Source organism: Agelaius tricolor, unplaced genomic scaffold (assembly GCF_023055355.1).
Source record: "Agelaius tricolor isolate 1412-34295 unplaced genomic scaffold, bAgeTri1.0.p SCAF_21, whole genome shotgun sequence".
NCBI classification, from domain to species: Eukaryota; Metazoa; Chordata; class Aves; order Passeriformes; family Icteridae; genus Agelaius; species Agelaius tricolor.
In genome coordinates, this window is record NW_027269281.1 from 385,177 (window position 1) to 529,355 (window position 144,179).

At 42.3% G+C, this 144,179-nt stretch overlaps 1 protein-coding gene and 1 non-coding gene across 5 annotated transcripts; both read left to right on the forward strand.

Moving 5' to 3' along the window:
• Positions 1-23,816: 23,816 nt before the first annotated feature.
• On the forward strand, positions 23,817-101,380 carry LOC139598918 (zinc finger RNA-binding protein-like). 4 transcript variants are annotated; one of them, XM_071445852.1, is made up of 20 exons: positions 23,818-24,042; positions 24,285-24,369; positions 61,160-61,442; positions 66,804-66,948; positions 67,724-67,942; positions 69,178-69,419; positions 72,094-72,282; positions 75,543-75,843; positions 76,753-76,946; positions 78,363-78,482; positions 79,447-79,592; positions 79,975-80,137; positions 82,338-82,543; positions 82,789-82,939; positions 84,387-84,528; positions 90,646-90,743; positions 91,536-91,631; positions 96,742-96,853; positions 96,963-97,060; positions 98,677-101,380. In XM_071445852.1, exons 1-20 carry the CDS (start codon positions 24,006-24,008, stop codon positions 98,854-98,856), a joined length of 3,207 nt encoding a protein of 1,068 aa, XP_071301953.1. In that variant the 5' UTR covers positions 23,818-24,005; the 3' UTR covers positions 98,857-101,380. The 4 variants fall into 4 exon arrangements, 2 of the variants coding, with proteins under 2 accessions (XP_071301953.1, XP_071301954.1); XM_071445853.1 differs by having other exon boundaries at positions 23,819-24,042; positions 75,543-75,831; XR_011682069.1 differs by lacking the exons at positions 96,963-97,060; positions 98,677-101,380 and adding an exon at positions 92,865-93,048 and having other exon boundaries at positions 23,817-24,042; positions 96,742-96,823.
• On the forward strand, positions 58,487-58,623 carry LOC139599022 (small nucleolar RNA SNORA66). Its single transcript, XR_011682145.1, has one exon. It is a non-coding gene; the product is annotated as a small nucleolar RNA SNORA66 (small nucleolar RNA).
• Positions 101,381-144,179: the final 42,799 nt, after the last annotated feature.

Below are 144,179 nucleotides of genomic sequence, written 5' to 3' on the forward strand. Positions count from 1 at the left end.
TGTCTCTTTGGCTGTGGTGGTTTTGACGACCGTATTTTGGTTGCGGAAAAAGATAAATAAATCTTTTCGCATTTTTTGATAATTTGGCTTTTGAGTGATCATTTATAACAATTCTGGTGACCCCGATGTGATTTGAATTTGGGGTTCAGGAACCCCTCTCCGGCCAGGAGGCGCCCCACTGATTTCAGTAGCCTGACAGGATTGGGAGTTCACAAAACCTATCAAAGACTGAACCTAAGCCAGAACCACAGCCAAAGAGGGATAAAAACAGGCCCAGAGCTCTCAGAAACTTGGAACGATCCGAAGAGGGATCTCCGAGGCCGCGGTGCTTTTTTTTTCACTCGGAAAATCGATGTGCATGAAGAATCCACACAGGAAAGGAACTGTGAGTACCGTGTGGTTGAGTGGGGTGTGATCGAGTGTGTGTGAGACATGATTTTATCATGAAGCGAGTGTGGACCCCACAATTGCAGTTCTACTCTCCCGCGAGGGAAGTGGTCGGTCGAGGGGGAAGCGAGAGCTTTCTCTTGTCACACATGGGACTTGGGACTCGTAGGGAGTTCAGGGGATCGATCATGGTTGGGTCAGAATGGGAAAGAACGTTCCTGAAATATTTCGGGAGCCAGTCCGCCTTCTGATCTGGAGAATCAGGTAAGAGAGCTCGATACCAGTCCAAAGACCCGCAGAACCATTCTCTGCATGGCTGAGTAGACTGGTAGTGTTTCACAGACTTAGGAAATCGACATCAGACAAAGACTTGGGACTCGCGTCAAGAATCCCAGCCGAAACACACAAGGTCAGAAAATTAGCGAATGGGTATTTTGGGAAAATGGGATTGAAAAAGAGTAAGTGCCAGAAAAAGCCCCAGGAAAAACCTCCCCGAAATCCCGAGAAGGTTCTGCCTGAAATCCCAAGGGGAAGCCTGTTGGAATGGATATTAGAACACTGGGACGACAGCCCCAGAAGGGTGGGAAAGTCGAAGGAAAAGATGATACATTTTTGTATGGAAAAGTGGGGGGAAAGGAGATTGCGAAATACATGTTTTGGCCGGTGTTCGGCACTTTCGAGATATGGACGTGCGTATCCCTGTACGACCACGTAGTTGATCACCGCCTGCAGGATTTTGAGGAAATTGAGTACGCTGAGATGTGGAAATACTCTTGTTCGGGATCATAACCCTCAGACACTCGGCAAACCAGGGCAAGGAGTGGGAACCGCTGGAAAACCTTCCACTGCCATACCTTGTCCCTCTGCCCCAACCCACGCCAGCTCAGGTACCTCAGGTGCCCGTGTTGCCTCCAGAGGCATCGATCCTGCAGGGACAGGCTTCGGCGCCACCGCTCCCACTGGAGCTGGCCGCAGTGCCTTCCCTCCCACGTGAGCAGGCAATGGCACCTTTGCTCCCATGCAAGCAGCCCCAGCTACCAACCCTTCCCAAGACCGAGGAGAAACAGGTATTTCCCCCACAGAAAGCAAACTCTCCTCCGGCCCATCGAACGAGGCAGAGAACGAGGAGGGCAACCACTGGAAATAGTGATGACAAGGAGGAAAAGCCCAGTCTCTTCCGTTTACGGGAAGTACTGACGGCTCCAGGAGTTATTGGCTTCGTACATGCGCCGATCAACACCGGGGCTGTGAGGGCTTTCAAGAAAGAGATGGGGAAGCTGATGGGCGATCCTTTGGGGGTGGCAGAAAGACTAGATGAATTTCTAGGAACCAGCACCTACACATACAAGGATCTCAATGCAACCCTGAGGTCACTGTTCAACAACGAGGAGAGAGAAATGATCAGACAAGCTGCGATCAGGGATTGGGAGCACAGGAATCCCCAGGGGGAGCGAGGAGATCAGAGGTGGCCGGACCAAAAGCCGTCTTGGAACGCCCAGGTGGAGGAAGGGAGGCAGAAAATGATAAATTTGAGAAATATGATAATACAAGGTATCAGGGAGGCTGTGCCGAAGGGACAAAACATGAGCAAAGTACTCAGGGAATGTCAGGGAAAGGACGAAACCCCCACGGAATGGCTGGAAAGGCTCCAAAAGAGCCTGAGAATGTATTCTGGAACAGACCCCGAATCTTCGATTGGGGTGGTCATGCTGAAGACCCAATTTGTGGCAAAATCATGGGAAGACATAAGGAAGAAATTGGAAAAGATAGATGGATGGCAGGACAGGGGACTGCAGGAATTGCTCTGAGAAGCCCAGAAGATCTACATGAGAAGAGACGAAGAAAAGCAAAAGATTCAGGCGAAAGTGCTAGTGGCTGCAGTGAGGGAAGCACAGAAACAGGAACAGGTCAGAGACTTGGCAAAAACGGCACTGGAGAGGAAACAAAATCCTTCCCAAGGAAAGGGTTCGAACACCCAGAAGAAGGACTTCGAGTGCTACTACTGCAAGCAAAAGGGACACATTCAGAGGAATTGTCCCAACAAGGTCAAGGATCAAACTATGTTTCAGGAAGATTAGGCGTTTCAGGGACTTTTCAGTTTGGGGTCTGGAACACCAAGGGAGCCGTTGATAAAATTGAGTGGGATAGAACAGGTAGGAAATTTGGTTTTTAGTAGATTCTGGAGCTGAGCGGACCATGGTGCAGCAGTTACCATGAGGGTGCTCTCTGAGCAATGATGCAATGATGGTAATTGGAGCAAAGGGGGAACCTTTTAAGGTTCCGATCATAAAGAATGTCGAGATAGAGACAGAAACTAAAAAGTGTATAGGAAATATGTTATTGATAAAAGATGCAGACTTTAATTTGCTGGGACGGGATTTGATGGTGGCACTGGAAATCAGTTTAGCAGTGCAAGATTCCCAGCTCAAGGTGAGATTGTATAAACTCACCACCCAGGATGAGTAGAAAATTAATACAAAAGTTTGGTATGTCCAGGGGGAGGCCAGGAGGTTGGACATAGAGCCAATCCACATTGAAATTGAAAGGCCAGAAGACCCTGTTTGGGTCAAACAGTACCCCATCCCCATGGAAGGGAGGAGGGGGCTGAAACCGGTGATTGACGAATTGATAAAAAAAGGAACGTTGGAGCCGTGCATGTCCCGGCACAACACCCCGATTTTGGCAGTGCGGCAGACAGATGGTAGCTACAGGCTAGTGCAGGATTTAAGGGCTGTGAATCAAAGGACTAAGACACTGTTCCCCACAGTCTTGAATCCTTACACCCTGCTGAATAACATCTCTCCCGAGGACACGTGGTACAGTGTGATCAATTTGAAAGATGCTTTCTGGACCTGTCCTTTAGCAAAGGACAGCAGAGATTACTTTGCGTTTCAGTGGCAAGACCCAGAAACGAAGAGAATGCAGCAACTCAGATGAACATTGTTGCCTCAGGGCTTCGTTGATTCTCCAAACCATTTCAGGCAAGCACTTGAACAAGTGCTGAGTCACTTTGTACCAACGGAGGGAACAAAATTGCTACAATACATAGATGATTTGTTGATTGCAGGTCCGAGGGAGGAGGATGTGAGCACAAGTACCATTGAACTTTTGAACTTTTTAGGGGAAAAAGGATTGAAGGTGTCTAAGTCAAAGTTGCAGTTCACAGAGCCCGAGGTCAGATATTTGGGACATTGGTTAATTAAAGGGGAAAAGGAGTTGGATCCTGAAAGTGTGGCAGGGATTATTGTCCTACCACCCCCACGGACAAAAAGAGAAGTAAGTCAATTGCTGGGGTTGTTGGGATATTGCCGGCAGTGGATCAAAGGATACAGTGAGAAGGTGAAGTTTTAGTATGAAAAACTCATCATGGACAGAATCAAATGGACAGAAAAGGATGAGGATGAATTTAGGGGAGTCAAGGAAGCGCTCACAGCAGCACCAGTGCTGAGCCTCCCCGACGTGAGATGGCCATTTCAGCTGTTTGTGGACGTGAGCAATCACACAGCACACGGTGTGCTGACACAAGACTGGGCGGGGGTCAGGAAACCGGTCGGTTACTTATCTAGGCTTTTGGACCCTGTAAGCAGGGGCTGGCCCATGTGCTTGCAAGCGATCGTAGCTGTAGCATTGTTGGTGGAGGAAGCCAAGAAAGTAACTTTTGGGGCACCTTTGGTAGTATTTGCACCGCACAATGTGAGGGGTATACTACAACAGAAGACAGATAAATGGCTCACTGATGCTAGATTGCTGAAGTATGAAGACGTTTTGATTCCCTCACCAGATTTGGAATTGGGGACAACAACCATGCAAAACCCGGCTCAGTTTTTGTTTGGGGAAGCTTCGGAAAAGCTTGTCCATGATTGTGTGGAGGCAGTCAAGTTGCAGACAAAGATAAGAGCAGATTTGGATAAGGAGGAATTAGACAAAGGGGAAAAATGGTTTGTAGATGGCTCAAGCAGAGTGATCGACGGAAAAAGGAAATCAGGATATGCAGTTGTGGACGGGAGAACAGGGAAAGTGATTGAAGTAGGCCCCTTGAATGCGGGTTGGTCAGCACAGGCTTGCGAATTGTACACAGTTCTGAGAGCCTTGAAAGGACTGAGGCGAAAGAAGGGAACAATTTTTACAGACTCTAGGTATGCCTTTGGGGTGGTTCTCACCTTTGGGAAAATTTGGGAAGAAAGAGGGTTGATCAACACACAGGGACAGGGACTGATGCACGGGGAATTGATCCGGCAAATTCTGGAAGCAATAAGGGAGCCGGAGGAAATTGTGGTGGTCCATGTGAAGGGACATCAGGCAGGGATGCAGTTCTGGACCCGGGGAAACAACTTGGCGGACTAGGAGGCCAAAACCGCAGCATTGATGATGGTAAGTACCCCGGAGATCGAAGGGATCGAGATCCCAGATGACCCTCCTCGATCCTCCCCAAAGGAGATTGAAAGTTATGAGAAGATTGGGGGAAAATTGGAGGAAGGTAAGTGGAAATTACCGGATGGGAGAGAACTAGTCTAGAGGTTTTACCAGGAGAATTTTGAGGAGACTGCACCAGCGAACCCATTGGGGGGCTCAGGCCCTGGTTGAACAGTTTTTGAAATTTTTCAGGTGCAGAGGAATTTATGAATTGGCCAAAAAAGAGGTACAGGGATGCCTGATCTGCCAGAAAGTTAACAAAACTAAGGCAAGACAGGCAATCCTGGGGAGTCGCCCCATTGCGTACCGACCTTTTGAGAGAATTCAAGTTGATTTTACTGAATTTCCCAAGGTGGGAAGGTTCAAATTTGTGCTTGTAATAGTAGACAAATTGACCCATTGGGTGGAAGCTTTCCCCAGTCCAAGGGCAACGGCTCAGACAGTGTCCAGGAAATTGCTGGAAGAAATTGTGCCCCGATATGGGGTGGTGAATTACATAGATCAAGGGACTCATTTTACTTCGAAGATTATTAAGCAGATGGCAGAGGCACTGGGCATTCGATGGGAATACCACACTCCGTGGCATCCCCAGAGCTCAGGACAGGTGGAAAGGATGAATCAGACCTTGTAGGTGCAGTTGTCTAAATTAATTTTAGAAACTCGGATGTCCTGGCTGAAATGCCTCCCTCTTGCCTTGCTTAATATCAGGACAATGCCTCATTCAGAGACGGGGCTCTCATCCTTCGAAATGCTATATGGAATGCCATATAAGCACAGGATGCTGGTGGGACACCCCAGATTGGAGGACAGCCAAATTCAACCATATTTAGTAGCGATAAACAGAAACTTACAGGAATTGAGAAAACAGGGGATAGTATCTCAGAGCGCCCCTCTGGGATTTGCTATCCACAAACTTCAACCGGGTGACAGAGTACTTGTGAAAGTATGGAAAGACGTACCCCTCTCCCCTCACTGGGAAGGGCCCTTTCTTGTCCTTCTGACAACAGACATGGCCATTCGGATGGCGGAAAAAGGTTGGACACACACATCCAGAGTGAAGAAGGTCAAGCATCAGGAGGAGGCTCCCGAGTGGAGGATCACCTCTTCTCCAGGCGACCTGAAGATCAAGCTCCAATGTCCTCATAAATGACCGATGGTGAACAGATAGGTTGCATACTGTCAGATTGTGTATGCTATCCATTTGTACACTTCAAGTGTGAATATTGTCAAGGGGTTTTTGTTATACATTGCAGAAGGGGGCAGAGGCCAAAGGGATTGTGCACCCAGTGTCTGGAAGAAGAACTTGAGCTGACTGACTGCATTCTAACCCTAGCCACAAATTTAGGAATTATTGAATTAGATTCACAAGAGTGGTTCCACATTTTCCAGAACGGGGTGCGTGGAAAACTCAAATCTAAGGCAGAAATATTGGATGTGGAGTGTCGGAAGTCAATCAAAGTACCATGCAGCTCAGATGCTGTCAAGATCTCAAGGTGGGGCGCCTTTAAGAGGAGGTATGCCGCAAGGTCTGAGAATGTATTCCCTGAAGAATACTCCTGCTGCCGCGAAGATGGTCTTCCTTGCCGCTGGTGGCACCCCAGGGGGCAGAGGCAAAGGCAGAGGAGTACGCCTGGTGGGAATCCTGATTGGCCTGAGCCTAGCCATGTGCGGGACGCAGAGTCTGCACATTGAGGTCCTGATCCATGACGGAAATCAGAGCTCCGTGGATGAGTGTAGTAAGTGCACTCAGATGGTCCCAATCGAGCAAAGGGACAAGGGGATCTCAGCATACCAAGCCTCAGAGGAATGCATCAGGGAGTCTGGCAGGTACTGTTTGATAAATGGCACTCGGGTCAAATTGTGCAGATCGGGCAAAGAGATCCTGTGTTTAGATCTGAAGGCTGGGAAACAGAACAGGCAGTCAGACAAGCACCAACACCAAGTACTGAAAAGAAATGTAGAACCAATGTCGATCCCTGTTCGCAGTCAATGTAACCGAACAATGTGGGTTGGGGGAAAGACAGAATCAATTTTTGTAGCGTATCACCAGGTGAATCCATTGTGTTATGACAATTCGAAACTGGGAATGTGCGTGATGAACGAGAAAATGTACTGGGTGGGAAGAAATATAAAATTTGATACCCAATTCACCCTGAACAGAGAGCTGATCATATTGGACTTAGCACAGGCAAATGATGATAGAGTCTGCCTGCAATATGATAGGGCTGTCTGTTTTGCAATGAACAAAGATGGAATAGATCCTGAAGGAAAGATGAAAGAGATCACTCAGGAACTGAAAAGAAGGGAGTCAGAACTGAGAAAGAAAAGGGTGGAACAGGAGAGGTTGAAAACTTTGAGCGAGCAGTACAAACAGCTCGAGAGACAATACGCTGATGGGGAACTACCTTCCCCAGATTGAAACTTATTAATTGATTTAGTTCAGGAAATTGCCAAGGAATTGGGATTGTCAAACTGTTGGAGTTGTGGGGGGCTGAAATTGGCAGAGAGGTGGCTTTGGAAGGGTGAGGGTTTGGCTCCGGAACAGCTTTTGAAATGGGACAACCCAAGGGTCTCAAAATTGGCACAGAGACCTGAGGGATGGGTGTTGGAGCAGCGAGTGATTGGGACTATCTGCATCAGTCGAGAAGGGAAAGAATATACTGAAATGGTGGGATACACACCGTGTATAACCACTTTGTTGGTAAATTCGAACAGCAAGAGCAAAGTCTGGCAACCAGAACCTCCTATGGGGTACTGGAGTCAGAAGAATGAAACAAATTGTGATTGGAATGGTCAAATAGGACTTTGCTGGATCAAGAGTCCCGGAGCTAATCCTTACCAATCCTTGGCAGGCCTGAGAGAATATTGGGGAGACCCAGGGAAAACTAATATGAGATGGAAAGCCCCAGATGGAATTTATTGGATTTGTGGAAAGAAAGCATACAGTGAGTTACCTCCAAGGTGGAAAGGATCATGCACTTTGGGCATGATCCATCCAGTTTTCTTCCCTCTCCCTCAAACAAAAAGCAACTTACTAGGGGCTCCTCTGTATGAGACCCTGAGGAGGGAGTGAAGAAGCTTGAAGAAAATGATACCTGTCATAAGTGGCAGGCAAACTTGGGGGGAGGAGGAGTGGCCAGCACCAAGGATAATTGATTATTATGGGCGGGCCACATGGGCTCAGGACGGAAGCTATGGATATAGGACTCCAATCTATCTACTGAACTGGTTGATCAGGCTGCAGGCAGTGGTGGAAATTGTGTCAAATCACACCTCAGAGGCCCTGGACTTGTTGAGTCAGCAGCACACTCGGGTACAGGCTTTTGTGTACCAGAATCGAATAGCTTTAGACTATTTGCTGGCTGAAGAAGGGGGACTGTGTGGAAAATTCGATGAATCGGAATGTTGTACTGAAATTGATGATTATGGGGAAACCATAAGAGGATTGGCAGCCGAAATTAAGAAAGTGGCCCATGTCCCAGTTCAGAAATAGAATTCGATCTTGCAGTCATCTTGGTGGGACAGATTATTTGATGGGGCCTGGTGGAACAAAATAATGTTTTTCGTACTGTGTTCAGTAGCAGGAGTCATATTCCTCCCGTGTCTAATACCTTGTTTTATTAGACTGATACTCTCTGTGGTACAGGGTATGCAGATAGCTGTAGTGCCCGTGGACCCGGAGTTGGCTTCCAGAAACACCGTGTCCAAGATCATGAGCCTGGGCGAAAGGAAGTGTGCAAGCAATGCTGCCGAGGTCTTGGCAAAATTTGAGAAACAGGTCAAAACAAATCGGAGCAATTATAATGGTTATCAGGGAATCCCGCAAGGAGAGCATGGCATGAGAATTTAATAAAGCCTTCTCTTTGTAGGACACCCTTAAAAGTGGAGGGTAGATGTAGGAAGTAAATAGATAATAGTAATTTGGGATGTAGAGGGAGCATGATATTAAAGGGGAGGGATTGTAATATATGTTGGGAAATAATTCATGCTAGAAAATAATGTATTTTATAAAGATTGTGGAATCCAAATGAGTCTCTGACCACAAGCAGCCTGAGAGGCAGACGTCTATTCAAACTCTGAAATTCCTGAAGGTGGCAGGATAACGATCAGCATTTAGCTCAAGAATAGACTCACCCAGCCCAATAATCACCCCCATCCTGAGCCATCAGAAGATGCCTAAGAGCAGATTCGATCAATGCTGGCTATCAACCAGGAAATGGGGATTGCCCAGCTCTGCACAGTGAAAGAACCAACTATGAATATGCAGAGTTACAAAAGAAACTTGGACTCCTTCACCTCGGGCATAATAAACAGTGTAAAACATCCCCTCTAGAAGCGGTTCGATGTGATAGAGGTCAGATCCAGGTTCACCCAGCACCGAACCCGAGCTCGACGCTGTCTCTTTGGCTGTGGTGGTTTTGAGGACCATATTTTGGTCGCAGAAAAAGATAAATCTTTTCGCAAGTTTTGATAATTTGGCTTTCGATTGATCATTTATAACAGGGCTTTCCATTTAATTTTTGTATTTTCAGGTTCTTTCCCAGTAACTCCTCAGTTCTTCCAGGGATTGGTAAGGGTTAGCTGCAGAGCCTTTGATCCAACAAAGTCCAATTTTATCATTCCATTCACAATTGGTTCCCTTCTCATGACTCCAATATCCAGCAGGAGGTTCTGGTTGCCAGACCCTGCTTTTGCTGCTAGAATTTACTTCTAGAGTGGATATACATGGGGTATATCCCACTACCTCCGTATCTTCATTTCTTTCTCTACTAATGCAGATTGTTACAATTACTCTTTGGTCTAACACCCATCCCTCAGGTCTCCGTATCATTCTGGAGACTTGAGTATTAGCCCATTTTAAAAGCTGCTCTGGAGTTAAACTCTCACCTTTCCAAGGCCATTTCTCAGCTGATTTAAGCCCCCCGCAAATCCAACAGTTAGTCAATCCTAGTTCAGTAGCAATCTCCTGAATCAAATCTATAATTAGGTTTCTGTTTGGAGCAGGTAATCCCCAATCAGTATACTGCTTTTCTAGTTGGTCATATTGCTCACTCAGGGTCTTTAATCTTTCTTGTTCCACCCTCCTTTTTCTCATTTCTGATTCCTGTCTTTTTAATTCTTGGGTTACCTGTTTCATTTTACTTTCTGGATCTACTCCTTCTCTGTTCCTTGAAAACCAGAAAGTTTTATCGTATTGTAAACAGGCCCAATCATCGCTTTCCTCAAGAAGATCCAGAATAACAGGTTCATTACTGAGGGTGAGCCTATTCTCATATTTCAAATTTTTCCCGACCCAGTCAGTTTTTCCATCCATTACACACATTTCCAATCGAGTGTTGCCATAACACAGTTGGTTAATTTGAAAATATGCTACAAAGACTGATTTCATTTTTCCCCCAATCCACACCATGCGATTACATTGATTGCAAGTAGGAACAGATACTCGCCCTGCATCCCTCTTATACATTCTACGCTTGGGTGTCTCTGACTGCACGTCCTTAGATCTCACTTTTAGGTTAAAACACACTGTTTTTCCATCCAATTCACATATTCTATACTGAGTGCCATTTAAGGTAGAGTACCCGCTTTTCCCATCACCGTGGCAGTCTTCAGGGTCTGGATATGCTGAAATTTGCTTTTCTCCTTGTCCCTCCAGGACAACCAGCAAGCATCGCCCACACTCACTAACAGGGCTCTGCCCTTCCATACGGAGCAGGTTTTCAGGGTGCAGACTAGTTGTCCTGCACACGACTAGGCTCAGGCCCATCAGGATTCCCCATAGTTGTACTCCTCTGCTCTTGCCTACGCCCACTGGGTTGCCACCAGTGGCAAGGTAAATCATCTTCCCAGCAGCAAGAGTATTCTTCCGGGGTTCCATACCCGGACTGAGCCGCATACCACCTCTTAAAAGTGCCCTACCTTGATAGCTTGACTGCATCTGTGCTGCAAGGTAACTTATTCAACCTTCGGCACTTGACTGCTATGATTTGAGCCTTTGAGTCCAATTTTCCCCTTATTCTGTTTTTATACAAGAGGTACCCCTCCAGGGAGTCCAATTCTATTATACCCAAATTAGTAGTGAGTCCTAAGATACAGCTAGTCAGGTTTTGTTTGTCCTCAAGACACCTTGTGCACAAACCCTTAGGTCTATACCCCCTTTTACAATGCATGACCCAAACCTCATGACAATATTCACATTTAAAATGAACAGATAACATTCATAACCAGTCACTGTACAACTTATCTGATCCCTCTTGGTCATATACTTGGTCAGTGCAATTTTATCTTTAAGTCTCCAGGGGGAGAGGTAACTTTCCACTCAGGTATCTCTTCCCGGTGTTTGACCTTTTTTACTCGAGATGTGTGCGTCCAGCCTTTCTCTGCTGTTCGAATAGCTGTGTCTGTAGTCAAAAGGATGAGAAAAGGGCCTTCCCAGTGAGGGGAGAGGGGGACCTCCCTCCAAGATTTTATAAGTACTTTATCTTCTGGTTGTATTTTGTTTATAGCGAACCCCAAAGGGGTGCTCTGTGTCACTATCCCCTGCTTTTGCAATTCTTGTAGATTTTTATTTATTGCTATTAGGTAGGGTTGTATTTGACCATCCTCTAACCTAGGGTGTCCTACTGGCATCCCATGTTTGTAAGGCATTCCATATAGCATCTCGAAAGGTGACAGCCCTGTCTCAAAGCGAGGCATGGTCCTGATGTTTAGTGAGGCTAGGAGGAGGCATTTTAGCCAGGACATCCTAGTTTCTAACATTAGCTTTGATAATTGGGCTTTTAATGTCTGGTTCATTCTTTCAACCTGTCCTGAGCTTTGGGGATGCCATGGGGTGTGGTATTCCCACTGGATACCTAAGGCCTCTGCTAGTTGCTTAATGATCTTTGAGGTAAAGTGTGTCCCTTGATCTGAATCTATGTAATTTACTACTCCATATTGGGGTACAATTTCTTCTAGTAGGACTTTTGACACTGTCTGAGCTGTAGCCCTAGAGCTCGGGAAGGCCTCTACCCAATGGGTCAATTTATTGACTATTACCAGTAGAAATTTATACCTCCCAATTTTGGGCAATTCAGTAAAATCTACTTGGATCCTTTCAAAGGGCCGGTATGCTATTGGGCGACTTCCCAATATTGCCTGTTGTGCCCTGGCCTGATTAACTTTCTGGTAGATCGTGCATCCTTGCACTTCCTGTTTAGCCAATTCATAGATCCCTTTACACCTGAAGAATCTCAGAAATTGTTCTGCAAGGGCTTGGGCCCCCAATGTGTCTGTTGATGTAACCTCCTCAAGATTTTCCTGGTATAGCCCTTAGACAGCAGTTCCCTCCTGTCTGGTAATCTCCACTTACCTTCTTCTAATTTTCCCCCCATTTTCTCATATCCTTCAATTTCTTTCTGGGAAGGATATGGGGCATATTCTTGGGCCTCACTTTCCTTGACTTCCGGGGTACTTACCTTCAGTAAAGCTGCATTCTTAGCTTCCTTATCTGCCAAATTGTTTCCTCGAGTCTGAAACTGTATTCCTGCTTGATGTCCTTTCACATGTACAATCGAAATTGCTTCTGTCTCCCTGACAGCTCCTAAGATCTGTTTTATTATTTCCCCATGTACCAGCCTTTGTCCTCGAGTATTAATTAGCCCTCTTTCGTCACAATTTTTTCTGAAAGTGCGAACTACCCCAAATGCATATTTTGAATCCGTGAAAATTGTTCCTTTCTTTCCTTTTAATCTCCTTAGGGCTTGCAATACTGTGTATAGTTCACATGCCTGAGCTGACCACCCAGCACTCAGAGGTCCTGATTCTATTACTTCTCCTGACTTATCATCAACAATCACATATCCCGACTTTCTTTTTCCTTCTATAACTCTTGCTGACCCATCCACAAACCATTTCTCTCCCTCTTCTAATTCCTCCTCCTCCTCTAAATCCGGTCTTATCTTGGTCTGTAGTTCCACCACTTCGGCACAATCATGAATGGGTTCTCCTGAGGTTTCTCCAAACAAAATCGAGCTGGATTTTGTGCAGTAGTTGTTCATAATTCTAAATCATGCGAATGGATTAATACGGCTTCATACTTCAATAGCCTAGCGTCTGTAAGCCATTTGTCTGCCTTTTGTTGTAGTATACTTCTTACTTTATGAGGAGTATAAACTACCAACAGGGCCCCAAAGGTTACTTTCTTGGCTTCTTCTACTAATAATGCCACTGCCACAATTGCTTGTAAGCAAGTGGGCCACCCCTTGCTTACAGGATCAAGAAGCTTTGATACGTACCCTATTGGTTTCTCGGCCCCTGCCCAATCCTGTGTTAATACTCCATGAGCAGTATGACTACTAACATCCACGAATAACTGAAATGGCCTTTTTACATCAGGGAGGCTCAATACTGGAGCTGCCATAAGTGTTTCCTTTAATTCTTTAAATCCTTCCTCATCTTGTTCTGTCCATTTTAGCCTATCAGTGGTGAGTTTCTCATACAGGAATTTTACTTTTTCACTATATCCCTCAATCCTCTGTCTGCAATAACCTAGAAGTCCCAGTAGCTGTCTTATCTCCCTTTTTGTCTGTGGGGAAGGTAGAGCAATGATCCCTGCCACCCTTTCAGGATCCAACTTCTTCTTTCCTTTTGTTAGCCAATGTCCCAGATATTTGACTTCGGGCTCAGTAAATTGTAGCTTTGATTTCGAAACCTTTAATCCTTTATCCCCTAAGAAATTTAATAATGCTATGGTGCTTGCCCTTACATCTTCCTCTCTTGGGCCAGCAACCAATAAGTCATCTACATATTGCAATAATTTTGTCCTTTCTACTGGCACAAATTGACTTAGTAATTATTCAAGTGCCTGACCAAACAGGTTTGGTGAGTCTACAAACCGCTGAGGCAAAGATGTCCATCTGAACTGCTGTTTTCTGTTTGTCTCTGGGTCTTCCCATTGGAAGGCAAAATAGTCCCTGCTATCTTTAGCTAAGGGGCAGGTCCAAAAAGCATCTTTCAGGTCTATCACACTATACCAGGTATCCTCAGGAGAAACATTATTTAACAGGGTGTAAGGATTTGAGACCGTAGGGAATAGTGTTTTAGTCCTCCTGTTCACGGCTCTCAGATCTTGCACTAGCCTGTAACTACCATCCGTCTTTCGTACTGCCAAGATTGGGGTATTATGCCTAGACATGCAAGGCTCCAGAGTCCCCTTTCTTATCAGTTCTTCTATTACAGGTTTCAAACCCCTCCTCCCTTCCATAGGAATGGGGTATTGCTTAACCCTAATTGTATCCTCTGGTCTCTCGATTTCGATATGGATCGGCTCTATTTCTAGCCTTCCAGCTTCCCCTTGGGTATGCCAGACTTTTGGATCTATTTCATCCTCGTCCTCTGTGGTTAATAGGTATAGACTTACCCTGAGCTGGGATTCTTGCACAATCAGGCTTATTCCCAGAGCTACCATCAAGTCTCTCCCCAGCAGATTATAGTCTGCTTCTTCGACCAGCAGCATATTCCCTAAGCAAAAACCTAGTTTCTGATTCTATTTCTATGTCTTTAATAACCGGAACTTTAAAGGGTTCCCCTTTTGCCCTGATTACCACCATAGTGTCTTTTCTTTTAGTGCATCCTGGTGGCAATCACTGTAGAGTACTTCGCTCAGCTCTGGAATCCACTAAGAATATTAATTCCTGGTTTTGGGGTCCTACCTTCAGCTTTATCAAGGGCTCTTTAGATGTTCTGGACCCTAAATTAAAAAGCCCCTGACACCTCTAATCCTCCTGGAAGATTTTCTCATCTTTCATTCTCTTCTTACATTCCCTCCTAAAGTGACATCTCTGTTTACAGTAAAAGCACTCTGGGATATTCCTCTGGCTGTTTGAGTACTTATTTTGGGAGGGGTTCTGCTTCTTCTGAGGTTGATGGTTTTGCTCTGGCTTTACAGGGTCTCACACCTGTTCCTGCTTCTGTGCTTTCCTCACCACTGCTACCAACACCTTCACTTGTACTTTTTGCTTTTCTTCATCCCTTCTCATAGAAACCTTCTGCACCTCTCTAAGTAAATCCTGTAATCCTTTCTCCTGCCAACCTTCTATTTTCTCCAGTTTCCTCCGTATGTCTTCCCATGACTTTGCGACAAATTGCATTTTTAACAGGACCTCCCCGACTGGGGAATCAGGGTCCGTTCCCGAGTACATCCGAAGACTTTTTCTCAGCCTCTCTAACCATTCGGTGGGTGTTTTGTCCTTCCCCTGGCATTCCCTGAGTACTTTGCTCATATTCTGCCCTTTTGGTACTGCCTCCTGTATGCCTTGTATTACCATATTTCTTAGCTCTATCATTTTCTGCCTGCCTTCCTCTGTCTGGGCATTCCACGACGGTCTTTGGTCAGGCCATCTCTGATCACCTCGCCCTCCCTGGGGGTTCCTGTGTTCCCAATCTCGAATCGTGGCTTGCCTTATAATTTCCTGCTCCTCATTATTGAACAGTGACCTTAGTATAGCATTTATATCATTGTGCATGTAGATGCTAGTCCCTAGGAATTCATCTAGTCTTTCTGCTACCCCCAACAGATCATCCATCAGCCTTCCCATCTCTTTCTTAAAAGCTCTTACGTCCCCAGTATTAATCGGTATGTTTACGAATCTGATAACTCCTGGACCAGTTGGTGCTTCTCTTTAAGAGAGGAGATTATGCTTATCTTCCTCATCCTCACTATCGTCATTATTCATCTTCCTCGTTTTGCGCCATGTCCTTCTGGCGGGGGGAGAACTGGTTTCGCCAGTAGGGAGGGTTTGCTTCTCTGCCGTCTGTGGTGGGGGTGGGGGCTGGGAATAATCCTGTGGGTACTGCAACGTCGAAGCCTGCTCTTGTAAGAGCAGGACTTCTGGAGGCGGTACGGGCAACGAGAGTGCCTGGGCTTGTAAGGGTTGGTGTGGAGGTCCCGTGCGTATGGGCAAAGGGACCTGAGCTTGCATGGGTTGGAGTGGGGGAGTTAGATAAGGAGGTGGGAGGTTATCTAAAGGTTCCCATGCCTTGCTCTGGTCCACAGCACCTTTGTGAGTTCTGATTGGGAATAACCCCGTGCTAGCATTTCCCCATAATCTGGCATAGTCCATTTCCTCTCTATCCTTTGGATATTTACCAGCCACATGATTGTATAAATCTTGGCAAGTCCATCTTTCAAAGGTTCCAAACACAGGCCAGACCAAATGTCTTCTAATTTCCTTATCTCCCCATATTTCTATGCAATAGTGAATAATTTTCTCCTTAGACTTCCCCCTCCTTTTGAAACAATCTTCCCAATGTTCTAACATCCACCCCAACGGGCTATCCCTTGGAATCTCGGGTAAACCTTTTCCTCATGCCTTTACAGGCTTCTCCTGGGTTTTTCCCTGAGCCTTACTTTTATTCTGCCCCATCCTTCTTAGAAAAACAACTGTCCTAGTGTTTCCTTACCATAACTCTGTGCTGGGATCCTGAAAAGAATCCTATGTCTTTAACTGGTACTGTATTTATGCCTAGTATTTCTTCAAGATTACCAGCCTACTAGCCTCACAGTGAACCGATCTGTGAGTTTTTCGGCTGGTGATGAGCTCTCTTTTCCTTCCCTTCCTGGACTTATCTGAGTCCTGGATCAAAAAGGTTTACCAGTTCCCAAATGCCTGAGAACCTCCCTTCCCTTTTTGATCCTCCCCATGGTCAACCCCCTTAACTCCCTGAGTTTCAGGCTTTATGTGTGAAATGAGTCTTTTACCATGTTGCGTCCGCTTCCCCCTAGACCGACCACTTCCCTCGCGGGAAAGTGGAACTGCAATCTTGGGGTCCACACTCACTTCGTGATAATATCATGTCTCACACACGTGCTCGATCACACCTCACTCAATCACGTGATACTTACAGTTCCTTTTCCCACGTGGGCTTTTCATGCACGTAGAATTTTAAGAGTGAAAAAGCTGCACCACACCTTCGGAGATCCTTTCCCTGGATCTATCTGAATTACCTGAGAGCTCTGGGCCCGTTTTTATCCCCCCTTTGATTGTGGGTCTGGCTTTTCAGTTCGAGATCTGATTCGTTCCACAAGGTTTCCCAATCCCGTCAGGCCACTGAAATCAGCGGTGCGCCTCCTGACTGGAGAGGGGGTCCCTGGACCCCTAAATCAGATCACGTCGGGGTCACCAGGATTGTTATAGGTAATAAATGAAAAAAGCCAAATTAATAACAATAATGATAAGGGTCTCTGATAGCCACAATCAAAGGGATAGCGTCGAGCCTGGGATCGGCGCTGGGTGAACCCTGATCCGACCTCTATCAAATCGGATCCCCTCCAGTCATGAATGCCATCTCCGTTGGGGCTGGTTTTATACAGTTTTTTCCACCTGAGGCAGAGGTTCCTCTATTCTTTTTGTTGCTTTGCATATTCATGCAGTCTCCTTTCTCTGTGCAGGGCTGGACAATGCCATTTCTGGGAAGCGATGAATGCCGATGTCATGTTACGGGAAACTGGCATTTGGATGCACGTTCCTGACAACTCTGGCTATCTTGATTGTAGATACTTATTGAGTATTCATCACTTTTGGGTGTTTCCTGGATAGTCCCAGGAAAGGGCCCATCTCCGCATGGGCTGTGCCCTTTACGCTTGCTAATTAGGTCTTCTTCCCTTGCTGCCATCTGGGGTTTCGCAATTTTGTGAGGCAATCTTTTCCCTGACTGTCCGATGTTTTAGGTTTTAAAGATTTTCGGGTACAGGCACAATTTATTCACAACTTATTTCATGTATATTTTATATAAGCACAAATTATTTCATACCACACATATTACATTGGGAATATGACTTAATGGTTTACAAAACTAAAATGAACATTATTAAACTGAATTAACAGTAATAAAAAAGCATTTGAGACTTAATTACAGAGGATAAAGTAACAGAAATTATGATACTGAATTAAATGAATACATTTTTGCTTAGTGGGTTAATAGTTCATTCTCCTTTGGCTTTTGATCTTCTCACCAGAAGGGGTGCTGTTCTTGGTCTCCTCTTTCATGAGGGGCACAGTCCTTAGTGTTTGATCTCTGCTTCAGTACTGGTGTTGTAGGTGTTTTTCTGTTGGATTCTGATGATGATGACTGTGAAGCAAGGAAGGGTGAAAGCAGCAGTGGGACAGCTTGCAGCACATGGCAGGGCTCTGCCCTTTCCAAGGCTGCCCCGCTCCACTCCGCCACGCCGCCTCTGTCTCGTGTCTCCTGCAGGCACAGCAGGGCCCGGCCCTGTCTCAGGGCTCACCAGCCCCGCGGGCTGGGGGCGGAGCCAGCTGCAGCCTCGCGGCCGGAAGGGGGAAGGTAGGTGAGGGGGAAGGGCAGGCACGGGACCAGAAAAGAAGGACTCAGCAGGAAAGAGGGGATCTCAAAACCAAATGGTCGCGCCGCTTTGAGAAGGAGCACCTGGAACGGCGTGGCCAGTGCCTTCCCAGGCAGGGAACGGGGGACATGGAAAGAGATGGGGGTGAAAGCGGACACAGGGCGGCAAGAGGACGGTAGCACTCCCACGTCAGCTCTGGACGGTTTCCGACCTTGTCCTTCAGGGAAAGGGGGGATGGGGTGGCAGACGGGCAGAAAGTGACGGAGAAGACGGTAGCAATTCCGAGCCATCCTGGCAGTTTTCACTCCTTGCCATGCTCTTAGGAACAAAGGGTAAGGAAAGATACAGACAGCTTCACAGAAACTGAAAAACGTGGGGGTTCACAGGAGGGAGGACCACTGATTTAGGGCACGAACACTCTGCATGCAAATTGTCCATAACTGTCCATAAGTAGCCACTCGGCCTTTACCGTCCATAAACTGCAGCAGACATGTCAGTAGAGTTGGTAAGAGTACCAAGCATGGTCCTTTTTGCAGGCAGACTAGCTGCATGTAGCTCTTAAAACTTCCATCCCACAAAGAATGAAAGGACTTGTGCTCTGATGTCAGTTTCAGTCCCAGTAAGCCGGTCCCTTTACTGGATATTTCCCTCCCTGTAAGCATTTTACCTCCATGGAAGATGGGGGTCCTGCAGGGTGTATCAATCTGCGGGTGACTCACAGGGGTGCTGGTTGGCCTGTCCTCACTGGCTGCCCGCATTCTCCACCATTTGTAGCAGCATGTGACTACAGTGATGATCGTGTCCAGGGAGGCCAGAACCCAACGGCAGGGGAAACAGGCAAGACAAGTCTCTGTTGTTTAGCACGAGAGTCCATTTTTTTTTATTTCCCCCCCCCCCCCGCCCGCCGCTCCATGCCGGAGGGGGGCAGGAGGCAGAGGCCCGGGAACCTGAGCAAAACTCAGAGAGCCAGAGAGGAAGCAGACCCAGGGCCGTGGGAGGAGTCTTAAGATCAGAGTACAGCCTCCTGAGAACAGGAAGGTTCTAGAGTGAAATAGCTGATATAAGTATACTTGTGTTAAAATGCCTGCTTGGATGGAATAACATCCAATGAACATATGAAGAGGACACCTGCTACAGATATGCCAACTATCAGCACCCACCATCTGAAGACAATGTGGGCTGGGGCCTAAAACTGAAGGTGATGATAAAAAAGGGCTAAAATCACAGCCAAGGAATATGCATGCTCTAAAAAGGCAGACCCAAGGAGGAGCCATGCTAAACAGTTCTTGGAACATGTAAACTAGTTTGGGGAAAACGTTTATTCTGCATAAGAGTCTATGAATATGCAACAGACTGATGTAAGGGAAAAGGTATTTAAAGGGTATCTCCAAAGGTAATGGTGTGGTGGTCTTGGCTAAGTGCCAAGATGCACCTGGCCATAATAACCTTTGCTCTATGGTCCTTGTCTCCTATTGTCCTTTATTAAAGTTTTTAAATTTTCACAGGAGAGTGAATGTGTTTTTCACATGTGAACTAGTAGTAATGTAGTTATATGTTAAATAGATGTTATGTAATGGTTCACAGTCACTAGGAAACATCAGGTTCTTATTAGGAAACGGAGAGAAAGACTTGCATAGTACTACTGTGGATGTTTTTGCCAAGAAAATGAGAAAGCTTAATTTTTTTTGTTACACTTGGTAAGTGTGACTTCTCATAAATTATGTTGTAATCTTTTTAAAGTGATATGTGCACTAAATATTTGGAATGCAAAATTCGACCGGAAAACTAATCTGAAACTCCGGCTGAAATCGCAGCTGAATCAGGCTACCCAACAGGAGGTGTATGCAGAGATGTATGCAGGGCTGAAATCACAAGATGTAGGATGGAATATCTGAATTAGAATGACTAGAAATTACTTGGATGAAAAAAGTTATGAAACTTAAGACAGAAATCTTTATTGTGAAAAAGAAATCTGCAAAGGAATAGGCAATTGAAGGCTTTAACACTTTAAAAATATAATTTCAATGGTACTGTGTTAAAAAGTGTGTGTATATAAATGCTTGTATTTTAATTAAATGTGTATTGCATATGTATATTTATCAATATATTGGAAGGCTTATAACTGAGAAGTTGAAAGACACTAGTACAAAGAAAACTTCTATTACCTTTTCATCTGTGAAAAACACCAATCACTTGTTTTTAAAATTTTAAAAGTTTAATAGTAATAAAATGGTTATAAAGACAGTAATCATATTAGAGTAATAAATATTTGGACAATTAGAGTTAGGACAATAGGAGACAATAAAAACAAAGAGTTACAGATGGTCCGGGTATGTTTTCTGGGCAAAATAAGGCCAGAAAAGAACCCAGGTTAACAGAGGATTAACCCTTAAAAGCAACAGCCTGCTGCATATTTATAAATCTCATACATGATGCATAAATTCCATTCAAACAAAGGATTTTGTCTGGTCAGTGTCAACTTCTTCCTCTGAATCCTGATGGCATCTCAGGGATGAGCGAGGCAGGAAGAAGTTCGTTTCTTCTGATAAGGGAGCAATAAATTCTTTTTTTCTGAAAGATTTAGGTGTCCTGTGGCTGCTGTCTAGGTGCAAGTACCTCATTCCTCTCTTAAAAAATATCCCACATACATAGTTTCTAATTTAATTACAAAAACTACATTTTAACTACAACACTACATTTACCATACTATTAAAATGTTAATACAGCACTACTAATCAATACAACATAATACATATAGTAAATATCTGCACAGAGCCATATAATATGCACTTTTCACATCGTCGAAATGCTATGGTATGGTGGTCCAGTTGTGAACAATTTTTCATAAAAACAAGGTGAGGACAGTATAGAGATCTCATTTATGTATGCCAAGTTGACTGTGGTTCTTGTGGCAGAGTAAGTTCTTCTATAGAAGACTTGTGTAGAGCCCTCTCCTGAAGTACTCTTGAATATTGTGAAAGGAATGAGGGACTTGTCTTTACAAACAAACTGTGGGTCTGCTGGTAGATAAAACTAGCACTAAAAGAGATAAAAGAAACAATGGGAAGGATTCCACTGATTGATGAGTGGAATGAGAGAGATTTGTCTTTACAAACTATAGGTCTGCTGATAAATAAAACTGGATACTGAGAGATGAAAGAAACAATGGAAAGAACCAAATTCCATAGGAATTCCACTGAGTGACACAAGGAAAAGAAAAAATTAGGGGGAGAGTATACATTAGAAGGGAGTCTTAGGTATTAGGGGTCTCACTGTACCTCTCAATTACCTCAGGCAATGAGGAAAGAGAAACGAAAATGTAGTTGGGAAATTAAGATAAAAAGGAGGCTGCGACCTCCAAAAACTTGGGAGACCCCCAAGGGGAATGCCCCACGGCCTCTCCCTTTATTTGAATAAAGTTACAAGACTCCTTTGTCTCCTTTTTGGACATAAACCTCTGGTGTTGGTGGATTAATTTTCCTGACAATAGCTTCAGGATTTGGGCTTTTGTTTTTCTAAGCATTTTCTTCACACAATTGCTGCCTTTTTTACAGAAAAGCACTTTGACTGAGAGTGAACCACAGAAGTTGGAAACTTATTCATTTTCCCATGCAGAATCCTTTTTCTATTGTACTTGATTAGGATAAGGAAGGACAAGAGGTACAGTACTATTTAGTTCCTATGCAAAGCTAATATTGGCAAGGATGTTTGGCATCTTAAGTTGCTATACTTTACACTCAGCTGTGTGGTGGGTTTGACCTTGGCTGGATGCCAGGTGCTCACCAAAGCTGCTCTATCACTTCCCTCCTCAGCTGGACAGGGGAGAGAAAATATAATGAAAGACTCATGAGTCTTTAATTATATTTTCGGACAAGGAGAGATCACTCAGTAATTATCATCACAGGTTCAACAGACTCAACTTCAGGATATTAATTTAATTTATTACCAATGGCTATTATCAATTAACAACAGAGTGGGATAATCAGAAATAACAACAAATCTTAAAACATCCTACGCCCCACCCCTCCCTTCTTCCCAGGCTAAACTTCACTCCTGATACCTCTCCCCTGACCCCTTCCCCAGGAGGGCGGGGGGATGGGGAATGGGGGTTGCAGTCAGTTACTATCACACCTCTCTGCTGCTTCCTCCTCATGTTCTTTCCCTTCTTTAGTGTGGGGTCCCACCCACAGCAGACAGTTCTCCACAAACTTCTCCACCGTGGGTCCTTTCCACAGGCTGCAATTCTTCATGAACTCCTCCAGCATGGACTCTCCATGAGGTCACAGGTCCTTTGGGTGCATCCACCTGTTACCAAATCAGTTATATTTCTTTAAAAAGGAGCCTAGGCAGAAGTGGGGGGAAACTGTTGAAAGGAGAATTAATCTGTGAAATAGGTAACAGATTATGGACAAGATCTGGGTGATGTCCATGTGATAGAAAAACAAAAGTTTAGGGCCACATGTTGCCCTCTTCCTTTCCCCATTTGCTGAGGTACTAGGAAGGTACAGCCTTTCCAAATTGCCTATCACATACCCCCCCCCCCCCCCCCCCCCCCCCGATCCTTTCATTTTCACCCAAAGTTCAGAAATGCAGACTTGCGTGGACCCATTTGTCTGTTTCAGGAGTCAAACTGTAGGGGTTCTGTAACAAACCTGCGGCTTGAATTTGTGTGAAAAATGCGTATTTTATGATTGGCTTTTAGCAAATATTAAAATGTATTCATGTATTTATATGTAGTGTGTTAAATATAGTTTTAGGTTATAAAAAATGTTAAAATAGAAACTATGCTATGTAAGATAATTTTTTTTAAAGAAAGGACTTGCAGCGAGATAGCAGCCACAGGGCACCTAAATCTTTCAGAGAAAAAGAATTTATTGCTCCCTTATCAGAAGAAACTAACTTCTTCCTGCCTCGCTCAGCCCTGAAGATGCCGTTAGGATTAAGAGGAAGAAGTTGATGATGACCAGACAGAATCCTGTGTTTGAATGGAATTTATGCATCATGTATGAGGTTTATAAATATTCAACAGGTTATTGTTTTTAAGGGTCAATCCTCTGTTAACATGTGTCCTTTTTCGGGCTTATGTTGCCCAGAAAAAGGTACCTGGACCATCTATAACTCTTTGTTTTTATTGTCTCGTATTGTCCTAATCCAAATTGTGCAAATTTTTATTACTTTAATTATATTACTATTTTTATAACCATTTTATTACTATTAAACTTTTAAAATTTTAAAAACAAGTGATTGGCATTTTTCACAAGTTGGTAGAGATATTAAGACCCATTTCAAAAACGTTAACACCCATACCCTCACCCATGGAACTGTTTGGAAAGACATTAGTACACATCTTCCAGATCACTACTGTGGTGTGTTGTAGGTTTGCAGGAAAGAATGAGAAACTGACCCTATCTTTGCAATGTGAGTCCACGGGTACAAGTGTGGTGTGACTGTAGGTGTGACACGGGATGATGGAAGGAGGGAGAAAGGGGACAGGCAGGAGGAGTGGTACGTGCAGCGTTAATCTAAGAACAGCTCTTCCTCGTGCCCGGGCCTCAGAGAGGGGAACTACAACTTCCAAGAGCCTTTGCAACATCAAGCGCAGGAGGATTCACGCCTTAAGCGTGGTGTCAGCCTACGCGACATCGAGGGTGCTCTTCTGCGGGCGGGGGCGTAGTCATTGGCTGAACTACAACTTCTAGCAGCCCTTCACACATCTCGCGCGTGCGCACGGCCTTGGTCCGGCCGCACAGCCGTTGTCGCCGTAGGTGTGTGTGGAGGGGGGAAGGGAGTGAGCGAACGCGGCGGTGAGGAGGGGGGTGAGAGTTCAGAGTTCAACCGCCGTTGTCCCTGCTAGCTTGCACTCATGATTCCTATATGCCCGGTAGTTTCTTTCACCTATGGTAAGTAATGGCGCTCGATGTTTCTGTGTCCGTGAGCGTGGGGGGAGGGGGGCGGCGGCGAGGGGAAGGAGATGCGGCCGCGCGTGGGGCGGAGGAACGGTGGTCCTGAGGCGCCGTGTCTGACCTGCGCTCGCGCGCACTTCTGTCTCTTGTCTGTCTGTCCCTTTCTCTCCCCGCCTCCTCCTGCCGGGCCTCCTGTCATGGCCCCGACCGCTGCCGCCTCTTGGTTATCTTCGCCACAGTGCCCAGCCGCCTGGGAGAAGATGCCAAAATGGCCACCGGCAACTACTTTGGATTCACCCATAGCGGGGCTGCTGCCCAGTATAGGTAACCACCGCGACCCCTCCCTCCCTCCTTCCCTCCCTCCCTCTGTCCTTGCCCGGAATCACTTCCCTCTTCGCCTCCGGTTTCGTGTCCCTGATCGGGATCTCCCCGCCCCCTCGGGGTGAATGCTCGGGACTGTTCCCATCCTCCGCCCCGTGTGGGGCCTGCTTCTGCAACCCGCTACTCCGCGATAGTTGTGCTTGGGACCCATCTGCTTATCTGCTGCTCCCGCAGGTCTGTTTTCTTATCCTGGTAAGGACCTCCCTATATCCCCAGTGGTGTGAGGGTGGGGAGGTGGAGCCAGACACCACGGAGGAGGCAGCATCAGATCCCAAGGCCCTTAAATTAAAATGACCACTTAGACTCAACAACGCCAACAAGTTACTGTCTGCTGCCCCCAGACACTTTTCCTTCAGTGAAGATGGGGCTTGCTCCCCAAGTCTTTGCTTCCCCCTATGTCAGTGTGGGAGGATGGAATCCTTTTTAACATGTGTTAAAATTACACCAACCTAACCTATGGGATAGATAAGGGAAGAATAGAAACACCAGAAAATACAGGGGACTGTCCCATTCCACTGAAGCAATGTTATAAATAATGTATCAGAAAGTAGAGAAAGTACTTTTGGAGCCATGCTCCTTTTAAAATGATTTCATACTTGGGTATCTAAGATCAGGAGCAGGTCTTATAGTGGAGCTTGGGGACCTGTAACCATATATTTTGTATAGGTATGTTGCCTTAAATTTTTGCACCTTTGTGCATCCAAATTGTGCGTCAGACTGTTGAAAAGTAATTGGTAGCATCTATTATCTCACTTTTTCTGAAATCAAATTACTTAATTTGGCAAAACCCAGATACAATCATGAACATCATCACATTTTTGGCTTGTGTTGGAGTAGCGCCTTGAAGTTCATATTTGAATCTTTGTTACTAGTTTCATGAATTTATAATAAAGGCCTTCCTTGACTCCTAAGTCTTAGTTAATGGGAAAATAGTAGGATAAAGCAAATATATGAAATATGAGGGATTATTGGCAAATGAATGCAGATGTGTGCTACTGTTATCTATCTAATCAGAACTGCATACCTGACATAGTCTCAGGAATATACAGTTTTATGTGGGTCATGGAACGATTCCCAAGTGATTATTTTCTGGAAATGGATATAAAATAAATGAATTTTCATTTACTCCAAGGTATAATAGTTAAAGGAGGGGATTAAACTTAGCTAATCTTTTTCTTCTTTTTTTTTTTGATTAGGTGCTCACAGTATGTTTATGTTTTACTTGACAGTTGTGAAATTTGAAACTGGGTTGTCATGGGCTATGAAGGAGTTTTTAAATAACATAGAGGATTTTTTTTGTAAATAAATAAACAATATTTGAGTGAATAATAAACTGAGATCCATATATAAATGGCATTTTTGAAGTGTAGATTAATTTTTAAAAAATGTTATTCCTTTTATTGTGGAGCTGAGGTGGTCTGTAGACTTTGAAATTTCCTTAAAACCATATAATTGGAATACAGTTCAGGTTCAAAACTGTTTTCATAGTTAATCCTAAATGTATTCTTGAGAAAATGGAAAGACTGATAGATTGAAAGCTTTTTCTTTTGCTATCAAAAGTACAAGATACCATTCCATTTACGTATCAGTAAAAGACTCTATCCTATAAATGGTTTGTGTATTTGCCATGTCTGAAAGTGAACAGGCAAAGCAATCAGTGTTAAAGCAGTCCTTTCATAAGAATGAATTTAATATTTTGAACAGAAAACACAGGAGTCAATGTCTAAAAGGGAGTTTATCTTAATGTAATGACATGATTTAATGAGAGAAGCATTAGATTATGCAAATACCAATACAGAAAATTTTTCTGAATATTCCAATACCTTTGTGCTAGTAGTGGTATTGGGTCTAGGGTTATAAACCTGCATGCAATGCAAAACTCTGTTATTTATTTAAGTAACTATTAATCCATTTATTTACAAGCCTGAAATAAATGTGAAATTTGGTGATACTAGTCCTCTTTATTTTGTATGTGTGTGTGTGTGCATTCTGTAGGCCACCTTAACCACTGTGTGTCTATTCAGTTTGACATGAACAACCTAATATTGGCTTGTTTTTCATGTGTAAAAAATAGCATTCTTGATTCACTGCTGGAGAAGAGGCATAATTATGCTTTTATTTTGAAGTTGGCTGACTGAAATGTGGGGATGCTGATGGAGAGATAGGGACATTGAGAATTGTTTGGACAGAGAAGTGTGCAAATGTGATGGTCTCTTATCTTGTTTCAAGATTTTGGTTCCTGTTAAGAAGATAAAGAACCTTTGAGCATCTGAGTTTCATCTTACTTATGTTCATACCGTGTACCTACTCTAATGAGACGGGTCATAGATGCGATATTCTTGGGTAGTTAGTGAATTGTTAACTTTGAATTGCTAAGTGTGGTGAGTCTTTGCAGGTAAAGGCAATTTATTGTAGTAAATAGGGTCGGTCCAGAGCCAATCACAATGCCTGTGAGTTTAGATTAAGATGCAGTCTTCTAGGTAGCCATATGGAAGTGAACTCTTGCAATTATAGCTAGTTTTCTATTCGAGTGCAGTGTACGATGTTACTGGATATTCGAGACTTGTACAGAAGTATTATGACCCACCCTAGAAGGCAAGGGTAACCTAGCTTTTTGTTAATCCCTTGGGGTGGATTAGAGTGAAATGACACTGATTCATGTTTGTAAATATATACATATAGGGTTTATTTTAGAACAATTTGGTTGCAATGGAAAGCAGGTATGTAGCCATTTGAGTTATTATTATCTATAGTAATATAGCAATATAAAAGCATGAAAATATCATTTAAGAAAATGTATAAGGGAAAAGAAAGAAAGGATAAGAGTAAGGGAACTTATCACTACCCATGGATCTGCAATGAGACTTGATGCAATTTCGATATCTGTTGGTCACAGTAGTGATCACTGTCTTGATCCATTAGGGGTGGGGAAAAACCCCTCGAAACACAAAGTTCAATGGGTTAAAATATGCTCAGGCTGTGTGGGAACCCCCAGGTACCTCCCCTGGGGGGGAGCTTTCAGTCTTCTGGTGGAAGGCCTCAGAAATTAGTCTGGGGGCACTTTGGGGGTCTTTGATGGTTTATAACACCTTCTAAGACATGGCATCTGCCTCTCACATCAGCACAGTTGAGCCAGTTACGCCCTATCAGACCTGGAGACTTGTGTCCAGTTCTGGGCTCCCCAGTGCAAGAGAGACATAGACATATTGGAAATAGTCCAATGAAGGGCCACAAAGATGATGAAGGGGCTGGAGCCTCTCACTTATGAAGAAAGCCTGAGAGAGAGAGCTTGGACTGTTTAGCCTAGAGATAAGAAGGCTCAATGGGGATCTTGTTAATGTATATAAATACCTAAAGGAAGAGTGCAAAGAGGATAGAGCCAGGCTCTTGTCAGTGGTGCCCAGTGAGAGGACCAGAGGCAATGGGCACAAAACAAAACACGGGAGGTTCCCTCTGGACATCAGAAAATGTTTTTTAAACTGTGCGGGTGACAGCACTGACACAGGTTGCCCAGTAACCTTCTGGAGTCCCTCGAAGATGTTCAAATAGTAGTCTGGACATGGTCCTGGGCAACTGGTTCTTGGTGGCCCTGCTTGAACAGGATTGTACCCTCCAGATGTCTCTTTCAACCTCAGCCATTCTTTGATTCTGTGATTTTGACAAGGAAAATGTTAGTGGTTGATAGTTTTGCAGGCAGACATAACATCTAAAGCTCAGGTCTTTTTTTCATGCATTATCATTGTGAACATGGCTGTTATCTAGACTTGAATAACATCAATGTTTTGATAATGAGCTGTCAATGGTGCGCAATCACGTAAAGAGAAGTAGATGGATGAATTCTGCAAGATTATGAGCCAGTGTGGCCCTTCACTCCACAGAAAATCAGATTGACATGGAATTGAAGATTAGTGTGGAGAAAAATACATGGTCACAGCTTGCTGCCATCAGCCTTATCTAGCAGGTTTATTATAGTGGTATTTCATAGTATATGGCACTTTTTCTGATACTAATGTATCACAGACATCAGTATTTTCCATCACTAATGTCAGTAGAATTTAGTGTAGTTGTGTCCTACCAGTTGGGGGAGGGGCTGCTTGAATCAGCTTTCTAGAGGGACTCTGGCACGGGCAGTCACTTGGTGATGTCCTCCGGCTAGCCCTCGCCTCCTGGCCTGTGCCAAGAGTGGTTGCCCCCTATCCGCCCCTCGGGACGGTCTGGGTGGCAGTAGAGCAGGGCTGCCTAATTCCCAGAGGCAGCAAAGCTGTTCTGTGCGGCTGTTGATAGGAATCCCGAGTCGAGGAAGCCAGAACAAAGGAGACGAGAGGGGCCACTTGTATAAGCTCTCAAGAGGGTTTAATCTCCAAGAGGGTCCAGGGACAAGTGACAAGCTCCAACAGGGTAACAGCAACTTAGGAACAGGGGAGGGTACTAGGGGAGGATACAAATCTTAATCAATAGTAGAACAGCAGGGGAGGAACGTAGGGCGGGGATCAGATTCTAGGTAACCAATAGGGGATAACATGGGAGGGGATCAGGCTTGGCACACCAATGGAACTTCGAGGAAAGGATGATAGACAAGGAAGGTTCTAGAGAAAGGGGTGGGGTTACATTTGATGAACAAGGGAAGGGGGCAGTACTTCCAGGATTGGCAGGGAAGGGTCTGGAAATCAGGGTGGTGCAAGTGAGATTGACATGGGGACTGACATAAGATTAGGCAGGAAAATAGTAGTAAACAACTTCAGGGCAAAACCACTGGGGAAACTAAATAGGGTACATGGAACAAACCACTATAAACTCACAATAAGGAACACTTAAAGATTACAACAGAAAAACAATCTACCACAGGACCCCTTTGGAAGTTTCCTCCCAAATTTGCCCTAAACCAGGACAAGTTGTTATTCAAAGATTTGAGTCAAAGGTGTTTTTAAAAAGCCCAAACTTTTCTCATGCACTGTAGTACAATAATTCTATGTAAAGAATTAAGTCTCTTGATCCTTGAGGTTTTTTAGGTAAGATGTGAAAGATGAGAGGAAGCTGCGTATACATTGGGGTCTAAAACTTCTGAATATAAGTGAGCTTAATTGGAAGGAGGAAGCAAAGAGCATGTCTTCCCTGAAAATGTTGGGATAAATTAAACTCTCTAACACAATTACTTGTATTAAGGAGTAGGCATTACTTTATTCCAGGCCAGGTGCATAAGGAGATAGCTACACCTAGGTGCACACAACTTTGAAAACTTTTTACTTATGTATACATTATTAGTAAACAAATTAATGTTCATTGGTTCTAAATTACATAATTCTCTTCATTAATTAGTATTCTGTCTTCTACTGGTTATTGATTTCCCATTTCTCATGCTCATTAGTCCACATTTTAAAGTATTTTTATTATCTTTTTCCCAGACAGGGAGTCTGCAACACATGTTAGATCGTCTTTGTTAGTCTCTTCTTTATCTTCTGGTTACTTCAACATGTCTTTGGAAGGCTCTAAATTCTGGATTCCAGGTGTCCAGCTTTTTACTCCCTCAGGCTTTGTTCATTGAAACTTATCAGGGTTAGTTTAGCAAAACTTAAAGTTTCAGTGATCTAATAATCAAACTCTTAACAATAACAGTCTGTTAAAAAACCAAAAGAGCTACATGCCCTGCATCAATAGCTACATGCTGGCTAAAGTGGAAAATTACACTGCTTAAGTAATGCGGCTTCAGGGTTTTCTGGGTCTTCCCGAACCCAGCTGCCGTGGTGTCCCAGACAGCAAAGTCCAGTTAAACACAACCTGTCCGGGCCCCTCAGGCAGGCTCCAGAGCCACAGGCAATCTTAGCAAGCTCAGCTCTTAAGTAAGATCAGCTCTTTAGTGATTCTCAGCTCATTAGTGATTTTCAGCTTTTTGCTTGCTAAGTGCCTCAGCAGCTGATGCAGGGAGAGAGAGAAGTGCTGTATGAGGTTCCACAGAGATGTCTTTATTGGCAGCTTCTGCAAAGGGTCTCAGTGACAGCTCTTCTGCCAAACTGGGCAGAAATAGGGGTTTATATGGGGTATAGGAGTTTAGGAAAACAGTCCAATAGTAAGGGTCAAGGCGAAAGTGACCCATAGTCTTACAGAGAGATAACAAAGGTCTGAAGGTGGAAGAGGGGCTTCTTTTGGTCCAGTCATCATGGCTAGGCATTTCTTATCTTAGGCTGCTGACTGCCAGGGAGGCCTTGCAGGCCCTGTGCCTGCTACAACTCCACTTTCTGTATTTAGTAAAAAAGCGTTCCCTATAGTTCTTTTAAAACAATGGAAAAGGCATGAGAACATAGCTAACACAATGACAATTACAATGAAAATCCAGAACATTCCCTTAACCAAAGATGCAACCCATCCTGTTTATCCTCATTGACCAAAAAGGTCATTGACCCAGTCAGGGTTGTTTTCTACTTTTAAGTCTTTCACAAGTTCCTTCAGTTTCTGGATGTTTGCGTGGATGGATTCCGAGCATGAAGAGAGATTGAAGCAGCATATCCCTTCAAAGTCTTGGCAGCCGTGTCCGTGGGCAAGCAGCAGGAAGTCAATTGTTGCTCGATTTTGAAGTGATGCATGTCTTGTGGTTTCTTCTTCCTTTAAAAGATCACTCAGGGCAGCAGATGTAGCATTGGCTTGCTTACTGAGCCAGCACCCTAGGTGATTTATTTCACCGAGGGCTTTAGCTGCAGCTATCCATGGTAGGAATAGGGAGATGGCAATCTTTTTTGGTTTGTTCCAATCATATAATTTGGGATCGCAATTTTCATCAAATTCCGTGTAGGATCTTTTGTGGCATTTTAATTCACTTTCTTTTTTCCAATTATGCAACAAGGTGATATTTGGTGTGAGGGTAGAAAGTTTTCCAAGGATACAGGGACCTCCCTGGAGCCGTGAGGGGATCCCAGCCCATACTCTGTCACCACAGATGAGAAACGTTCCCTTGGGTAATACTTTGGGGTGGAGAGAGGATACAGAGATCACGTGAGCAGTGTAATTACACCAATTGGGATAGTTATAGGCTTTGTTAATGGGTGATATGTCTTTTCAGTATGTGTTTTTTGTCTGGTCAATTTCTGGCCAATTATTTTTCAGATGTCTAAAGTAAAATTTGACACAGTATGTTGCCTTGGAGGACTCTAACAGGTGCAATTCTTTGGGTTCCTCCAGAGCACTGTGCAACATTTTTGTCCACTCATCCCAAGTATCTACCAGGTTGTGTCTCTTACCTGTGGTGTGGAGGAGCTCTGAGTTATAGATGGGCCAGTAATCTGCTACAAAGGGAATTCCTACTAGACATGTGGAAAGTGGGTTATCAATGCTTCCCATGGATAAGCACGTTATCCTATTTTAATGTCTTTGCTAAGGTTACCCAAACATTATAGCTAGGCTGTGGGCTAATCCAGCCAATGGCATACGGTATGGTGAAGAACATCCAGGCAGCAGTGAGGACAGCACCAATGGAGATATTTTTCATGTTTGGACAGGAATGGGGCTTCTGATAGGGAATATAAGCAAAATTTGTTATCTTTATGGTGGGAGGGGAGGGTTAGGGTTTTCTCCCTTGTTCCTTTCCTCCATTCCTTCCCCCCCTGCTTCTTTTTTTTTTTTTCCTTTTTCTATAAGCCAAGGATGGGGGAGTGGATATAAGGTTAGAGGGTTTTTGGTAAGAGTTGAGAAAGGGAAATAATAGGGTTTTTTAGGGTAAAAAGGGGTAATAACATATAATTCAGCGAACAATTTTGTGTTCCAGCTGGGTCTGGCTTATGGCTTGATGCAGCAGAATGTTGTTTAGCTTTCTTTTTGTCTGCTGTCGCGTGATGGGACGGTCTTTTCTTCCGCATGTGGATATTCAGCGACGTCTTCGTCTCCAGGCAGAACTGGTCTGGTTTTGAGGAGGATTTGTATTTGACTCAGGGGAATTCTTGTCAGTGTTTGTGGGAGTAGTGTTTGCATTGCCTAGGTATGGTTTTATGTTTTTTTCTTGGGTATCATCTTGAACCAGATGGTAGTAGAACACACACATACCCTCTTCTCCAAGTAATCAACTGGAAAGGCCCAGAAATTTGATGTGTTTCTGGGTCCTTCACTAGCACAGGTGGTTTCTCAGTGAGCCTTGCTTGGGTGGTATTTGCAAAGTGGCAAAGTATTGGGGGGGGTCAGGCTCTGATGTTGTACAATTTATGAAGTTGATAATGTAGAGAGCCTTGCAAAGTCTTTCAACTGGAGATATGATTTTTGTTTCTCCTTACTGTTGATTGAGGACTCTTTTGAGGGTTTGATGTGTCCTTTCCACGATGGATTGTCCTGTGGGATTTGCAGGTATGCCTTTCTTGTGTTCTATTCCCCACTCACTGAAGAACTCTTTTAACTTACAAGAAGTATAGGCAGGTCCATTATCTGTTTTGATTTTCTTTGGTACTCCCAGGATAGTGAAGACAAGGAGGAAGTGCTTAATGGTGCGCTGTGTAGTTTCTCCTGGATGAGCTGATGCAAATACTATTCCAGGAAACGTATCAACCGATATGTGCACATATTTTGACCTCCCAAAAGGTGTGAAGTGAGTCACATCTGTCTGCCACAGCTGGCAGCTGTTCAGACCTCGGAGATTGACTCCCGTCCCCATAGATGGTATTTGGTAGTTTTGACAGTTCGGGCATGTAGCGACAATAGCTTTTGCTTGATCTTTTGAGAGCTTGAACATTCTGATAAGGGCAGGCACATTTTGATAAAAAAATGCGTGTGACAACTTTGCCTGGGCAAAGATGTTAGGGGCATTAGCAGTTTCTACTGCTATGGCTAATGCGTCTGCTTTCCTGTTACCTTCTGCGATGATACCTGGGAGGTCAGTGTGTGACCTCACATGCATTATATGGTAAGGTTGCTTTCTTTGAGAGATTAAGCGTGTTAATGCAGAAATCAATTGGTGTAACTTTGGATTGGAAATCTCTTTGAGAAGAGCATGTTCTGCTCTCATAGCTATACCAGCAACATAAGCTGAATCTGTGACCAGATTAAAGCGTTCGTCTTTGAATTTCTCAAAGGCTCTGACAACAGCTGCTAACTCTGCGATCTGTGGTGATCCCTCCACTATTTGGATTTCAGATTCCCATTTTTGGGTCTTAGGGTCTTTCCATGGCATTACAGACTTGTGTGATGACCCTGAGCCATCTGTAAAAATGGTTAGAGCTTTGAGAGGTATTTTACTTTGGACTAATTTTGGGGTCAGATAAAAGGTTACATCACAATTAAAAAGTTTATGTTTTTGGATATGGATAGAAATTTGGCCTGTATAGCTATCTAGGGCAAACTGGAGATTTTCATTGGTCTGGAGCAAATGCTCCAGGTCCCCAGTGGTCAGTGGCAAGTATTTGCATGTGAACTCACACCCTGCAAGAGAGCGGAAGTGAGTTCTGGCCTTTTTTATTAGATGTGCCATGATTTCTTGGAAGGTTGTAATTGTCTTTGTGGGTTGGTTGTTTGTAAAGATACATTCTAGTATCAATAAAGGGTCTCAAAGTTGAGTATCCCATTGGAAAATCAGTCCATAGAACCAGGGTGCTTTTCCCAGAATGACAAACTGGAAAGGCAGTCTGGGCTCGAAGTGATGGGCTTTGCTTGGACCTTAGTGATGGCATCTCAGGCTTCTGTTGTGAGAGTGCGTGGAGTGTCCAGGTCTTCGTTGCCACGGAGAATGTTGAACAGGGGAGCGAGGTCCTCAGTTGTAATTCCTAGCAGTAGACGTACCCAGTTGATGGATCCACACAGGCTGTGTAAGTCTCTCAGGGTTTTCGGGTCATCTCGGATGGCGAGCTGCTGGGGTACGATCGTCCTTTCCCACATCTGGACTCCAAGGTAAGTCCATGGGTTGGAGTACTGTATTTTGTCCTCACAAATCTCAAATCCTGCCTTTTCTATGGTTTCAATGTTCTTTTTAACTGCTTTCTCTAAGTAAGCTTTGTCTGATGCACAGACCAGGATATCATCCATATAGTGGTAGATGATTGCATCTGGGAATAGGTTCCGAATGGGAGACAGAATGTGAGCAACATATCATGGCATATAGGGGGACTGTTTTTCATTCCTTGAGGAAGAAAACACCACTGATATCTTTTGAGTGGAGCCTCTCTGTTAAGAGAGGGAATGGAGAAAGCAAACTGTGGAGCATCCTGGGGGTGCAGCGGAATGCTGAAGAAACAGTCTTTAATATCTATGATAGCAAGTGTCCAGTCTCTAGGCAGCATCGATGGTGAGGGCAGGCCAGGCTAGAGGGGGCCCATGTCCACAATGACCTCATTGATTTTGCAAAGGTTTTGGAAGAGCCTCCACCTGTCTGTTCCAGGTTTTTGCAGTACGAAGACTGGAGAGTTCCAAGAGCTGGTGGTCTGGACGATGTGGCCTTTGGCAAGCTGTTCTTCCACAAGGGCTTGTAGTGCACACAGTTTGACTTTAGAGAGGGGCCACTGTTCGATCCAGATCAGGTCTTGACATTTCCAGGTGAGACGAGGGGTATCTGGTAGTGTGCTCTCCTCAGTGGCTCCAATTAGAAATCCCAACTGGGAATACGTAGGGAAGCCTCTCATTGGGATAGAACATCCCTGCCCCAAAGGGTGATGGGGGCTCTTACCACAAATGGATGGATAGTTGCCAACTTGACTTCAGGCCCTTTGACAAGGATGTTGTTCTTGCTTTGCATAGACTCTGTGGCTCCACCAATCCCTGAAATTATGCCTGTTACTGGTTGTAGTTCCCAGTGTGCTGGCCATTCTGAGAGAGCAATGATGGTCACGTCAGCACCAGTGTCCAGCATCCCTGGTAGGTGGATCTTCTCTCCTCTGCAGGAAAGACCACACTCGATGGTAGGCTTACTTGGTCCCACAACTCATGCCCACATTGCTGAAGGGTTGAGAGGAAGCTGCTCCCTGTGATTCTTTGGGAGTAGAAAGGCTTGTGCGATCGGAGTTTGCTTTGAAGGGAAAAATGGTAAGTCTGTGCAGTACACCTGGACAGAGATTTCTTGTCCCGGGTGCACTGTTCGTACCTCTGAAACAATGAAGATTTCCTCTGGGCCATGGAGAGTGTCACCTATAATTAAGATGTCAAAAGGACCACCTTTTGGCCCATGTTTGCCTGTGGGAACATGATAAACATTCTCATTATTAAAGTCAATGGACAGAGCAGTTACCAGCTGGCGGCGGGTTCCCATCTGTATCGCTCCGTGTGTTAGATCCTCTTAATGTGATCTGGAATCTCCTGGGATGATGCGTGGTTGGGTCTGGATGGCTTTTGATTTGTTGCCTTTGTGTGGGGCCTGACCATGCTCCGCTGGAAGTTTCCCGAACGCTGCTGGTAGCGCTGCTGATTCTGGGGTCTTTGGTAGGTGTTATGGGGGTTTCGGTTAGGTGACCTGTCTGGACAGTCCTTTATAAAATGTCCAAAATCTCCACAGTGAAAGCAGTGGGCTTGGTCTTTGGAAGACACTACTGTAAATGCACCAGAAACTCCTTCTGCAATACCCTTAGCAACTGCTTGGGCCACTGTATTTTCAGTGGACAAATTACGTGTACAGCTTTCCAACATTTGCTCTATGGTAGGTTCTGTATCCAAGGGTAGGGCCTTCAGAATTGTTTTACACCATTAATTAGCATTACTCATGGCAAGCTTGCATAACAGCTCCTTTCTTGCCTCTGTGCTCTCTATCTGTTTTTCCAGAGCATCCTTAATTCTGTCCACAAATTTGATAAAGCTTTCATCTACTTCTTGTTTAATATTAGAAAAATGTTGGGTAGGAATAGCATCATCTGGGGTAAGAAGTAAGGAGGTTTTTGCTGCAATAGCAAAGTCTTGTAGTGCTGCCTTAGGTAAGGTGTTAGCTTGGTCAGAGGGTTTCTGTAAATCCCCTTCTCCAGCCAGCTGTTCAACTGTAAAATTTGGCCCATCAGCATCTTTAGCATAGGTGTCTAATGAAAGGATTTTTAATAAAATGTGTCTGTGACATGTCACCCTTTTTATTTAAAATAAATTAAAAAGAAAAGTGTTTGTAATCTCATCTGCTGGGCCCATGCAGAAGAGAGAACAAACACTTCTCAAGAGGTTAATCTGTTCCCAATCAAAAACCTCAATCAAGTGCTGATGTGGAATAATCAAAGAAATTCTCCACATGTAGAACATCAAATTCTATCATATCACTAAAACAATCTTACAATGTAAGAAAATGCAAAAACAATGCAAAGAAAGTTCATTGCTTCAAGTCCAAACAGCTGAGTTTCAGGAGAAAGTCCATGGACTGAAGATGTTCCTCTTTGACATCTCTGGAAGTCCCTTTTGGTCCTGAAACAGGCTTGCAGAATCCTGAAACAAAGAACTGCTAAAGAAAATCATCAACAGTTATAAAAAATCCATTGACAGTTATCAAACAATTTTGAGAAAATTTCTGGAATGTCTTGGCCACAGCCCTTAAGTGAACCACTTGGGCTGAGGCTAATTTTTGGCTTTTCAATGCTTTTGAGCTGCTAGCTCTTTCAATTTTTTTTTTTTAATTTTTAAAATTTTTTTCTTTTTTTTTTTTTTGAAAGAGCAGCAGCAGAGAGGAGCTTCTAGGACCCAGCAGGGGCCCTGGCCCTCGTGGATGGATCAGGAATTCCAGACCTGGCCCACAGAACGGTGGCCCAGGTCCTGACGGGGGAAGCAAAGCCCCCAAACCCAACAGCCGGCTGGGCGAAAGGCCCAGCCCAGGGAACCGAGCCAAACGGTCCAGACCTGGCCTGTGAGGCGGGCTCTGTGTTCTCACAACCCAGCACCCTGCTGCCAATACCTGGGCAGCACGAGTGCGCTTCCACCCCCATGAACCACCAGCGCATACTGGCAGTTGGGGAAGAGAAGCCTTTCCAGGGATCATCACCCTGGATCGGAGGATGTTTTGTCCCCACAGCAAGCAAGTGATGCTCGCTTTCCACTGCTTCTCTTGCCCCTGCAATGCAAGCAAGAGCGTTCCCGCATCCTGCCCCTTGGCACCACCCCAACCCCCTCTGGGCTGGGGACCAGAGGCAGAACTTTCGGGAGCCACCCCCCCGATGCTGCTGGGGCAGGTGGGGGAAGTCAGGCGTTCCAACCCCCAGTGAGAAACCCCCGGCCAAACACCAATTGGCCCGCGAAAAATGCTGTGTTCCACAAAAACGCTAAGTTTGAAGGTGTTCACTCTTGTGGCACTAGTGCGTTGCCTAGCAACATGGAGACAGGCTCTCGTCAATTGTCACTGCTGTCAATTGCGTCGCCTAGCAACACGGGCGAAGCCACGGGTGGCAGTGCTTCCGTGATCGGAATACAGACAAACTCTGCTGGAGGTGGTGGGGCTGGCTGGGTGGCAGGCGGGGCCGTGGGGACCAGCCCAGCCCACAGGGCTGGCCTGGGCAGGGCCACAGGGACTGGTGCAGCCCGCGGTGCTGGCTGGGGCAGGACCCATGGGGCTGGTCAGGGCAGGGCCCATGGCCCCGACCAGGGCGGCAGAGCCAACTCACATCCCCCCTGAGGGCAACGAGGGGGGGAAAAAGTGGCTCCGTTTGAGCATGCTCCAAAGAAGCAGAAAAAAACTTTTCCTCAGTTGTGGGCAAAGCCTCGCTTCCCCTCCACAATGCAAGGGGGCTAGGAACCAGCAGTTCGTGTCCCTGGACAGGTTCCTCTCCTGCTGAGTCTGGCAGGAAGGGAGCACGACCTCTGCATTCGGCAATCCATTCAATTAAAAATTCTCTCCGTTTCAAAACTTTGAAGAGAGTTTTGAATGCTGGATAAATTCGAGGAAATCCAAAACCCTGGTAAAGAGCCTCCCCAAAAATGAATTCCATGCATTCCCATATGTATGAATTGAGGGAATACACCACAAAAAATCCATGGAAGTTTGTCCATCTGAAAAACTCACAGAAATGTCTCATCACCATATGAACTCTCTCTTCACAACCCCACATTTGCCAGAGGGCAATAATTTTCTCCTCTTAGGGAGAGAACGGAACCTCTGTCTCCGTAGGCACCCTCTGCCAAATCCCAGCCCACATTCTGTGAAGGGCAGTATCTTCAGGAAGGGAAGAGTTAACAGTACCTTGTGACAGTGTCCTCTGGGCTTCAGCAGGCTGCTCTGTGCTGCAAAGGTTTCTGAACATCCTGTCTGGGAGACTTTTCAAAAGGTTCTTCCTGTGGTCAGCCTTGGCTGTGAACTCTGTCCAAATTCAGGGTCTTCGGTTCTTCAGCTCCAGGCTAGAAGCCACTTCTGTGGTCACTTGTGTGGTGATCATCAATGCCACACACTCAGAGTTCACCCAGTGTAGCAATGCTCCTCTGGGGGCTCACCAAATAAAGAATTTTTCTTCATTAGAGGTCACCAATTGTAGTGGTTTGCAGGGGTCCCAGGAAGAGGGAAGAGATGAGGATCTGACTCCATGTATCAGAAGGCTAGCAAGGAAAGGAAAAAAATTATAACAAAATCTTGTGACTGACCGAGAGTCCGGGACAGCTGGACTGTGATTGGCCATTAATTAGAAACATCCACATGAGACAAATCAAAGATCCACCTGTTGCATTCCACAGCAGCAGATAATTACTGTTTACATTTTGTTCCTGAGGCCTCCCAGCTTCTCAGGAGAAAAAATCCTAAGGAAAGGATTTGTCATAAAATGTGTCTGTGACATCTGATAATGTTTTAAATTATCTTTTCCAATGCCTTTCCCATAACATATTCTGCTGGGGAAAGAAGGCAGTGGGCAATATTTTTAACATCGTGGGATACCAAAATATGTGCTGAGAAAATAGCTTCTAGGAAATTTCTAAAAATATGTGAACTTCTACCGTGTTCTTTGGCTATATTTCGTAGTTGTACTAGTTCTTTATTTGTGTTAGGTTCCCACGTTGTTCTAGTAGTGGAACTTCCTCTTCTTCCCTTTATATAATTTACTGGGAAGGCAGAAATTTTCTGAGCTAGTTCCCAATACCCTGCCTGAGTGGCTTCCATTTTGATTAGAGCCTAGTGGTCAATGTCCTCTGTATCAGAATTGAATTCGCTGTCACTGCTGTCCTCAGAGGAAGAGTGACAGTGAGCAGGCAGCGCCCTATGCTTTTTATGGCGTGTTGGAGCAAGATTTTGCAGGGGTGTATGGGAGTGGAGAGAATGTGAGGAGGCACATGGCAGGGCTTGGCTAGAGGGAGGCAGCAGTGGAGCTGGAATGGGGGTGCCACAAGTGGCACAGCATGCACAGAATTGAGGTGTGGGGGGAAGTGGGGTGCTACCATGGGGGGTCTCGGAGGTGCCGTTCAGGGGACCCTTAGGGTGGGTGGTGTTATAAAATTGACTCAAAACGAGCAATTTCCAATCAAAGAATTTATTAATTATTGAAGCAGTTATACTACGTAAGCAAAGGCTCAGCGCTGGGCGACAGGGGAGTCTCAGCTCCACCTACTGCCGCACCAACTAGTTTCTGATTCAGTCCTTTTATCCTCTCCATCCTTCAGGAGTCCATGTTATCTCGGAGTTCTCTGCGCCTGCGCTGGTTGTTGCTAGAGGGTCATCCTTCTGTCTCCTGGTGGTCGGTGATAAAAGGCCGCGGAGTCTTCCTCAGCTGCGTCTTCTTCACCCTATGTCTTTATTTGGTGACTTCTCCGTGGAAAATTACCAAAATCTTATGATTAACGCAATATGTGCCCTATCAAGTTTCAGCAAGCAAATATCCTGCCTTGCAGACTGTTTATCTGCCCCTGCCCCTTCCCCAGCTTTTCCCTGGTCATTATCTCTGTGAGTTATCTGCTTGTACCATTTGTCAGTGGGAAAGGTTTCCCTGCTGGGTGTTAATCTGCCCCTGCCCTTTCCCCAGCCTTTCCCTGGTCGTTATTTCTGTTAGTTATCTGTTTGTACCATTTGCTGGGTGGGACTATGTGTGGGCTCCTGCAACCCCTTCCCTGGTATCCTTGTAGCTCATATCTCATGAAGTAGTACAGAAATAGTCAGCAGACAACTCTTGTAACACACTGGTCTCTTTTTCGTGATGAACAAAATGTAGTCCTTCATCTCAATCCCCCCTTTGTTTTGATACTCAATTTTGTTCATCAAAACGCTCTAATTCCCTTTTGCTGAGCTCCAGAGATTCTTCTGGATCATCCATCTTCAAGGTTTCGTATTTTGCTCGTATGAGCATAAGGTGAGCAGCTTCTAATCTGCCTTTTTACAATGCTAATCAATTTATTAAAAATACAAGGGCCAAACGTGAGTCCCAATAGTAAGAGAAGTAGTGGACCTGCTATCGTTGATAATAAAGTTGTAAGCCAAGGAGAATAGTTAAACCAAGATTCATACCAGCTTTGGTGTTCTTCCCTTTCTCTTTGTCTTCTTTCTAGCCCCTCCCGTAGTTTTGCCATTGAGTCCCGTATAATTCCGCTCTTGTTTACATATGTGCAGCATTCTTCTCTTAAAGCAGCACATAGTCCTCCTTGTTGCAGGAATAATAGATTTAACCCCCTTCGATTTTGTAAGGCTACCTCTGCTAGGGAATCTAATGATTCTGTGAGGTCTTTGATGGAGGTTTCGATCCTCCTGAGGTCTTCATCTACAGAGGCTCTTAGTTCTTGGAATCCTCGGTGTTGCTGTATGAGTGAGGCTATTCCTGTTCCTGTCCCGGCTGCACCTATTCCTAGTAACATTGCTACAGTGAAGGTTGTGAATATTTCCCGTTTCACTATGTGGGGTCCTATATTTTGATATTGTTCATAAACGTACTCTACGGGGTGGTAAAGGACTCTGGGTACTATCAATACTTGAATACAAAAGTCACTGGATTCATTAAATCGGTCTATATTTATACATGGGGTGACTCCGAGAGTGTTACAGACCCATTTAGTATTTGCTGCTGGCAGTATCCAGCTGGCAGGTTTCTTAGGGTCACTCAAATTCCCCATAACCTGACATAGATGTCGTTTTTCCACTGGTACTCGTCCTATACATCTTCCTCTCCCCGTTACCCTTGCCAAGGTTATCCCTCTCAATTCTTCTCCTTCTTTTTTCCATAGGCACCTAGCTGGGTTGGTCCCATTTACTCGTCTGCTTTTTGCCGTTACCCCTATGGCTTCATAGAACGGGGGGTTTACGGTGTAACACAGCCAACATTCCTTAGTTAGATTTGGATGGGTCTCATTCAGGACTAGGAAAGTGGCCTGTAATATTTTCCACAAGTCCCCTTCTCCTGGGTTTTCAGGTCCTCGGGTCAAATTAGTAAAGTTTTGCTTATACATTTCTGGAAGACTAGTGGTTGGGGCTGTTTCTGATTCATTTCCATTATTTTCTCCTAGCGTTTGTTCTCCAGCTATCGCCTGGTTTGGTCCAATTGGTTCAGGGTCGTGTGGCACGGTTGTCTTTTGGATTATAAAGTGCCCCCCTCTGTCTGTCCCTGGTTCCCATAATCGGGCTCCCCACATTTTCCCTAATAACCAGACTTGGTCATGTGGTTTTGTCACATTAATGTAAATCATATTGCATGTTCCATCTAACCCTCCTTCTTTCTGGGTATATGTGGAAGTGGGCTGTGTACACCCGTATGGACCCCATCCAGTTCTGATAAACCCGTCCTCGTTCCCCCCAAAGGAGCTTACTGATACACAGTCCCAATAAGCACAGTAAAAGTGTCCTGGATAGTTACAATACCCTTTTCCCGGGTTTGAGCTTGGACAAAAATAATATCCAAACTGATTTAAACATGGATTTACAGGTATTAAATCACACAAAGTACATAAAAAGCTGGGTGCGCCAGATGTGATTTTGGTCTGGATAACATACTGGTCTTCCCATCTAATCAGTGACCATTTGAAGGGTTGATGTGAATACCCTTCTGCCCCTGAACTTGTTACAATGCACCAGAAAAGAATTAAGGCTTGTAATTTGGGGCTGTCATTGTCGGAGCTCAGGTTGAATTTTACCTTTGGTTTCCCCAGTGGTGGGTTACCAATCCTGGGGCAGGACGGCCAACATTTCCTGGACATCCCATATGGGGGTCGAGGCTTCCGACGGACTCCACTGGTTATTACCTCTCTGCCTCGCCCGACGACTCGGTTGCTGCGAGCCTCGGGGTTTACCATCTTCTCGGCAGCAGAGGTATTCTTCAGGAGCCGGATAAACCTCCCGTTTCCACTTTTTAGCACTGGCGGCCCAGTTATCAGCTTTTATTAATGAGAGGTCACGCCGCAAATTGGGGGCTTTCTTCTGACACACCACTTCCAGGATGTCCAGGAGAAAGGGGATCGGTTCGTTAGGGTGGTAGCAGAACCGATCAGGATTTACCCCTTTGGAAAAGGTTTCCCACCACTCGTCAGATCCAAGCTTTACCTCCCCCGTAGCAACTCTGCTACTAAGAATGATAGAAGTTAGTCTCCTCTCTTTCTCATAGCACGGCGTGCAAATTCCCCTAGGTGTTCTACCACTCCGACAATGAGACCACCAAGGTTCGTGACACAATTTACAGGAAAAGCATACAAGGGGGTGACAGTCACAATCTAACCAGTTACACTTTAACCTAATATCTTTGTTTTGTGCTTTTTCCCCCTTCCACCATGGGTGCCCTTTATGTTCTAATCTCGGGGACTTAAAGTAGGGCTTTCTTAACTCGTCCTCTAAGAGTTTGCAATATCCAAGAGCCTCCCGATTCCCTATTAGCTGGGTTTGGAGATAATGGTTATCTCCAACCCAGATTACTATCCAAATCATTTATCAGTTAGTTTCAGCTTTAATTTGGTTTCTCCTGGGAGACTGCAAACCTCCCAGCTGTGAGGGGGTTTCACCGGTCCTTTTATGCGACTAGCATGAGTCCATCCTTTTTCAGCGGTTCGTATGGCTGCTTCTGTGGTGAGGAGTACTTGGAACGGTCCTTCCCACCTTGGAGTCAAGGGGTTTTCTTTCCAGCTTTTCACGAGCACCCAATCTCCTGGCTGTACCTGGTGTAAGATAAAATCTAAAGGAGGCCGTTGTGCTAACATACCTTTTTCCCATAATGCCTTTCTGTACTTTGTCAATTCCACCAAATATTTTTGTGTACATGTGTCATTAATGACAGGATGTTCGTTAGGATTTTCTAGGTTATACGGCATCCCATACATCATTTCAAAGGGTGATACCCCTAAATCAGCTCTAGGTCTTGTTCTTATATTTAGCAACGCTAGAGGAATACATTTAACCCAGGTCAAATTGGTTTCTGCTACCAGTTTGGTCAATTGCTTTTTTATTTCCCCATTCATTCGTTCAACTCGTCCAGAGCTCTGGGGATGCCAGGGGGCATGTTGTTCCCACCGTATGCCCAGAGCTGTTGCTAAGTTTTGGGTAACTTGGGAAATAAAATGCGGCCCTCTATCTGAGTCAATGACTTCTGGGACCCCATATCTCGGGATTATCTCTTCCATCAATATTTTCGTAACTACTTTGGCTGTTTCTCTTACGGTTGGGAAGGCTTCCACAAAATGTGTTAGGTGGTCCACCAAGACCAATAAATATTTGGTTCTCCCTACTTTGGGGAGCTCGGTGAAATCTATCTGAATGTGGGAGAAAGGCCTTTTCGCTAGCGGTCGGCCTCCCTCCGGTAATTTTCTCAAATTTTTTCTATTTACTTGTAAGCAAATTAGGCATCCTCTGGTTACTTGTTTGGCAATGTCCCAGATTCCCACACTCACATACTTTGCAGCAAAATAATCTACCAGTCCCTGTGATCCCCAATGTGTTTTTTGATGTATCTTAGTCAGTAATCTATGTGCCAATGCTCTGGGTATTATTTCTCTGCCATCTGCTAATTTCCATGCTCCTTGTGCATCCCTTTTAGCTCCTAGTTTTTGTATTTTATTCTCTTCCTCTTTATTAAACTTGATGTCGGGGTCAGGTTCTGGCATTTGGGAGTGTTTTATGTTTTCCTGCAAAGTGAGGAGTCTCAGGGCAGCCCGTTTAGCCTCCTGGTCAGCTGTATTATTTCCCCTACTTCTCAAATCCAGTCCTTTCTGGTGACCTTTCAGGTGAACTATAGCTATTTTTCGAGGTTTTCGTAGGGCACTGAGCACATCTAATATTAATTTACGGTGAACTAAATCTTTCCCTTGTGAATTTATTAGTCCTCTTTCCTCCCATATTTTGCCAAATGTATGGACTACCCCATAGCTATATTTCGAGTCCGTAAAAATAGTCCCATCTTTTCCTGTTAACCATTCCAGGGCTCGTAGTACAGCATATAGTTCACATGCTTGGGCGGACCAGGATCCACTAAGGGGTCCCGATTCTATCACTTCCAGGTTGGGTCCCCTTATGATAGCATATCCTGATTTTCTCCTTCCCTCAACTACTCTGGAGGATCCATCCACAAACAGTCTTTCTCCTTTTTCCAATTCCTCTTCTTCCAAATCTGGTCTGATTTTTGTTTGTTCTTCTATAGTCACTATACAATCATGTGTTAGTGCTTCTTCTGGTCCTCCATATAAGAAGGAAGCTGGATTTTGGATATTAGCAGTTTCTAGAGTTAAATTTGGAGCCTCAATTAATATTCCTTCATATTTTAGAAGCCTTGCGTCTGAGATCCATTTTTCAGCCTTTTGCTGTAAGACTCCCCGTATGTTATGGGGGGACAGCACTTTCAGGCTGCTATTAAATGTAATTTTCCGGGCTTCTTCTACCAAAAGAGCACATCCTACAATTGCTTGTAAGCACGTAGGCCATCCTCTGCTTACTGGGTCCAAGATCTTTGATAGATAAGCCACCGGTTTCCATTTCTCTGCCCATTCTTGAGTAAGGACCCCATATGCGACCCCCTTGTCTACGTTTATGAACAAAAAGAAGGGTCTATTAGTATTAGGTAAACTTAATACCGGGGCATGGATTAGGCTTTCTTTAAGCTCTTGCAGCCTTTCGGTGTCCTCCTGATCCCATTTTAGGAGTCCCTCTTGAGTAAGTTTCTGATACAAGAAAGTCGCCTTACTACTGTAATTTTCAATCCATTGACGACAATAACCAGTTAGTCCAAGTATTTGCCTGATTTGTCTCTTATTTCTTGGAATTGGTAATGCTAAAATCGCCTGTATTCGTTCGGGGTTTATTCTCTTCTCTCCTTTCTTTAGATAATGGCCTAGGTATTTTACTTCTTCTTCGACAAATTGTAGTTTTGCCTTGGAGACTTTCAATCCCTTTAATCCTAAAAAGTTCAATAACTTAATACTTTCTTTCCGTACATTCTCTTCCTGCTGCCCCGCCAGGAGTAGATCATCTACGTATTGGATTAATGTAACCCCTGGCCCCGCTTGGTAATCCTGTAAAATTTGCTCTAAAGCCTGCCCGAAGAGATTAGGGGACTCAGTGAATCCTTGAGGGAGTACCGTCCAGTCCATCTTAATTGTTGTCTCCTTCCCGTATCGGGGTCTTCCCATTCAAATGCAAAATAGTCCCGGCTTTCTTTAGCCAAAGGGCATGCCCAAAAGGCATCTTTGAGATCTATAACACTGTACCATAAATTCTCAGGCCCCAGTTTAGTCAAGAGGGTATAAGGATTTGCCACCACCGGGAACCGGGCTACAGTTCGCTTGTTTATTTCCCTTAAATCATGCACCAATCGATAGGTGCCGTTTGGCTTTTTAACTGGTAGGATGGGAGTATTGAACGGAGACATACAGGGTTCTAACAATCCATTATTCAACAACCTTTCTATTTCTGGTTTTAATCCTCGTCTCCCTTCTGGGGATAATGGGTATTGCTTAATTCGGACGGGGACATCCGGATTTTTGATAGTTACCGAAAATGGAGTGATTTTTAGCTGTCCCACGCTCTCAGGCGTGTACCAGACTTCGGGGTTAATTTGCTTTTCATCTTCTACCCTTAAAGGGCATAATTTAATTTTTAATTCCTTATTATCTACACCTATACTAATCCCTAATTCTATAATCATGTCTCGCCCGAGCAGATTATAATCTGACTCGGGTACCAATAATAGATTTCCCATCCTTATTTTGGATCCTGATTCTATAGTCACATTTTTTATGATTTGTACTTCAAAAGGTTCCCCTTTCGCCCCTATGACAGTGGCAGTTTCTTTAGAGATGGTACATCCTTTTGGTAGGTTCTGTACCGTGGATCTTTCTGCCCCCATATCTACCAAAAATTCCATTTCTTGGTTGTGGGGACCCACTTTAAGTTTTATCAAGGGCTCTTTATGATTTTTCTGGGTCCCCACCAAATAGAGCCCCTGACCCCCCTAGTCCATTTGGAACTGCTTTTCGTCTCTGATTCGGACTCTACATTCTCGCTTAAAATGCCCTTTTTTTCCGCAATAAAAACACACCTTCACCCCTTCTGACTCCCCTATACTTTTCTCTTTTTGTTCATTCGAACCTCCCTTTCGCCCTTCTCTTTGGTACCTCCCCCCACCTGTTGCTGCGACCATCAACTTTACTTGTCTGCGGTCTCTTTCGTCGTCCCTACGGACATATACTTTCTGTGCCTCCCTAAGCAGTTCATCCAGCCCCCTGTCCTGCCAGTCCTCTAACTTCTGGATTTTCTTCTTTATGTCGTCCCACGATTTTAAAACGAAATGAACTTTCAGCATTGACTGTAAAGTTTGGCTATCGGGGTCCATTCCGGAGTACAATCGTAAGTTCCGCCGTAATCTCTCGAGCCATTCCGTAGGCGACTCGTCCCTCTTTTGCCTATCATTGAATGCCCGATCTATATTTTGCCCCCTCGGGACTGAGTCCCTAATCCCTTGAATAATTATGGTCCTTAAATCCTGCATATGTGTTCTATGTGCCGCATTTTGGTGGTCCCAATGGGGGTTCTGTAGGGGCCATTTAGTGTCCGCAGCCGGGCCTTGGACATGCTGCGTGTCCCAAATACGCATTCCTTCCCTTCTTATCATATTCCGTTCTTCAGTAGAGAACAGAATGCCCAAAATGGACTGCATTTCTTCCCAGGTATAGATGTTTGGTCCTAAGAACCGGTCGACCCTCTCGGCTACCCCAAAAGGGTCCTCTAATAAATGTCCCATGTCCTTCTTAAAGTCTCGTACATCTGCCGAACTCAAGGGGACAGTAATAAATCCTATACCCGCCTGTGGTCCACCCATAGGCATCTCCCGTAGAGGGAATAGCCCCGTCTCCATCCTACTGCGGCTCCTTGTAATCGGGCCTTGGTAACCGGTTTGGTTAACCTCCCCTTGGTTACCCTCTTCATCATTGTTCGGTGCAGGTGGTTGTGGAGGTGGTGGGGCATTGGGTGCTAGCGGTGGGACATATGGGGGCGGTGCTATAATTAAGTCGCCCAAATGATTGTCCCTCTTCCCCTTTTTGTCCGGATCCCCTTTCCCTTCTCTTAATTGGAAAACATACACTTCGGGTCTTGCTACCCATATTTTGGCATAATCACTCTCCTCTTGCGAGAAGGGCTCTTTAGAATTTACCCATAGGTTCAAGTCCTGTCGAACCCAGTCTTCAGATGATCCAAACACGGGCCAAAAAACTTTTTTGGAAATCTCTTTCCCACCCCATACTTCCATGCAATAATGTATCATTCTGGCCCTATCCTTAGTCTCGGTCCCCGGGTAATGCTTCCAATTACTAAGCATAAATCCTAGAGGACTGTCCCTTGGAATGGGGGGGAGTTTGACTTGGGTTTGGGTCTTGCTTTTCCCCTGCCCCATTCGTCCGGAGTGCCTTCTTTCACTCTCAAATTCCTTTCACTTCCCCTTTTTCGTGGCCCGAGCCCTCGCGGGTCTGCGGGAACCGCACTACTCAAGGGTCCGCACTCACTTGGAGAGTCCGGCTGCTGGCCCTCCTCTCATTCACACTTGTCCACCGCCACACTCCGGGATCCCAACCCCGCCCGAACGGATTCCCTTTTATACTTACGCGTCCTGCGTCTTCGTCCGGACTCCGTGCACAGATTATTAAGGGGTTCACCGGTATAATTTGTCCCGTTTGCTTACTAGTATATATTTTAGGGTCGTCGGTGAGAGTGGCGGAGGTCTTCCCAGAGGGGCCACCCGGAAAGCACTGGATGAGGCGCCCCCCACTCTGGGTAGATCTTACCCGATCCAAACTCTCATCCGAGTCACGGCACCAAATTGTTATAAAATTGACTCAAAACGAGCAATTTCCAATCAAAGAATTTATTAATTATTGAAGCAGTTATACTACGTAAGCAAAGGCTCAGCGCTGGGCGACAGGGGAGTCTCAGCTCCACCTACTGCCGCACCAACTAGTTTCTGATTCAGTCCTTTTATCCTCTCCATCCTTCAGGAGTCCATGTTATCTCGGAGTTCTCTGCGCCTGCGCTGGTTGTTGCTAGAGGGTCATCCTTCTGTCTCCTGGTGGTCGGTGATAAAAGGCTGCGGAGTCTTCCTCAGCTGCGTCTTCTTCACCCTATGTCTTTATTTGGTGACTTCTCCGTGGAAAATTACCAAAATCTTATGATTAACGCAATATGTGCCCTATCAAGTTTCAGCAAGCAAATATCCTGCCTTGCAGACTGTTTATCTGCCCCTGCCCCTTCCCCAGCTTTTCCCTGGTCATTATCTCTGTGAGTTATCTGCTTGTACCATTTGTCAGCGGGAAAGGTTTCCCTGCTGGGTGTTAATCTGCCCCTGCCCTTTCCCCAGCCTTTCCCTGGTCGTTATTTCTGTTAGTTATCTGTTTGTACCATTTGCTGGGTGGGACTATGTGTGGGCTCCTGCAACCCCTTCCCTGGTATCCTTGTAGCTCATATCTCATGAAGTAGTACAGAAATAGTCAGCAGACAACTCTTGTAACACACTGGTCTCTTTTTCGTGATGAACAAAATGTAGTCCTTCATCTCAGGTGGGTGGTTGCAAAACCTGGGGATGGGGGCAAGGGAAAAGCAGGGGGGGAGGAGGCGGTGGGATTGGCAGGGGCTGCCGTCGGTACAATGGGGCATACAGCGTGGTTTGCTGGGGCTGCGGCGGGCAGCCAGGCAGGGAGACCTCCTGCTGTGGCAGGAATGGTAGCGGGGGTAGGAAGACATGCGAGGGTGGGGGGGCAGCGGCAGGGGTGGGGAGGGTCAAAGTAGGGGTGGGGGGGTTGACCTGATAGAAACCGGTGCAGTTACATTCGGAGCTAACATGGAGGGAGGACACAGGCAGCATGCCGTGGGTTGCACAACTGGTGGAGCAGAATCTGCGCTTGCTGCATCCAGTGGGGGGCCTAGGGATAAGCGGACCCTGCAGGTGCGAACGGGGTGGGTGGGAGCAGCGCGAATTCTGTGTTCCCTGTCCCAGGAAGGGGGATCCAGGGTGAAACAGCCCCAGAGGCGGCATTAGGACCCAGAGAAAGCAGAGAACTGGATTCAAGGGCTGAGAGGGGAAGATTGTTATCAGCGTGATTACCATTTGAAGGGAGAGTCTCTGGTGGAAGAGATAAGGTCCGGATTCCCTCCCCAGGGGAAGATTGCACAGAAATTGAGCTTTTTATATTTGTTTTCTCTACGGCTTTGGTTATAGAATGAAAAAAGGGTAGAAACTGAGTTACAGAAAAGTCTTCATTAGTTTGGAGGGTATATATCATTGTGCCTACTGTATCCGAAAAGGAATCTAGAGTGATAGTGTGTGTGTTAGTATCTGGAAACTGGGAAAGAATCTATTTTTGGGAAATTATTAGTAATTGCACCCAGTTTTTCGAGGAGGAGCAGGGAATGAGGCTTTCCAGCCTTTCCTTTCCTCCTTCTCCTTTGAATCTGTTGTGTCAGTTTTTGAGAATGTTATAAATGATCAATCGAAAGCCAAATTATCAAAACTTGCGAAACGATTTATTTATCTTTTTCCGCGGCCAAAATATGATCCTCAAAACCACCACAGCCAAAGAGACAGCGTCGAGCCTGGGATCGGCGCTGGGTGAGCCTGGATCTGACCTCTATCGCATCGAATCCCCCCCTGTTCACGAGAGCCACTTCTAGTGGGGATGTTTTACACTGTTTATTATGCCCGAGGCGAAGGAGTCCAAGTTTCTTTTGTAACTCTGCATATTCATAGTTGGTTCTTTCACTGTGCAGAGCTGGGCAATAGCTGTTTCCTGGTTGATAGCCAGTGTTGGGAAGTTGCGTATTCGCATGTATCTTTCTGGCTATCTTGATCGGATGCTATCCACTGGGCGATGATCAGATGATCACTCTTAGACGTGATGACTTGGGATAATGACTTGGGATAAGGTGAGCTGGGTGCGTCTATTCTTGAGCTAAATGCCCGATCGTCTCCAGGAATTTCGGAGTTTGAATAGCCATCCGCCTCTCAGGCTGCTTGTGGTCAGAGACTCATTTGGATTTCACAATCTTTATAAAATGCATTCTTTTATAGCATGAATTATTTCTAACATATATTACAAGAATATTCAGTGTCCCCTGAATGTTAAAGAGACCATCTTTCTGGTATTTAATCTGGTTAGCTTCCTCTATATGGTCTGCAGCTTCTCTAGAATGAGGGCTGAGATGTCCAGAGGAGCTGATGAGACCCCTGACCCAGAAGTAGACTCAGGTGTGGAAAATCCTGAGTGGTGTGGAGAATGGGAAAAAATGGGCCAAACCCTGAAGGAATTTTCTGACCCTGTAGACTGGGATTTTCCACATGAACAAATTCAGAACCCAGCTGAGGTGGGGAAATACCTGAAAGAGAAGTCAGAAGTGCCATGATGACTCTAAAGAGAAAAGGCTCATTGCAATAAGCTGGGCCCTGGCCTATGCTTATCGCACACTGCTAGATACTTTGGGGCAGCAGACAGAGGAAGGGGGGCAAGGAGATTAATCAGCAGCTACCCCAGTCACTCAGGCTGCAGCCAACACCCCAGCTACTCAGGCTGGAGCTAAAGCAGACAGTGAGCCTAAGCTACTGGCAGTTGCCACAGGAAAGAAGCACACAAGCAAAACCAATTGGCCAGTGACCAACGATGACGATCCGGGGGAAGGACCCTCAACACCAATTACTGATACAAAAGCCAAAGTTAAAGCAACTGACACAACATCAGAAGCCACTATTGAGTCCTATTCCCTGAAGGACCTTCATAGCCTAAGAAAGGATTACACTCGAAGACCCGATGAATCCATAATTAGTTGGTTAGTCCGTCTTTGGGATGATGCAGGAGAGGCTACAGTTTTGGATGGTAGTGAAGCCAGGCATTTGGGATCCCTGTCACATGATCCTGTCATCACCAAGGAATGATGAGGGGGGCTAATCCTCACAGCCTCTAGGCACGGGTCCTGGAAAGTGTAGCACAAAGATACCTGTGTGCAGATGATCTCTATATGCAGCAAACCCAGTGGAAGACCATAGAACAAGGGATTCAACGCTTGAGGGAAATGGCAGTGGCAGAGATTGTCTTCTCAGATGACATAAACACTGTAAATCCAGACCTGGTACCATGTACATCTGTGATGTGGCAAAAACTTGTATGACTTGAGCCACAGGAATATGCTTCTGCTTTAGCAATAATGAAGCGGGATGACGGTGAGGAGACTGTGCTTGATATGGCAAAGAAGCTCCAAGCATATGCAGATGCTGTACATGGCCCAACACATGCCAGAATCGCAGCGTTTGAAACACATCTGCAGAAATTAGAAGACAAGATGGAGGAGAATCACAAGAAACTGAGGGAGGAGATTAAAGAGGGCTTTCTCCAAATCTCAGTAGTACAGATCGAAGGTTCTGGTACCCAACGCAGACGTTCCCCAGATGGAGAGAGAAGGTACACCCCATGAGCTGAGCTGTGGTTCTTCCTGCGCGATTGCGGAGAAAACATGACGAGATGGGATGGAAAATCTACTGCTACTCTGGCACAACGGGTGCGTGAACTTAAGACTCAGAGAGGAAGTTCCATAAGGAAGCTGCTCCAGTGGCCCGTAACCGAACTGCCATATATGATGATGATGATGATATTTTTGATCCCCTTGAAGGAACCCCCAAGACATATGCCCAAAGAAAGAAGGATAACCAGGCTTAGAGGGGCCCTGCCTCTGGCCAGATAGAGGATAGGGAAAACCGTGTTTTTTGGACTGTGTGGATTTGTTGGCCTGACACATTGGAACCACAAGAATATAAAGCTTTGGTCGACACTGGTGCGCAGTGCACATTAATCCCATCAAGACATGTGGGGGCAGAATCTGTTTCTATTGCTAGTGTGACAGGGGGATCACAAGATTTTACTTTGGTGGAAGCTGAGGTGAGCCTGACTGGAAATGAGTGGAAGAAACACCCTGTTGTGACTGGCCCAGAGGCCCCATGCATTTTAGGCCTAGACTTCTTCCGAAGTGGGTATTTCAAAGACCCAAAGGGACTCAGGTGGGCATTTAGGATAGCGGCTGTAGAGACAGAGGGTGTCAAGCAATTGAACACCTTGCCTGGCCTATCAGAAAACCCATCTGCAGTAGGACTCCTGAATGTGGAAGAGCAACGAGTGCCAATTGCCACCTCGACAGTGCACCGCCGACAGTTCCAAACGAATCAAGATGCTGTGATCCCCATCCACAAAATGATCCATGAGCTGGAGACCCAAGGGGTGGTCAGCAAGACTCAGTCACCCTTCAACGACCCCATTTGGCCTGTGCGTAAATCTGAAGTAGAATGGAGATTGACTGTGGACTACCGGGCATTGAATGAAGTGACTCCACCACTGAGCGCTGCTGTGCCAGGCATGCTGGAACTCCAGTATGAGCTGGAGTCCAAGGCAGCGAAGTGGTATGCCACTATTGACATTGCTAACGCGTTTTTCTCCATTCCTCTGGCAGCAGAATCCAGGCCTCAGTTTGCCTTCACCTGGAGAGGTGTGCAGTACACCTGGAACCGACTGCCCCAGGGGTGGAAGCACAGTCCTACCATCTGCCATGGACTGATCCAGAGTGGACTAGAAAAGGGTGAGGCTCCAGAACATCTGCAATATATTGTTGACATCATTGTGTGGGGGAAGATGGCAGCAGAAGTGTTTGAGAAAGGAGAGAAAATCATCCAGATTCTCCTGAAAGCTGGCTTCACCATCAAGAAGAGCAAAGTCAAGGGACCTGCTCAAGAGATCCAGTTTCTGGGAGTGAAGTCGCAAGATGGATGGCGTCAGATTCCCACCGATGTCATCAACAAGATCACAGCAATGTCTCCACCAACCTGCAAGAAGGAACAAGAAGGAAACGCAAGCTTTCCTAGGTGCCATAGGTTTTTGGAGAATGTATATTCCTGAGTACAGTCAGATCGTGAGCCCTCTTTACCTGGTCACACGTAAGAAGAACAGTTTCCACTGGGGCCCTGAGCAGCAACAAGACTTCACCCAGATCAAGCAGGAGATCGCTCATGCAGTAGCCCTTGGCCCAGTCAGGACAGGACCAGATGTGAAGAACGTGCTCTACTCTGCAGCCGGGAACCATGGTTTGTCCTGGAGCCTTTGGCAGAAGGTGCCTGGGGAGACTCGAGGCTGACCACTAGGATTTTGGAGTCAAATCTACAGAGGGTCTGAAGCCAACTATACGCCAACAGAGAAGGAAATTTTAGCAGCCTATGAAGGAGTCCAAGCTGCTGCAGAGGTAATAGGCATTGAAGCACAACTCCTCCTAGCACCCCAACTACCAGTACTGGGGTGGATGTTCAAAGCAAAGGTTCCCACCACCCACCATGCCACCAGTGCTACATGGAGCAAATGGATCACCTGTATTGGAAAACTGAATCGCCCCAGGATTCTGGAAATAATTACAAACTGGCCGGAAGGTGAAAACGTTGGTCTCGCTGATGAAGAGGAACAAGAAGTGACACGTGCTAAAGAAGCTCCACCATATAACCAACTGCCAGCGGAAGAAACACGATATGCTCTTTTTACTGATGGTTCTTGCTGCATTGTGGGAATGAAACGAAAGTGGAAGGCAGCCATATGGAGCCCCACATGACAGGTCGCAGAGGCCACTGAAGGAGAAGGTGGATCAAGCCAACTTGTTGAACTCAAAGCTGTTCAACTGGCCCTGGACATTGCAGAAAGAGAGAAGTGGCCAAAGCTCTACCTCTACACTGATTCATGGATAGTAGACAATGCTTTGTGGGGATGGCTGGAGAGGTGGAAAGAGACTAATTGGCAGCGTAGAGGAAAACCAATTTGGGCTGCTGATGAGTGGAAAGACATTGCCACCAGGGTAGGGAGGCTACCAGTGAAAGTCCACCATGTAGGTGCTCATGTTCCCAAGAGTAGAGCCAATGAGGAGCACCAAAAGAATGAGCAGGTCGACCAGGCTGCAAAGATAGGGCTGTCCAAGATAGACCTAGATTGGGAACACAAGGGTGAGTTATTCCTAGCTCGATGGGTCCATGATGCCTCAGGCCATCAGGGTAGAGATGCCACCTACAAGTGGGCACGAGACTGAGGGGTGGATTTAACCATGGACAGTATTTTTCAGGTTATCCATGACTGTGAGACATGTGCTGCCATCAAGCAGGCCAAGCGAGTGAAGCCCCTCTGGTATGGTGGGTGGTGGTCCAAGTACAAGTATGGGGAGGCCTGGCAGATTGACTACATCACACTGCCCCAGACATGCCAAGGCAAGAACTATGTGCTGACCATGGTAGAAGCCACCACAGGATGGTTGGAAACCTACCTTGTGCCTCATGCTATGGCCCGTAACACCATTCTGGGCCTTGAAAAGCAAGTCCTGTGGACACATGGTACCCCTGAGAGGATTGAGTCAGACAACGGGACTCATTTCAAGAACAGCCTTATCAACACCTGGGCTAGGGAGTGGCATTGAGTGGATATACCATATCCCCTACCATGCACCAGCTGCTGGCAAAGTGGAGAGATACAATGGACTGTTAAAAACCACCTTGAAAGCATTAGGTGGGGGATCTTTCAAAAACTGGGAGCAGCATTTAGCAAAGGCCACCTGGTTGGTTAATACCCGAGGCTCTACTAACTGAGTGGGCCCTGCCCAATCTGAACCTTTGCATAGAGTATATGGAGACAAAGTCCCAGTGGTACATGTCAGAGGTTTGTTAGGAAAGACAGTTTGGATCAATTCTGCCTTGAGTACAGACAAACCCATTTGTGGGGTTGTTTTTGCTCAGGGACCAGGTTGAACATGGTGGATAATGTAAAGAGATGGAACAACACGATGTGTACCTCAGGTAGATCTGATTGTTGGGTGAGAACTCTGTGTAAATATCACTGTTTGCTGAATGTTACTGCCATTGTCTGTGTATAGCTGTATATTGGATGTATAATGTATGTGTTTGTAGAGTTAGAATATATATTAGTTTTAGTAGTAAGCTGACGATATGGGGATAAGGGGTGGAATGTTCTGGGTTGACTATATGATGCTTTTATCCCCAATCGTCTGTTCTGTTTGTGCTGAATAATAAGTTTTGCACCTTTAAGACTTGTTCTAGAGAGTGAAGGGGGGAGAGAAGAAGCGTGCAGTTTGTTTTCACACACTGCACTCACTCCTCCACATTCCTGCTCCTGGACTGTGTTGTCTGCGGATGGACAGACAGCAGGACAGAGCTCTCCTTTGTTTTAGTTAGTTTTACCTAGATGAGGGAAAGAAGTTCCCTGGACTTTGGGTTTTTTTTCCCTTTTCTTTGGACCTGTTTAAACCTGCTCTGGACTGAACACCCAGAAGAGCACCGGCAGCACGCACCTGTGGCCCACCAGGCTGGGCCTGGGCTGCGGCATTTCCAGCATCAAAGGGACTGATAAGAGACTGAGTGAGCCAAGTTGCAACCCAGGGAGGGGACTTTCTGAGTTTGTCATCTCTTTAGGAGCAGCAAGGGGTTTTATTGTTTAATAAACAGGTTTTTTTCCACTTTTCTCCAAGGAGGTATTTTCTCCCGGACTGGTTGGGGGGAGGGGCCGATTGAATCTGCTTTCCTAGAAGAGCCCCTTTGGGGGTTCTGTCCAAAATTTGCCCCAAACCAGGACAACACCCCAGCTAAATCTTTCAACCTAAGACAACCTGTCATTGACTAAAACATACATCTGCAGAACATGGAGAAGTACAATTGAGTGCAACATGTAGCCTGTACACTGGCTGTGATTGCGATAGTGAAAACACTGTGATATAGAAATCCAAGATGGAAGATGAGTGTTGCAGAATGTGTGTTGTTCCTAGAAAATTGAAATTAAAGTGAGCTTGGTGTGACGCTGTTGAGTCAGGGATGGAAAGAAAGACTCCAGTCTTCAGGTGGATCAGAAGGCAAAATAGAATAATTCCTTTATTAGCAAGAAGTTGCGAGCTTTATAGTCTCACTCGCTAAGCTGAGACCTGATTGGTCTCAAAGTGAAAACATCTCACACTATTGGCATACTATGGATAGCACACTGTGGAGAACCATAACTATAAACAATGGTTACAGAAAGAGAGATAATAATTGTTTTAATGTTTTTCTTCTAAGATTCCCAGGCTCAGCCTGGGAGAAATTATCTCTGTTCTTTCTTCGACTGAACTGAGAATATCCATACTTGGTGGGGAAGTACTGTTACTTTTATGATCAGCTAAAGAAATAGGTGTGGTATGAATAAAATACATTCATTTTGAATTAAAATATTTGGCAGAAGGTATTATTAATGCAATGTAGCAGAGTAAGATTTGAAGCTAACAAGTCCTTTGCCTGTAACTTCTTAAGTCAAAGAGTGATGTTTATTTTGATAGTAAGTTAAAATACTGTAAGAATTGTAATATGAAGTTACCTTGAATTGGGTGTTCATAAACTGGGTTTGCTTTAAGTAAACGGTTTAGAAGTAATTTGCTTTAGAAACAATCTTTCATAAACTAAGGAAAAAAATTTTGACAGTGAGGGTGCTCAGATATTGGAACAGTTTGTCTAGAGCTGTCTTGGATACTCCATTCTTGGAGATGATTGGAACCTGACTGGACACAAAGCCCTGGGAAAACTAATGTAACTTTGTTATTAGCTGTGCTTTGGGCACAGGGTTAGAACAGACGACCTCATAATATTTGCTTCAGCCTAAATTACTCTGTCATTTTTAAGTTCTGTCTAGTTAGTAAAGCCTGTTGGACTACATATCTTTTCATATAAAGAGCACTCAAATTCTTTGAACTCAAAGATGCTATTAAGGATATTAGAATTTCTTTGGGGGAAGAGAAGAATTGATCTACAAAGAAAACTCACTAAGGTACCAGGTCAATCGGTTAGCTTCTCTCTCTGCTTCTAATTTGGTTCAATTTTTCCCCCACTGTGTTAGGGGATTAAGCTAAACTGAATTACTTTCTTTGTTGTAGTAAAAAGCGCACATGAAGTTTGTTACCATAGCTCAGCTGACATACCGTATTTCACTGTTGCTCTAATAACTTGATTAAATGCCTAAGTTTTTTGAGTGTTATTTATTAGGACTAAGTTGAAATACTTGATGTGGTGCAATATGGAAAATTATTATCTGGCTAGAAATTAGTAAAAGAATTGTAGAGAAGGAGCTGGTAGAGGTGGTTGGTAGAATTAGAAGAGTGATTATCAGAGGAATAGTTGCAGTGGAGTACTCTAGGGATTGATCTTGAGTCTTATTTATGGTGCGTTGTGATATTTGATGCAAGGGAAATATTGTCAACACACAGGTAACTTTACAAGAAGCTGCTCTGACGAAGCTAGATTCTTTGGAAAAAAAGTCTGGAGCAGAGTCAGTGGCACAGCTGAAACTTCATCTCAAATGATCCATACAGTTCTTGCCATCTGTAGTAATGAAAAAATAGATAATACTAGGATACGGGCAATGAAAAATTGCAAGAAAGATTGGTGGAAGAGGGAGCTGGCAAAATAGTCTGGAGAGAGGTAAGTTCATCTTGGCAAATATGATGAGTCACTAATCACCAAACAAGGATTAAAAACTCTTTTAAGTTAAATGACAGCGACACAAAAATATTTTGATTATAAATTAATTAACTGAAAGTATCTAGTCATCTTTATGTTAAAAGGTTCTCAGTAAGACCATGGGGAGAAAAAGAAACATAAATTTAGAAAAGATGTTGATATGAATTTCTGTAACATAGCATAACAACTTTAAAAAATGAAGTAGCAGTCAATTCTAGAATATTTTTCTTGTGGTCTTGCAAATTCAGTCACTAGCTCTGCATGGTGTTGCAGAAGCAAGGGGAACAGATTTGATAAAATAAACATGGTCATAGAATTATATTAGCCTTAGAAATCAAATTATTTGAGCTGCTAATTCTACACCATGATAAGGAAGTTTGGTACAAAAATAGCACAGAAGAAATTAAACTGTCTGTTAGCAGAATCTTGTTAATAGTCCTCATAATGATCACAATCTCTTCACAATATTAAACACTGAAAACTGTCAGGCAACTTTAATCAAATATATATATATATATATATATATATATATTTCTGAGAACAAAAGCATTTTAGTTGATAGACTGATACTGTTACCTCATAGTGTGTTGTTAACACTGTATTGTATTTTGTAATAGTAACTTAAGCACGGTTTCATGAAACTTGTGACAGATTAATGCTTCCTGAGCAGGTCCCTGTTCTTTCTCTCTCTCCCATTATTTATTTTCCTCTGCTTCCATATGTATAACTTATGTGGGTTCTAGCACTCAGCAGACTGTTTTGTGAGCTACAATGTTTCTAACATTTCCACCACAATAGAAAATGAACTCAGGAAAAAAATAATTTAAAAAAAATCTCGTTTTCTGCTAGATTAATGAGTTAAATCAGTGCAATGAATAGCTTGACAAGTATCAGAATTAGCACTAGGGATGAAATAGGATGGCATAGCCAGGTTTGTTATATGGGAGGAAGGAGGAATAAAAGTGGGGAGGAAGACATTTCCTTGTTGGCAGCATTAGACTGGTAATTTGTTCAAGTGCAGTCTGAGATAGTCTGCTACCTGTTTTCCCAATGTAATGTACTTTTAGTAGGTACGTATGATAATGTGAATTACCTCAGAACGTATGACTATTTTACACTTCTGTACTGTTAGTTATGTAGATAATACAGCCTAATTTTATAAATTGTCATTCACTTTTACCATCATAAAATAGTCTTCCTGAATTTTCTGATGGAGTCTGATTTCTCACTTTAAACTGACAAAATAGATAAACTGTTTATATACATCAAGCAGTGGTGGGAGCTACACCAGAGTGAGTCAGGTCTTTTCCTTCCACTGTTATGCTAAGAAGTTGAAAATGAAATGAAACATAATTGTGAGTACAACTCACAACTGAATTAAATTTGGATGATATGCAAGTGGCTTTTAAAGCAAGCAGGGGCCTAAGATGGAAAAAGGTGGAGTCCAGGTGTGTAAGTACAATAATAATATTTTCTCTGTGTGTTTCTGCTGTGAGAAATTTTTAAAAATATATTGAAGTTAATGGGTTCTGCTGTAATTAAAATTACAAAATCAGGGTTTTTTTTAAATAAAAGTTATTAAATGAAAGGGAGTTGTGGAAATGTCTTTTGCAAAAATAATAGCAACTATAGTTAAAAGGTGCTTTGTTTCTGATAGCTATGTCAGAGAGAATATTGCAGTCTTTAGGAAAGAAATACTGTAACTCATTCCTTTTGGTTTTGAGCATAATCATGCTGAAATTCCACTTGGAGTGTTTGCTTCCAACAAGATTTCATTTATCAATTTTTTTCTAAAAATTAGAGGATACTACCTCCTTGATAGGCATGGAATTGTTTTTGAATAATCTTTTAATAGTGCTATGGAGATGTGAAACTCTATAGAGACTCTAAAATATTGAAAATCAGTACAGGAAGTATACTAAAAATTTCATAATAATCACTCAATCCCCTATTTAATATAATTGTTTCAGATAGTGATATTTTGCCCAGTTCACTTTATTTGTTTAAAAATAGCTATTATAGGATTTTAATAATAATGCAAAGTTATAAATCATTATAGGACAACAATATTAGTTTTAGTTCAAATAATTAAATCTTAGAATCAATAATTTTTTTTATTTCCACTATTAATATTTATTTATTTTTATTAAATAGCTACATAGTAATGTTTTACCTGCATATTAAAGAGAAGCAAATTAGTCTCAGCATGTGCCTGGAAGATTGCCAGACCTCTGGTAGCAGTTGTCTTGCTTGATTTGACTGCCTGTTCTTTTGATGCTTCATGTTGAGAGGCAGTGGACTTCTGTTTGAATGAGTGGGGCCAGCTTTTATAATTTTCAACTTTTGTGGGAAAATTCACACATCAGAAATATTTAAACTTTCTCTTCCTTAAATTTAAGAGTTCTGAGCTATTTTTTACATAAGTCTTTAAAATCTCATTAATATGGTTTACTGAAAAACATCATGCAAGTGTATATCAGTAATGAGCTCCCACAGAAAAGCAGTATTTTTCTTAATTTGACAGGTATATCAGTTTTGTTGAAGAACCAATAAAACACTTAAATACTTATTGGTCATGAAAAGATAACTGTGTAAGACTGCTGTATTATTTTGAATGAAAGGCTTGGGATCTTTTCAAGCAGTGGAACACAGCTACCACCACTCCTTGCTAAGAAGAAAGTCATTGCCTGCATGATATATTTTCATTCACATAAACTTCAAAATGATACAGCCTTTTTAATGGGGTAGATAAGAGGTAATAAAAGTAATTACAGTGTATGATAGCGTGTTCCAGGTCTGTTTGTAGAACAGACAAGTATGAATCAAATCTGGGAGTTTGAAATGTTTAGGCATTAGATGAGTATGTTGGATTAATCTAATTACTTACTTACTGTCTTTTTCCAATGTAGCCAGCAGCCAGCTTCAGGCGTAGCTTATTCCCATCCAACTACAGTTGCCAGCTACACTGTCCACCAAGCACCAGTTGCTGCGCACACTGTCACTGCAGCCTATGCTCCAGCAGCAGCTACAGTTGCAGTAGCCAGGCCTGCTCCAGTAGCTGTTGCAGCTGCTGCAACAGCTGCTGCTTATGGAGGCTATCCTACAGCGCACACAGCTACAGATTATGGTTATACACAGAGGCAACAAGAAGCTCCACCACCACCACCTCCTGTCACTACGCAGAACTACCAGGTGTGTTTTTAAAAAAAAATAATTGTGTAATTTTAAAATTATATGTTAAAAGGAGGAGGCCTGTTTGGATAAGAGAATGTGGTGATATTTATATTTTTTCTTCCATGGCTCACAGCTAAAACTGTGATAGAATGTGAAGTGACTGCTGTTCTGTATGGTGCGTATAGAGGATTATCAGCAGTAATACTGAAAAGATTTAGACATTCACACAATAAACAATGCATTGACATTTATCTCCAGATTATTTTGTGAACTACTGCTGAAATACTTGTCTTGGCTAGCCTAACTGTCCAAGTGGCATGCAGTTAAATGGGTCATGGAACTGATTTAGATGAAAAAACTGTTCCAATAAAATTTTTCAGTGGGAGATAGTAGTTCCCTTGTCAGATTCCTGGTTGCCACAGGAGCTCTAGCACCAAATGTAAGAGGATAGAAGATTACTCTAGGAGAGGAACTGTCTTTTGAGTAGATTTTGGGTACCCTTTGTGAGATGTCTGCCTACCTTTGTGTGGCTACAGGCTTTTACAAAAGGAAACTGTTGTGTTTTCATCTTGCTCTGACCTTTACTGACACTTCTTTGCATTGAATCTAGCAGTTGTCAGCATTTGGGTGGGTCAGTTCAGGATAAGGATTCCACAGAAGGTTAACCAACTTAAAAAGGAACAGCATCTTTCCATGGGATTGACAGACTTCCGCAGAATTTCCTTGGTTCTGCATAGTTGTGGTGCCAATGCAAGAGATGGATGTGGGATCATGTAGGGTGAGGAGAGGTGTGATGGTACCTCAGACAACTTCCCATTCTTACACTGGCTTAAATGTCTTATGAAACAACATCCTGTCCGTGACTGGTATTATTACTCTTCAGAAATAAAGAAACTTAGAAGTACAAATCAGTGCTGCATCAGTTTTGCAGTCGGAAGATTTCAGTACGTAGTGGTTATCTTGGGACTTATTTAAGATAACTGTTTACTCCAAAGAGCGAGAAGTTGCAGTCTTTTCTGTCTGTCTAAATTGACACAATGTAAGGGTATATACACATCAGTAACCCTAGCCCATTGGTTTCAGACAGCTTAGATGCAGAAAGATGAGCAGTTTTACATGGCCAGGTAGTTTCCTATTAGAAATGTGAGCTTTATTTGTATTTTTAGCAGCTTTTTTTGTTACATTATCTAGACTCTAATTTGCATTTTTATTTGTTTAAAGCTACTATACTGTTGCTGTATGTTATTAATTCCTTTGTAGGGCTTTGAACTTTGTTACATATGGTAATGAACCAAAATGTAGGAGTCTTTCCAGTAGCATGTTTACACATAATTACAAGGTTGCTAAACTAGTCAGTTATTAGATGCATTCAGATAGATAATAGTCCCCTAAATTAAAGAAAAATACTACAAGAAAGACATTGAGGCACTGGAGTGTGTCCAAAGAAGGGCAGTGAAAATGGTGAAGGGTCTGGAACATAAGTCTTCTGAGGAGTGGCTGAGGGAGCTAGGGTTGCGTAGCCTGGAGAAGAGGCTGAGGGGAGATCTTACTGCTCTGAAAAGAGGTTGTAGTGAGGTGGGTCTCAGTCTCATTTCACAAGTAACAAGTGACAATACAAAAGGAAATGGCCTCAAGTTGCACCAGGGGAGGTTTAATTTGGATATTAGGAAAAATTTCTTTATGGGAATGGTTCTAAAGCACTGGAACAGACTGCCCCGGGAAGTGGTGGAGTCACCATTCCTGGAAATGTTCAAAAAATGTGTGGATATGGTTTAGTAGTGAACATGGTGGTAGTGCTCAGTTGACTGTTGGTCCTGGTGATCTTAGAGGTCTTTTCTAACCGTAATGATTCTATGATTTCATTCACCAGCACCCCCAAGTCCTTGGCAGGGCTGCTCTCAATTTCTTCATTCCCTACCCTGTATTGATACAAGAGATTGCCCAGACCCAGGTGCAGCACCTTGCACTTAGTCTTGTTGAACCTCATGAGTTTCCCATGGGCCACATCTTGGGCTTGTCCAGGTTGCTCTGGATGGCATCCCATCCTTCAGGAATGTCAACTGTACTGCTCAGCTTGGTGCCATCTGCAAACTTGCCAAGGGTGCACTCGATCCTTTCATCTATGTCATTGATGAAGACATTGAATAGCACTGGGTCCCAATATGAACCATGGAGTGACACCACTTGTCACCAATGTCCATTGGGACACTGAGCTGTTGACAGATACACTCTGGATGCAACCATCCAAGCAATTCCTTATCCACTGAACAGCCCACCCATCGAATCCTCTCTCCAACTGAGAGAGAAGGATGTTGTGGGGGACCATGTCAAAGGCTTTACAGAAGTCTAAATAAAGGATATCTGTAGCCCTTCCCTTGTCCACTGATGGAGTCACTCCATCGTAGATGGCCACTAGGTTGGTCAGACTTGCCCTTGGTGAAGCCATGCTGATTGTCCTGAATCACCTCCCTGTCCTCCATGTGCCTTAGCAGAGCTTCTAAGAGGATCTGTTCCAGGATCTTCTCAGGCACAGATGTGATGCTGACAGGGCTGTAGCTCCCAGGGTCTTCATTTCTACCCTTTTTAAGATGGGTGCAAGGTTTCCCTTTTTTCAGTTTCCTGGGACTTCACATGACAGCCATGACTTTTCAAATACGATGGAGAATGGCTTGGTGGTCATGAACCTGATCTTCTCTTACAGTGGGAGGGACTTAGCTCTCCCAGTCTGTCTCGCAGTCTATCCACTTGAGAAGTGTGGGAAGAAAGGTTGCCATTGAAGACTGAGTCAAAAAAGCTGTTGAGTACCTCAGCCTTTTCCTCATTATTATTGAGAGTTTGCCAGTCTTGCTTATCAGGAGTGGTACATCATCTTTGACCTTCCTCTTCTGGCTGACATACCTGTAGAAGTCCTTCCTGTTATTCTTTGCCTCCTTTGTCAAGTTCAGCTCCTGCTGCACCTTGGTCTTCCACGCATCATCCTGGCACAACCGGTGTCTCTATATGCTTTCCACGACACCTGTTCTTGATTCCACTGCCTGTGCATTTCCCTCTTGCCCTTTAGTTTGACTCAGCCATGCTGGTCTCTTGCCTTCTTTGCCTGACTTGTGCTGGGGGATTGCAAGCTCTCTTTGCTCAATGGAAGACTTCCTTAAAGATCTGCCAGCTCTGTTCTGCTCCTTGGCCCTGAGGGCAGTTTCTCAGGGGGATCCTATTGACTAACTCCTTGAACAGCTGGAAGCTTATTTTCCCAAAATTCTGTGTCTTGACTCAGCCTGACCCATATTCCTCAGGACTGCAAATTCTATGAGTGCATGATCGCTGCAGCCCAGGCTGCCTCCAATCTTGATGACCCTCATTAGCTCACTTACATTGGTGACCATCAGTTCCAGTATTGCATCCCCTCTGGTAGTGCTGTCTATTAGCTGGCTTAAGAAGTTATCCTCCATGCATTTCAGAAGTCTCCTGGATTGCCTACAGCTCGCTGTGCTACTTTCCCAGCAGATGTCAGAGTGGTTGAAACCCCCCAGCAGGACAAGAACCTGTGATTGCGATGTCTTCTGTAGCTGGAGCAAAAAGGCTTTGTCAATAGGCTTCTCCTGATTGAGCGGCCTGTAGTAAACTCCAACCACAGGGTTCCCTTTTTCAGCTCTGTCTCTATTTCTCACTTATAAGCTTTCAACCTTCTCATGGCTGTTCTTCAGAGACAGCTCTTCATAATCTATCCATTTCTTGACAAAAGGGGAAACCCCTCCACCCCTCTTTTTATCTCTGTCCTTTCTGAACAGTCTGTAGCCATCAATAACCACACTCCAGTCATGGGATTTGTCCCACCAAGTTTCAGTAATGACAACAAGGTTGTAGCTTTGTAGCAGCATGGAGACTTCCAACTCCTGTTTGTTGCCCATGCTGCGTGCATTGGTGTAAAGGCATCTCAGCTGGGCTGTCAGTATATCACCTTTTTTATAGGAACACCTCTCCTCTGAGGTGTTTCTCTAGTGACTTCTATTACCTCAGGAGCCCCTGGCTCATCTCTGTGTCTTCAGGTGTGCTTCAGTGTGGCTAGCACATCTCAGTCACTGGCTGAAGGCCCTCGCTACCACTCCATCCCTCTAATCTTGATGTGTTGTCCCACCGTCATGTCTGGTTTAAAGCTCTATATCAATGAGTGCTACTAGCTCCTGAGCAAAGACCCTCTTTCTCTTTTGAAAAAGGGGAATCCCATCTGATTCCAGCATGCCTTGTGTCATGTAGGCCATTCCATTATACAAACACGTGAAATTGTGGCAGTGACACCAGCCATAGAGCCATGTATTAGACTGGGTTCATCTGTTTCTTCCAATGTCTCTGCCCACAACTGGGAGGATAGAGGAGAAAATAACCTGTGCTCCATATTCCCTTACCAGCTATCCCAAGGCCCTGAAGTCTCTTTTGATCGCCCTTGGATTACATATTGTGATTTCATCACCACCCATGTGGAAGACCAATAATGGGTAGTATTCTGAGGGCTGTACCAGGCTAGAGAACTTTCCCAGTCATGTCTTTAACCCAGGCCCCAGGGAGGCAGCACACTTCCTTAAGAGGAGGATCCATCTAGCATATTGTACCCTCTGTTCACCTTAGAAGGCAACTGCCTACAGCTGCAACCTGTCTTTTCCTCATGGAGGTGGTTGTTATACAGAGGGTAGGCCTTTCTGATTCTGGCAACACCTCTGGCATAGATGGACCTCTATCCTCATCATACTTTGACTGACCTTCTACATCTTTGTACCTATTGTACAGAGGCACCTGGGAGGGTGAGGTGGGCAAGGAGGGGATTCACCTGCTGCCCCAAGCGAGGACTTGCCTCCATTCACCCCTTTTCTTTGAGCTACTGCCTTCTACCTGCCCAAAGGGAAAAATATAGGACCTCCTTGATATTTTTTTTCTGGTGGCTCTTCCTGTCGCAGGGAGGGCCAAGCCGTGGTTCCATGTTTTTAAACTTGTGAATATATTGTGGTTTGTGGAGATCTGTGGTGGGTTTTTTCCTTCGTATTTTACAGGAATGCAGTCTGATATAGTCATTATGAAAGACTAGTGTGCACTGAGCTGCTTTTTGGTAACAAAAATAATTTGGAAGGGGAAAAGTAGTTTAATAGCATGAGATCAACTCCTCTATTATGTCTGAAAAAGACCATTCAGGCTTGTCTTCAGGCCTGAAGTATCTGTAAACATAAATTTAATTTTTTTAATACATATATTGGTATATAATGTATCTGTAAATATATTTTAAATCTACTTAAGTAGAATAGAAGAAAAATCTTTGACTCTGCTAATGATTTTTATTATTCCAGATATATAGTTAAGGAGAAATTTGATGGGTTTTCTTTTTTGAATTTTTAGGATTCCTATTCTTATGTTCGATCTACTGCCCCAGCTGTAGCTTATGACAGCAAACAATATTATCAACAACCAACAGCAACTGCTGCGGCTGTGGCTGCTGCTGCACAGCCTCAGCCTTCAGTGGCTGAGTCATACTACCAGACAGGTAGGTGGCATGAATTAACTCCTGTCGTTATATACAGTCTATATACTATTTTAATAGCTTAAAACATATCTTTGATGATTTCATATTATCAGATTTATTTATTGTTTTGACATGTAATCCCTGTCAATATGTAGAAAAAACTTGATGCATCTAGAACTTGAACATTATTGTGACATTGCCATAAGTAACTATCTTTGAGGTTTGGATTGTTATTAATACACTCAAAACATACTTCTAGGCAAAAATTTTTGCTGAAATAGGTTGAAAAAGTCAGTGTTGGTTTCAGATGCTAACTTGGTTAGAAAGACTTTAAAAAAATTCTTCAGTTAATGTATATAGTTCTTTAATTATCGATATCACAAATGCTACAAAACATAAATCCTATTTACTTTTTTTTTACTACAATTAGAAATAATAGCCAAGTTTAGATGTACTTTGGTTTAGTGTGTACTCCAGTGAAATCATTGAAGGAGAAGGTTGTTTAAAAAAATGGCAGCACAGTTAAAAATACATAAATAAATCTGAGGCTTGCTAGTGTGAACTTCGATGTGATTAATCATTGTGGGATATATGGTAGCTGAAGCATAACCATTACTGTAAAAACACCAAACAATACCCAATCAAAAAAAGGCAAAACCCAACCAAACTAAAACAAAACCCACTTGTTAATGTGTTTATTCCCTAGCATATCATTAAGAATCGCTTAATATGCTTTGCATTTCATTCAGCTAAAGCATATCAATGTTTGTACATTTCTATTTTCTATCCTAATTAGCTCCAAAAGCAGGATATAGCCAAGGGGCAACTCAGTATACCCAAGCCCAGCAAACACGACAAGTGACAGCTATAAAACCTGCAACCCCAAGTCCAGCAACAACTACATTTTCTATATATCCAGTATCTTCTACTGTGCAGCCAGTAGCAGCTGCAGCTACTGTTGTTCCATCCTATACTCAAAGTGCAACATACAGTACAACAGCGGTTACTTACTCTGGTAAGAATTTTGCATATTATATTGCTGGGATCTTTGCATTTGTTACAGGAGAGGATTTAAATACTCAGCATTTTAGCAGTTTATGTTCAATTACTTCATAGTCTATAGAGAAATATCAGCCAGTTAAATCATAATAATGGTAAAATATTTTTATGTATCTCTAAAAGAGGTTTGATGCTTGTATGTACCTATTTTGTTCCATGTAAGAATATACAGAGTGTTGGCATTACTACATGCACAAATATTTTGTGATTTACTGTGAAGTTTGGAGAGAAAAGATGGGGGATAGAAAAAATATGGAAATACAAATATAATCTTGGGAAATTTGGAGCATGCTGCCATCAAGCAGCAATTACAGAGACAAGGAGAAGCAGTCAAATATAAATTTTTTAAGTTTGGGTTGTCTTGACCCAAGATGGGAGGAGAATGGGTGCTACAAAGAAAAACTTTCCTTCAAACATTAGAAATCCAAAAAGTAGTTAAAGGTGAGAAGATGTTAATTTTATGGCCAGATGGTAATCAACTGGCATGTTATAGCTACCTTGAACTATTTGTTTTAGTTTGTTTTCAGTTTAAAAAGGGATTGTAAGACTTCATCGAAACAGAGCTTGATTAGAGGATTAAAATAGTTGAATGAGTAGATCTATAAAGTTTATGGGAAAACTGGCTCAAAAGGTATGAAAGCCCAGTTTCCTTCATTTACTGAAGTTTGATACTAGAAATCAAGGAGTGTCTAGACAGGGTGTGCTGCAACTCATTTGAAATAGAACAGCTAATGCTATTACATTCTAACTTTTATCTTCTTTTATTTTTTTTTCCCTTAGTCTACATAATATCTGTCCTTTTCTGTTTGGAACTTGAACAGTTAATCTGGCTCTGGAAGACTGCTTATTTCAAGTGACCTTTGATAAATCTTTTATTAAAATTCTTGTTGCATCATACTCAGTCTTACCAGATGTACCAGGAAATTTCACATATTCTTTAGGGATGCTTTGATATATTTAACAGAACAGTGTGTCTGCAAAGTTTTGTCTAAAATTAAATAGACTCCCGATACAAATGGAATGCTATGTATTTGTGTACTGTGAAACATCAAGAAAAATTCAGACTGCCTGACAAGATCTCAATAACTCTTTTATATCATACTCTATTATGCAATATGCTTGGAATTAGTGTATTATGTAATTTAACATGATGTACAGTGATGTAACATTTATTTTATTTTAATCTTTGAGGTACCTCTTATTCTGGCTATGAAGCTGCAGTATATTCAGCTGCATCATCGTATTACCAGCAGCAGCAGCAGCAGAAACAGGCAGCGGCAGCAGCTGCTGCTGCTGCAACAGCTGCTTGGACAGGGCCCACCTTTACTAAAAAGATACCATTCCAAAATAAGCAACTGAAACCAAAGCAACCTCCCAAACCACCCCAGATCCACTACTGTGATGTTTGCAAGATCAGCTGTGCTGGACCACAGGTACCTGTATTATGTAATATCCTGCTATATGCTTTAGTCATAATTTTTTTCAGCTAAAAAAATGGCCCCTTTAAGAATATTTGTTAATTTTTAAAGACCTGATTCTATACTTATACTAAATGAATAATTAAATGAAAATGTATGCTATGACAGAAAGAGGCCATATGAGAAGACAAAAAGATGCATCCCCTTAGCTTGGACAGAGAAGCTTCAGCTGTGCTTTGGACTCCAGAAGTATTCTAAACTTTGAATTTTATTTTCTTTTTAACATAGCAAACTTCTTAGAAAATACTTTTTTCAAAACTTTGTGAATGGTTGTCACGGTTTGACACTGGCTAGAAGCCAGGCACCCACAAAAACCATTCACTCATTCTCCTCTGCTATAGTTGAGCAGAGGAGGGGGAAAGAAAAACTAAAAGGATCGCAGGGTGAGATAAGAATTAGGAGAAAACATTCTAAGGGCAAAACAGGCTCAAAACTTAAAAGGTATAAAGAAAAAATTATTAACAGAAATAAAAGAGGATAATGAGAACTAAAATAAACCTTTAGAACACCTTTCCCCCTCCCCCCCCCCCCCCTTTCCTTCCCACCAACAGTTCAGGGAGACAAAACATGGGGTTTTTAGTCAGTTTGTCATTTCTAAAAATATTTCTTCAGTTCGCTTAGGGAGAGGAGTGCTGTGCCATGGGGTCCTTCCCACAGGAGACAGTTCTCTGTGAACTTCTCCAACATGGTTCTAATTTTCATAAGTAGCAGTCCTTCCCAACCTGCTGCAACATGAGTCCTTCCCACAGGCAAAAAGTCTTCCCACAACTGTTTGCATGGGTCATTTAGTTCATGGGATATAGTCTTTTAAGGATGAGATGTTCTAGTTTGGAAGCAAGGGTCCTCTTCCTCTATTCCTGGAAGCAAGGGTCCTCTCTCTATGTTCAGGTTTGTCACTAAATTACAGCTTTTCAGCATCCACATGCTCCAGCATATCTTTTCTCACAGGCTGCGAGTAGACTTCTACATATCCCCCATGCACTTCATGAATTACAGGGAAAAAACCCTGTTTGTTGTATTATAGTCCTCACCATGGCTTGCAGAAGAATCTCACCTCCAATGCCCGGAGCACCTCCTCCTCCTCCCTCATTTTTCACCGACCGTAGTGTCACCATGTTGTTCTCCTCATGTGTCTTCACCTTTTCCTTTTCTTTGACTTGGGAGAAAATTGGTGTCCATAGGTTCATTTGTTCTCAAGTTCTATCAATTGAAAAGTTTTTATAGAGTTCCGCAGCGCTGAAAGGTTGAGCCCGTCTAGGCTCCACATTGGAGAATTGCTTGCTATGCCTTTCACTGTTGGTCACGTGGTCCCCGCTAGCATCGCATGAGCTGCTCTGGCTGCCAGTTCCAGTCAGCGCCTGTCCTCATGTGGGGGGCCGAAAAGGAAAAGCTGCTGCTGCTTCTGCCCTCCTGTTTGCAGCATTGCTGGGCTAAAAGTGTCTAAGCAAGTAAAGTTCATTGTGAGCCATGCTGAGATGGCAGCTGCTGCGTGGCACCACCCCAGCTGCACTAACCCGGGCCATGCGGCCATTCCCGGCGCCAGGATGGCGGCAGCCGCCCTCGGCCGCATGAGCGCTCTGGGCACTGGCCACATGGCCACATGGTCTCGGCCCCGTGGCTGCTCGCGGCGCTGGGATGGTGCCCCAGCAGCACGGCCTCAGTGGCCACGCCAAAAAGAGTCCCGGTCACACCAGGAAGGGGCCTGGCGGCCCCCTCACCACCCCTCTGAGGGGAGGAAGAAAGAGAGCTTGCACATGTTTTTTTGTTTTTAAATATGTCATCACAGAGGCGTTACTAACTTCTATAATTGGGCCAGCCAATATGTCCATTGTCAGAGTCTTCAGGGATTTGCTCTACTGGACATCCAAGTTTTGAGGAGCTTCTCTCTCAGAAGCAGCCTCTGTGGGTTCCTCTGCCCCCACTGAAAGCCATATTGTGTTAAACGAATGCAATGGTAGTCCTGAAAATGTATTCATTTTATTCCAGCATCCCAATTTATTTTCAAAGGGGATACAAGTGCATAAAAAGTAGATATTGATTAATGAAATGCTTGTGTGTATGTTTGGCAAAACAGTTCTCACTCTTTAGGTAAATTAGTCATTATTTTCCACCCTGTCTGCTCCATAGATTGCCAGTGTTAGTATAGGAACAAATAGCAACTTGTGTATTTTATTTTCAGCGTAGCTTTATTTATGCGCTACCTTTTTTTGAATTTGCTTTTTTAGTTATGTGGATACATTTAATAACTGTGGTCTTGCAGTTTGAGGAAAATTAAAAATCAAGAATAATTCAATACAGTGTAGGAAAATGCAACTGAGACAGTTTTCTGATCTTATCAGGCTTTCAATGGTAATATATGTTGACCAGTACTTGACTGAGGAAGTGAGAAGGTAGAGGAGTAAAGACCATTTTGTATTACCCAAGAGTGGAATCCTGGTGGTGAAGAAAATATCTTGGTTTTGGAAGTGGTCTGCTTATGCCTTAAAACATGTCATAGGGAAGCAATGTTCAGTGTAGGAAGTATTTTTCATACAAAACGTGTTTTATGCTATGCTCTATATTACATGTATACACATGAATGATGAACAAACAGTTCAAAACCAGCTGTGTGTGTTTTTTATTTAAACAGACTTATAAAGAACACTTAGAAGGCCAGAAACACAAAAAGAAAGAAGCAGCATTAAAAGCTTCCCAGAACACCAATAACAACAGTACTGCTCGTGGAACTCAGAATCAGTTGCGCTGTGAGCTTTGTGATGTGTCTTGTACAGGAGCAGATGCTTACGCTGCCCATATCCGTGGAGCCAAACATCAGAAAGTAAGAACTTTCTCTCATCTATATTATACAAGTCAGTCATATATTTCTTCCCATAATTTTTCTCATCTTAGGAGAAAATACGCAGAAAGAATATAATTAGAATTTTGTTTAAAGACAGTTCTGCTTTTTGTTTCAAAATTATCTTTAAGCTCACTATTACAAGGGCCTTGTTGGGAGAAAGGGGGAAAACATATTGCCACAGCATCAAGGAGAAGAGGATATATTGGGAAAGGTATGTAAATTGTAGGAAGAAGGTATAGAGCAAGATGGGGAAAAGTGTCAATGAGGACATGCAGTAGCATGCTTGTGCCCCCTAACACTTTTCAAGACTTGTCTTGACATTCTTATTTGGCACTGTGAAGTGCTCTGTGCTTTGAAATACTGTAAACTGAGTCAGTGCCAAGGAATGAGATTATTATGTATCACTTTTTGGTATTTCTTGCAAAAAAAAAAAAGGCATATGGAAACAAGGAACAATGTCCTGTAGTAGATTTTATGAGTATGTTTAAAGAGTTTTGGTAAGCATGCTTTCCCTGTTGTCTGTGTGCAGTTAGGTGAACATTTTAGAATAAAGACTGCGAGCTGCACTGTGAACCCCTGTGACCTGTGTTCTAAATTTGGTCATATGACAAGAAATGGAATAGCGCAGTGTAGAATGCGTGTTTAGATATTACAGTATTGGGGTACAAAAAACAGTGCGTACTTTGGACCTTATTAACATAAGAGATTTGATAAATAAAATGCCTTGGCAAGACCAAACAGAACTTTGAGAATTAAATCAAGATTGCAAGAAGATTAAATCAGACGGATTTACTGGAAAAAGAAAATTACATCAAATTCTGCAAGCAAGAGATATTGTAAAATGCATAAGTTTATTTATGCGATTTTTAACCCAATCATTGTAGTAAAACATTACTAGCCTTCCTAAAATACTATATAAGCATTTGTATCCCACAATAAAATCAGATTCTTTGATCATCTCAAAGTCTTCCCTGTCTCTCTTCATCACCCATATTACAGATTTTCCTCAAAGCTGTGGAATTATTAATGTAAGTAACAAAGTAAGAATATTAAGCTTTTATAGACCTTTGTATCTCAGAACACTACAAAGTGGCATCAGTAATATCATTCCTATTCAAGTAAATAAATCTCATAGCAAATTTAAAATAATTTTCCAAATGTTTTTTTGTTAGTAGAAGAACAAAAATTATCATTTATATAGATTTGCCTAGTGTTTGTTCTTTCATTAATGAAGCTGAGTCATTAAATTTTTGGGTTGTGCCCAATAACTCCATAGGTATATGGAGTACGATAATATATTATCTTTGTATATTTGGATGTCCTTTTCTCTTCCTCATAGATAGTTGCTAACTAATACTAAGGTTGTCATCAGTGTAAAAATGAAATCTCAAAGGACTCTTTCTTTGGTACACCGAAGAATCTTGTGCATTCTAGTGGGAAAAAAGTAATCTGGAAGAGTTTCTTGAACTTAAATTTGTAATATTACGTGACATTAATATGTCTGTATTCTGATGAGGAACATGCTTAAAATAAGAATAAAAAGCTAAGAAGTGTATGTATACACTTGTGTGCATATCATAGAATTATTTAGGGTGTAGAAGCCCTCTAAGATCATTGACTCCAACTGTTAAACTAACACTGCCAAGTCCACCACTAAACCATGTCCCTAAGCACCACATCTACATGTCTTTCATGACTTTTAAATCCCTCCAGGGATGGTAGCTCAGCCACTTCCCTGGGTAGCCTCTTCCAATGCTTGACAACCCTTTCCTTGAAGAAATTTTTCCTAATATCCAATCTAAACCTCCCCCGGCACAACTCGAGGCCATTTCCTCCTGTCCTAGTTCTTGCTACATGGGAGGAGACCAACACCCACCTGGCTGTAGCCTCCTTTTAGGTAGCTGTAGAGAGTGATAAGGTCTCATCTGAGCCTCCTTTTCTTCCGGCTAAACAGCCCCAGCTCCCTCAGCCGCTCCTCATAGGACTTGTGCTCTAGACCTTTTACCAGTTTTGTTGCCCTTATTTGGATGCACTCTACCACCTCAACATCTGTCTGGTTTTGAGGGACCCAAAACTGAACACAGGATTCAAGGTGTGGCCTCACCAGTGCCAAGTACAAAGGGACAGTCACTTCCCTAGTCCTGCTGACTGCACTATTTCTGTTACAGGCCAGGATGTCATTGGCCATCTTGACCACCTGGGCACATGCTGGCTCATGTTCAGCTGGCTGTTGGCCAACACTCCTTGGTCCTATTCCATCTTTCCACCTGCTCTTCCCCAAGCCTGTAGCGCTGCAGGGGGTTGTTGTGACCCAAGTGCAGGATCTGGTATTTCACCTTGTTGAACCTGATTGTGTACATGTATTTGCATTAAAGACATAGCTAGCAGATTTGCATTTTTTTTACTGCTACTTTCAAACCCAGTCTCCAGGTTTCATTCTGCATGTTTTGTTCTTATGGACTACATGTATTGCTTTTTCAGGTGATGGTTAGCTGTCACCAAAAAGAAGTATTATTCTATCTCAAGTGTGTTGTAAAAAGGCCTCTGCTTATTACTTCTAAGAATAAGCACATACCTCTTAACTTTCAAGGAGATAAAGAGCTCTGAAATATGCCTTTTGCATCCTCCTTAACTCTTTCTGCAGATGTGCTTTAACAAAAAGAAAAGAAAGCCTTTGTCCAAGGAATATCTTCCATTTTGCTAGGTAACCTGGAAAGTCTATAAATATTCTTAAAATGTAGTGATGAAAAGAGAGAGTGTTGAATCTGAATTAAATAACTTATTTACAAATATTATTTGGAACTAAAATAACTAAAATAGTTCAACGTACTACAATTTTTGGAGGGAGAATAAAAAGCAACCAGGCAACAAAATAGTCGCGTTGGAAACATTTTGCCCAAACTGTTTTGTGAGTTTTACTGGCTTGTGAATTTATTGACTTTCTGTTCTCATCTACACAGCTTTTGGAGTAAATGTCTGAATTTCTAGGGGAAATAAGCAACCTGAGATAAATATTAACCATTTCCTCATTACAGACGATAAGAACTTTTGCATGTCCCTTTCTTTTCCTCCTGAGATTGCTTTTAGTAAAGAGGCAATCACTTTGAAATAAAATAAAAAATATCAATATCACTGGTGATATTGATGTTTCTGTTAAAGCTTCAATAACCTATAACTAGTTCAATTTTTTATAGCAACCCCAGGGAGATAATATTATTAATTTCTTGTTATTTTTATAGGTAGTAAAGTTGCATACAAAACTTGGCAAACCTATTCCATCAACTGAACCAAATGTGGTTACCCAAGCTGCAACTTCAACATCCACATCTGCTTCTAAACCAACTGCTTCTGCTTCAAATATAGCAACTAGCAGCAGTACTGTGAACTCCTCTGTCACATCCTCTACAGTGAAAATTCTTACTCCCACGGCAAACGCACCACTTAACACTGTGTCCAACAACAAAACATCTTCAACCGCTGCTAATATAGCTGTAAAGAAAATATCTCCACCAAAAATAAACTTTGTTGGCAAGTACAGAAGTCAGTCTTTATTTTAAACCTAACCTATTCGATAGTTTTAAAAAATATTTTAGTGCAACAAGTACAAATATATTTAATTAACTTCTGCATGAGTAATTCTGTTGTGTTTACGAGAATTATTACTAATGGGGAAAATAAGAATGTGTATCAAAATTTTGCTTCACAGTTTATACTGTTTTCTGCCCTTTTGTCTTCACCTGACCTCTCCTGGAGGCTTCTCCCACCTTCAGAAAAAGCCTCCCACCTTTGGTTTCTTCTGTAGTACCTGCTGGAGTACTGCAGATTATAGTCCAGTTGCTTCTAATTTCAGTTCACAGCCTGGCCTGTTAACACAGCCTGCAGTAGATTGGCAGTTGGTAGCTGGGAAACTGAAACATTATTGTAACACTGGAAATTTAACAGTGGAAACTTATGAAATAAGCATGACAGACATTTAGAGACAGAAAGCAGTTGTTCAATAGTAAGCTAACTTGCTCTCAAAGGAAAGATCTATGCAGTTGCAACACTGAAAGTATGCTGTCTTTTTTAGTCCCTCAAAACCTTTTAATGTTTGTACTTTCTTGGATCTATTTGCAAAAAGAAAACAAATCTGATGACAAAAAATTTAAAATATATTTGCTGAGTTGTTCCCATTCAGTCCTATCTCTTGAAAAAGCATGAAAATTACAATTACAACTATATAAAGCAAAAGATTTCTTGCTAAAATAAAAAACTAGGTTTTTAAATAAGTTTTTGCTTAGCTTTTTAAAAAAAACTTTAACAGTATTTAAAAATGTTTAGTTTAACTAAAATTAAGACTGATAATGCTTTGACCAGAACACTGATACTTGCAAATAAACTCTTCAGTTTGCACATCATGTATAATTCTCATTTTATGAAAGTTAGAGATTTAACTTTTTTGATTTGTAGGTGGTAATAAACTTCAGACAACAGGAAGTAAACTGGAAGAAATGAAATCAGCTGAAAGTGTTAAAGCAACAACTGCTGCTACAATACAAACACAGGAAGTAAAACCAGACACAGCAGCTGAACCAGTGACATCTACGACTCTTGCTGCCTTGCAAAGTGATGTCCAGCCAGTGGGCCATGACTATGTGGAGGAGGTATTGATATGAAAACATGGATTATTTTTTAACTATTATATGGAGAGAGGTTCTAGTCCCTTCATCATCTTTGTGGCCTTTCATTGGACTCTCTCTACTATGTCCATGTCTCTCTTGCACTGGGGAGCCCAGAACTGGACACAAGACTCCAGGTGTGACCTCACCACTGCTGAGTTAGAGAGGAACGATTAGCTCTCTCAACCTGCTAGCAATACTTTGTTGAATGCAGCCTGGGATGCCATTTGCCGCCTTTGTAGCAAGGGCACATTGTTGACTCAAGTTTAACTTAGTGTTCACCAGGACCCCCAGGGCCTTTTCTGTCAATCTGCTTTCCAGTTGGGTGGCCCCCAGCATATATTGGCACATGAGGCTGTTCCTCCCCAGATGCAGGACTTTGTACTTCTCCCTGTTGAACTTCACAAGGTTCCTGTTAGCCCGTTTCTCCAGCCTGTTGAGATCTCTCTGGACAGCAGCTCAACCCTCTGGCATATCAGCCACTGCGTTCAGTTTTGTGTCATAAGCAAACTTGTTGAGGGTGCACTCTGCCCAATCACCAGATCAATAATGAATATGTTAAACAGAATTGGACCCAACATTGAGCCCTGGGATACACTGCTAGCTACTGGCCTTCAACTAAATTTCATTCTACTGATCACCACCCTCTGGGCTTTGCCATTCAGCCAGCTTTTGATCCACCTCACTGTATGTTTATCCAGCCCTTACATCAACAGTTAGTCTATGAGGATATTATGGTGAGACTGTGTCAAAGGCCTTACTGAAGTCCAGGTAGACAACATCAACTGCTCTCCCCTCATCTACCAGGCCAGTCACTTCATTGCAGAAGTTTATCAAGTTGATCAAGCATGACTTTCCCTTGGTGAAGCCATGCTGACTACTGATGATGATTTTCTTGTCCTTAATGTGCCTGGAACTGGTGTCAAGAATTAGGTGCTCCATCACCTTCTCAGGGATTGAGGTGAGGCTAACTGGCCTGTAATTCCCTGGGTCCTTCTTGAAGATAAGAGTGACAAGGCACTGAACCTGCAAAGGCTTGTGCATATGTTTACATTTTTGTACTGTGCATGTTTCTTTTGACCTCAGTGGGGCATTCTTCATGTTGGTGGAATGAGATATGTGGATGAAATATGATGCAAATTTTTCATAGTTTGTAATTATTCGACTCATTATGTTCGGGCTCAAGTTTAAAGCTGTTGAAGAACTTTGTTCCTTACCAAACACCATGGCGTGTCTGTCAGAATTGAAAGTTCTATTTTGCCTTTTTTCAGTTCCTCTGTGAAGTTTTTAGCATGTTTTGAGATGGGTAGACATTATCCAGTGTCACTGAATTTGATTAATTTTTAAATCTGCTTTTGTTAAAAAAAAAAGTAAATGTGTTTTATAACTTTTATTTTCCAGGTAAGAAATGATGAAGGAAAGGTGATCCGCTTTCACTGTAAACTTTGTGAATGCAGTTTTAATGATCCTAATGCCAAAGAGATGCACTTAAAAGGGAGGCGGCACAGACTTCAGTATAAGGTTGGTAAAAATGCTAATACTTTTATCTGGAAGTCTACCAGATGTCAGCTGACTGATTACATGTTCTTATATTTAAAGACTAGTCAGAAGTAGGTGCTCTGACTAAACAGCATATAAAAAAAGCTAGAGAAATATATTTCTGAGGGAGTATAGTCTTTAAAGTTGTAATGCAGACTGAAACTGCATTTTGGTTTGGGTGTTGCTTTAAACATTTTGAACATTGCTTTCAGGCATTTTTTTTCCAACATTAAAATATTGTACAGTGTGTGCAAGCAATAGTAGGTGCTTTGTTGCTTACCGTAAATTTCAAAGGGTCAATGTTTTGGGCAGGATAAACCACATAAACCCCTTATGGAGACATTTGAGAAACAAGTATTTGCAGACATTTTAGTCATGAATGGCGAGACACCTATAGTGATACATGGTGTGCATTTTCATTATTATTAAGATTATATAAAAAGAATTTACTGTGGTCACAGGAGATACAATGGGACTGCATAATCATGAAAGGGATGAAAGAAGAGGAAAAAATTGCCAGAAAAATGTATTTAGTGTCTTATGATTATGCTCCAGTATGAGGGACCCTTCAGGAACAGGGCATCAGGAAGCACACTATAGTTAAGATGAAATGGTTTTTTTTCAGTCTGTATTGTAATCATCCTGCTACATAATGAACAGCAAATTACTTAGTATTTCATGTAGCATTTTAATTTTAGATAGTTTTGTTCTCACATAGCTGAAAAAGGAATTCATGCTATATGTAGTACATTGCTGTTTCTTTCCTTTAAAATACCAGATACAGATTTTTCTTCATCTGTTTGTTCAGTGCGGTTCTAAAACTGCATTTTACTCCCCTTGATTTTATCATAGACCAGTAGTGTGTGCTAAACATGTCAGAAGAACTCCATAACCTTGAGATGATAAGAGGCAAACCAACATTTCATTTGTTATTTTTCTGAACTAGAAAAAAGTAAACCCAGATTTACAAGTAGAAGTAAAGCCCAGTATTCGAGCAAGAAAAATTCAAGAAGAGAAGATGAGGAAACAGATGCAGAAAGAAGAATACTGGAGAAGGCGAGAAGAGGAAGAACGCTGGAGGATGGAAATGAGGTAATGAATTCTGTTTTATCAGCAAATGAGAGAAAGTTGCAGTCAGATTATCTAAAACTAACTCTTCTTCTGTAATTACTTATTTTAAATACTTGTTTTGGGAGCTCTATACTGTCTTGTTTTAAATTAAGTTGTCATTATCCCTCAGGGTTTGTTTTGTTTTGTTTTGGGTTCAATCTCTGAGAAATGTAGACTCACTAGAATTATTCACTATGAATTCAGACCTGCTTTCAAAATAACCATTCATTTTAGGTACCCTCTGGAGTTCATTGGTATTTGTTCTTGATTACTAGAAATGAGTTAGTGAGAACATCCAAGAATTTATTTAGAATGTTTGGAAGTATTAACTGCTATATAAAGAGGACATTTTGATGTACTTCAGGCGATATGAAGAGGACATGTACTGGAGGAGAATGGAGGAAGAGCAGCATCACTGGGATGACCGTCGCAGAATACCAGATGGAGGATATCCTCATGGTCCTCCAGGATCTCTAGGCCTGCTGGGAGTTAGACCAGGAATGCCTCCTCAGCCCCAAGGACCAGCCGTGAGTTTCTTAGCTTGAGGGGAAAAAAAGAAAGAAGAAAATGCTTACCAAGAGGCACAGTTAAGAACTATAAATTATTCAGTGCTACTTCAGTTGTCTCCAGCGTTTCTTAATAAAGCATATAGAAAAGTGAAGAAAAAATTAAATACTAATGAAACTCTATAGTTGGACCGCTTTCAAAATAAGCCCACTTATATGACAAAAGGATGCCTTGAAGACAAATATTGTTTCTTCTGAAATACAAGTCACTCTGGATTTGTGTACTACTTCTTATTTAATTGCATTATACTTTTATTTATCTAATTTTGGACAAATGTATGGATAAAAAGTGGTTGGATCATCAGTCCCAGAGGATAATGGTTTAGTGGTGGGCCATACTCTACCTGGAGGTCAGTAAACAAGTGCAGTGCTGCGTGTGTTTATCCCGGGATTTGTCTCATTAGCACCTCATCAATGATCTGAAAGGTGATGGAGTGAGTTCGTGCTCATCAGGTTTGCAGCTGACATGAAACTGAATTGGTTCGAGTAAGGAGAACAGTTGATACCTTTGAGGGTAGGGCTGCTATCCAGCATGACCTAGACAGACTGGAAGAATGGACCAACAGGAACTTTATAGAATTCTGCAAGGACAAATGCCTAATGCTACACTTGGGAGGGCATAACCGCTTGCACTGAAGGGCTGGATAGCAGCCCTGCTGAAAGGCATCTGGGGTTCTTGGCAGATGGTAGTAAGCTGAATGTGAACCAACCATGTGCCCTGGCAGCAAGCAAGGCTAATAGCATCCATGGTGATATTAATAGAGGCATAACCAGTAGATAAAAGGAAGTGATCCACTTGCATGAGACCCAAACTGCAATACTGCATTCAGTTTTGGACTTTCCAGTACAAGACAGATTCTGATAAACTACAGCAGGTGTGGCTACTGGGATCAGGGGTCTGGAGTGTGCCCTGTGAGGACAGTCTTGAGGGATCTGGGCCTGTTCAGGCTGGAGAAGAGAGCTTCAGTGGGATGTAATAGCCTTCTAATACCTGTGCATTATAAAGATAATGGAGCCAGGCTCTTTACAGTGAGAGAGTGAGATATACCAGCTTAAGATGAGACAAAAAAAGTGCAAACTGAATACAGGATTTTTTTTTCTTTTTTTCTCCACACAGATGTTGTGAAGCTCCCTCTTTGGCAGTTTTCAAGAATCAACTGGATGAAGCTCTGAGCAACATGATATAGTCTTATAGATGACCATGGTTTCCACAGGAGGCTGGACTAGAGGACCTCCTGAGGTCCCTTTCTATTTGAATTTTTCTGTGATTCTATTAAAGCAATCATGGATACTTTATTTTACGGCAGTATGCAAGTATTTCCCAGTTAACAGAAAGACGATAGATATTTATGTTGGGGAGGTACTTTTGATCCTGGGATTTCCCAATTTGTTTTTTTTTAATAAATCTCATGTTTTTTACAGATATGATTGATTGTGATCAGTGTAAGTTGTTAAGGATACTTCAGTTCATGTTTCCTTACATCTCAATAATTTGAGGTTTGAATATTCTGTTGTTTAGCCATGTTTGGTTTTTGGTCACACATCACCTGTAAACTTGAAAGTATATAATAGAATTATAGAATAGTTTGGTTTGGAATGGACCTTAAAGGTCATCTAGTTCCAACCCCCTACCATGGGCAGGGACACCTTCCACTAGACCAGGTTGCTCAGAGCCACATCCAACCTGGGCTTGAACACTTCCAGGGATGGCACATTCACAACTTCTCTGGACAACCTGTTCCAGGGCCTCACCACCCTCACAGTAAAGAATTTATTCCTAATATCTAATGTAAACCTATTCTCTTTCAGTTTAAAGCCCTTGTCCTTTCGCTACATGCCCTTGTAAAAAGTTCCTCTCCAGCTCTCTTGTAGGCCCCCTTTAGGTACTGGAAGGTGCTCTAAGATCTCCCTAGAGCCTTCTCTTCTCCAGGCTGAACAGCCCCAGTTTTCTCAGCCTGTCTTCCTAGGAGAGGTGCTCCAGCCCTGTGATCATCTTGGTGGCCTCCTCTGGACTTGCTCCAGTAGGTCCACATCCTTCTTATGTTGGGATTGCCAGAGCTGGATTCAGTACTCCAGGTGGGGCCTCATGAGAGCAGAACAGTCACCTGCCTTTACCTGTTGTGTACCCAAATTTCAGAAATGTGCTTTTTCATCTGTTTAGCCTCTACGCCGCCCTGATTCCTCTGATGACCGCTATGTGATGACCAAACATGCAGCTATATATCCAACAGAGGAGGAACTTCAAGCAGTCCAAAAAATTGTCTCTATTACTGAGCGTGCTTTGAAACTTGTTTCTGACAATATGACTGACCATGAAAAAAGCAAGAGCAAAGAGGGAGATGACAAAAAAGACAGCAGTAAAGACAGGTATTTTTTTTCCTTATTATGTTTTAAGAATTTTATTACTTCTTTCTGAAGCCATTTTATGTTTTTCCTTGTACTGTTATCAGTGCTTTCAGGAATTCTGTTCCCTTCGGATTTTAATATGGCATATGTCACTGTGGCTTCAAGAATATATGGAATACTGCTATTTTATTTAATTTTTCTATCTTCATGTTTAGTTTTATGATTTTTATAGTATTTTAAATGCAGCTTTTAACTATAATTCACAGAGCTTTGAAAGGAGTTTTACGGGTGGGCGTTTTGGCTAAAGGTTTGTTACTCCGTGGAGACCGAAATGTCAATCTTGTTTTGTTATGTGCTGAGAAGCCTTCAAAGATGTTACTTGGTTTTATTGCTGAAAGTCTTCCCAAACAACTTGCAGTAAGTAATATTTAGATTTTTGGATCTGAATTTTGGTAAAAATACTGTAAAAGTCTGTCCTCAAGTCAAATGTCTGTAGGGCTGACTGTGCTGTATTTCATAGCTCAGGTACAGTTTCTTTTCATTTTCTGACTGTGTCTGAATTCAGGGACTATGCTGTGTGTTTTGCTTTCTGTATATTACATCCATACAAGTGTCTAGGTGCTTATGCTAGCAGTGTAGTTTCAATCATCATTTAAGAGATTTCCTTCAACTGGGGAATAGAAATGAGCAGAAGAAAGACTATTATCCAGTTACCAGCAGCGATAGATGTAATTTGTATGGTGTTACAGGAAGCTTGCACTGCCTGAAGGTCAAAGTTCTCCATTAATGCCAGTCTCTTTGTACTTGTCTTGTTTCCAGTTTGTATGTGTCAGTGCTTTGAAGTCACAGAAGTAGTTAACTAAGTCTTGTATGTGTTTTTTTTTTTAATTGGCACTTAAAAAAAAGTACATGTAGTCTTAAACCATTCAGCAAAATTCATATAAACCATTTACTGTATTTCTCCAATAAATGAAAGTACAGAATAAAGTTTTTAGCTCAAGTACTCTCTACTGAACAAAGCCTGTCTAGTATTGCTATAGGATGCTTTTCACAGCATTAGTACTTCAATGCAGTCTGGTAAAATGCTCAACAGAATCCATGGCATGGTAGAAGCATTAGCAGGATCAGAATAATTAGAAAATAATCTTGAGTTTGCTCTTGTTTGAAATAACAGAAGAAAACTTTAAACCTGCACATCTTGGTCTGGCTTTGTGGAGAATTCACTTGTCCCTCTACTTTGTGGAAGAAGGCGATAGAGGTGCCTACAGCTTTTTTTGGGGGGTATTTAGAGTTATTAAATCTAGTCACAAGAAACAATTCTGAGTGACCACCTTGTTACTCTTACTATTTGTTTCCCCCAGTGTTAATCTTGTCCTTTGCTCTCATCAGAGGATGTTGTGATAGCCAAGTATAGAATGTGACTCTCAGTACTCAACTTGTAACTGCAAGCTTGAAGAACCACCTCTGCATCTTGGTGCTTTTTAAAGGCTCCTGTGTTCCAATGAGAAAAACATTCAACTGGCATTTGAAGTGGCACTGAGGCTTTTATTTATCTCAAATGCTGTCAAGGTTCTTGTTATGTAGTTTACTTATTTATATGAATTTCACTTGGTTGTTTTTTTCTCATTTGCACGCTTGGCAGCTGCTGTATGTTTTCATTAATGATTTGGAAACAGTATGCAAGTCCATATATATATGTATTAATTGTGTATACTGTTGTTTCTTTGAATACACAGGTATTTCCTTCATATAATTATATTGCGTTTCTGCCTTTCTGTTAAAAACGGCTATGTTGAAATCCATTTTCTTCCCTTTACTTTTCTTGGCCACATGCTAATAGAAGTTTCTTTTTCTTGATATTTAGGTAATAAGTCCCGAGAAATATGATATCAAGTGTGCAGTCCCAGAAGCAGCAATAATTTTAAATTCATGTGTGGAACCCAAAATGCAAGTTACTATCACACTGACATCTCCAGTCATTCGGGAGGAGAACATGAGGGATAGAGGTTGGGAAGTTGTTAAAGATGTTACTTCTATCTATTCTGCTTAAGATAGCATTGAGGCCCTAGAAGGCAACGTGCTGGCATAACTAAAGTACTTGATCAAAACCTTGTTTTTCAACAAGCAGTCTCGGTAGAGAACAATTTCCTATAAAAAATGCTTATACGATGCATTTAATTTTTAAAAATTCTAATTTGAAGTCCAACCTCAGCTTTCTGGAAAAGGTACAAACTTGATTCTTTTTCACCCCTCTTATAACATTATAGGTAAAACTAATTATTTTATAACAAGTGGCTATAAACTGGCTTTCTAATGCTGTCCTGCCCTAAAAGAAATATCACATTTTCAAGTTTTAGCTAGATCAGTATTACCATCATTGACATATTCCAAATAGCAGCACCACCGAAAATGTACTTTTATAATATTTTTGATGGTAACAGTGTTTATAATTTTAAAAGAAGATGTAATTTTTTTTCCAGCACTCTGAGGTTGCTTTTTGGCCTGGAGTTATTTTTGAATATATTTAAGCTCCTGATATTGCAACCAGTCTTCTATCCAACTGGCAAACTCAGACTAGGAAAATAAGAAATGGCTTTGTCATTTCAGCTGCAGCAGAAAGTGAAATTTGTAAATAAAATTACATTTCTGAAGTTCACAGTTTCTCTGGTGCCAGCAATGTTGCTTTACGGTCTGTTTTGTAATGCTTTCCAAGCTTTAAAAGCTTTTAAGCCAAAAAGCATGATTAATGTTTACAGTACATTGGTTCCTTTTGTTTTTGGGTCAGATAAAACTAACTTTTGTTTCCTTTTAATCCTGTATTTTCATAGTTGAAGAGATCATGGTAAACAGGGTTCTGGTGTTTGACAGTGAACCTACATATAGCAAATCTGAGGCTGTCTTAACACTTCTCCTATGCAGGTTGAAAAAAATTGTATGTATGTATACTTGTGCTCATGTATATATGTATTTATATAAGCCACAGAGACTTTTTAAATTTCATCTCATCATTACATGCCCTCTACATTACTTCAGATTTTTATATTGCATTAGTAAATGTTCTGTAGCTATGACTAATGCATTGTAAGCAAGTTGTGTTAACAAAGTAATCCTACATAATCAGAAAGAAAAATGTCAAGATACATTCTCTAGTTTGGATGACTTCTGAAGTCTTAAAGAGTGCCTTGTACATGATTTTTGAGCTTTACATATTATTCCTAGTTATAAAGTCTTTGTACATATACTGTCACACCTAACCAGTTTACTCGTTTTTTGAAAATCTTAAGTGTAACATGACTTTTAATTTGTCTGTGCTGAATCAGACGATGTATTATTTAAGCTCATAAAGAATGCTTTAAAATATTTGATTATTAAAGTACATTAAGCATTAAATTAAATTAACCTTAAACACCATGTTTGCTTATTAACATACTGTGAAAAAGTGCAATACTGATCCTGCCACAATACTAAATTTCCATTTTCTGGCCTAAAATTCTATTATGTAGACTAAAAAGAAAACAAATTTCAAATTATTATGATCGAACCCTAAATTTATGCCACCTAAAGGAAACAAATCTGTACTTTTGTCTGACCCACACTTGAGTTAAAATGAGTTTATTCACTGCTGGAGTGCTGTCTCTAGGCAAGCAAAATCAAGTTAGATTTCTTTTGAAGATGCTGAGCAGTATAAAAAGTTCACTTTTGAAGCTAGAGCAAATAGAAGACTGAATTGCAAATTATTGCACCAAAGGAGGCCTTATTATGAAGACTTCTGCTTTTTTGCTGCAGAGTAATAGTATGTGTTTGGTTTTTTTCTTACTGCAGCTCCTCATGCTCTGTGTCTTAGAATGGTTTAAAGTTTTTGGGTTTTTTTTATTTTATTTTTAGCCTGCAGTTTAAGTAAGGATGAGACTGAGACTTGCATGAGGAATAGAAACATGTTTGATGTGTAATAATCCCATTACATTATAAAAAGCTAAAAAAAACCAAACCAAAACTAGTGTGGAATAAAACTGTTAACCACATAGCTACTGTTCCTTACAGTATTGTGCATTTGACAGTTTACCAAATCGGATATATTCAAAGGGCTCTAACCCAGTTGTGGATTCTTTCCTTCAGCAGACAAAGTGTGCATATTTATAAAAATATTTATATATGTGTACATGTGTCTTTATTTTTTTATCCTTAGCTAACAGCCCCAGTCCTAAGCTTTCTAGCAAAGGGTCTTGATTCCTGTCAGGGGTTGCTACCAAGACATCGGAAGGATTTTTGACCAAGGTTTTCTAAAGCTCAGTGTCACACCTGCCATACTTTACAAAGGAGGTGTTTGGACGCACAGTCCTAGGACCTACTGTTACTTTGAGTTTTTTTCTTTTTGTCTTTGTCTCTATCCTAGAATTAAGCAGTGTTCACACTAGTTTTCAAATAGTTGACTGGGTAAATTGTATTCTGTGTAATAAAACTTAGTAAAATTGATACACCTGTTAACTTTTAATGACGAAGTATTGTGGACACAGGATGTCTAACTGAAGATTAACCCCTTATATTAAGTTATATACGGTAAGAATTTGTGCTTGTGTTTTGTAAATTAATTCAACTGGTTTTGTTTTAGCTCAACAGGGTGGTAGGTTAGCCATCTGAATTTATTTAAAGACTATTTAAGGGGTTAATCCTAAAATGTAAAACAGATGCAAAAATTTACAGATTAAGTATTACAAGAGTTTCCTTGATACATTTTTTCCAGTCAATATATTCTCAGTGCAATTAGGTGTCTTACAACTTCTTAGTCTTTTTAAATTTCAAGGATATTAATATGATATCTGGTAGTAGCACATTTTAGATTGACATTTCCAGCACTGTGTATGATTCTTTTCTGTGCACCTAAACTGTAATTCTTTTTAGTAAAATTGTTTTCCAAATTGAATTTTTTGGAGCTAGAAGTAATTGGAATTTCAAATTATGTAGTGAGTTATTGTGATTAAAGTTTGCACAGTATAATCTATTTGAATAGTAGCTTTAAAAAAAGACTGTAAAAAACAGACTGATTAGGCTACTGGACAGAAGAGACACATTTTTAATTTCTCAGTCTTATTTTGCCTCTTATTTTCCTGCTGTGCATTTCCTCTAAATATACTCCTTGTCTTTTTATATCCAAGTTTTACTTGTTTCATCAGTTATCTTACCTGGCACCCCTCTTGTATAGGTTTTGGTTTGATTTTTGTTTTGTTTTAAATGAAATGCCCCTTTAAATGTCTTCATTTGCTGTGTAAATACCTTGTTGGTTCAGTTATTCTGCTTTCCACTTTAATATATAGTACATAATTTTAAACATCTGTTTGAGAAGATACCTATGTTCTTAAGTTTGTTCTTATTTTGAAATTTTCCCCCTTTTAGCCCCATGTAGAGCAATGGGACTATCCTATAAAAAAATGCCCAAATCTTAATGGAATACTTCAGATTTAAGTTTTGCAAAGTTATAGAACCATGTTCATTCATAGCTTTTTAGTTCTCTCTAAAGTATCCTACTATTTATTTTGCATTTGTGTATAAATAGGTGGTTTCTGAGCTCTCTGCATCATCCCTACTTGCTGGCATGTTTCATGCAACTATATATAACTTCTATTCTCAGAGTTACCTAACTTTATATCTTGCTGGAGTAAATCCTGTGAAATGAGTGCCATTGAGTGAAGGCTTTTTTTTTTCATCTTGTCTGGTGTATCACCAGTTATGCTACCAGTATACTTTGTCACTAGTCACAATAGCCATTTTCATAATTAGTAAAAAAAAAAAACTTTTAAAAGTGATCATTACATTATATCCCGACAATTTTTAAAGTAACTTGAAGATACCATTTCATATTGTTCAGTGGTTCCAGTTTCATTGATTTAAACCATTTCCAAAAGGGTCTTGTGGTCTTTTCTATTTTAGTAACAAAGCAATCTGCTTTGTAATTAATCCTTTTCCGAACATTTAAACATAAAAGATCTACCATATTTTAGAATAATAGAATCATAGAATCATTTAGGTTGGAAAAGCCCTTCAAGATCATCAACTCCAACTGTTAAACTAACGCTGCCAAGTCCACTGCATCTAGTGCCACATCTATACTTCTTTTAAATCCCTTCAGGGATGGTGACTCAGCCACTTCCCTGGGTAGCCTCTTCCAATGCTTGGCGACCCTTTCCTTGAAGAAATTTTTCCTAATATCCAATCTAAACCTCCCTTGGCACAACTTGAGGCCATTTCCTCCTGTCCTATTGTTTGTTACTTGGGAAAAGAAACCAACAACCACCTTGTAACAACCTCCTTTCAGGTAGTTATAGCGAGTGCTAAGGTCCCTCTTGAGCCTCCTTTTCTCTAGGATAAACACCTCCATCTCCCTCAACCACTCCTCATAAGACTTGTGCTCTAGACCTTTCACTATATCCATTGTCCTTCTCTGGACATGCTCCAGCACCTCAGTGTCTGTCTTGTTTTGAGGGGCCCAAAACTGAATACAGGATTCAAGGTGTGGCCTCACCAGTGCCAAATACAAAGGTACAGTCACTTCCCTAGTCTTGCTGGCCACACTATTGCTGATGCAATCCAGGATGTCATTGGCCTTCTCGGCCACCTGGGCACATGCTGGCTCATGTTTAGCCGCTGTCAACTATGGCCCCAGGTCCTTTTCTGCCAAGCAACTTTCCAGCCAATTCTCCCCCCAGCCTGTAGTGCTGTGTGGGGTTGTTGTGTAGGACCTGGCACTTGGCCTTGTTGAACCTCATACCATTGGCCTCAGCCCATCAATCCAGCCTGTCCAGATTCCTCTGCAGAGCCTTCCTACCCTTGAGCAGATCAACACTCCCACCCAACTTGGTGTCACCTACAAACTTACTGAGGGTGCACTAAATCCCCTCATCCACATCATTGATAAAGATATTAAACAGGACTGGCCCCAGTACTGAGCCTTGGGGAACCCCACTAGTGACTGACCGCCAGATGGATGTAACTCCATTCCCCGCCACTCTGGGGCTGGTTGTCCAGACAGGTTTTTACTCAACAATATGTGCACCTGTCTGAGCCATGAGCAGCCAGTTTCTCCAGGAGAATGCTGTGGGAAATGGTGTCAAAGGCTTTACTAGGTCTAGGTAGACAAGATCTCCAGCCTTTCCCTCATCCACTCAGTGGATCACCCTGTCATAGAGGGAGATAAGGTCATTTAAGCAGGACCTGCCTTTCCTAAACCCATGCTGGCTTGGCCTGATCCCCTGGTTGTCCTGTATATGCCACATGATGACACTCAAGATGATCTGCTCCATGACATTCTGTGGTACCAAGGTCAGGCTGACAGGCCTGTAGTTCCCCAGATTCTCCTTCTGGCCCTTCTTTCAGATAGTCTGCTTTGTTTTTTTCTTTCTTGGCTTTTCTTTTTCTTGATGAATCATGAGTAAAGCAGTCCCTATTCAGATCCTTCCTTGCATCCTGAATGATATTGGAGCGCATATATCATGGATGAGGAATTTATATGAGTAAGAAAGGATATTTAAAAGTAATGGAACTCTTAAAACTGAAGAGATTTCACATTCCTTTAGTCAGTTTTTTAAAATGCATAATAATTTTCATTTCAAGTTTAAAGTATGATAAAAATAACATTACAAAATATCTAGTGATTTTAAGTTTTTTTGTTTTTAATATACTTAGCTTTTCTTAAAAAGAGTAAGTCCCAAATAGCATGTGACCATTAAAATTTCCATGAAACTAAGTGTGAATATTTCTACTTTGTTAAAGTGGATTTTTAGTGTTCCTTCTGTCTTGTGGTCTCTGTGTTGGTGCACTGTGTCCATTAATTTTTTCCTTTCCTATTCAATTTTAGGGTACATATGTTTTTCCAGTGTTAGCTTAAAGAAAGAAGTACTGTTTTGCATAATCTGCAATGCATTTGAAAATAACGTGACAGCTAAAGTTTAATATGATTCTACAATCTTCATACTGGGTTAATGCCCTAATACTAATTGAATGACTTTTATTGAACAATTGCATTTGTTGTTCATGGGTTCAAACTTTAAATGGCATGTGTGACATTGAAGCTACTTTAAATGGTCAAACACCCATTCCTCACTGCATTTTGCCAATTCAATCCATTTTAGATGTAACCTCGGGTATGGTGAAAGACCCACCGGACGTCTTGGACAGGCAAAAATGCCTTGACGCTCTGGCTGCTCTACGCCACGCTAAGTGGTTCCAGGTTCGGAACATAATTTTATTTTCTTCTTGTAGCCTTATGAGAGATTAGTTCAGTTGTAATATAAATGTCTAACTGGGTGAAAACACTCAGTGTTGTTCATGCTAATAATACTTAATATTTTTCTGGTCCCTGAATTTAAGTGTAGAAGGTTGAGTAGGGAGGAACTGCTGTATGCAGTTATTGTTCATTTGACCTTTTTTTTCTTTTTCTGGTCATCAAGAAAGCAATGTGGAAAGCTTGATTCACTTGGGGTGATCATATGTTGTATATTTGTTATATGTTCCATAAGGCTGCAGAGTAACTTTGTTTTAAATAATGAAATATGTGTTTAAAGCTTTGTGTTTAGATTTAAGACTTTTCCTATTTCTTTAAGTGTAGGGAACGAAAGGCAAGAAGCAACTGTTTGGTTTAGTGACTTTGCATTCTGGCAAAGGCACAATAAAGAAACCAAACAGATTCCCTTCACCTTTCCATCTCTATACCTATTTCTTAGATCTTTATTTCTAATATAGAAAAATACTGTATTTATTGTTGCAGGTGAACATAGGTCAAAGTGTATAGGGGATCAAGAAATGTTTTTCTTGTATAACCTGTGCACTTTGACTTCTATCACCTGAAATTACTAACCCTGTATAAAATACTGCTGTAAATGGCAGCTCTTAGAATAAAGTTGTAGAATGATTTGTTTTGGTCTTGTATCTGAGCTTCCATTGAACAGCGGTGTTTTAGTCTTTCAACAAGTCCTATTTGCTGTATCTGCTGGGATTAATTTAATTTTGTATTGTTCTCAAGGCTAGAGCTAATGGTCTGCAGTCCTGTGTGGTTATCATACGTATTCTTCGTGACCTCTGTCAGCGGGTTCCAACTTGGTCTGATTTTCCAAGCTGGGTGAGTAATGTTCTTTTGAATGAGTTTTTAATGCACATTGGGTTTTTTTTAATCCACTGCAAATAAAGCATGGGAATGTGTTACTACAGTTTTAAAATTTAGGTTTTTAAAAGGAGTAATGTAGGGTTTTGCTTGGGCAGTTTGTTGGTTGGTTGGTTGGTTGGTTGGTTGATTTTTTGGTTTTCCCCAACAAATGATCCAGATTACCTCTAAAATTTTAATTTTCTGTGGTTTTGCCATGTGGAGCTGAAAACGTTTTTTCAAAAGGAATTTTCTTGTTGTTTTTGGAATTCTTTGAGAGTAGCATTCTTATTTTATATTTTAGCATTTTTTTCCTTTACTCTATATCAAAGAATCTATTTTTTACTTACAACCTGCTCTGAATTGCTTGGACTTTACTGAAACTGGTAGAAAATAATGCCAGCTGTGCCCAGATAGCTCTGTGATAACAGAAAAGCTGCTTGAAAGAATCATTCACAGCAATTCCTGCAATCATTAATATGTTGTTTCTGCAAGATGAAATACCACAGTACTAGTCTGTGGATGTGTAACCATCGGCATTTTAATCAGTGTCACTTAGACACAGCTCTCTAGGTTGTAACTGGTTACCTATCTCAATTGTTGCAGCTGAGTGGTTTTGGAGCATTCTTTTACATTGACTATCTTAAGTTATGCTCTCCAGGAGTGCAACTTGTGTTCCAAATATTAATAAATGTTCAATCTGTGGACTGCACAAAGTTAGTCTGAACCAAAATCTCCAAAGCGTATATATGTGGAGGTAAATGCAACTTTGACTTTTTTGTTTCATAGACCAAATCCTGTTGCACTGTGCTGCTTCCTAATGTAGACTTTTCAGTTTTGGCAGGAAGAGTGCTAACATTGTCAAGACAGTTATAATAGTTGGCATTATTTCAATGAGAAATGTTTTACAATTGTAATAAGCTTGCTGACCAGAAAAAATGTGGAGCAATTATTTCTGCTTTTTAAAATATTTAAAGTTAAAAAAAAAATCCAGTTTCTCTGCTATACTTCATGAAAGATATACTGTACAAATATAGTTTTACAGAAGCTCGGAAGTATGTAAGTACCCTCAATATTGCTTACTAAGTAGCCAAAGAATAAACCCAGACATACTTTTAGAAAAGCATCCTTTAAAATATTGCAACACACAGCAGGCACATAGATGAAGAACAAGGAATGTTGTTTCTTATTTCTCATAATATCTGTTCTAAGGCGCAGCCAGAAATGAAGCGATGTGTCACAGAATCACAGAATGGGTAAAGTTGGAAGGGACCACAGTGGGTCATCTGGTTCAGCCTCCCTGCTTCAGCAGGGTCATCTCAGAGCACATGGCACAGGACTGCATCCAGATGGATCTGGACTATCTCCAGTGAGGGAGACTACACAACCTCTCTGGGTAACCTGTTCCAGTGCATGGTCACTCACAGAATAAAGAAGTTCTTCCTTATATTCAGGTGGAACTTCCTGTGCATCAGTTTCTGCACATTGCTTCTTGTTCTATTGGTTGGCATCACCAAGAAGAGCCTGTCTCTATCCTCTGACACTCACCCTTTAGGTACTTACAGACATTGATGAGGTCCCCTCTCAGTTGCCTCTTCTCAAGGCTGAACAGGCCCAGTTCCCTCAGCTTTTCCTCTTAAGAGACATACTCTAGATCCTTGATCAACTTCATAGCCCTCTGCTGGACCTGCTCCAGGAGCTCCATGTCTCTCTTGTACTGAGGACCCCAGAACTGGACACAGCACTCCAGCACACCAGGGGTGAGCAGAAGGGCAGGATCACCTTCCTCAACCTTCTGGCAACACTCTTCCCAATGCACCCCAGCATGCCATTGGCCTTCTTGGCCACAAGGTCACTGCTGGCTCATGGGCAACTTGTCCACCAGGACCCCCAGGTCCTTCTCTGCAGAGCTGCTTTCCAGCAGGTCACCCCCAGCCTGTACTGGTGCCTGGGGGTTATTCCTCCACAGATGCAGGACCCTGCACTTGCCTTTGTTGAATTTTAGGTAGTTCCTCTCTGTTCATCTCTCTAATCTGTCGAGGTCCTTCTAAAGAGCAGCACAGCACCCTGGGGTATTGGCCACTCCTCCCAGCTTTGTGCCATCAGCACACTTGCTGAGGAGGCATCTGCCCCTTTGTCCAAGTCATTGATGAAAACATTAAACAATACTGGACACAGTATAGAACCTTGGAAAGCACCACTAGTGACAGTCCTCCAACTAGACCCTGTGCCACTGATCACAACCCTCTGGGATCTGCCGTTCAGCCAGTTCTCAATACACCTCACTGTCCACTTATTCAATCCATACTTCCTGAGTTTGCCTATGAGGATTTCATGAGAGATTTCAGGCCTAGGTGTCTCAGTTCTCTCTAAAAGTGTTTCCTGTCTTGCTCTTGTCTCCAAAAAATGGGAAATAAACTCTCCAACCAATTTGCTAGGTTAGAAAGCCAACATTACTTTATTAGCAGTGCTGGATACATGGGGGATTCTTCTCAAAGCCTGCATGAGCAGCAACCTAACAGACCAGGTTATATTCCTGAAACTAATGCATATTCATCATATTTCCTGAATACATGCATATATGCTAATTATTTCCATGGACTTGTTTGGATATGGTTCTAGATCTTCTGATGAATCTTTTCTCTTTCAGAGTATCTCAAGTATGTCATCAGGTCATAATGTACTTCACTTATCATTCTTTGCTCTGACACACAATCCTTGTTCTCAAAACTAAGATATAAGCTAATACATATTAATCACTGATAGAAGTAAACAAGGATGCATTAGCTGGCAGAAGACTTATTAGTCACAGATATAGGGAGTTAACACAAGGCCACAATCATCTCTGGTATTTGCATAAGCACTGTATGGTACAAAAGTAAACATTAACCACAAATACAGGGATCATACACTAATTGTGCTAAAGTTAAAAGAATGTTCCAACATCTACCCCCAGTGCTGCATAGACTTCTTATTAAAGAAATTTAACTTGTTCAGTAACACTCTTGGTACCTGATGCATTGCCAGTGCCACGAATCACCATTGAAATTTGTGTATTCAGTTGTTCTTTTGGCTTGTTGGCAAAGTCCTACTGACAAAAAAAAAAGACATTTAAAATATATATGATTTCTTACAGTTACAGATAAAATTTTGTAGATTGAAGAAATATATTTTTCTAGACGCAGAACTTCTCCTGACCTTTATGCTAGAAGCCTGTTACAAGCCAGAGATGCCACAGCATTTCAGAAAGAGCCTAAGTAGTTTTAATAATAGAAAATATTAGGAAATCTAAACACACATTAGTATCAGTCTCTTTATATAGCTAGAAATAAAAACTAAATTAGATGAATTGTGTCAAGTTCCTACAAGTTAGAAGGAAACAATATTCAAAATTTATTTTTATTTTCCAAACTTGAAATCTAGCCGTTTGTGCACATAAACACTGGGGCATCATAATTCACATTTTCCTATGATGAAATTGAAGACTTTAGTGTATTGTATGAGGATCCAAAAGACCTAGACTTGAATAAATGATGTGATCTGCTTTTTTTTCTTTCCTGCTGTATTTTGCTTCATACTTGGAAACAACTAAATTGTTGCAAAAACTCAAAAGCTTGACCCTGAGTGATACAGTCTAAGTACTAAAATACCATGCTCAAGAATTGAAATTTGTCAGTTAAATTGAGCTAAAATAGAAAGGAATAGGCACCCTTAGGGAGTAATTGTAATCAGCACTGCCTGTAGTTACTTGCATGCATTAGAATGGACATTTATTCTTGGAAAGTAGAAATAGAAGGCAACATTAGAGCAATTGTAACTTGGGAGAGGAACCAAAAAAAAACCAAACTCCCAGAAATCCCACCAAAAACCAAGAGAGACATATTGTTTGAAAATAAAACTTGCCAAGGAGGTGGTATTGAAACATCCATTTATTGCTTACTTTGCAAAAATAACCATAAACTTTTATAGTTTTGGTTTTTTTTTAATGGTGTCTAATAAAGGCAAACAATGGAAACATTCACAGAAAAAAAGGTGTAAATTTTAGAAAACCTGTTTATCATCAAGGTTTTTTTTACACTTGTTTAACATCTAAGTAAGTGTTAGCGTATACCCAAAAAACAAAAATTGCAGTGAACTTCAGTTTTGCAAAACTGAAGAACTAGTAACCATTTAAATGTTAAAAGGTCATTAAATTTTGGATACTTTAAGTTCCCGTATTCTTGTAGAAAAAAAATTTCTCTGTAGCATCCTGTTAATTTCATGAGATGAATCAAATTCATAATTTCATACTGATTTGTGGAAGGAAAAATACTCCACAACTTGTAAAAGTTGTAAAGCCGGTATGTTTATTACAGCGCTGGATGCATGTGGGGATCGTTCCCCATAAAGGACATGCGCACCCCTGAGAACTCCCGATCCGTTTTTATCCCCCTTACTGGTACATATGCATAGAATTTCACAATAGTTTCATACATATTCATTTTACTGGTTTCCCGTTACACTTGCAGCTAGTTTTTTATCAGAAAATACAGAAAGAACTCCTGGGTCACCTTGCCCTGTCTCCTGCAGCCTCAGCTTTGGTTTTCGTCTGTTTCAAAGTTCAAGGGGTCTCTCTTATCTCTCTCACATTTTTCCTTCAGCTGAGGCAGGTTTTTTTTTAAACAGCACATTTCACCTAAATCCAAAATGGATTTCCACCCTGGTAAATTTCCACTCTGTTTCAATATTGTGTGCTGTTTATTCACATGGCTAAGAGATTCCAGTGACCTACCACGTTTCATGCTCTCAAAAAATGACTGGACAAGTTCTCCAAAGAGGCTACTACTGTATAAATTTCTAAGAAAATCTTTGGACAATTTGTCATGAGAAGCAGCATATCGGTACTCAACACTCAATGTTAATCTTACAGTAGCTTTCTTTTTATTAATTGTTAACAAACATCTGATTTTTAAAATTTTAACTGAAAGTGTTCTGTGATGTGTAATATCCTTCAAAATTTCAGTTTTAAAAGTTCTATACTGAACAACAGTAGTAGATTATTTTTAAATCAGTCTTCTAAATTGTCTGGATTTTCTTATTGTTCTTTTAGGCTATGGAGTTACTTGTGGAAAAAGCAATTAGCAGTGCTACTGGACCACAGAGTCCTGGGGATGCACTAAGAAGAGTTTTTGAGTGTATATCTTCAGGAATAATCCTTAAAGGCAAGTTGCAGTTGATTAGTGTCTGTATACTTATGTTTAAGTATGTAAAATCTGTAATCTTTATTGAAATAAGATGGAGATGTGCTACTAATTAGCCTAACTGTTTTAGGTGGTCCTGGCCTTCTGGACCCTTGTGAGAAAGATCCTTTTGATACACTTGCTGTAATGACAGATCAGCAACGAGAGGATATTACTTCAAGTGCACAGGTAAGGAAAAGTGTCACAGTATGATAAATTGGATTCAAACCTATACAGGGGACCTTCAGCCAACCCTGTTCAAGCTTAACCACAAGCAAACCACTGGCCAGAGAGCTGGGCAGAGAGCAGTCCCATCCAATCAGCTATCTGGGCCTTGGAGATTCAAAGCCCCTATAAAAAGGGCAGCCATATTAAACTCAGGGCTGTTTGCTGATGATGATTGGTGTGTTGTGTCGTGTGTCTGTCTCTAAGCCATGTCCCCACATAACAGAAAAGTGTTTTAAGTAACTAAATTTGATGGATAGTTTTTTTGTGGGGGTGGTTGGTTGATTTGGGGGTTTTTTGGTGTTTTTATTAATGAAACTATATGATGGACATGAATTTTCTTTTCTTAGAATGTAGTCCAGTCTTTCAAATGATCAGTCTTAAGCTAGGCAATAAAAATGTCACATCAGAGAATGTATTATAGTGTTCATTTTTGTACTAAAATTAACAAATTTTCCAGAAAAGTTTGAAGCACTCCCATCTACATATATATAATCTCTGTAAAGATGCTTACTCTACAGTAGTATGTTATTAGATTTAAAATTGCACCGGCATTTAATATTTTATAAATTGTCCTGGTTTAGGTCAAATTTTTGGAGGAAACCTCCAAAGGGGTCTCCTCTAGAAAGCAAATTTCAGCAGCCCCTCCCCTAACCAGTTCGGGAGAAAAAAATCTCCTTGGAGAGAAGTGGAAAAAACTGTTTATTTAACAAGAAAAGTACTCACAAGCATGAAAACAAAAAAGTAATATAAACAATGGAACCTCTCGCTGTTCTGAAGAGATGGCAAATTCAGAGTCCTTCTGTGGATGTGGCTCAGTCTCTCTGGGGCTTGGGCCCAGCATGCCAGGCCTGGCATTCAGCTTGGGGGGCCCCCGGGTGATTCTCCTGATGTCCTGGATTGGAGAGAAGCTGAACAGTCCTAGAAGAAGTCACAGTTCAGGGAAAACCTTTCTTGCCTTAGCTAACAAGGAAAACCAGTGAAAAAAAAGCAAAGAAAAACTCATTCTCTCTCTCTCTCTGCAAAAGCTGAGAACTCTGAGAGCACTGAGCTCTTATCTGTCTCCTGCAGTCTGAGCTAGGCAGCACAGACTGTGAGAGAGAGGAATTCTGGGGGAGTAAAGTGAAGCTTCTGCAGATAAACTGCGTGCAGCATCATAAAGTCACTCCAAGAAATCTGTGAAAGCTTAAATTTTAAATATTTATTGTATCTACTTACAGTATTGGCTATTCATGCTTGCAGCTTAAGAGTTTTCTGCCCCTACCTCTTAATTCAATCCTTTTGCTGAAGATCGCTAATGCATATTGGGGCACATGACAAGCCTTGGCTGCTTCAATGCAAGTCCAGCAGCTAAAACACATGTATATTATTTTTAAGTTAATATGTTGTATTTTGTATCGAAGCAGCAAATGGGACATACACATTTTATTGTGTTGACTTTGTTGGGGAAAGGAAGAGAGGATAATAAGAGCTAAGGATAATATCATATACCACTAATGTTCTTCATTAATTGTTTGATAAAGTATTTTAAATTGACATTTGTTTCTAACAGAAATATCTTCTTTCTATCCTTTTTCTAGTTTGCGCTGAGACTCCTTGCATTCCGTCAAATACACAAAGTTTTAGGAATGGATCCATTACCACAGATGAATCAACGCTTCAGTATTCATAATAATCGTAAAAGAAGAAGGGACAGTGATGGGGTTGATGGATTTGAAGCAGAGGGAAAAAAAGACAAAAAAGATTATGATAACTTTTAAAAACATTTGTCATTAGTGCTAAGATTGAAGGTGATAAAAAGTCCATTTGTTGCCTTGCTTTTAAATAGACATAACAATGTATGTTTAAAATACCCAAAAACAACTTAGTAATTAGATTTGGAAGAGAAAAATATAGCTCTTCTGTGAGATTGTGAATATTTTAATGATATACTGTATCAGACAGATTATGAATGGGAAGACTGCAAATGGAAACTGTCATTGGAAAAAATAGTGGTTTTTCCTCATTACATTTTCTTTAAATGTGTTGCTACCTTTAGTCTCCGTTTCTCTCTCATGTGCATTGTTTTATCTTAACTGTATTTAATTCAGTGTTTGTGCTTCTGTTCCTGTGTGTATTTTGATTATTTTTTTTTTATTTGGAAGGTTTTTTCTTTGCCTTTCACACTAGTTGTACATGTTACATTGTGTTAGCATAAACTGTTACCCTCCCAATTAATATTTTACAGAACTTCATTTTGTAAAGTCAGACTGCAGGATTATGTTTTTGCTCTTGTTTTCCTAAATGTGAAGGGGTTGCAACACATAATTATCCTGCCATTTGAGTGCTCAAAATGAAATGTTTTTGCCAATATTTTGGCATTTGTCTCTTTAGTGTGATATAAAGTGTGATATAGTGTGATATCAATATAAATATTTGTTAATCTAATCAACTTTGCTGTTAGTTGTGTATTAGCAGTATAAAAGCTAATATATAGAGTATGGTCTTACAACAGTTTTAAAGCAGCTGCATAATTGATCAAAGTTTTGCATGATGTTTTGGGGTTTTTTTAATATAAGGGCTTTTAAAACTATCATTTTAGATTAAATGCGTAGGTCTTTCTACGATTGACTTTGTGACATAGCAAGGTCAAAATATAACTTTCTGAATTTCCTTTTTCATCATACAAACAGAAGCAGGCATTTCCCATTTAGACAAAGTTAGTAATTCTTTTCAGTCCACTTTGTTGATATTAATGCCTCTCAGCCCTTAAAATAAACGTTTGTCATATCAGTGCCTGTAAGGGTATTCCTTATAGCTATTTCTGTATAAACTCTCAGTGATTTTTTTTTCAATAATTCAAATTTTAAAAAGTGAAGCATAATTGAAAAAGTGAACATTATTAAAGGAAAAAAGTAACCCTGAAAATTGTTTGATGTACGCATATGTCTCTTTCAAAAAGCTAAGTATAGCAGTGGTGTAGTAATGTTACACTATACTGTTGATGTATGATCTGGTAGACAGGTGTGATTTGTTGTCACAGCACTACTGTGGAATATACAACTAAAAGCTAAAATTTATTAAATTACTAAAATTCATTATACACTTGAAACTGAAGTTTCCCTCATTCTGTTCAGTGTGTATTATGCTTTTTGCAAACCCATAAAACTCGCAGATAAACATAGACTAACATTCTGGTAACTATTGATGGCTGTAGGAGTGTATCACACATTACAAAGATCATTTGTTATTTCTGGTACAATTAAAAAATCTTTTTGTTCCATTTTGAGGTTGAATTTATCTTTGACCTTTTTAATAAATGCCTCTTGGAGTAGGATGGGGGGGTGTTTTTGTTTGCAATGCTTACTGCTAACAGCATGGGCCTGTCAAATAGAAATATACAGTATTTTAGAAAAATTGAGAGAATCTTAAGGAAATATATTAATAACATTCTTCAAGCATTACAGTGCAGTTTTAAAATGAGTGGTTATTAGTGGTTATCAAATTAAAAGGAAGGTTTTCTCATTGTAGGAAAGATTTCTTACCACTTTCATCATCAGAAATACAATAATTAATGCATGCTTTAAAATTACTTTAAAAAAGGATTATGCTAGTTTCTTTTGTCTAGCCTTGATGTGTGCCTCCAAGCATGTGCTTGGTCTTAGTTGGTGGGTATTGGTTGTTTGGGTTTTTTTGGTTGGTTGGTTGATTGGTTTTTTTACAAGGGCTATCTTGCTGCCATGGTGTCTAATAAGCCATTACTGTTTATTTTGAAAGCTACAGGTGCTATTCATGTGGCTAGTTCAACTCCATACCAAAGTTTCTTTCTCCATAAAACAAACATTTATTTGGGCATGTGATTAACCCTAAAATTTAGGATTAAAAAGGTCAAAGATGTATTTTGGATTTCCTGTGGTTTTGTTCTACTGGCTTTCAACTCTTAAGCAGTTTCTGGGTCTTTTGAACTGTTGTATACTTAAAATAATTCCACATTAAATATGAAGCTGTGACTATGATTTTTGCACTGTGTGGTGAAGAGTGAATTTGCAGTTTATTTCTGTTTTACTTGCCCATTTTAATGGGCTATTTTAACTATGTAACTTCTGACTCCTGTTAAGCTAAGAATAATGGAAAAACAAGGTTTTAAAAAGTACAGCGTGAACTTTGTTTTTAAATATTACATTGTGTGCTTAGGAAGATAAAGTTAAGACCAAGTAAGCAATTTACAAGCAAATAGCCATTTTAATACCCTATGTTTTGATAATGCTATTGGTTCGCTAATAAACAGTTTGCCTTTCTTATTCAGCAATGCTGTGTGTTAAATCTCAAAGTGCCAGACACTATAGTCATAATATACAAAAAAGAAATGTACACAGCAAGAATTTTCCCCTCAGTGTTCACTTTAGAGGAACAATTTAGTAAAATGAGAGCTGTTCTGTTTTGAAGTATTTTCAAGCTTTGTCTGCCTAGTTTTTAAGTATGTGCTGTCCGTGAGTATTGTGGTTTCACATGGGTTTCTGTAGAGGCATTGGTAGAAATGCAAGTCTGTTCCATCATTCCATCAACATCTTACCCTATTATAGAATTCTATATGAATTGTTAACCTTATGGAGCTATTGAATGTGATGGATTCATTTGCTGCTTCTATTTTTAGACCTATTTCACTACTCAGAAGTGATTTAAAATTTACTTAAAATTGTACCTAGCAACTTTCTGAGAGTTGAAATCAACTTTAAATATTCCTACAGCAATTTTCATGTATATTTAACATTCTTGTTGTTTGATGAATATCTGGTGATGATGGGTCTCTGAAGAATTCACACAATGCCAAATTCATTTATTTATTAAACAAGACCCGTTTGCACTACCCAAACAGATTTTATCAGCATACCACTAGTAATAGAGAAGGGGGAAAAAAAAGAAATTGGGAGGCATAATTTGCAATCTGTTGTTTTTTCCTACTTACATCATAGGTTTACAAAGTACAGTGATAGATTCAGCCAGAACATGTTTTCCTTCTGGGTGTTTTTTTTTTTTTCCTCTGAAAGATGTAAGCCAAAGAGCTTTCCTAGGCAAAAAAGGCTAGCAAATTAGATTTCTTCTGAGAGATACTTTTATAAATCTTCTCAAGAGTTCTCTTTTCCTGTACTGTGATATTTCTCAGCCTTTTTAAAATGAAAGAGACACCTAATCTTTTGAGGAGGAAAAAAAATTAAGGAGTGTCATCAACAGTGTTATCACAGTGGTTTTGATTTACATCCAAATAAAAATCAGGCTTAATTTTGTTAATATCTGTTGATTTGTGTTCTCCAGTTTTGTTCCATTTTCTCATTTAAATTTATGAAAACCTGCAAATCATATAATCATTAAGGTTGAAAAAGGCCTCTTATCCACAGGTATATATATTCCATATATTCCTAGTACTGAGAAAATTTGAAGTTATTGAACTGTGTTCTGTTAGGTTAGAGTTTACATTTTAAGAACTGCTTCCCTAAAAATATGTGGCATGTGTAAAGTTCCTAACAGGGTAAAGTTCATTGGTTTTCATGGATACCTGTTTGGCAGCTATTGATGGGGATTTTTAACCTGTACGGTGCACACTTTCCCACTTAATCTAGCCTTAGCATGTCTGAATTAGCAAAGTTCCTCATTAAGGGTTGTAGTCCTTAATAGGTATGTTTTCCTAAACTATTTTGTCCTGGGGTGACTTTATGATGCTTGTATCCCCATTCATCTCTTTAGCCCAGAAATAAGTTTTGCACCTTTAAGACTGGTTCCGAGAGCGAAGAGGGGAGAGCAGAATCGCGGAGTTTGTTATCAGAAACTGCACTCACTCCTCCACATTCCTTCTGGACTGTGTTGTCTGCAGCATGGACAGACAGCAGGACAGAGCTCTCCTTTGCTTTTTAGTTAGTTTTTAGCTAGCTGAGGCAGAGAAGTTCCCTGGACTGTGGGTTGTTGTTGTTTTTTTTTTTTCTTGGAACTGTTTGAACCTGCTCTGGACTGAAAACCCAGAAGCGCACTGGCAGCTCACATCTGTGGCCCGCTGGGGCCTGGCCTGGGCCACAGCATTTTTCTAGCACCAGAGGGACTGATAAGAGACTGAGTGAGCCAAGCTACAGCCCACAAAGGGGACTTTCTGAGTTTGTCATCTCTTCGAAGCAGCGAAAGGTTTTATTGTTTAATATTATTCATTTTTTGTGCTAAAGAATGCTTTGCCCTAAACCAGGACAAAAACCAGAGCAACTAATATTTATTCTGAAGCCAGGATAGTTTAAGTCCTATAAGCTTTTAGAGGCTTAGCCTAGCTTAAATATTTATGCATATATTCTACATTAATTCTATTTGAGGTTAATATCCTAAATTCAAAAAACCCCATAGAATGGTATCAAGAAACCTCTATGAATTTTTGAAGTTTTCTATATTTAAAAATCCAAGATTTCAGACTTGAATAGCTGACCAAGAGTAAATAAAAAACTTTCTACAGTAAAAAGTTACTTTATCATTAAAGGGGAGACACAAAGCCCTTTGTTTCTACATGAGAATTGCAAACCTTGCTCCCTGTGTGATTTTTTTTTCTTTTCTGCATGCAGCATTGTGTTTGTCTTAATTGTTTGTATATGATTAGGAAGAATTCTGTTCAGAATATGTAAGACACCCTTATTACAGACAACTTCTGGCATGTATTTAGGTTTGTCATTAATTTGATAGTTATATGTTGCAGTAAAGATGGACAAGGCACCTTTTCTTCATGCAGTAATAGCCAATCTTTATTGTTCACGGCTCATATTTATATCGTTGTCTAAAAGCATTGTGTTTAATTCTAGTTGGTTAGTAACTTGTTGCTACCCAGTGTAAGAGACAACTGCTCACTTTAAAAATTTTAAAAGGTTTATTAAACCTTAACAAAAATACAACAAAAGGACCAAATAAGGAAAAATTGCAGCACTGAGAACTGCCTTCATAGCTGCCTACCATGTGGCCAGTTCATCTTCAAGATGGATGCTCAGTCTTTTATACCCCTGGGGGGGGGGGGGTTGCATCAGCCAACCCTGGCCCCTCCCAAAGTCTGTCAGTCAACTCTTCTTTGCTGTTTATTGGTGGAGACTGCTTTCTTGTAACTTGATTGGAGGGCCAGGTGTTGTCATGCTGCACCCCCTTAGGAACAAGTTCTAGAAATCTCAGCCCTCATTCTAGAGAAGCTGCAGACTGTATAGAGGAAGCTTACCAGATTAAGTACCAGAAAGATGGTCTCTTTAACATTCAGGGGAAACTGAACATTCTCCAATGGGGAGAATCCAACAGATTCAGAGGAGAAGATGGAAAGCAAAGGCTGAAAAGCCTCATCCCCTGCTCCTCCTCTAACAAACTGGGTGCATAACCATAGCCATGAACCATTCATACCTGGAACAGACTCCAGCACCTTTATAAACTTCCTACAAGTCATTACCACCAAGCCCAGCACGATAGCTATTCTAGTCACTGCCCCTCTACTGCAAAAACTACGTATTAAGGACAATACTAGAGCTATTTCTGGATAAGAAAATAAACCTAGGGATCAAAGAGGTATTAAGACCTCAAAAAAACCTAGGGACCAGAAATACATGCAAGCCTCCACCCCAAGAGACATTATGAATTCAAATAACATGGCTATTAACTGCTTTATACCAACACAGAGTAATGGCAACCAAAATGCAGTCAGAACAGGGTTTTTTCCACTCTTTTGAGCCACGTGTTGGGCACCAAAATTTATCCTGGTTTAGGGAAAATTTGGGAGAAAACCTCCAAAAGGGGCCCCTCCAGAAAGGAAACCCATACGGTCCCTCTCCCTAACCAGTTCGGGAAGGATTCCTCAGAAAGAAGTGGAAAGAACCTGTTTATTTAACAGGCCAAGCACTCCCCAGCACACAAAATGAACAATACCAGATGACAAAACTCATTTGCTTCTCTGAAGAGATGACAATTTCAGAAAGTCTCTCCGGTGGGTGGTCACTCTGTTATCAATCCCTCCGGCGCTGGGAAAGACTGCAGAGTAGGCCATGGCAGGCTACAAAGTATGATGTTTCCTTGGTGTTTCCCAGGGTCCTGGTCTGGAGCAGGTTTGAACGGTTCCAAGAAAAGGGAAAGAAAAACAGTCCAGGGAAAGCTCGGACTGCCTCAGCTAGCTAACCTAACTAACTAACTAAAAAGCAAAAGGAGCGCGGTGTTCTGCCCTGTCCGTGCCCAGACAACAACAGCGTTCCAGCAGACTGTGGAGGAATGAGTCCAGTCCCTGATAAAAAAACTCTGTGCTTCTTCTCCCTGCCTTCGCACTCAGACAGTCTTAAAGGCACAGAATATAATATCCAGCATAAACAGAACACACGATTTGGGGATACAAGCATCATAACATCACCCTAGGACAGGAAGCAAAGGAAAAGCAAAAGATTTGTTCTCTACTTCGCATCAGCAAATTATGTCCAGCCACTTTATGGGAAGTAGGGCTTCAGTATGTGTAGTGGTTGCTCTGGAAGGCAAATATAGCAATAGTGAATGACCCCACACATACACTTCCCTTAGTTTTTGTATCTGAGCTGACATTATATGGTATGGAATATCCCTTTGGTTAGTTTGGGTCAGTTGTTCTGGTTATGTCCCTTCATGAGATCTTACCCACCCCCAACCTATTGGCCTTTGGGGATGTTGAGGGATGTTGAAGAGACAGTGCTCATGCTGTGCCACTGCTGCTCAGCAGGAGCCAAAGCACTGGTGTGTTCTCAACACCTTTCTAGCTCCCAATGCAAAGCACAGCACTGTAAGGGCTGCTATGGGAAAATGAACTCCAATATACAAAAAGGGTGTGAGGGAAGACCCAGGGAACTACAGACCTGGTAGTCTAACCTCAGTTCCTGGAAAAACTATGGTGAAGATTACTCTGAGTACTACTGAAAGGCATGTAAAGAACAATGCAATTATCAGGCACAGTCAGCATGAGTTCACAAAAGGAAAGTCCTCTTTGTGAAAAATGCATATTAAAATGAATACTATATGTGTTATGTTGCAAAGTTATGCTGTATTAATCTCTTTTAAGTAGTGCTGTGTCAATCTCTTTTAAGTAGTGTGGTAAATATAGTTTTTAGGCTATAGCATAATATTAAAATTGAAACTATGTGATGTAAGATACTTTTTGTAACTAGCTCAAGGAATGGAAAAGATAATCAAGAAATTCTTCTTCGCATTATCCTCTCTGGATAGAGATAACAGCAACAGACACCAAGATCCTAAGAGAAGAATTATTGCCTCCTTATCAGGAAAGCTCAGACTTCAAGGAACCAAGAAGGTTGATTTACAAGATGGGGGGGGGAAGCTAAAATTAAGCAGAAACACCCTAGTTTGAAAGGAATGTTTGAATATGCAATAGGTTATTGCTTTGAAGGGGTAATCCTTTGTTAGCAAGGTGTGCTTTTTGGCAGAGTGCCAGGCACCTGGACGTCCATAATTCTTTGCTTTTTATTGTCACTTATAGTCCTAATTTTCATTACTATTTTCATTACTATTGTGAAAAATACCAATCACTTGTTTTTAAAATGTTAAAACTTTAATAATAGTAAAACAGTTATAAAGAGAGTAATAATATTGGAGTAATAAAAATCTGGACAATTAGGGTTAGGACAATACGAGACAATAAAAACAAAGAGTTACAGATGGTCCGGGTACCTTTTTCTGGGCAAAATAAGCCCAAAAAAGGACCTACGTTAACAGAGGATTGACCCTTAAAAGCAATAGCCTGTTGCATATTCATACATCTCATACATGATGCATAAATTCCATTCAAACGCAGGATTCTCTCTGGTCAGTGTCAACTTCTTCCTCTGAATCCTGACGGTGTCTTCAGGGCTGAGCGAGGCAGGAAGAAGTTCGTTTCTTCTGATAAGGGAGCAATACACTCTTTTTCTCTGAAAGATTTAGGTGTCCTGTGGCTGGTATCTTAGTGCGAGTACCTCATTCCTCTCTTAAAAAAATATCCCACATACATAGTTTCTATTTTAACTACAACACTACATTTACCATACTATTAAAATGTTAATACAGCACTAATAATCAGTACAACAAAATGCATATAGTAAATATCTGCGTAGAGCCATATTAATATGTACTTTTCACAGAGACCAAGACAGGCACTTTGTCATTTGTATTATTCTAAGGAAACATAGGCTACTCAGAGAGCTATAAGGATTTTAGTAGCAACCGGTTGCGAGAAGCAAAGAAGTAATAGGGTGTTTGAATTATTAGAAAAGAGAGTTTCAAGTAATTTAAGAAACCCAGCAGAAATAATTAAAGGTGAGTGTGCTCAGTCTATTTTTTCTACCCCAAGACTTTTGAATTAAGACCAAGATTTGGGATGGAGTAGAAAAATGGGGACTAAGAATGTAGCAGGCACAGGGCCTGCAAGACCTCCCTGGCAGTCAGCAGCCTAAGATAGGAAATGTCTAGTCATGATGACTGGACCTAAGAAGCCCCTCTTCCACCTTCAGACCCTTGCTTATCTCTCTGTAAGACTATAGGTCACATTCGCCTCCACCCTTAACATTGGACAATTTCTAAAACTCCTGTACCCTATATAAAGAGCTACTTTTTCCCAGTTTGGCAGAAGAGCTGTCCGTGAGAACCTTCGCAGAAGACTCCAATAAAGACATCTCTGTGGAACCTCATACAGCCTTCTCCTCTCTTTCCCTGCATCTGCCTAAGGCACTTAGCAAACTAAAGAGCTGATATCACCTAAGAGCTGAGCTTGCTAAGGTAGCCTGTGGCTGGGAGCTGCCTGGGAACCTGGGCAGGCTGTGCTGAGCAGGACTTCACTATCCAGACCTGCAACAGCCAGCCAGGGATACCCCGAAACCGGGCTGAGGCACATATTATAAGAAAATGGAATTTTTCATAGACAGGGGGGCAACATAGTATTAAATAAAGCCTTGATGCCTATAACAGATGATTATGTTATGGTAAAAGGGCAACTGGCCAATCTGAAAAAGCATATTTTTGCAAACCATCAGAATATTCATAGGTTTTTGTATATGCCCAGCTCTCCAAAGGCACTGTGGGGTAGGGATTTGTTGGAGCAGCTGGAAGCAAAGATCACATTTAAAGATGGGGAGATTATTTTGGAGGTAAAGGATCAACAATATGTAGACATACTAAGCCTAATTTTGACAATTAGTGAGACCAAAATTGAAAAAAAAGGATTAAATTAGTGGATCAGGTGTTTTCTGGGGTATGGGCCTCTAACATACAAGGGAGGGCAAAGAATGCACCTCTTGTGCAAGTTAAGCTTACAGAAGGAAAACAACCAGCTAGGGTCAGGCAGTAAAAGCCTGATCTGCACCCAGTGGTGGCAAACCCATACACCTTGCTAACATGTTTGACACCTGAACTAACCTGGTTTACCATTTTTGATTTGAAGGATGCCTTCTTTTGCCTTCCTCTCCATGAAGCCATACAGAAAATTTTTGCCTTCAAATAGGAGAATCCCAAGAGTGGGCATAAGACTCAGCTCACATAGATGATATTACCCCAAGGTTTAACAACAGCCCCAGGATATTTGGAGAACAACAACCTACAAGAGATCTAGAGTCCTGGGAAGCTCCATCTGAGGAAGGACAGCTGCTGCAGTATGTAGACAACCTCCTGATAACTACCTGAACCCAAGAGGCATGTGTGGATTAGATGGTAAGCCTCCTGAACTTTTTTTGGGTTTACAAGGGTATAGAGTACTTCAGAAAAAGGCTCAGATAGTGAAGCCAACAGTCACCTACCTGAGTTACAAAATCAATGCTAGGCAAAGGACTCTAAGGCAAGATCAAAAAGAAGCATGCAAGTTCACCCTGGGCCAGAAGATGACTCTGCTAGGGTCCCATACAGTGTCTGCAGTGCTGGAAGTAAAAGGCTGACACTGGCTTTCCCCAGAAAGATTCCTGAAGTACCAAGCCATAATAGCAGAACAAGATGATGTAGAGATTGTAGTTACTAACCTTGTGAACCCAACTTCTTTTCTCAGTGGGATACAGGAGAACCAGTGATCCATGATTGCTTGGAAGCTACCGAGGCCACCTACTCCAATCATCCAGATTTGAAAGATACCCCCTTGATAATGCAGAAACCTGGTTCACCAATGCGAGCAGTCATGTCATCAGTGGAAAGAGATGCTGAGTATGCTGTCACCACGTGCAGGTAATAGAATCTGGACCGCTACCAACAAACACCTCTACACAAAAGACTGAGAATTGGCAAACTCAAGGTATGCATTTGGGGTTGTGCATGCACACAAAATTATTTGGATGCACAAGAAAGAATGAAACTGTTAGAAGCTGTCCAGCTACCTGAGAATGCATATGAAGGCATTCCAGAAAATGAGCTCAGAATTGGAGGAAGGAAATGGTCTGGTGGACAGAAAGTCAAAAGAAGCAGCAAAAGGTGAGATTCCCACTGAGGGAGTCCTAATTCCAGATGGCCCTTGAAGGTAAGCCAGAATAAAGACAGAAAGTTAATCCAAGATCAGGAAGGGATATATAACAAAGAGGGGTGGGCTACTATTAACAAGAAGCTAGTAATCCCTTCCCATTTGTTGTGATCACTAGTAAGGGAGGAGCACCAGAAAGCGCACTGGGGAGTTGATGCCCTGAACACCTATCCGATTGAAAGAATCATTGCCAGGAGTTTATATGCCACTATTACTCAAGTGACCCGACAGTATGATCTTTGCCTCCAGACTAACCCCAAAAATACCCCCAGACCAAAACTTAGTCAGATTGAGAGGGGCCATGGGCCTGGACAGCAGTGGCAAATTGACTTTTCAGAACTCCCAAGAAAAGGGGGGTATCGGTATTTATTGCTATTGACAGATACAGTTTCAGGGTGGCCAGAAGCATTCCCCACCAGGACTGTTAAGGCTCAAGAGGTGACCAGGGTATTATTACAAAAAATAATACCACGCTTTGGAGTTCCAGCCATGATGTCCTGAGATAGAGAATCACATTTCATTTCCAGGATAGCGCAACAAATTAGCAGCCACCTAGGCATGGATTGGGAACTTCATACTCCATACCACCCCCAATTGAATGGCCAGGTGGAGAAAATGAACCATTTGATTAAGCAACAAATTGGCCCCAAGCTCCTCCACTGGCATTGTTGTGAATTCAAACTAAACCTAGAGCCAAAGAAAGGTTGAGTCCCTTTGAAATGCTTTATGGAAGACCATATGGAATACAAAAGAGAATGTCCACCTACATCAGAGAGGTTACATTGGCCACAAACATGGTGGCTTAAAGTAAACAGCTCAGAGGAATTGAAAAACATGTGGCTGGAACTCGGAGCAGGGAGTTAGATGGACCAGTACATAACATACAGCCTGGAGATTATGTATATGTTAAGTCTCTTACAGAAAAGACTTTGGAACCACAGAAGGGAGGACCATTCTAGGCGCTTCTCACCACTTTCACTGCAATTAAGATCGAGGAGCAGAGTGCCTGGATCCACCACTCTCGAGTGAAGAAGGCCCCAGGTGCCACTTGGAAAGTGACACCAGGAGGTAATGAACTGAAACTAAAACTTACTCTGGTAAAATGAGTATATTGAAGCTGGGAGTAGTTAGTAATTTCATTTGCAGAATTGTTCTGTGTGTAATTGCAATTGAAGTCTTAGAATTAGAAGGTACCTCTATCCAAAATGACGTTGAATAGCCTTGGTCCCAAGCTTTTATTCGGTACACTGGATCCATGGGAAAACATTCTGATGTAAAAAAATTTAAACCTATCAACTGTGGTAATGCATGGGAGTCAGGTATATGGGAAGCAGGAGTGGCAAGAACAGAGACTGTGAACACTTCAAGGGATGAAAGGAAAAGAAATCAGGGTAGGATGCCAGATGGTCAATGGGACCACCCATAAGAGACCAAATCAAATTAGTGTTTCAGCTTTTCTTACATACAGGCACCAGGAGGTTTATGATGGCCCAAGTAAATCAGGCTGTTGGAATAATTTCACATTAATACAGCCTGTAGAGTTGACCTGTCTTTGGGCTCATGATGCTATCACTCTCATTCCAATTTAAAATATATGCTATATCTCTTACAACAACAGAACCTCATACAACTCACACCAGTACTCAAGCAGCTCAAACCCAAACCAAACAAACCTAAGGTCTATGAAATAGGCCCATACATAATAAGGAATATGAGTCAACAACAACTGTTGTTTAATTCAGGGTGGTCTCTCAAACATGTCAAATTGCTGATGCAAATCAACATATCAGAAATCCAACCAGCCTGCTCCTCTTTCCTGAGGACATCTGCCACCATTCAGTCAGAGATGACACAGAGTCATATCAGAAGGCAAAATGGCAAAAAGCCTCATGTTTATTGAGATGTCTTCTTTTATAGCCTCGTCCGACACAGGTGGACCTGATTGGTCATTTAATCAATAAATTTCACATGATTGGCTAATTAAGAAACCACCCTTTTGTAAACAACCTTACTGTAAACATCATGTAGCACACGTTAACATGATCACAGCTGCAGAGATTAAGGATTGTTTGGATTCTTTCTCTGAGCTTTCTCACACTTCCCCAGGATGATGCCTGGAAAAGTTATCTGTTTCTCTCTGTGACCAGAGAGCCACCACCACAGACATCCTTTGAGGGCTGGACAACGTGGTTACAAAGACAAATACACCTCAGGAGCAGAATAAGAAGGGATTTAACTGGGATATTAGGGACAGGATTGGGAATTGTGTACAAAATTGACTCAGAAATATTAATGAACAAGTTGGCCACTGCAACAAGTGATCTAACAAAACTAAAACAGCCCCTGCAGTCACCTTTATTGGCATTAGGAACTAGTCAGTGGCAAATTTCAAAAGTGCTACCAAAATGGGAAAAGGCCGGGGACCAAGACCACAAGTTGATCGTAGAGGCACTTAGTTGTTGGGAAGGATGAAAGTTTGACAAGAAAGTCTCACAGATATGTATGCTTGGCAGAAAGGTTTTTGAATGTAGAATCTGAAGAAGGAATAGAAATGAAAGCAAGTTTTGATATAGAAGAAAAGAATTGCTGAGCCAGTCTTACTGGATAACCAAGGAAGCAAAGGGTATGTTAGTTAGAAGGGGTTTTTATGACTTAGAGCAAAGGATAAACCCATCTCAAACAAGAAGATGTTTTTACCAAGCAGAAAGATAGCACAGGCAAACAAGACATGTCGATGATGCAAGTAGAAAAAAGGTCTCAGAATTTTCCACTGCAAGAAAACTGAAAAAAACCTTCTAGCTTAAACTGTAATGTACTAACTTTTAGTGATTGGAGAATAGTAACATGAATATGGTAATTATAGTAGTTATGATAGGCTATAGATAAAAGTTAAGGTATAGATTGATTCTACTGTATTAAGATGCTCGGCAAAGAAAAGTATATAATGCATTTGTAACCTAAACTAAGGGTCTCCAGGCCTGCCTGCAGCTGGAGCTGACAGCTGTAGGTACAGGCTCTGTCACCCAGAACCCTGGACTGCTGTAACATCTTGGACATAATAAACTGAATTTTGAAGAGCCGCCTGGAGTCCCACATCCCTCATTTCAGCTCTTACTCTTAGTATAGTTCAAGATAATATGTCCTTATCTTTCAGTTGTATACAAGCACAGTTATGCATGCAAGCAACAGCAGCCTTGACCGTATGGAAAGGGGATGAAGGTGACTTTCCAGTTGAGATACGAAAGATTGTTTGGGCTAATGTGATTAATTTTGAAAGAAAGTTTCAATCTTGGCAGACTATGGTAAATTTTACCTATGATCCTGCTTCTAATGTGGCCACTGCCTTTGTGCTTACTATATGTAATGCCACTGTTTATGTTATTGTGGTGGTTTGACAGGAAATGTGTTTTTTTGGGATGCTGTGTTTTTGGCCAATGGATATTCAGACTTTAATATTGGCATTTAACCTGGCCATTGGGACATGGACACGCCTCTGAGAACACGGGGTTAAAAGCAGAGCTCTCCCCTGGGAGGCTCCTCTTGGGTTTCCGGCGGGAAAGAGTTCGGGTCTCTCCCCCGGCCCAGCTGCTGGCTGGGCAGGGGGAGGGGAAAAGCCATGTGGCCGAGAGAGGTAGGCCTGAGCCCCGGGGTGGAAGGGTGGAAGAGAGAAAGAGAGAGAGAGACACCGGGAGCCATCGGGCAGCCCCCCCCCCCCCCCCGAGAGACAGAGAGAGAGAGAGAAAGAGGCGCTGCCTGGGACTGTAGCCTTGAAGCTTGATAAACATGGGCCTGTGCCGGCAGCACGGCTGGGACGGAGAAGGGGGGGGGGGTTCAGCCGGCCGCTTGTAGGAGCTTTTAACCCCTTTTTGGAAAATGAGAACTTTACAGAACATTGACCTTTCCTAGAAGATAGAGTGGAAGATGAGGAAGAAAATGGGCCAGTGTGAGAGAGGTCTGGGCAAGCGAGAGATAGTAGAAGAGTAGAGAAGAATCCTAGTGGGAAGAGATGATGGAGTAGCTTTTGCTGGACTCTTTTTGTATAGCCATGGACAGAACCAAGAGGGTTCAGTGTTGATGCCCCTCGGCCCCAGGGGGTGAAAAATATGGGGGGGACAGGTGTCCCAAAGGAGAGATTGTGGGGACAGGTGTCCCAGAAGAGAGATGACGGCCACAGAACCAAGAGGGTTCAGTGTTGATGCCCCTCGGCCCCAGGGGGTGAAAAATATGGGGGGGACAGGTGTCCCAAAGGAGAGATTGTGGGGACAGGTGTCCCAGAAGAGAGATGATGGCCTCAGAACAAAGAGGGTTCAGTGTTGATGCCCCTCGGCCCCAGGGGGTGAAAAATATGGGGGGGACAGGTGTCCCAAAGGAGAGATTGTGGGGACAGGTGTCCCAAAGGAGAGATGATGGCCTCAGAACCAAGAGGGTTCAGTGTTGATGCCCCTCGGCCCCAGGGGGTGAAAAATATGGGGGGGGACAGGTGTCCCAAAGGAGGGATTGTGGGGACAGGTGTCCCAAAAGAGAGATGGACAGACCCAAGTTCCTTGTGACACAGAGACTGCATTCTAGGGGGAGGCAATGGCCTCAGAACCAAGAGGGTTCAGTGTTGATGCCCCTCGGCCCCAGGGGGTGAAAAAATATGGGGGGGGACAGGTGTCCCAAAGGAGAGATTGTGGGGACAGGTGTCCCAAAGGAGAGACTGTGCCTTTTTTGGATCGGGACAGAGCATCCTTAAAAGACAACCCTAGAAGCAGCTCTGGTCCGTGTTCAGTGGTGAGAGCACTGGACATGAAAAGGAAGAAGTCACCACGGCAGATGTTCTCCGGGCAGTGCCACGAGTGACACGGAAACACACGAGGCTTCGACTGTGTTTCCAGGGGAAGCCCATGGTACAAGAAGGACTCCTCTCCTCTTGATGAACTGAAGATTGATTGTCTAAAAGGTGCTGCTGGACCGAGAGTTGGTGACTTGAGGATCAAATGTATTGTGTTGAAATTTGGTGGGGGGAGGAGGAAATGCATTTGTGAGGTTCTCATTTTCCCTGTGTGTGTGTTCATTTTATCTGTAGTTGTAGAGTAGTTAATAAAGTTCTAGTTTTTTTTTTTTTTTTTCCCTAAGTAAGAGCCTGCTTTGCTTATTCCTGGTCACATCTCACAGCAGAAACCAGGGAGAAGGTATTTTCATGGGGGCACTGGCATTGTGCCAGTGTTAAACCATGACAGTTATTCACCCCATCATTGCACTAGGATTAAACCATGAGAAAATGGTGCTTTATCCCTCAGAACATAGAATGTGGGCACAAAAGATGAATGACAAGCATCAAACAGTAAACTGAGAATCTTGTGTTACCCGGGAACAACTAGAATTCATCTGTGAAAGCAAAATTATTGATGCTCAAGATGTGTGTCATGACACTGGACAAAGTATTTGACACTGAGATTCATCCAGTCACTAATCAGAAAACTGTGCTTGCATTGAATCATTAAAACTGAAAATCACGGACAAAGACGCTCTAATTAGTTAAAGTTAGGAAGTCGTATGTTTATTACGCCAACAGGTGGCGCAGTGAGGCCGTCCCCGAAATGCTTGACCGCACCACACAAGGTTTTTTGCCTTCTATTTATTTCCCAAAATAATACATATGCATAACCCCAGCACCTCCCATCCCCGTTTTGTATTAAAATGAAGTTATTCGTCCTTCACGTGTGTGCAATTCTTCTCTTGAATTGGGCTGATGGTCTTGAATTGGGTCAGTGGTCCCAGGGATGAAGTCAGGAAGGTCTTCATCAGGTGTCTGTGACCCTCTGGCACAATCCAAGGCCCCCTGCTTCGTGATGGATTAACAGAGTCCAGGTGCTGGGCATTGTTCTACTGGTTTCAATATGTTCCTTTAATGGTTCCCTTGCTTCACTTATTTCTACAAATGAGCTCATAATATAATAATTAGCTTTAGCTTAAGCATTTAATAATCATTAACCTATAGTTAGTGTATCTAACTTCAATATGAATTGGTTCTAACCCTCAGCTAAAATCTTAACCCTTTCAAATCATGATTCATTCCCTACTCCTTCTTCAAGGTGAGTACATTCTTTTACTATTATATAGATTCTTCTTCATCTTGTAAAGCTGCTCGATAGGTGTCTCTTAAAACTACCATATGCTCTCGATATTGAATTTAAAGCTGCTACTCACTGCAACAGTCTCCAATTCCAAACAAGTACTATAATAGACAAAATCAAACTTTATACCAACTAAGATAAGCAAAACAATAATTGGATGAACTAAGGTATTGAGTAAGCTGGTTGCCGTTGGAGACCACCCAAAAAGTACATCCCACGAATGATGGGATGGGCCTTCTTCCAATCTTTTAAATACTCTCCATATAGTCTCTGTGTCATGGTGTATTGTAATCAAATTTTTCTTTCCTTCATCTTTAATTTCTTTAAAAATTCTCTTTAATTCATGATGTTTCAACAATTGGGTAACCAAAGCTAAGTTCATCCCTATAGGCACAGATAATATTTCTTGGACAGTAATCAAATTTGCCTTTATATATTGGTATGATACAACAGGTGCCTGATAGGAAAAATCACATCCCTCAATTTTGACAAAGTTACAAATGCAGAAGTTAAATTGAGTTTCATTCACAGTGATCTCATCTACCATTATAGTGGGGCATGCTGTTCTGAGGCAGACACAACCTTGTGCTGTATACACAAGCAAGGTTGTCTGGTTAATGGGATGCATTTCAAAGTGACAAATCCTTTGCTCTGTATCCAAACAAATATCTTTATCATCACTTAGATTGCCTTCACATATACACCTCAATTGCTCCCTCATTGAGCAGGGTTCTAAGTTAACAGTTCGCCACATTCTTTCGACCTTTCGTGCCCACATTCTGTGTTCAAAAGGATATACTATGGTCCCCTTGTGATTTAGCCCTAAAATAACAATTGGATGCATCAAGCTTGCTGATGCATCATATATGGTTAAAACAAAAGCTGTTACCATACTCATCATAAGATCATAAGTAAAATTAACTAAAACCCACCAGGATTGAAGTTCTTTTTCTAAATCTGAGGCATTATCCCAAACAACTTTATGAATTTTGGCAGGGAATATGCCTTCTTCCCCATCCCTAATGATTGAGGCCACCACTGATTGCATCCATAATTGTGCCTGTGTACACCCAAAAGCCAAAACAATGTTCCCACTAGCTGTGCCTAAAGTATCAATCATCAGTTGATGATCTCACTCTTCCATATTTTCCCATTCTGGTTCCACTGGCTGGTACCGAATGCCAACAAGGAGGATTGTAAGGGTTGTTGCAATTTAACCATATCACTTCCAAGTTCTGTCAATTTGTTCATTAATACTTCTGAATCTATTGTTTTTAGATCCCCTAGTCCCATTCCTAATAATCCAGTAAGGTCTTTCTTCTGTCTGGACATATAAGGCATATGCTTCAGCAGCCAGGTAGTCCAGTCCATAAAAGAGGTCCTTAAAAATGAAGCACACTCAGGCCAAATGGCAGAGGCATTCACTTGCATTGCCATCTCTACCCGTTTTAATGACCACTTTGGATTAATCAGGAATTTTTGAATTCTGGCCTTTTTAACAGCATATGGTCCAATTTTGGTAATTATGGGAACCATGGGTTCTAAAGTGATTTGAGTAGTCGTGGTTTCTTTCAGTGTTGGCACTGGTTGAGTTATTTTAACCTTATCAATTTGCGAAACAGTACAAAATTGAGTTATATTATAATCAGTCTTAGAATCCTTGGTTGCACAACCTTCTATTTTGAGTCTAAACTCTGGGCAATTGGCTAAGCATTTGTCACAGCATTCAGGACCAATTCAAATAGGTTTCATGGTTTTTTGATGAAATTTATGAAACCCATCCTGGACAAACGCATATTCACACCCCTGAACATTTCTTCCTTCCTACACAGTTGCATTTGTAACTTTTAACATCTCATCCAGAGACTTATGGGAGTCAGAGTCATAAGCTTTCCCTTGGCTCTTATATATACCAGTCACATTATATTCAAGTGGTACTGCATTAGCTGTGGCTATAGTGATAATCACAAATACCACAACTCTCCAGGCTACACCTACTTGATTATCCATTATAACTACAAGCTTTTCTATTCTTAAACTATGCTTATCATTTCACCCACACTCTATTTATTTTCCCAAGAAAGGTTTCATTTCAGTTCATTGTCACTCGGTATAACTTTCCAGAGTCCCTCGGGAGCCTTCTTCACTTGGGAATGATGGATCCAGACACTTAGTTCCTTAATCTTGAGTGCAATAAAGGTGGTGAGAAGCACTTGGAATGGTCCTTCCCACTGCAGTTCCAGAGTCTTCTCTGCAAAAGACATAATATATACATAATCCCCAGGTTGTACATCATGTACTGGTCCATCTAATTCTCTGCTTCAAGCCCCAGCCATATATTTCTCAATTTATCTAAGTTGTTTGTTTAGGGTCACCACATATTTGTGTAGAGTTTCTTCCCCTACTTGAGTGGGTGTTGTCTCTTCTTGAATTCTATATGGCCTTCCATACACTATTTCAAAGGGACTCAATTTTTCTTTTACTCTTGGTTTGGTCTGGATTCGTAATAGTGCTAATGGAAGAGCCTGAGGCCAAGGTAACTTCGCCTCTTGTCCCAGTCTTATTATTTGCTGCTTAATCAAGAGAATAATTTTCTCCACTTGACTGCTTGACTGAGTATGAAGTTCCCAGTCTATGCCTAAATGGTGGCTGATTTGCTGCACAATTTTTGAAATAAAATGTGGCCTTCTATCTGAAGACATTGTCACTGGGACTCCAAAATGCTGTATTATTTCTTGTAACAATGCTTTGGCTACCTCCCGTGCTTTGGCAGTTCTCATAGGGAAAGCTTCTGGCCACCCTGAAAAGGTATCTGTTAACACAAATAGGTATTGGTATGCCCTTTTCCTGGGTAGTTCTGAAAAATCAATTTTCCATTGCTGTCCAGGTCCATATCCTTTTCCAATTTGCCCAAGTTTTGGTTTAGGAATATTTTTGGGATTAGTTTGGAGGCAAAGGCTACATTGACGAGTCACCTGAATCACTGTACTTTGCAAGTTTCTGGCTATGATTCTGTCTTTCAAGTAATTATACAAGGCATCTATTCTCCAATGTGTTTTCTCATGTTCATCTTTCAGTAATGACCATAGCATATAAGAGGGGATCAAAAGCCTTCCTTTCCCTTCATCTGTAACAGCCCACCCCTCTTGATTATAACTTCAATTTTCTTTTTCAATAAGCCTTTTTTCTTTTTGACTGTACCTTGGCTTACCTTCAATAGAAATTTGTCCATCTGGGATTAAGGCTGCCTCAACTGTCTCAACAATTACCTCACCTTTAGCTGCTTCTTTTGCCTTTCTGTCTGTGTCATGATCAATCCGCTAGTACAAGCGGGGGTTGTGATGGTTCATTTTACTGATCTCGGAGTGCAAAAGACACACAGCAGGGGACTTTCAGTATTAATCAAAACAAATGCACCTTTTATTGAGTGCCCACAGCAAATGCGATAGAAGGATTAGAAAGGAGATAAAGGATAGAGAGAGAGAGAAAAAGAGGGGGGGAATAGCTACCAATGGAAAGACTAAATCCTCGTGGTCCAGCCAATAAATCTGTCTTGTCACGTCAGGGAGAATCACAAAGTCTTTGGTTAACTCAGGGGTCTTTTATAGCCTTATGTCGATGGAACAGGTACAGGACAGTGGAGAATATGTCCATTGAGAACCAGTACAGACAGTCCAGTTCCGAAGAGGACAAACCAGTCTCAGCAGTGGTTCCCATAGGAAACCAGTCTTGGTCCACACACCTGCAGGCAACACTTGGAAGACATCCCGCTTCAGTCAGGCCAGTGCCCCTGTGTTACAATTTTAAGGGTCTCAGTCCTTGGGAGGGGGCTTCAATCTCCGTCCTTTACGGCGGTTGTGAGGCAGATGAGGGATCTTCCTTGGGGGATCACCAAAGTTAAAGCGAATGGCATCTGGCCAAGAGGTGGGGAAATTAATGGGCTATTGTGATGAGCAGGGATTATGAAGCAGGTGTAAGCATACAGAGCAAGCCACTAATTGCCAGTCCCTGCTTGAAGCAGTGTACCATGGTAGCACAGCAAGTACACCTGCAAACAATCACTTGGCAAGCATCCACCTCAACCAGGCCAGAATTCCAATTGGGGTCTTCAGGGTCTTAGTCTCTGTCCTTGCAACGGTTGTGAGGCAAATGAGGGAAACTTAGGACCATCTCTTACAGTCTGCTAGCTCATTTCCTTCCTCTAATTCAGAGTTCACTTTTTGGTGTGCCTTGATGTGCATGATGGCTACCTTTTTAGGTAGCTGGACTGCCTCCAACAGTTTTATTATCTCTTGTGCATGTTTAATGTTTTTTCCTTGTGAGTTCAACAGTCCTCTTTCCTTCTAGATGGCTCCATGTGCATAGACTACCCCAAATGCACACCTCAAGTCTGCCTAAATTTTGATTTTCTTTCCTTTTGCCAGCTCTAAAGCCTGGGTTAAGGCAATTATTTCAGCCTTCTGTGCCCAGGTGTTGGTTGGTAATGATCCAGACTCTATTACCTCTTGGCTTGTGCTAACCGCATACCCAGCATGCCTTTTTTCACTGATAACATAGCTACTTCCATCAGTAAACCAGGTCTCAGTGTCCTCGAGAGGGGTGTCCTTCAAATCTGGGCGACTGGAGTAGATAGCTTCGATAGTCTCCAGGCAATCATGGATCACTGGTTCTCCCATATTACCACTGAGGAAAGAAGCAATGTTAGTTACCACAATTTCTACATCATCTTGTTCCAGCATTATGGCTTGATATTTCAAGAATCTCTGTGGGAAGAGCCAATGTCCCCCCTTTACTTCCAGCACAGCAGACACTGTGTGGGAGATTAGCACAGTCATCTTCTGGCTCAGGGTGAACTTCCGTGCTTCCTGGATGTTCACTGCCACTGACGCAACAGGTATGAGACATCCTGGCCATCCCTTAGCCACTGCATCCAGCTGCTTAGAGAGGTAGGTGACTGGAAGTCCCAGGGTTGGAGCTGACATGAAGGCCTTCTTCAATTGGCCGAAGGCTCATGTTGCTTCTTTTGTCCATTGGAGGTCTCTGTTTCCTTCCGTGATCAAGGCATATAGGGGTTTGACTAACAGTCCATAATTGTAAACCCACAGTCTGCACTACTCAGTCATGCCCAAAAAGGTTCTCAGTTCTTTTACTCTCTGGGGCTTTGGGGTCTGGCATATTGCTTCCTTGCGATCCCATCCTAAAGTCCTTTTACAGCACTAACCTCGTAGCTCAAATAAATAACTGTTTGCTTCACCATCTGGGCTTTCTTCTGGGATACTCAATACCCCTGTAGGCCCAAAAAGTTTAAGAGGCTTACTGTCTACTCCATACATGCCTCTTGAGTTTTGGTAGCTACCAGGAGGTCATCCACATACTGTAACAGCTGTCCTTCTTCTGATGGAGCTTCCCAGGATTCCAGATCTTTTGCTAGTTGTTCTCCAAATATTGTAGGGGAGTTCTTGAACTTTGAGGCAGAACTGACCATGTGAGCTGGGTTTTGCATCCAGTTTTGGGGTTTTCCTACGCAAATGCAAAAATTTTCTGGCTGGCCTCATGGAGAGGAAGGAAAAAGAAAGCATCCTTCAAATCTAAAATGGTAAACCATGTTAGTTCAGATGTTAAATGAGTTAATAGAGTGTAGGGTTGGCAACCTCTGGGTATAAATCCTCAGTTATCTTACTAACAGCTCTGAAATCTTGTACTATTCGGTATGATCCATCAGGCTTTTTAACAGGTAAATAGGAGTATTGAACTCAGACTGACACTCTTTTAATTGCCCTATCTGTAAAAAGTGTTCGATTACTGGGCTAATCCCTTCTCTGTCTTCCTTTCTCAAACGGTACTGCATGACCCTAACTGGTTGTTTTCCTTCTTTAAGCCTAATTTGCACTGGGGGTGAATTCTTTGCTTTCCCTGGTATGTTAGAAGCCCCCACCCCAGGAAATACCTGATCCAGTATTTTCCTGTGAATCTCATCTTCACTTTCAACTTTGGCCTCATTGGTTATTAACATCAGGCTCGACAATTCCACATATTGTTGGTCCTTAACCTCCAAAGTAATCTCTCAATTTTTGGATATTATTTTTGCTTCTAATTGTTCCAATAAATCTCTACCCAAAAGTGCTGATGGAGCATTGGGCATATATATGAGAACTTGTGAATTCCCCATTGTTTCCCAAATTTATATTTCAATGGCCTACAAAAATAAGCTCTTTCAGATTGTCCAGTTGCCCCTTTTTCCATGACATAATAATCATTTGTTATTGGTATTAAAGCTTTATTTAACACTAAATATGTTGTCCCTCTGTCTATCAGGAATTTAATTTCCTTTTCTTTGTTCCCTAGTTTCATTATAACCAGACGGTCTCCTAGGGTAAGATCCTCCAGTCCACATCAGTCTTCCTGAACATGGGCAACTACTGCCCCCCTTTTTTGATCTCCTCTTCTTTGTTCATCACCTTTTCTTCGTTCCAGGCACTGGTTCTTCCAGTGTCCAACTCTCTTGCAGAATGCACATTGATCTCTCCTTAGCTGAGGTGGTCCCTGCCTTAGTGGCCCTTGTCCACATTTCCCTTTTTCTTCTTCCCTTACTACTGCTAATAAATTTTTCATCCCTTCTTTGCACTTTTCTTCCCAGTTACTAAATACTCTCCATGCTTCTTCTAGCAAAGTCTCTAAATCCCGTGCTGTCAGACCCTGTATCTTCTGAAGTTTGCGTCTCATGTCCTCTGTAGATTGTCCTAAGAATAAACCCACTAGATGTGGTATCCCTTCCTCAGATTCAGGATCTAAAGTTGTATCACGACACATTGCATCCCACAAATGTTCTAGAAATTCAGAAGGTGTTTCAGAGGGACCCTGCTTAATTGTATATAGGGCTGACCAGTTTATTGTTTTAGGGATTGCCCTTTCTAACCTCCTTAATATGAAGTCTTGATAATCCTTTAGTTTTTCCATATCACTAACATCATTAGCATTCCAATGTGGATCCTGTAGAGGAAAGACATCTCTCATTTCCCTCTGTGTTATTCTACAGTCATCTTTTGCTAAACCCCCAGCTACCTTTAAAACCAATTGGTTTTCTGTTTCAGTTAAGGCATCCAATAACAGCTGAAGATCTAACCAATCAGGCCGATGCTGTTTAATAATAAACTTCAATTTCTTTGCAATACCTATCGGGTCACTCCAATAATGTTTAGCAATCTTTTCCCAAACGTCTAAATCCGTTGTAAAAAAAGGAATTTTAACTAACATTGTTTTCCCTTCAGGACTTACTGCCTCCCTCAAAGGTGCTTGAATAATTTTCTTAGTTTGTTTCCCGAGTCCAGAGTGCTGTAGGACCCTTTGGAGAGGGCTCCTCTTCCTCGCAGTCGGTGCTGGGCAGTTAGAAAGATTTACATGTAAGTAGAGAAGTCGAGGTGGGGGATAGAGTAGAAGCTGGAGTTGAACTTGAAATAGAAATCAGAATTGATTCAGCTGAGCTTAAAACTGGAGCTGGAGTTGAAATAGAAATAGCTTTGTTTAAAGCTGGAGCTGAGGTTGAAATAGTAATAGCCTTAATTGGAGTGGGGAATGGGACAAGAGCTGGAGTCTGGACAGGGATGTCAGGGGGTGGAACAAAAGCTGGAGTTGGAGTTGAGGGTGAAGTCTTAGGAGGTGGAATGAGAGCTGGAGCTGGAGTTGTGGTTGTTCCCAAACTTGCTGTCCCTCTCCATCCCCCTTGCCTTCTAGGGATGGTTCAAACAGATCCCTCAACTCTTGCTCCAGTGACTCAGCTGGGTATACCTTGTCCAGGTATGTGCAGCTTTGATTTACGGAGCATGCACTGCAACACTGTTTCAGCCTCCCCCTACTAGCCTCATTATCTTTTTCCAGGGCCAATACAAAAGGATCAGAGGGAGCCCTGAGTCCACAGTCCCTCTGCCACTCAGGGTGGTTCCAGAGGGAGAAAAACATGCCAGTATACATCACCTCTTCCTATTTTTGCTCCTGTCTCAAAAACAACATAAGCTATAACAAAGTCTCATAATGTAGAATTCCAGTTGGGGGCCACCTAACCTCCTCTTCAAGCCTATAAAGTGGCCACCACTGTGTGGAAAATTTCATGAGGGTCCTTTTATTTCCTATTCTTCCATACCCTACTATTCCTTCCAGTGTGCCAAAATACACCCTGAAGGACTACTTTACACTACTTTTACTTACTCTTTACTCTGGTTGCTTCCCATGGCTCCCTTTCTCCTTATCAAAACCATCACTCTACTCCAATCCTTATTACTTCCTCCTTTGCTTCTTGTCTCACTTCCACCCAAACCTGGCTTCACAGATTCGTACAGTCCTTTCCCAGTCTTCTTCTCACACATCCCACCTCTCAGGTACTAAATGTGACTTTCCACACACCAGCTTTAAAGTCCCTGATTCTAAATCAGCTCGGTCAGGGAGCTGTCAGCACTAGGCACACTCTCTGTACTGGTTAGCAGAAGAACAGTAATAACGTCCTGCACAAATTTTACACTGCAGTAACACCCACGCACAATGCCAACCTCTAGATGCACCAAAAGCTGCAGGAAAATTCCCACAAATGCAAGCTATTCCATTCACCCTTCCTTGACTCTAAATTCTTCACAGCCGGTTGCTCCCAATCCAAAGCCACTAGTCCCCCAGCAGTCTGATATAAACCTTCTAAATATACTTGATTTGCGGAAAAAAACCCTCCACACTCGGCCAATGGCTGCCGGCAAAACTTCAAACCTCTACTTACACGGATCGAGGCCATGCACTCAGTCGTCTCTGAGCAGCCCAATTCCTTCCCCGCCCCCAGGGCGCTTCTAAGGATACATACCGTTTATCTGCACACCAGCAGGGCGTTGTCTGTCCCCGAAGGAGGCAAGCCGAGACACGAGACACAGAGATCCTCCAAGGAAAGTCCCCTGCAGGGGCCCCAAGGAGGTCCGCCTCCCCGCTCTGCCACTGCGGGGTACAGAGACGATCTCCTGGCTGGCTCTCGCCACAAATGTATGCAGAAAAAAACCTCCACAACTTGTAAAAGCTGTAAAGCCGGAATGATTTATTTCAGTGCTGGACAAATGTGCACTCCCGGAAATTCCCGAGTCTACTTTATCCCCTAACCTGTTGCATATGCATAAAAGACATATGCATATGTATTAAACTGTCTTATCAATTTTTATGAGCCTGTGCAATTTTTCAGTCAAGTAACCGAGATTCAGTTTTTCTGTCTGCTTCAGCCCCAAGGTCGGTATGGCCTCTTCTTATCTCTCTTCAGCTTGGATGCTTGCATTCCCTTCTAAGTAGCCTTGAATCTCTTTGTTCTCTCTGCAGGCCTTTTTGTGAGCATACAAGTTAACAGACTAAACAAGCAGACTCCAGCTAAATCCAAAATTGGTTTCTACCCCGAGTTAAATTTCCAACCCCCGTTTCATTCCCCCCTTTTCTAGAAAATTAGTAAATTCTTTTACTTAGTACAAATTTCTGTGATAATAGGTGTCCCTTAATGGTTTGCCATGTACATTTGATAAGGAGGTCAACACCGCTATTTGCTGTAGTATTCTCCAATTCCAAATTAGCACTATAAAAGAACACTAAATTCACCCCAACTGATATCAATAAAACTACAATGGGGTGGCACAACATATTGAAAATTCTAGTTGCAGTTGGTGACCATCCAAAGATTACATCCCACCAGTGATGATCTGCATTTTCTTTTATTCTTTGCAGAATTCTGCTTATTTCTCTAGTATTATGATGGACCATAATTAGAGCATTTTCTTTGCTTTTCTAGATCTTCTTCAAAATCACAATTAGTTCTTGGTGTCTAATTATTGTCTTACTAATGTAAGGTCTATTCCAATAGGAGTAGATGATAGCCTGTGATACATTGTGTAATTGTTTCTGATCAACTGGTGGGATCTCGCTGGTGCCAAATACAAAAAACCACACCTGATAATCCTAACAAAATTACAAATAGAAAAATTAGAATTATTTCTACTAGGTAAAACTACTCTGTTGTTATTGATTTCTACAAAAGTACAAGCAGTCCTTTTGTAGAAATCAATAACAACAGAGTAGTTTTACACAAACTTTACCAGTGCATACTGAATCATGATTTGAAAGGGTTAAGATTTTAGCTGAGGGTTAGAACCAATTCATATTGAAGTTAGATACACCAGTGATAGGTTAATGATTATTAGATGATTAAGCTAAAGCTAATTGTTATATTATTTGTAGAAAGAAGTGGAGCAAAGGAACCATTATAGGAACATATTGAAACATAGTAGAACAATGCCCAGCACCTGGACTCTATGTTAATCCATCATGAAGCAGGGGGCCTTGGATGGTGCCAGAGGGTCACAGACACCTGATGAAGACCTTCCTGACTTCATCCCTGGGACCACTGACCCAATTTGAGACCACCGACCCAATTCAAGAGAAGAACTGTGCACGTGTAAAGGACTAATAACCTCATTTTGATACAAAGCGGGGATGGGAGATGCTGGGGTTATGCATATGTATTATTTTGGGAAATAAATAGAAGGCAAAAAACCTTGTGTGGTGCAGTCACACATTTCGAGGATGGCCCCCCCGTGCCACCCGCCAGCGTAATAAACATACCACTTTCTAACCTTGTCTAGTTAGAGCGTCTTTGTCCTTGATTTTTGGTTTTAGCAATTCAGTTGGTGAGCCAGCCAAGGGGAGACTCTGCTCGGCTGTGAGACCAGCTCGAGTTGTGGACTCCCTTGGGGTGCCCCTGGGATATTCCTGGAAGAGTGGGCTCCACTGCCCAGACTGTTCATCCAGCATCAGACAAGGACCCCTGGCTACTAAAACTCCAGAAAAAATGGTATGTTTAAAAGTTAAAGCAGTTTTGAGTAGTGACCTGTAAGGCATACACGTGGTCAGGAAAGGCTGTTTGATAAGTCGTGGGAGACATCCCATGTGGAACTTGTGCCCATGTAGTGTGCTTGGAAGCTGAAGTTGCAATTGAAATCTAGTTGTCAGCAGAAAGAGTTGTTGAACTGTTCTACTGAGCTCAGGCTTTTGTTGGTGGCAGAAGGGGATTTTGCCATTTGTTTCGCTGTAGAGGGCTCAGTTTGCTACCGATGGGGCTAGCAGTCATAAGGGCAAATCCTGGTCTAAAGTTGTTATGCTATTGTGAATGTGTCCTGACTGTGAGAACGATTGTGAGACCATTTGTTGAGACGTGCTGGTTAGCACAACACAAGTGGAAGTTTGGACCTGCAGTTCCGTTCTCGGGTGACTGAAACGGCCAGGGAAAAACAAAGCGAGTGGGGTGCATGATCCTTAATAAAATCCCCTCCCCGCTGTGACTTTGTGTGTGTGTGTGTGTGTGTGTGTGTGTGTGTGTGTGTGTGTGTGTTTTGGTTATGGGGGATGGAATTTTCAGGAACAGCTGGTGTTCATATTAAAAGGGTTCAGACTTTGAGAAATTATAGGGGCATTGCTTTGCTGTTCAGGTGTTTATGTTTGTGGAATTTGAAATGTAGAGGTTAAGTGCTTTAGTGTAGTGTGTTTGTATATTGTTCGATTGCATGAAGTGTTTCCCACAGGAATGAGTGGAATGTTGTAGTCGTGTTTGGAGCTGTGGTGTATTTTTGAGGCAACACTGCCATCTTGTGTCAAAAGTTATAAGTGTAGCACACGTCGTGTGTGAAGTAGTAAAAGTGGTTTGTTTGAAAGAGTTGATTAATTTTTGAGAACTGAGACGAGAACATTTTGAAGTAAATTGGAGACAGACAAAGGATGGGGCCAGTTTGGCAAGAAAAAGTAGAAGCCTTTGATAAGAGTTTACTTGTGGTTTTAGGTACCGGGATTGTGTTTATAGATGCTGATTGCTAGAATCATAATAGAGGTAGTTTTGGTCTGAGAATCCAATCTGGCCAGATGGATAGAAGGAATTCCTTTGCTTCAGTGGACTGGGCTCGACACGTGGGAGTTTGTGAATTCAGTAAACTGGTGGATAGACAGGGGAAACGAGAGAGTATTCAAACGGGGCAGAATAAAATTAGGTATTAATACCCCTGCCGCAGCCCCCATGACCTTGACGCTTACTTGAGAGCAGCCAAACACCTCCTAAACTTGATAATATTTCACCTGGTGTCCCCAGGTGCTCTTATCATTCATTTTTCATTTGTAGGCATCCAGACAAACCATCAACTTATTTTCTTTCCCCTTCTAGGAGGGCTTGTTCTGCTAGATCTTCCCAAACCCCAGTTTGGCACTGAACAACCTCCGAACAACCATGGGTTAAGGCACCTCCCTGCCCTTCATACAGAAATTGTATTCAAACTCCTGTCCTCCTCCAGTACCAAGTTACCATTATTCCACATTCCAGCATCTTAGAGTCTGTTAACCACTCTTCCCCTTTTTCAACCTTTTTATTTTTTTTTCCTCTTTTTTCTCTCTTTTTCCTTTGATTTAACACACTTTGGACCGCACGAGGTATACACACAACTAGTTTATCTCTAAAAATATGTCCACAGCCCTTTCTTCTTCTGGTACAACCCCCATTTCCAGTTGCATCTGCAAGTCTCTCCCCAACAAGCTGATACCTGCCCCAAGAATCAACAAGACATTGCCTATCCCCATGTCAGTCTCTCTACTTATTACTCCATCTTCAATGACAGGGATTTTAAACCTTTCTCCTTCTGCCCCTGGTGCTTCCACCCTGTCACCACCCATATCACATCTCCCTGGAATCCCCACAACACAAGTTCTCTCCACCCCAGAATCAACCACGAATTCCAATACTTCCTCTTGGGGGCCTGCTTCCCAAGTTATCAAAGACTCTAGACAGCATTTATCCCCCAGAAAACAGAGCCCATGTCCTTCCCACTCCTTCACAGGGCACTTCCCCTGAAGCACCTCCAAGTCTCCCTCTAGATGAGGGTGCCTCCTCCCCCCCCACTACAGAAGAAACAGGCACCCCTAGTCCCTTCCCAGGACCCTGACCACACCAGGGTTCTGCCTCCCTCTTGAACCCCTCCCAGAGATACAGCAGGAGCTGGATTTGCTGAGGGAAGAGACAAGAGCGGGGTTCGGAAGTGAGGCTGGAACCAGTAAGGGGACAGAGTTAAGAGCAGAAGTCAGCAGGAAAACTGGAATCAAGAAAAAAGCAGAGGTAGGAGCAGGAGCAAGAGGGTCCAGAGTCACAGTGGGGACGGGAGTGATCACAGTCAGTATGGATGGGGTGGGCTGAAACTCCTGACACAGGCCGAGAAGCTGATATGGGTAAGGAGACCGGAGCTCCTGGCATGAGCAGAGAAAGTGGAGACAGGGAGAGGCAACATTTCCAGGGGGTCACAGCCCCTTTCTCTGGTTCCCCATCTCATTCCCCCATGACCCTGCCCGCACGTCCCTGGCTTATGTCTCCCTGCTGCAATCCATTCCCCTGACAGCTCAAACACCTACTCTTCACAGCACAGAAAAAGCCTTCCTTTCCAATAGTATAATACAATCCACCATCTTCCAGAAAATAAGGTTAAACTTTAAATCAACAATCCATATCACATATACTTTCATTCATTCACATTCACTCACTTTTATTTCTTTAATATCTCACTCATTCTGATTCACAACAAGAAAACAAGGTACCTTTTACTTTTAAGTCACTTGCTAATATCCACACATGGGTATTGTAAAATCACAAAATGTTATTGGCCAACCCCAGGTTTTCTTGGGTCTCTCAATCCAGCAACTTTGTGGGGCGCCCACTTTTGTCCCATTTTCCCAGTGGATTGTGTTAGGAAAACCCTCAGCTCCCTTCCTCCAAGGGGTCCAACCCCTCCCTGGGAACCCATCCCAGTTTCCCAGGGGGCCGCTCTCACTCCTTTTATCTCTCGCTTTGTCTCCTTGCTGGCGGTCTTTCTCACGAAAGATTGGAAACACAGCCCTCGGAAACCCCTCACTCACTTCACAGGTCTGGAATAACCAGCCTGCATCTCATTCACACACACATTTATCCCCCGAAAAGAATACTTTACCAATCCTCTTTTCTTCTTCGGGTCTTTCTTTGTGCATGATAATTTTTGTGGGGCTACTGCAGTTCTTAGGGAGTCTTTTTTTCTCTTTTCCTTTGCTTTATGTGTCTCCTTTTGTCTACCAGGTGTTCTACCTGCAATCTCCAATCACGACAGGATTGGACAGAGCGAGGCTGCCTAAACCTGGCAGGGTGTGTCTTCCCCCACTTGGGATCTCCTGGTGGTCTCGGGAGTGAGGTGTTACATCCCAGATGAGTGCCCATTTGTGAAAAACACGTTCACTCTCCTGTGAAAATTTAAAAAGTTTAATAAAGGACAATAGGAGACAAGGACCATAGAGCAAAGGTTATTATGGTCGGGTGCATCTTGGCACTCAGCCAAGAGCACACATCTTCAGAGATACCCCTTAAATACCTTTTCCTTTACATCAGCCTGTTGCATATTCATAGACCTGTATGCAGAGTAAACTTATTCCCCAAACTAGTTTACATGTTCCAAGAACTGTTTAGCATATCTCCTCCTTGGATCCACCTTTTTAGAGCATGCTTATTCCTTGGCTGTGGTTTTAGTCCTTTTTTATCATCTCCAGGTTTTTTGGGCCTTGGTCCACACTGTCTTTAGATGGTGAGTGCTGCTAGTTGGCATACCTGTAGCAGGTGTCCTCTTCATATGTTCATTGGATGTTATCCCATCCAAGCAGGCATTTTAACACAAGCATACATACATCAGCTATTTCACTATGTTCAAGCTTAATTAACAACAGAAATAAAAACTATATCTTTATAACAAAGTTACTTTAACATCACACATATAGAATCCATTTTAATATTTGCAAAAAGCCAATATTATAATATGTATCTATAACATTATCCATATATTTGTTTTTGGCTGATTAACAGTCCAAGTAAAAGTAACAGGAGGAAGCAGTAATACTAAAAAAGATTTTACTAGCATAACCCAAATATTACTTTGAGGTAATGGCAAGCCACTGCTTACTTGATAATTCTTGATGTTCAGGCAAACCATATCGATGCCCACATACCTGCTGTTTAATTTGTTTATTGTTCTGACTGCCCCTTAAAGGATCATGATGCTGACAATCAGCTCTTCTTTTTGTGAGATGCACAATATCAAAGGCACCCACAACTTTGACACTCACATAGAGTCCATGCTTGATGACCCCCTGTGTGATAGGCCAAGAAGGGAAAAGAAGGTAACAGACCTGCAACCACCTCTGGACGTATGATCAACTGGTTCTCCGAGGATGAAAGAGTTATCTTTTGGTCCTTTTCTGTCTTTTGATCGGCTGGCTGTTCAGTGGGGGGGGGGGGGGGGGGGGGTCTGGTGTTTTTGGCTGGAATCTAACAGGGACCAGTGTCTGTGGCAATGCAGGCATGACTCCTTCCCCATATGGTGGGGCGGGGGGGTGCCCAGTGTGAATCATCTGGTGCTCAATCAGACCAGAGCTGTGGCTGAAGCTCTTCCCACATTCCCCACACTCATAGGGCCGTTCCCCACTGTGGATCCTCTGGTGAGTGATGAGGTGGGCCGGTGGTTTTTCCACTTTCTGGGTCTTTTGCGGGGACTCGTGCTTTTTTCCCTTTGCTAATGATGTTGGTTTTTTTCTTTTTTTTGGACGCAGAAGAGTGTTTTATTGTGGGGGAGTGGGGGATGCCAGTGATATGGGAGATTCTCCATGGGGTGAAAGAGGAGGAAGTTCGTTGAGAATTGTACAAACATTAACATATCTTTATGTAGCTACCTCCAAGACATGTATAATTTTGAGAAATTTTCCTCACTGCCATTACTGAGAAGCTTTTTTTTAGAATATATTCAAGAGACCCTTCCAGCTAAGGCATGGATCCTGGCCAAACCCTGGCCTTACCTGGTTGGGAAGTATGCAAATAAACCCAGGACATTTTGGCTTGCTGAATTTGGACTTATAATAGCTGGACCCCCTTTTGAAGTGAACTTGGAAATCTTAACCAGGAATGATTTTCTAAGCCCTCACTCTAAAATGAGGCTTGCCAGCTATTGCAGACCCTGGGTAATGGTACAGTATTTAGGGAATTGATAATGTATCGTTTTATATCACTATCCTATCTTTCACATACTTTGAATTGTGTCTATTTTTTGATTTATTTCAGCTTGGTGTGAATTTATTGTTTTGCCATATGTGTTATTTTGCTTTTATGTTGACTTCATAATGAGAGACATACATGTTAAAAAACAACAGAAGGGGGAGTATGGCTCCTCAAGATCATTTACACTAATATTTACACTAAAAATTTTAAAAGCAAATAAAATTGAACCAAATTTGATCCCCAGAAGAATGATACTGTTTTGAAGATTTGCATGTGCAGAGCCAATTTCTAAATAAAATGTCAATCCTCGCACTTAGTACATTTGCTGAGGATATCAGACTGGAAGCTGCTGTTGACTCTTGAGGGAGACAAGAGGCCTTGCAGAGGGCTCTAGATAGATTAGAGAATTGGGCAATGATTAATGGGATGAAATTTAACAAGTCAAATGCCAGATTCTGCATCTAGGACAGAGTAATGCTGGGCACAAGTATAGATTGGGAAAGGCTGGAGAGTAGCCCTGCAGAAAGGGATTTGGGGCTGCTGGTTGGGAGGAGGCTCAGTATGAGTCAGCAATGAGCTCTGGCAGCCAAGAGGCCAAACCATGTTCTGGGGCACATCAAACACAGCTGGTCAAGAGAAATGATGATCCTGCTGTATTCAGTGCTGGTATGGCCTCACCTTGAGTACTGTGTGCAGTTGTGGGCCTAACCATTTAAGAAGGATGTGAAGGTCCTTGAATGCATCCAGAGGACAACAAAGCTGATGAAGGGACTGGAAGGAATGTCCTATGAGGAGCAGCTGAGGACTTCGGGATTATCTAGTTTGGAAAGAAGGAGGGTGAGTTGTGACCTCACAGCACTCTACAGCTTCCTGAGTTTGGAAGTGGAGAGGGAGGTGCTGAGCTCTTCTCCCTGGTATCCAGTGATAGGATGCATGGGAATGGTTCCAAGCTGCATGAGGAGAGGTTTAAATTGGACATTAGGAAGCATTTCTTTACCCAGAGGGTGGTCAAACACTGGAACAGGCATCTTAGACAGGTGGTTGATGCCCCATGACTGTCAGTGTTTAAGAGACATTTAGACAATGCCCTTAATATCATGCTTTAACTTGGTCAGCCCTGAACTGGTCATGCAGTTGAACTAGATGATCATTTCAGAGAGTAGATATAGGAGAAAGGAGAAGAGAGATTCAATTTGTTCAGAGTTCCTGGGGGGCTGCAAAGAAAAAATGAGCTACAGAAGTTCTCCCAGACACTGGAACAGGTTGCCCAGAGAAGTTGCCCCATCCCTGGAAGTGTTCAAAGCCTGAACAAAGTCACACCATCACTGAGTACTTCTGTGCTGGACATGCTGGAACTTCAGTATGATCTGAAGTCCAAGGCAGCAAAGTGGTACCACCATCGACATTGCTAATGCATTTTTCTCCATCCCTTTGGCAGCAGAGTGTAGGCCACAGTTTTCTTTCACCTGATATGGCATCCAGTACACGGGATGCCTTGCTCTGCTGTAGCACTGGATGGGCCAGGCTCCACTCTGCTGCATGGCCCAGCCGGCTCAGCCCGTGGTGAGTCTCAGCTGAGATGCTGCAGCCGCTGAGTTCCAACTGGGGCCGGTGGGCCAGGCCGGCCCCAGCTCTGCTTCAGGTAGAGCTGAGCCAGGGTCTGCTCCAGCTGCGAGCCACTGAGCCATCCTGCTGGTGCCATGGAAAAATCATGCGGCTAAGAACAGAGATGGCCCTCCAGCCCTGCGCAGAAAGCAGCCCTGCAACTGGAATTGACCATGGCCGGGGCCAGAAAACAGCCATGTTGCCCAGCAGAGATCACATCTGCAGGCCCGGGCAAGATATTAACTGTTTCAGTGCACAGATGAAACTTGCAGACATCAATCCTCTCTCAAGTGAGAGAAAAAGGAAAGAGTGAAGACACGTAAAGAAAACAACATGGAGACACTGAGGTCGGTGAAGAAGGAGTCAAATCCCAGATGGAAGGAGAATGAGATGCCTTAGTCTTGGGCGAAAATTCTCTTTTAAGGCTATGGTGAAGATATAATTGATGCATCAAACTCTTTTATTTTTCCCCCTGTAACTCATGGAATGCATTGGGCGGTGTGTAGTAACCACAGCTGTGAGCAGAGGCATCAGTGTTGAAGCAAGCAGATGTTGAAGTAGCTGTGATCCAATGAGAAGCTTGAACAGAGAGAGATGAGAGAGATGAGATGAGAGAGATGAGAAACCTGGCCCCAGGGATGGGAGAAAAAAACCTCTGTTCCCAGAGATAAAAGAACTTTTGTTTCTACATTAGAACAGTTCATCCTTAAAATTGCACCCCAATTAGCTGAAATGACCCATGGTGGTAGTTGTGGGAAGACTATCAAACCATGGGAGGGACTTCACAATTGCAGATTTCTGTGTGGCTGCTATTCGTGAAAATTAAAACCATGAGAGAACTGTTTCTTGTGGAAAAGTCTCCATGGCATAGCAAGAGAGACTCATCTCCCTAAGCGAACTCAAGGAAGACTATTCTAGAAGTGGTAAACTGGCTGAAAATACCAAATTTTGTGTCTTTACACTGTCAGTGGGAAAGGAAAGAAGAGTTTTGGGGGAGGAGAAGTGTTCTGAAGGTTTATTCTGATTCTTATTATTCTTCTTTTAGTTCTGTTAATAAAGTTTTCTTTATACTCTTTAAAGTTTTGAGCCTGCTTTTGCCCTTCTCCTAATCCTTATCTCACAGCAGAAAATGAGTAAATAATTCTAGTGAGTGTGCTGGCATTTGGCCAGCACTCAACCCACCTCATTAATTGTTGTGTTGGCCAGGAAATTGAATTAGAGAACCAAAACCACTACAAAGTCATCAGATTCCAAAGGATGTGGGTCAAAAAAATAGCAGCTATGTCCCCACTGACCAGCAAGAAGGAAACACAGGCTTTCCTAGGTGCTGTGGGTTTTGGGAGGATGCATATTCCAGATTAGTCAGATTGTAAGCCCTCTCCATCATATGAAGTGGAAGAAGAATGATTTCAAGTGGGGTCCTGAACAACAACAAGCTTTTGAACAAATTAAGCAGATTGTTCATGCAGTAGCCTTTGGACCAGTGAGGACAGGACAAGATGTGAAAATGTACATCACAGCAGGAGAGAATGGTCCTTCCTGGAGCCTCTGGTAAAAACTAACTGTGGAAACTCAAGGATGACCCCTGGGATTCTGGAGTCAGGGATATAAAGGATTTGAGGCCTGTTGCAACCCAACTGAAAGGGAGATACTGCACCTTGTCAAGGGATTCGAGTTGCTTCAGAAGTGATTGGCAGTGAAGCACAGCTCCTACTGGCTCCCTGACTGATGGACTGCTGGTGTTGTGCTGGGTGTTTAAAAGCAAAGTCCCTTCCACACATCATGCAACTGATGTCAAGTGGAGTAAATGGATCTCTCTGATCACCTCAGGCTACAAGATAGGTGTTAAATGAGATAAGGAAAAAGGCAATCCTGCAAGGCAAGGTAGTGTTTCTTTTTCTTCACACCAATGACTCCCTCTTGGGAAGCACCAGCACAGTAACACCCATCCTAAGGGGTCACCTCTGCTAATGGGCCATAATGGATTCAATGGCACTGGCAGAATAGGCAGGTGCAATGATTTAGACCATCAAAGATTCACAAAATATCCCATGACTCCCAGTGTTACATCACACATTGTGAAACTCCCCACCCTGGGGGAGGTACTGAGCATTCCCACCTAAACCTGAGCATATATATAATCTTTGGCCTTGAGGACTTCAGGACCTCTTGACAGATCCAGAGGAGGACCAGAATTCAACAGGGCTGCGACCAACACTCTGACCAACAGGTGCCAGGTTGTACTCTGCCTTTGTGGGTTAAAACCAGTTTTGTCTGAATCATTGTATTTATTGTAACCTCTTCAGTAAATTGTAACTCCAACCTGTAATTTCTCTTGAGGCAGCTGTGGGGTTAATTTCTTCTACTGCTTTACTGTTAAACGAGCACATGTGCTGAGGAGGTCCCACTGTATAATTAGCTACCTGAAAATGAAAACCAATATGGTCTCTTTACTGACAGTTCCTGCCATATTGTAGGGGTACATCAAAAATGGAAAGCTGCCATATAGAGTCCTACGTGGCAAGTCACAGAAGCTATTGAGGGACAAAGTGGATCAAGTCAGGTTGCAGAACTGATAGCTGTCCAGTTGGCTTTGGATATTGTTGAACAAGAGAAATGGCCAGTGCTCTACCTCTACACTGACTCATGGACGGTGGCAATTGCTCTGTGAGGGTGACTAGAACGATGGAAACAGACCAATTGTCAGCACAGTGGGAAATCCATCTGGGATGATGAAGGGTGCCAAGACATCACTTCCTGGGTAGAGAAGCTGGCTGTAAAAGTATGTCATATAGATGCACACATACCCAAGTGTTGAGCTAATGCAGAACATCGCAACAATGGACAGGTGGATCGAGCTGCCAAGATTCAAGTGTCTCAGGTGGATCTGGACTGGCAGCGTAAGGGTGAATTATTTCTAGCTCAGTGGGCCTATGACACCTCAGGTCATCAGGGAAGAGATGCAACACACAGATGGGCTCATGACTGAGGGGTGGACTTAACCATGGACAGTATCTCCCAGGTTATCCATAACTGTAAAATGTGCTGCAATCAAGCAGGTAAAGCCCTTTTGGTATGGGGGACAATGGTCAAAAATACAAATTTGGGGGGGCCTGGCAGATCAATTATATCACACTCCCACAAACTCACCATGGCAAGAGCTATGTGCTTACAATGGTGGAAACAACCACTGGATGGCTGGACATGTATCTTGTGCTTCATGTCACTGCCTGGGACACCATCCTGGGCCTTGAAAAGCAAGTCCTGTGGCAACATGGTACTCCAGAGAGAACTGAGTCAGACAACAGGAGTAATTTCAGAAATAGCCTCATAGACACCTGGGCTAGAGACCATGGGATTGAGTGGTCATATCATATTCCCTATCATGCACCAGCCTCTGGGAAAGCTGAATGGGAAAATGGACTGTTAAACACCACATTGACAGCAATGGGTGGTGGGACCTTCAAGCATTGGGACTGACATTTAGAGAAGGGCACCTGGTTAGTTAACTTGAGAGGCTCTACCAATTGAGCTGACCCTGCCCAATCAAAACCTTCATGTACCAAAGAAGGGGATAAAGTCCCTGCGGTGCATATGAGAAATATGTTGGGGAAGACATTGTGAATTAGTCATGCCTCAAGCAAAGGTAAACCCATCCATGGGATTGTTTTTACTTAAGGACCTGGGTGCACTTGGTGGGTAATGCAGAGGGACGGGGAAATGCAATGAGTACCTCAAGGGGATTTGATTTTTGGGTGAGAACAGTCTGTAATATTGAATTGTATAACATTGGTTGCTGAATGACACTGGCACTGTGTGCCATAACTACCATGGACAATGAGGGTGGACTGCTTCAGATACACCAGTTGTGAGCTCCTGATGCAGCTTGCACCAAGCCAACAGCACACCAGCCTTCCTGCCCTGAAAGATATCTAGGACATATAGAACCCACAGTCATGAACTAAATGAGCTCAACAGACATCTTGGAGGGATGGTCATTGACTATGGAAATGATATCTGTTCGTGTGTGTACTTTTATATATATATATATAGTATATAGTTGGAAGGTATGGGATCTGGGCATGAATAGATGATATAGAATAAGGGGTGGATAATGTCCTGGTTCTGGCCAGGAGAGGGGTAATTTTTTAGTTGCTGGGAGGGGTGGGACTGGAGGGTCCCTTGTGGTCAATAAGCATGGTGGAGGGAGTGGTCTGGTAGCACCCATTCCAAGCACTCATGTGTGAATTGTTTGCCTATCATGTACACTTTGCCTATCTTGTACACTTTATTACCGATATTGTAGCTGTTTACTGTTCGTTTTCTTATCTCATTGCTGTTTCCAGTAAATCGTTCTTATCTCACCCCATGCTCTTTACCTTTCGTGTCTCCAATTCTCCTCTCCAGCCCACCATAGGGGAGGGAGAAGTGAGCAATCAGTGTGTGGTTTGGAGTTTCAGTAGGAACACTAAATTGGGGAATACCATTCCTAAACCAAATCAGAATGTGTTTAATGCTACAATATGAAACTCTTAATATCCTGATACACCAAAGCTTGCAATCATTCACTCTTTATTTAATTCACGCTGCTTTGAACCATCCCTTTGATGCACTTAAATTTAAGAATTTCATGAGTTCTTGCAGCAGAAGCTTTGAAATTTAGACTTGACTTCATACATGGAAGTGATGTCTCTCACAGCTTCAAAAGCTCAGTAAAACTGAGATTAGATGCCAATAGTAAGTAAAGCAAGTTTATCTTTTTTCTCTCTTGGGTATTGCTGTCTTTTTGACAGCCTGGGACTGTCTCAATGGTTACACAGGAAGCTGAAGACTTCCTGAAGCTGAAGACTTCAGTGTTTTATCAATAAGGATTAAAAATACAATTTTAGATACATGAAACCTGTGAGGCTATTCAGGGACTTGGAGAAAGCATGCTGATATCCTAAAATAAGTAGAAGTGAGCATCTCTCAAGGCACTGTATGCTTATGTACATGAGAAAAATAACTTTCTGAACATTAATTTCCTGTACATGTTAACTTTCATGTAGTTGAGTTTTCAGTTTGGGACTAGACTGATTGGAAATACTTTAGTCCCTCTAATGGAAAATAGTTTGGTCAACTGGAAACTTTCATCAATATAAGATATTAGTCTGCCTTAATATCGCAGTTACACTGCCTCTTTCAGTAGCAGATCCTTGGGGAAGAGTAGAGCAGCAGGTATGTTTAGTATCATGCTTCCTCCCCTCCGGTAGACCCTGTCTAAAGGTGGGAAACAGGAGTTCAAAGACTTAATAAGCTTGAGGCTATATCTAGATAGTATTTGTGTTAATGATGGACTGGTCTGTGAATTTATGGAGTCTTACCTTTAATATATTTATGCTTTTGACTTGCAACAAGATTTTCTAGCAACCAGTATGCAATACAGAACAATATATTAGTGTTATGCTGTATTCCTTCTTGCATGCAACCTCCGGATTCATTGGTCTTGTCCTTGTTCACCTGGAAAGTTGTTTGAGACGTTAAACTGCCCCTTCTCAGTTAGGAGAACCCTACAATAAGAAAATGAAACAGGTAGAGCAGAATTTGTTCTAGCCCCATCTTGTTTAGTCCATCCTCATATACTTGAGGGACACAGTAGATAACGGTCAGAAAAATAAAATTAAGTTAGCTTTAAACTGCCTTTGGGATTTGTTTGCTTGAATATGAAAATAAACAGGAACTCTATTCATGTTAATATATGGCAAGATAGAAGAAAGGAATGAACAAAAAAAGCTTTTTATTAAAAGAACAGAAGTGACTTCGACCATGTTTTTCAGAACATCTGAAAAAGTAGTGTTTTCAAGAACTGACTAAATATAACCTAGTTGTGCTCTGCTACATGGAACCGCATATCAACCAATGGTCTTTAAGAGCAAAATCATGGGATGCTGATATTCATGACTGTCACAGCACAGCTGGTCTGTATCTGGGCAAATAAATTTGGTCATAAATAAGAAACCCAATTCGGCTAGCCTAGTTTGATAAACAAGTTCCTGGGTGAGCAATGACTGGATAGATTTGAACTCAGGCACCTCAGCCAACCCTGTTTAACCCTGGATGCAGACACATCAGTGGCCAGAGATCTGGGCAGTGCAGAGATCCCAACCAATTGGCTATCCAAACCCAGGAAATTCAAACCCCCTCTAAAAGGGCCAGCCATAATAAACTCAGTGCTGTTTGTTGATGACCCTTGGAAGAGTTGTGTCATTTGTCTGTCTCTGACCAACGACCCACGTAAATGTGGTGATCCCGACATGAAGAAAGCAGCCATTTCTCTGCGTACAGAGCAGGGGAGACAAAAAACTGTGATAAGAGCCGGAGAAGTGGAGAAAGCTGAAAGAACCAAACAGCAATCAGAGCTGGAAAAGCAGAAAGCTGAAAAAAACAAAAGGTGGATACAACCTGACCAGAAGCAAAAAAAGCTGAAAAAGAGAAGAAAAACTCCTCTGAAGATATGGGTAGATTTATCTCTGTGGAGGAGCACCCAGATATTAAGGTATGGATTCTTTCTGTGGGAATGGGAGATAGATTATGAAGAAGAGACTTCATAACATGGACAAAAAACTGTGGCTTAGAACCCACCAAAGAGACAGTGCTCAATATACATACCTGGACATGGACTGGGAGATATATATTAGATGCAGCTTCCAAAGGTGATGAAAGTGCAGTTTGAGTTTTAAAACCCTGGAGGCTCATCTTGAACTTGCTAAGGCAGATACATACAACATATGTGGCGGAGCCCCAGCAGGCGGTGGAGTGGAGGGCAGCAAGTCAAACCCAGGTGGGAGGCAGGAAGTTGGATTGTGCAACCCAGCCACGTGGTGCAACCCCAGCGGGCAGCGGAGCTGGGGACGGTGACCCAGCAGGTGGTGGGGTGCCAGCACCAGAGGCAGGCACAGCCCCGGTGGGCAGTCAAACCATAGCCAGCAGAGCTCTGCATGTAAGTGGTGCGGTGGCAGCCAGTGGAGCACCAGTGTGCTGTGGACCAGCAGCAGGCACAGCCCTGGTGGCTGTTCCAAGATGCTGTGCTATGCCAAACGACGTGGCAGCTATTCCAAGCTGCTGTGCCAGGCTGAATCGCCCTGTGGCTGTGTGGAGTTGTTATCCCAGATTGGGTCGTGACACCATTTTGGCTGGGCACCCCGTGACCATGAGGGTCCTGGAGCTTCCCCCCCCCCCCCCCACCGGAGACTCCCACACCCCTCATCACTATAGAAACACCTGGACCACCTCTACCTGGAGCTGATTGGCTTGGCTGCAAAGCCCTGCCTACGGTCCCACCTCCTTTGGCCACACCTACTTACTGCTGTAATTTGTGGGCAGGGCCTGAGAATACGTCACTAGAGAGGCCTGGATGTAGGACTGACATCACACCTGGAAATGTACTGGAACCAGGAAACACCAGTACAACGATGCTAAGCCCCGCTCCTGCCACTACCACAGCCTCATCGCATCTACAGCCAAGGCTTGAGCAGCCCCAAGGAACCACATCACCAATGGACACATGAGACCCTTACAGAGGAAACCTGAGTCACCGTCCTGCTGCCAGTGCCAGAGAGGAAGCTGTGGTAGTCTGTTATTTTACAGTTTGTTCTTCTGTAGTAGGTTTTAAATATTCCTTGTTATAAGTTTGTAATGGTTCATTCCATGTACCCCATTTGGCTTCCCTGATGGTTCAGTCCTGAGTTGTTTACCCCAAGATTTTCCTGCCAAGTGTATGTCAATCCCCCTGTCTATCAAAGATAGCACAGCCTTTTGTTCTGGAGTGTTCCCTGTCCTTCATCCCTTCCTCAAAGCAAGATTGGATTGCAAAGTTTGCTCCTTCCCCTTGTTGGCTTCTATTGGATAGCCCTTACCCTGTACTCCTTCCCTAATGCCTTCCTATTGGTAAAAGGTTGTGTCTTCCCCTTATTCCCTCCCTTCCTTAAAAAGCAGTTTTTTGCCCTCAGTTATTGTCACTTGTCCCTGACTCCTCTGGGGAAATAAACCTTCCTTAGAACTCAAACAAGTGATCCCTCTCGATTCCTTTGCCTCGGTCCCTCATATTGCGTTGCTGCTGTGTCACCCGCGCCACAGCTGTCTGCTGCAGGGACCTGCGAGCCCCTGTACGCACTGCCACCCAGGAAGGTCTCCGTAGACATCCTCTCTTGTGACTGTCCATCAGTTTCAGGGAGTGAGCTGACCGGAGAACATATTCCCTGTGACCGCAGCACACAGTTACAGAAGCCTCCACAGCCCCACCAGTACCAGCCCCATCACCACTCCTATCGGACACCATCCCAGCACATGTTAAATTGAAGCTATAAGCCCTGGTAAAAACTGCAAACATATCTACTTCAACCCACAGGTACTCAAGTTAAAAACAAAATCTCAAAGAGCTATATGCAAAAAAACTTATATATATATATATATGCGCAAAACCTTTTAAGAATCATAAACTGGGTAAGACCCTATATAGTATATAGAGTTAACCACTCCACAGTTATAAGCCCTGTTCAGTATTAACAGAGGTGACCCTGAGTTAACCTCTCTGAGAAAATTAACTCCAAAGGCAAAAACTGTTCTAGAAGCCGTAGAATGAGCCACAATAGACAGACAAGTTTGCCGAGTATGTCCTGAAGTTTGTATTACAGTGTTTATTATCATTGTTAATTTGCATCCTACAGGAATTATTGGTCAATGGGCCACATGGTGGTCTAACCCACTTCATATCTTGAAGATGGATCTTTCTGCCCCACCAACCTAAAAGGACAGCATCTACTGTTTTTAGATTAATTGCACAGTTGATTATCAAATGCTGTCTAAAGTGTGTGCAGTTAAATGGAAGAGATTCCTCAAAAATTGTTATACCAGTACAGCAGGAATGATTTTAACGATGCTTTGCAAATAACATACCACTACAAATTGCTTTACATAACTATACAGGGCAAGTTACCTATCACTTACCCAACCACAAATCATTACGATTAAGCAAAACCCTTGTATTATCCCTGAGACCACAAAACAAATCACGGCCACGCTAAAAGCCACCATTCTGAAGAGGTCCCAAGCAGCTGCCTGGACCATTTAGCTATGCACAATAATAACCTCTAGAGATTCTAGTGTTTAATTCTGCTAACTAATTTTAACATTTGTTCACTTAAAAATAAACTTTTTTAAAAGTGCCTTCTCAATGTCTAGTACTCACAAAAATTCAGCCATAAGCTATTATTTAATGTTACTTATGTACATTTCTTTTATTATTTGTACGTTGTTTATGCTTTTATATTTTTCAGATTCTGTGTTGCTTTACTGTGTAGTTCTGAGCTTCATATTAGGGAATAGTAAGCTCTCTTCACAGAGTAGGTAGACAAAACAATTCCTTCTCTAGCCGGGGACCAAGGACAAATGATCCAAATTTCAGGCCCAAGAACATAAACAATGGTGGACTGAAGAGACAAAACCAAGAAGGATGTGACTTCATAATCTAAAGGTGTAATTTGACAATTAACTCCATTATGCTAATGGGCCAGAACTTATAAAAGTGTGGGACCTTGTGACTGGTCATCCATTTTGTGACCATTTTGGGTTCATTTTGAGTGTAGCCCTGGCTGGGCTCTTGTATTGCCCAAGGTGGATCCATTGAGGACTTCTAATAAATACCTACTTTATTCTTTAACTCTGTCTAGTCTCTGTTCTAGGTCAGCCTTGACAAGGCATCAGTTTCTGGTGGCCATGAAGGGACAGAAGGCATCTGGAACACCCCCTGGACCAGAGGAACATCCAGCTCCTGCCCCCCCACCCCCCCACTCCTGCCAGCACTCCTGGGGGGGGGGGGGGGGAGGGCAGCTGCAGTCCAGGTATCAGAGCCTAAGAACCCTTGGACCTGACAGACACGCGTGAGTAGATAAAGGGGTATTCTGTTTAGCTACTAAGTTAAATGTTAAGGGGTCTCTTGTGCTCTAGAGTCCAGATGGAGTGCTGGTGGTGCCCTCCATCTCCTCCGCTGGTAGTAAAGGAGGACACTCTCTGAGAAGTGGGTTAGATTGCACTGCTGCTGGCATGAGGCCAGCAGTGGTGGCACTAAGGGATAGCTCCTATGCTGTGACTCCGAAGGGCCAGGGGTTGTAACCCCATCTCTTCTTTCTCTCGCTCGCTCACTCTCTCTCTCTCCCTGGTTCTTTTAATTTCCACTCGTAATTGTTAAGATATGGGGTGCACATTCTCCTGCTAGTGTTGTAGTAATAATATCCTGAAAGACAGTCCCCTGGGATTAGTACTGAGAAAGTGGGGAAACCTTATTGGAGAGGGGTCATTGTTTTTCAAATCCAAACTTATTAGACTCTCAGAGAAGATCTGGCTGATGTATGAACTAGAGGACAATCAGATGTGGCCCAAATTTGGTAGTTTGCATAAGAGATTAATATCAAGTTTGATTTCCCATATATGCCAGGATAAATACTTAGATGAGTTAGAGTACGCTAGGCTCTTTATGGTGTTAACATGTCAACGAAGCCCAGCAGCAACCCAAAAGGAAGAGCAAATCTTGGTCTTAAAGGAAAAAGAGGGGAAAAGTAAAAAAGAGCCAATATTGACCAACGAAAGTAAAACAAAAGAGGAAGAAGAGTTAGATCTAGTTGCTCCCGCTCTGCACGTGGGGCTAGTCTTGCTTACAGCAGGCACTGTCTCTCGGTTGGCATCAGTATCAATTGCTGCAATGAAGGTGGTGTATTAAGATGGCCCTAGATTTGCCAGACTCCATAACATTTG

What these genes read in the sequence shown, in the direction of transcription:
- LOC139598918 (XM_071445852.1), top strand. Translation starts at nt 24,006, where the DNA reads ATGATTCCTATATGCCCGGTAGTTTCTTTCACCTATG. An exon ending in TGAGTCATACTACCAGACAG is followed by an intron (nt 66,949 to 67,723) that starts GTAGGTGGCATG and finishes TATCCTAATTAG; the next exon opens with CTCCAAAAGCAGGATATAGC. An exon ending in CTTTGTTGGCAAGTACAGAA is followed by an intron (nt 75,844 to 76,752) that starts GTCAGTCTTTAT and finishes TTTGATTTGTAG; the next exon opens with GTGGTAATAAACTTCAGACA.